Source organism: Sipha flava, unplaced genomic scaffold (genome assembly GCF_003268045.1).
Source record: "Sipha flava isolate LNK unplaced genomic scaffold, YSA_version1 45_pilon_pilon, whole genome shotgun sequence".
NCBI classification, from domain to species: Eukaryota; Metazoa; Arthropoda; class Insecta; order Hemiptera; family Aphididae; genus Sipha; species Sipha flava.
In genome coordinates this window covers 1,009,945-1,154,123 of record NW_020273227.1, presented here as the reverse complement: position 1 = coordinate 1,154,123, position 144,179 = coordinate 1,009,945, and the positions used below count along the sequence as shown (strand labels likewise).

General features: G+C 28.6%; 8 protein-coding genes and 1 long non-coding RNA gene across 14 annotated transcripts in view; 3 read left to right on the top strand and 6 right to left on the bottom strand.

Annotated features, from left to right (window-relative positions):
* The window catches only part of LOC112689654 (ATP-binding cassette sub-family G member 4-like), a 15,624-nt gene extending 10,903 nt beyond the window's left edge, over positions 1 to 4,721 (top strand). For both annotated transcript variants that reach the window (XM_025563462.1, XM_025563463.1), the window contains exons 8-12: positions 1,511 to 1,620; positions 2,336 to 2,504; positions 2,626 to 2,726; positions 2,800 to 2,955; positions 4,285 to 4,721. In XM_025563462.1, coding sequence (XP_025419247.1) covers positions 1,511 to 1,620; positions 2,336 to 2,504; positions 2,626 to 2,726; positions 2,800 to 2,955; positions 4,285 to 4,632 — 884 coding nt within the window. In that variant the 3' untranslated portion in view covers positions 4,633 to 4,721. The remainder of the gene's footprint in view (positions 1 to 1,510; positions 1,621 to 2,335; positions 2,505 to 2,625; positions 2,727 to 2,799; positions 2,956 to 4,284) is intronic.
* Positions 4,722 to 26,430: 21,709 nt separating this feature from the next.
* On the top strand, positions 26,431 to 38,200 carry LOC112689626 (homeobox protein goosecoid-like). The gene is made up of 3 exons (XM_025563422.1): positions 26,431 to 27,361; positions 30,631 to 30,896; positions 37,450 to 38,200. Exons 1-3 carry the CDS (start codon positions 26,902 to 26,904, stop codon positions 37,684 to 37,686), a joined length of 963 nt encoding a protein of 320 aa, XP_025419207.1. The 5' UTR covers positions 26,431 to 26,901; the 3' UTR covers positions 37,687 to 38,200.
* A 29,268-nt stretch (positions 38,201 to 67,468) lies between these two features.
* Positions 67,469 to 69,967, bottom strand: LOC112689619 (serine/arginine-rich splicing factor 2). Its single transcript, XM_025563407.1, has 4 exons — positions 69,520 to 69,967; positions 69,079 to 69,210; positions 67,912 to 68,054; positions 67,469 to 67,617 (listed from the first exon to the last, which is right to left on the bottom strand). The coding sequence occupies exons 1-3, from the start codon at positions 69,699 to 69,701 to the stop codon at positions 67,913 to 67,915; spliced, it is 456 nt and encodes a 151-aa protein (XP_025419192.1). The 5' UTR covers positions 69,702 to 69,967; the 3' UTR covers positions 67,469 to 67,617; position 67,912.
* Positions 69,968 to 72,890: 2,923 nt separating this feature from the next.
* LOC112689618 lies at positions 72,891 to 74,131 on the bottom strand. The gene is made up of 2 exons (XR_003149135.1): positions 73,177 to 74,131; positions 72,891 to 73,046 (listed from the first exon to the last, which is right to left on the bottom strand). It is a non-coding gene; the product is annotated as an uncharacterized LOC112689618 (long non-coding RNA).
* Positions 74,132 to 74,971: 840 nt separating this feature from the next.
* LOC112689617 (zinc finger protein 706-like) lies at positions 74,972 to 76,710 on the bottom strand. Of its 2 annotated transcripts, none has more exons than XM_025563405.1 (3): positions 76,400 to 76,710; positions 76,187 to 76,341; positions 74,972 to 75,149 (listed from the first exon to the last, which is right to left on the bottom strand). In XM_025563405.1, the coding sequence occupies exons 2-3, from the start codon at positions 76,328 to 76,330 to the stop codon at positions 75,060 to 75,062; spliced, it is 234 nt and encodes a 77-aa protein (XP_025419190.1). In that variant the 5' UTR covers positions 76,331 to 76,341; positions 76,400 to 76,710; the 3' UTR covers positions 74,972 to 75,059. The 2 variants fall into 2 exon arrangements, with proteins under 2 accessions (XP_025419190.1, XP_025419189.1); XM_025563404.1 differs by having other exon boundaries at positions 76,404 to 76,708.
* An 8,467-nt stretch (positions 76,711 to 85,177) lies between these two features.
* On the bottom strand, positions 85,178 to 105,117 carry LOC112689665 (ATP-binding cassette sub-family A member 3-like). The gene is made up of 21 exons (XM_025563488.1): positions 104,652 to 105,117; positions 100,635 to 102,259; positions 100,415 to 100,569; positions 100,201 to 100,356; positions 96,756 to 96,827; positions 95,619 to 95,757; positions 95,305 to 95,554; positions 94,822 to 95,136; positions 94,312 to 94,373; positions 93,792 to 93,904; positions 93,477 to 93,711; positions 92,560 to 92,786; positions 91,317 to 91,599; positions 91,130 to 91,255; positions 90,846 to 91,061; positions 90,515 to 90,781; positions 90,165 to 90,409; positions 89,952 to 90,099; positions 89,541 to 89,751; positions 89,254 to 89,470; positions 85,178 to 85,426 (listed from the first exon to the last, which is right to left on the bottom strand). The coding sequence occupies exons 2-21, from the start codon at positions 102,244 to 102,246 to the stop codon at positions 85,247 to 85,249; spliced, it is 5,229 nt and encodes a 1,742-aa protein (XP_025419273.1). The 5' UTR covers positions 102,247 to 102,259; positions 104,652 to 105,117; the 3' UTR covers positions 85,178 to 85,246.
* Positions 105,118 to 125,113: 19,996 nt separating this feature from the next.
* Positions 125,114 to 132,018, bottom strand: LOC112689615 (sterol regulatory element-binding protein cleavage-activating protein). The gene is made up of 21 exons (XM_025563401.1): positions 131,614 to 132,018; positions 131,406 to 131,554; positions 131,011 to 131,134; positions 130,800 to 130,924; positions 130,572 to 130,737; positions 130,228 to 130,373; positions 129,603 to 129,810; positions 129,421 to 129,531; positions 129,152 to 129,355; positions 128,524 to 129,087; positions 128,170 to 128,458; positions 127,856 to 128,100; positions 127,642 to 127,796; positions 126,928 to 127,065; positions 126,604 to 126,862; positions 126,375 to 126,546; positions 126,139 to 126,308; positions 125,795 to 125,942; positions 125,564 to 125,709; positions 125,441 to 125,503; positions 125,114 to 125,357 (listed from the first exon to the last, which is right to left on the bottom strand). The coding sequence occupies exons 2-21, from the start codon at positions 131,540 to 131,542 to the stop codon at positions 125,181 to 125,183; spliced, it is 3,747 nt and encodes a 1,248-aa protein (XP_025419186.1). The 5' UTR covers positions 131,543 to 131,554; positions 131,614 to 132,018; the 3' UTR covers positions 125,114 to 125,180.
* Positions 132,019 to 132,219: 201 nt separating this feature from the next.
* Positions 132,220 to 135,087, top strand: LOC112689616 (rho GDP-dissociation inhibitor 1). 2 transcript variants are annotated; one of them, XM_025563403.1, is made up of 5 exons: positions 132,220 to 132,428; positions 132,531 to 132,728; positions 133,132 to 133,241; positions 133,325 to 133,439; positions 134,788 to 135,087. In XM_025563403.1, exons 2-5 carry the CDS (start codon positions 132,533 to 132,535, stop codon positions 134,988 to 134,990), a joined length of 624 nt encoding a protein of 207 aa, XP_025419188.1. In that variant the 5' UTR covers positions 132,220 to 132,428; positions 132,531 to 132,532; the 3' UTR covers positions 134,991 to 135,087. The 2 variants fall into 2 exon arrangements, with proteins under 2 accessions (XP_025419188.1, XP_025419187.1); XM_025563402.1 differs by having other exon boundaries at positions 132,505 to 132,728.
* A 685-nt stretch (positions 135,088 to 135,772) lies between these two features.
* Positions 135,773 to 142,930, bottom strand: LOC112689636 (putative RNA-binding protein Luc7-like 1). 3 transcript variants are annotated; one of them, XM_025563437.1, is made up of 7 exons: positions 142,680 to 142,930; positions 142,516 to 142,610; positions 136,769 to 136,867; positions 136,486 to 136,704; positions 136,174 to 136,386; positions 135,973 to 136,097; positions 135,773 to 135,908 (listed from the first exon to the last, which is right to left on the bottom strand). In XM_025563437.1, exons 1-7 carry the CDS (start codon positions 142,738 to 142,740, stop codon positions 135,812 to 135,814), a joined length of 909 nt encoding a protein of 302 aa, XP_025419222.1. In that variant the 5' UTR covers positions 142,741 to 142,930; the 3' UTR covers positions 135,773 to 135,811. The 3 variants fall into 3 exon arrangements, with proteins under 3 accessions (XP_025419222.1, XP_025419223.1, XP_025419224.1); XM_025563438.1 differs by lacking the exon at positions 142,680 to 142,930 and adding an exon at positions 137,247 to 137,335 and having other exon boundaries at positions 142,516 to 142,604; XM_025563439.1 differs by lacking the exons at positions 142,516 to 142,610; positions 142,680 to 142,930 and adding an exon at positions 137,217 to 137,658.
* Positions 142,931 to 144,179: the final 1,249 nt, after the last annotated feature.

Genomic DNA, 144,179 nt, shown 5'->3' with positions numbered 1-144,179 from the left:
TCGGCTATGGCTTGACGAGCTGCCATTACGAATTTATATGAAGCGGAAGAAATTTGAATATTTAAAACACTATTCTTGGTCCCTATTTATTTATTAGTCATGATAATGATTTTATAATATTATTAAATCAAAAACTCGTAATATAATACACTCCATAAGATATTAAAAATATTAATTATATAAAACTATATAACTATATAAATATATATAATTTTTACATTTTAAGCTATGGTATACATGAATATTTATAATAAAATATAGAAAAAATCCAATTTTTTTTATTATTTGTCCATCGAGCAGCCACTTACATTATTAGATCCCCCCTCGGACAAATCAGGGGCCCCCAAGTTTCACTTTGCCAACTCACCCACTAGTTGCACTACTGGTCAGGTTAGGTTACTATAGGCAAATAAAAATATATATTATCTTCGTTTAGTAAATTTCATTGTAAATTGTACAATATTTTTTTAACGATATTAGGAGCAACAGACAAACGCCTTATTACTTTATTCTCATTCACTTATCAAATATATGTTTGTATAAACTTTGGTTCTTCTAGATTATTGGGTAATAGAATTAGACGAATGGTAAACTTGATCTTGAACATTAAATGTTGGCAAGTTTTCATGTTTAATTTCTATTGCACCAAGCGAGTCATTTAAAAAACCGAAAATAATATTTATACTTTTTTAAACTTTTCGATTATACAGTTTATTGATACCGAGGAAATAATAAAAATGTCAATAAACTAACTTCATGGCCATCTGTTTTCTTCAACTCAGCGTTTCCATTCTCTTCTTATTGTATTTTAAATGTAACACTTCGGTAAATTTAACACTCAGAAAATTTCTTGATGAATCTCTTATATAGGAGATATAAAAAAAGCGGCGAATGTCGTTTTTGGAGGAGAAGATAGTCACTTTTGGAAATTATTTTTAGTAAAGTAAACACGTTTATCATTTTCTAGATGCACATTTTGGTGTATGAAGAGGTGGAATTTTTATTGGTTTTTTCGGTTTTTGTAGCAACAACATAACAACAACTGCCCCCTTTTAGACATTATCTGAATGTATTGATTCTTCTCTTTCTTTTTTTCGCGAAAAAGGTAGCATATGTCTTTTTCCTAGGTCTAATCTATCTTTGCACAAAATTTCTTCAAAATCTGTTTAGAAATTTTAGAGTCTATTGGACACAAATCGCCAAATACGTCATATATTATATCATAGTAACAAAATTGTCACAAATGTTAGACTTATTCAGTAGATTTTCTAAAAATTGTCTTTCATACAAACCTTGTTCAAAAAATTACGAATACAAAAAAAAAAAACTGTCAAAGTTTGGTCAAGTTATTCTCAAGTGATTTTCTTACATACAAGGGGTAATTAACTTATATATTTATAGAATCTGTTATAGATGAATTATATTTAAAAAAAAATTTTATCGACACTTAAGTTTAAGAAACTTTTTTGAGATTTTTGATAGTTGTCTGAAAAACATTTTTTATAAACAGGCGAATCTCAAGAACAATCAAAAGAAATCAACAATGTTCATGAAACTTCTTTTAATAACCAGTTGAAATGTTTATTGCATCGAGGATTTTTAAAATGCAAAAGAGATCCGGTACGTGCAAGTTTTTTTCTTAAAATAAAATGTACTAATGAATTCAGTATAAACTATAATAAAGATTATATCATATCTCATATATTCAATAACATATTTCTGTATAAATATTATGTAAGTGAACAAATGACCTTATGATACAACAGCAAATTATTTTTTAGAATCAATTGAATTATTTTATAAATTATCTATCAAATCAATTTATTATATCAGTGTATTAATTTACTTGTGTATAAAATAAGTAATAATAATAATGGATATTATTACTTATTACTTAATTATTAAGTCATTGATCTTTTATTTTTTATATTTTTGGATTTTATCCACAGACCACATTAATTCCCATATATAAGCTTGTACTGTGTTCTATTTATTAGTTAATTTTAAAGTTTGTGATATTTATTCTTATCAATAAAATATAATTCATTAAAATCGATTATTAAATAATTATTTTGTTTAATGGTTTATCTAATGTCATGTTAAAAAAATGTAATATGAATAATTTTATATTTTCTACTTTATTTAATTAATCATATTTTTAAAAATGTTAATAAATTAATAAGTGACGAATAAAAAACATTGTTATTTATAGAAAATAAATGATATAAAACTTTAAGTAGAAATTTTGATTAGAAAACAACTACAAAAAATGATTCCATTCTGGTCAAATATAACTAACGATAGTAAATAATTGAATTTTATTTTATTTTTCTAGGATTTGACTTATCTACGATTGGGTGTAAATGTAGCAGTAAGTATATTATTAGGAACACTATTTTTACAAATCGGTGATGATGGCAGTAAAATTTTTGACAATTACAACTTACTATTTTCTATTCTCATGCACCACGTTGGATCAACATTGATGTTAAATATTATTAATTGTAAGTTACGGTTTGTAGATATAAGTTCAACAACAAATATTAATGTAACTATAAAATTTATTTTTGTTAATAGTTTGTATTATTTTGTTTATGGTGAATTAATTTCATATAATTTTTTTAGTTCCTGCTGAAATTTCTATACTGACGAAAGAGCATTTTAATAGATGGTATTCGTTAAAATCATACTATATTGCTACGAATATACTTGATATTCCTATAACGGTACGAAAATAATAACTTGTTTAATATCTCTTATTTTGATTTTTGAAGCAGTAATAGAATCGTTATGTTTTAGACGATTGGTTGTTTGATATTTTCCGTGATAATTTATTTAATGACAGGACAACCATTAGTTTGGGATAGATTTTACATGTTCACATTCATCAGTTGGTTAATGGTGCTGATTTCTCAAAGTTTAGGCTTCATTATCGGCGCTTGGTTTAGCGTTATTGTAAGTATTATCAATATGTATTTATTTATTCATTAAATTCATTTTCCTGATTGTTGGTCATGTCGACATTTCTGATTCCTTCGAGTTCTTTTGTTATGGTTAAGTTTACTATCTTATATGAAACCATTTATTTTATAATTGACTACTTGTATATATATATAATAATATAATCAATTTATTTAAATTATAATATAATCAATACACAATCTCGACAGACAGCTTGAATTTATACGTACACAAAAATTGAATATATATGAGAAGGAATTTCTCGTTTAGATATTATCAATAAAGTATGAAAAAAAATAAATGTAAATTAATACGTGTATTATTTTATTAAATTTTTTATCTTTTTCAAACACTTATTTTGATTTTGATTTTTCACCTATATACCTAAGTCATTTAGTTTTTTTTAATGTTTAATTGTGCATGATAATTATCCAATTTATAATTTTAAAAATGAATTTGATCTTTTTGTTAAAATTATTTTTTGATTATTATATGTTGTAGGATTTAACAATATTTTTTTTAGGAGGTAGTTTTAAATCCTACATAGATATAGTGTTATCTTTTTTAGGAGATAACAATATATTTATGTAGGATGTTACCTAAATTTTTAGAAGTTTACCATTCCCTTTCCAGGAATAGCTAAATACTTAGAGATAACTCATTTTAAAAACAAGGACATTTATTTTCGATATCTAAACTAACAATTATGTATACATACTCAGAAATATGAAATATCCGAAGTATTTTCATTATAATATATTTATTACATTACAAAGTTAATAGTATACATTAATTTATTTGCTGACGTAGAACAGACCATATTAATTGTTAATGAAAAAAAAAGTTAATATAATTACGTTTAATTGTGATAACAGTCTAATTGGTATGTTGAAAAAGCTTTTTCCTCGAATCTCTTTTGCAAATTCGACGGTTAATGGAATTGCCCTTTACAACGTATGATTTCATAACCTAATTATTTACTAATTTTAATTATAAACGTTTTAATTTTGTTATATTATTATTAATTAAAAAATTAAAAACTGTAATTCAATTTTTCTTCAAATATATTTTTAAATTACTTAGTAAAATTAAAAATGTTAAGGCACCTCATGTAGGTGTTTTTAACTTCATTAACTTTTACCGAAAATAATATTGAAACATTAAATATTAAAAATAGTCATACATTGGGTTAAATATTTTTTTTAAATATTATTAGTGTACTGTAAGATGCCAATATTAGAAATAATAGTATATTAATAAATTGTGTTTTAAATATTTCAAAACATAAAGATAATGATTGAATTTGTTATGGAATGTTTGTAGAATGGTAACTTCGTGGGCCCCATTATTGTCGTCTTGTTGATGATGTTCAGTGGATTTGGCGTGAATCTGCGAGACATCCCGTATTTATTGAAGTGGGGAACGGAGATATCTTTCTTAAGATATGGCCTGGAAGCTTTAATAGCCGCCATCTACGACAAACGTGGTATTTTGCCATGTTACGAACTGTATTGTCATTACAAATATCCGGAAAAATTTTTAGAAGAAATCGCCATGACCACTGATAAATTCAACAAAGATGTGTTTGTATTGGTCGTCACTCTACTTATCACCCGGATAGCAGCATATTTCATGCTACGACTTAGAGTTAAAGCCAGAGTGTCGTTTTAATATTAAAATTCTCACGGTTTACCTGGCAAGAATTACTTTATAATTTATGTACACATAATTATCAAAGATTAAATTACGTGCCTATAATTTTTAACTTTAGGAAACATATTTAACCTACGACGACTAAGGGACAATCATATTTATTTACTATTATTTCATTTAAATGATTGTTATATTTTTATTCCAAATTTTACGGAAATTATTAAAAAATAGTATATGTCATAAAAGTAGCATGTAAAGTTTTGACAATTTTGTAATGTAATATTTTGTTTTTCAATGGGTAAATTTATAAAATTTACTATAAAATTACTATAAAATTTATTAAAATTTTTAATTTCTTTTTCTTCAAAAAACACTTTTTGCTTTATCGTGATCTATGTGTTATCTACTTTTAGTAATATATACCATACAACTTAAAGTAAAATAAATATTTTCTAGTTTTAAACAATATCCATTCTAAGAACTTTTAAGTATAATACGTTAGTGGTTATATTCTTTGTTCAATTTTGTATATTCGTTTTACAACGAAAGCAAAATATTTTCAAAAAATAGTAAAATATTTTATGGTAAAACTTTTATATATATATGTACTACCTAGATGCATCTACATCTAAAAACTATTTTTAAAGAAATTCAATATGCTCTTACTATTTTTTAAGTATTGAAGTGGATGAAGTATTAGTAATGTATGTAAGTAAAATATATTTCAGTTGATTTTTAATCAAAATTTAATTCTTGTAAATTCTCGAAGAATTAAAAAATTTATATATTGTAATTAAATTATGAGCTAGTAAATAATTTTTTATTAAATATAAATTTTCATAATCAACACTTATCATAAAATATTCTTTGGAAATAATTCTATAAAAATAAAAATGTTAATTTAAATTTTTGGTCAACTCAGTATATTTTAATATTTCGCTGATTGAAAGAAAATATAAAAATATTAACAGAGATATATCAAAGTCGTCTAAAATATTTAATTGCACTGTTTAAATTGAGTTTAATATTTTATATTCTTGTATAGCATATGTATACACTTACCAATATTAAATAATATCTTAGGAAACTCTTATTTTAAATATAAATAAAAGAGGATTCTTTTTTTAATTTCTTGACATTTTTAGTGTTTTTTGTATGCTAGTTTTTTTGTACAACTCATAATTAAATACTTTAATTTTATTTTTGTATTGGTATAAGTTTTTTTTTTTTAATGTTAATTTTAAAAATTATTTTATAAAATATATAAGATGAAGATTGTTTTTTTTATTATGTTTTTCCAGTTAAATGTATCTCAATACGAGCTCAAAGAAACTATGGACTAAAGTAAAATTTACTGGAAAATTAAATTTATTCTACTTCACAATAAAAATAAATCTAATTGACCATTATTTATATTACACAAGTTTTTTATTTTTCAAATGTATAAGAAATATAGGTACAGTCTACATAACTCCTCATGATTAATGTATTGTGACTTGTGAAAATCAACAAATACGATTAAAAAGGCAAAGAACCGATGACATATACATTCATCACACAATGTGATGCACAAAATCGACTAAAATATTTTTCTTAACATAGAAAACATTTTTATCAGATGGGATTTGATGGAAAAATAAATCTGTTGATAACAATTTTTCCGAATACAAAATTCCGGTAAAATAAAACTATTTCTCTATAAATTAAAAAATAATATTTTCCTCTGGTCAATATTAAATAAACAGTTAAAAATAAAAATAGATCTTATTTTTTTAACTTCAAATTGTATAAAACTTGTACTTTGTACTAAAACACAATAAAAAAATAATTAACATTGAACTATTCAATAAATTTCAATACCAACTATTATAATAGCGAGGGTGTTCTGAATCCTGTTACAATTTTAATTGTCACTAAATAAAACAACAATTCATATTTTTATCGATCCGGCTATAATACGATAGTTTTGGATATTTTTTTTTATAAAACTGGAATTCGTTATCGGACTCCACAAGTTCGACAATCATTAGGATACAAATAAAACAACCTATTTGGAAAAAATTCTTTATTCCTTAAATTCTATATATTAAGGTGGACTATATAATATTAGCGTTTAAATAGTGAAATCGTGTTGCTACATCAATATTGTTAATTGATAAAATTTGACAAAAGGAAAAAATAATGAAAACAATAAAAACAACAATATAAAAAGCAATATTTACACAGTTACCTCTTAAAATACATTATCATGGATGCAACGCAATAATAATGTAAAGCAACGTTGTACATATATAACTTTTATCTTCCTAATAAACCCAGCGATAGCAATATAATATAATAATTAAAATAAAAAAAAATAATAATAATAATAATAGAAAAAAAAATCCGCAATAATAATGTTGACAAATAAGTTAACAGCTCGTTTGTCGCATTATTAAAATTGCATTTCGACGAGTCAGCCGTTGTAATCGACTATAGAACAGAAGATGAAAAGCTACACAGACTCTCGGCTTTTGTACGTTAATTAAGGTGCGGGTGATGGAGCGGCGGCAAATTCCGTTCGCGAGGGTGACACGTTTCGCGCGTCGTCCATAAAACTTTCGTCTGATCAATCTCCTTTGTGAGTTATGATTTGAGCCGACAACGCAAGTAATTGAGTCCTCCTGCTTTACATAATATATACGTATATGTGTATATTTTATCTCGCGCCGTTCGGCGAAATATATTGTATAATATACCACTGCCACCCCTCTTTGACAACGAAACTGCTGTAGATTTTGATATTTTTTATTATTATTATTATTATTATTTTTTTTACAACGCATATTATCTCTTGCTACAACAATGCGAGGGTCGTAAAATGGCATTTTATTGCAAAACACCTGCAGCCATGAGGATGTACGAGGTCAAAAAAAAAAAATTACTATCTTTGTTTTTAAATTCTAAGCGAAACGAGGAATGTACTGGTCTTATGTGATTTTTCATTATTTTTTTGCAAGATGTCACTAAATTAAATGCGATTCAAAGTTCCACGTTTTTTACTTGTTTTTAAAAATATCGAATGTCTGTGGTAACTTTTTGTTTTAAGCATTTGAGTTTAAAATTTTAACAAAATTTGACAAAAACAACGACATTTTTTAACTCTTTTGCTGTAAAAAATTCATAATATTCTTAATTTAAATACTTCGACCGTTGAGTTATACGAATATTTATGAGTTTATGATAGTTATTTCATTATCCGAGAATATTAATCCTAGATAAAACAATAATTGGAAACTTATATTAGCATTATAAACATATCTTACTAATCATTTTAACATTTATTATTATTATATTAAAATGGTTTCGATCCTTAAATGTGCAATTTTCAAAAAATTCTTTCCTATTTTATATATAATTTGTAATATGTACATTCCCCCAAAATATCAAATAAATCAATATAATATTACTGGCTTTACACTGATCAGTAAGTGAATGGTACTTCAATATAATTAGATTAATTAATACAAATTCTAAAGGTAACGTACATATGCATTATATACAAATTTTTTTTGCGTAAGAGTTAGGATAATCAATCTGGTAACAAAATTCTTTATTACTTATACTAATATAGTAATGGAATGCATCTATAAATATAGATAATGATCAACCCATCCTTCATTCAAGATCGTTTTTTTGAAATCATTTGAAAATATTACACTGATTTCAAATGTATCAGAACAATTCACCTACATTAGTTACACAACTATTCCTGTATTACACTCAACCCCTCGTCTATCTCGCCCTCTTTTTGATTTATCGGGTAAAACTCGTTGAATATCCGTTTGGTCACCGAAGGGCATTTGTTGTTTACGAATCAATTATCCTAATGAAAACGAAATGATAATATATTTCTACGTATACCTAACATCCAAGCCAAAAGGATATTTGACGGTTCTTTGGAAAACGGACTAGTCGGTCCCGGAGGCTAAGGATTTTCGGTGAGTTATCCTGGATTACATTTATATGAAAATGTAACTAAATCCTCGAGATCGTAATAGCCTTTGGGCCTACATTTCTTTCTTGTCATATACCTACATGTCACTTTTCATCGCATTTACACACGTAATCATCTTTAGCAGGTCTTCATCCTGATTCATCTGCAAGACTTTGTAAGAAGTTCATGGACGGAGTCAACATCATTAAAGTTGGCAATTAAGCTTTTTAGTAAACGTCACGGTACACGTGGCAGTGTTTGATGCTCGTTACAACAGCCCCATAAAAAATGTATCGAGATACTATTACGAGGTTAACAAGAAAATCGTTTCTTGTTTACACTGAGTTTGATTGTCTGCGTACTTTGCAGAAATACTTACTTTTTTGATAAAATCACATATCGTTCTTTGGATCTTCAAGTTTTTAACGAGTTTTAAAATTATTATTGATAATTGTTCATAATTAATATCAAACTCGAACTCAAAATACTTCATTATTAAATGGTAAATATTAGTGGACTTCTAAAAAAATGCCATGAAAGAATTTATTGTTATGACACACTACCTTCACGAAACTGAAACATTAAATCCACTCGCTCTATATGATAAATTTCAGTTTCTGTTAAAATTAAGTTTGACGTTTATTCAGTATGTTTACTTCAGTAATTAATTTGGTTTATACATGTCAACAAATTGTTCGCATTGACTGAAACCGTGCAATATTATAAATAAAACAAAATGTAATACAATTATTTTAATTGTGCTGTATTTACGTTTTTTGTAAATACATATATAATATTCGATAAATCCAATATATAAATTAAAACTTAACATTAAATTGAAAATAAGAATATAGAATTATTAAAATGAGACATTAGTCAGCAATGCGCATTAAACAAAATTACATGTACATTTTAATTAAATTATATAAGTTTTATATAATATTTTCTATATTGCAATACCTGCAGTTACCACGAAATTTACAAATAACATTTAATAGAAGTATGCAGTCAGATACTACCCGACTGCACGAAACAGTAATGGTCGCAGTGAAAATGATTATAAAAACCGTAGACAATTTTCTAGAGTTTTATATATTTTCGGACTTTCTGTCACTTAAATGTTGGTGAAGTATACGAGTCACTTATAGATTATAATTATTGATATAAGTATCTACATTCTAATAAATCATATTTGTAGTTACATGAAATTGTTTAACAATTATCTGTGACTTTGTTCTTTACAATTACTATATGTATATATACTTTTAAATTTATTAATACACTATGAAAAATGTATTATATCTTTAAATAAGTTGCGCAACCAAAAAAGATATAGATTTTTTCTTGTAATTTGTTTAATTTGTTATAACCATCTTTATAATGTATAGGAACAATTTTAAAGAATAAAAACTTCAGAAAACACCCTTAATTCACCTTTTCACGCTAATTTTATTTTATATTATTAATACTATTGTCTAATAGTATTGTAAAGTATATGCTGACCAAAATCAAACTGTTTGTAGTATTAAACACACCAATAAAACAAAATTTAGTTTACTATAAATTTGACAATACATTATTTTAATTTTATTTAAAGTTTTCAGTGTTAAAAAAAAATTGGTGAATTGTTTTTTGGAATTTTTTTTTTAACAGTTAACGATTTTCAATATATTATGTTTGGACTGATATAATACATTTATGATGTCCATGTTTTTTATTACAATAACAATTAAATTACAGGTACTGCAACGCACCTTCTAAAATAATTAAAATTTGTACAGGAATCTAATTTTAAAAATTATTTTTAAGTGTACAATAACATAAATATTGAATTATAAATTGATGGAATGTTGTGAGAAAAAATTGTGCATTTTTTAAATGAATGGTTTTATGTAATATTATTATGCAACATAATGTACATGTAAGGATAGTTATTAGATGTCATTAGAATGTCATTAGATTACTAATAACTTTAACACCTTTTGCTGAGCACTATTTTTGTAAACTGAAAATTATTATCTATTCAGAAATTTAATAGAATCGGTTGCCTTGAAAACATAAATACCTTTGAAATAACAAAATAATAATTAAAAAAAAAATTATTTGGGGAAAAAATTTATTAGTGTAATTTTAATTGTTCTATATATTGATCCCCAAAATATGTTGAATGATAAATTGTATATATTATGTAAATAAGTTGTACCATTACTTATTTAAAGACAAACAACAACAATTATTAAAATAATATGTTTTATGATATATTCAGGTAAGTTAAGTTATACATGAAAATGTATTAGTATTTCAATTTTACGGAATTTTTACAATAATTTAAAAAAAAGTAAATTTTATAATTATTCGATGTGATAAAATTCTTCAAACAAACTATTCATATTTTGCTTATTTATGGAAATTATAAAATATTCAATACTCTTAAATTTGTTTATATAATCGTTTTCAAACATTATTTACCGTTGCGTTTTAAGTTTATACAAAAAACACCTTCGTGATTTTCATTCGAATTAGATATACTGAGTTTGATCTAATTGGATGTCCATACATTACAAGTATATTGTCTAATAAACAACAAACATCAATGGATAAATATAATTTTGCTAATTGATTTTCCCATTTTTTTCTTTTTTTTTTTCGATTTACTGAATATTTCATAACTTAATAAATTACAATTAGTTTAGTGGATGTATGATTTCATATAATTGTCTCTAATACATGAATAATTTAGATTTTTAAGAAAGTTACAATAGACCTACAATTACCAAAGCTTTTTTTGACAAATGATTTGTATTTGTAGTTATAAAAAGTTTTAAAATTGCAGGAATACAAAATATTTGGTAATAATTTGTAAATACTAGTGACTGATGACATAATCAAATTTCATATTTCGGTTTATCAAATCAACTAATAATAATATTAAAAATTTATTTACGGAAATAATTCTTATTACAATAATATATATATATATATATATATAATATAATATAATAAATAGAAGCATAACTTATTCTATTATAAAAATATATATATATATATATATATCATTATCAAAAATTTCAAATTTTAGTTTTTTGTTAGCTTCTTTTGTACACAGTAATTATAAAAGTACAATTGATTTATGAATGGTATCTATACATATTGCATGGAATATAAATATTATGCCACTTAAAACAGCATACATTTCATGCAAGAGAAGCGTTGGCAAGTGAATTATAATAATCATAATGTGTAGGTTTTGGGGTAGATTCAATCTTTGTGTAGGCGATAATAGCAAAAAAGGTGATAGAGTAGGGCGAACGATTCTGAATTGTAAGGGTCTTGGATCCTGACACTGACACCCTACGACAACAATAACCTCATTAACATCACAATCGAATGGTATCAAACTATAATTAACTTTTAAACCACCGTCAAAAACATTCTATGGTATAGCATTAAAATTTTAATATGCGATCTTCCTGAAGTAAAATATGTATTACTAATATTTGTAACCAAAATGATGATGTATAATAATAATAATACTGGGTAAATGGTAAATTAGTATGGTTCTTAAAACAATTATTAATTATAAAATTAATTAGTAATAATTGAGTAACTTTCACTACTCTAATCACAATATTGAATATCAATAGAACACCGGGTATACAGATAGGATAGATCAATATATGCAAAATGATAAAGAAAAAAGAAAATTTGTATTTTCGTATGATGTTGGAAACCAATGCAGTCAAAAAAATAAGTGACGTACCAAAAGAGCAATTGATTCAATAAAATCCTTCAGGTGAAGTATAAATAAATATGTTTATGGTTCATTGTATACAACATATATATGGTATATTAGTAATTACTTTAAAGTATTTTTTTTTATTTGGATAAGCTCCGGTGCGCAGTGGTATGAAATAAATTGCAGCACATTAAAATTATTATTTGAATGAGTTAATTTTATTTATGAAAAAAATTATTTTTTTAAAGTAAATCAACTTTATAAACCTAAACTATTATAATCAAGGCCATATATCAATATATTGCTATTTATTTAATTTGTCAAAATAAAACTTAACATCTCCACCAAACAAGGCACATTGCTTTTTTTTTTTTTACAAAAGATTTTTAATTTTAATTGCCTTCTGTAGAGTGGATGTGGCTATTTCTAATATATCTACAAGCGCTTTTTTTTATTTTTTTTAATTTTGCAATACTTTTCATTTCTGGCATAGTGCATCAAATTCCTAATGCTCTAGACTTACGTTGTTTACTTCGAGCGAAACATTCGACAAAACATTTATTTTGACCTTCTTACATTATTAAAGCTTCTATATAAGTATCTGGCCATGTATGTCTTCTATTTATCGTTTTTAAAATATCAAAGATATATTCCCTAATTTTTAATGTACTACCTTTAGTTAAAAGAGCATTTTTTTTTCTCAAATTTTCAAGTTATTCCGTTCATGAATATTGACTATTCTGAACTTAAAAAACTTCAATCTACCATAGAAAACCATTAATTTAAATTAGATCGGACGGGGTCGAATCACAAAAAATATAAAAAATCTCAACATTCTACACTATAATATTAATTTCATATTTTAAAAATAATAAGTGTTAAAAAAAAGTACATAAACTTAAATTTTTTTTTCCAATTGTTTTAATACGTGTAGTTTAGTTTAAAACTTTACCTGATATATTATTATCGTCCATGTTGATGAAATAATGAATTATGATAAAACGAAATAACTTACTAATGTAGTAAAATATTTCAAATCAACAGCTTTTTCCCAAACGGTAAATATCAAAACGATAACTAAGTTTATCTTACAATTGTTAACACTGTTCGACATCGATATACAATATCTATGTATACATATCTATGTATCTCGTATAACTATTTTCGATAGCTTATCTTTTTTCAGCACGACCACGGGAGTAAAATATGTCGAAGAATTATACTACACAGAATCTGAGTACAACGTTTGATTTTTCATATAAGTGTATATTTTGATTTTAAGAGAATATATTCTTATAAAATCATATTTAGCATATTTTTCTAATTAAAAATATATGAATTTAAATATTTCCATGAATTAAAAAATGATGTTCATTTCAACTACTGCAGTAAGAAGTCTTCAAAATAATTAATATTTTGTTACGACCACTAACAGCAAAACTAGATTGGTGACCGTTACCTGCCTGGTGGCAAATTTCCTGTTAATTTTGCTTCGATGACACGGCGATTGACATAAAAACGACTAAGGCTATGTTAGTATTAATTATTACTTCTGTACTACTTCTGTACCTTCTGTACTATAAATTATTACACTATCATAAAAGTGTATCAATTTAAAGGATTAATACTAATCTATTTTAATAAAAGATTGTTATTTGATTAATTATTTTTATTTATATAAAATATTATATATAACAGTTTATATATAACCGAAATGTTATTTCGTTTATAAATTTAACATAAGACTAAAGTTAAAAACAAATTATGTTTATTGTTTATTATTTTGATAGTATTATTAATTATTATTTTATTAATTTTTTTTTGTAAATAAGTATTTATTTTGATATAAAAAAAAAAAATATTGATATAAAAGCATATTTTTACATATTTTACTTATATATTTTGAGTTATGTATACATAGATGTATGCAATTGAATATAAAAACACGTATACGACATCGATTATAGTCCAGACAATACATAAATATAGCATACATTGTAAGAAAACTTATGCAAATGCTGTTCTCCGATTTACTCTAATCTAAGCGAGATAAAAATGTCCTTATCAATTATTTTTTCTCGGTTTCTGTTCTAATTTTTGAGCGTTTTAAAGACGTTTTAGTTTGTTTTTAATCTGATTTCTTAATTTTTTAAATACGTTAATTATTAATATTCAAATAAAAAAAAACCGAAAATAATATTTCTAAAGAACTATGAGAATAAAGCGGTTTAAGAAACTCAGAATAATATAACTAACATTTGTTTTCTCCTGAAATAAAAATTTGATATTAAATTTTAAATGTATTTCTTTATTTGGTAAATACCAAAGAAAATTCCTAAAAAACAAATTAAAACAAAAAAATAGCAAACTAAAACGTCTTAAAAATACTAAAAAATCTGAAAAGAAACTCAAAAAAATTAACTTTTTAAAAAGTTAATGCTCATCTTTTTTACAAACATATTTTAATCAATACTTTTATGTAGCGACAGTGTATTTAAACATATAACAACACAAAAAAAAAATCATCAAATCCAATAAACATATACGAGTATATGTTACCGTCAATGATGTAAATTAGGTAATAACGTAAGTGCTTAGCCAATATCATAAATTTCCAACATTAATAGACGATATCATCAATGCCTAGACATTGGCTGACAACATAGATAATGTTGCAAAAAATACAGGTAATGTTTTAAAGAACAAATATTCTGTTAACACATTTACAATTATGACTTAGAAATTACCTTAATATCTGAATCTGAAACTATTCCGTGATACTTAGAATATATAAAATATTTTTTTTACAAGCACATATATTAGTCTTGTATCCTGTTTTACAAATACATCTAGTATATCCTAATGATCCAGCAATTTCATAGCCAGCAGCCTCATAAACAGAAACTTTTTAATTTAATAAATCGATTTTATAGCGCAAAGCCATATTTTATTCAACAAACAAATAATTGATTTAACATTTCTAGAATTATTATCATTACCAAGGAAATATTTCTAAATGCATCATTGCTTAGAAATAATGGGTATTAACGTTATTTCTTAGTCATTATCGTTTATTCTCTTAATTGATCGGAAATGATTTTATTGACTAGACATTTACGTAAATTTCATAATTTACGTCTTTATCGACAGATATTTTTGCTTATACCACCTTAATAAACAGATATTTTTTTTTAGTTGCAGCAATATTAAATTTTATTTTTATTGTAATAAGAATTGTAACTGGACAATTCACATTTTTTGATAATCCTTTTTTATTTAAATAATAATAACTAATGTCTTTAACAAATTCAAATATCAGACTAAAATCAACTATCTAACTATGCTTCTATGCGTCCAGGCAACAAAAATCGAATATTCACTACACGTATTTTAGACGCGTGAAAAAGATACGTAATATTTTAAAGCCGTACGAACGTAATAATTTTTTTTCTCCCGTTTATTTTCATAACCCATGCGCCGACGCTGTAGAAATTAAACAAGTATTTATATATGTGCACACGCGTACACGTCTCGTACATTACACTATTTATCTATATCACATATGACACATAATCCATCGCGCCGTTTGGATGGTGTATCATTAGTTCATGACTATTATTATTATTATTATTATTATTATTATTGTTGTTATTATTATTATTATCATCGTCATCATTATCATCATCATCATTATTTTCATGATAAATAATCGAGCCGTACTATATTTATAATATAATAATAGAGCGTACAGGGTTACGAGTGTGATCGCGTAACAGTCATCAGTAGTAGGCCCTTGCACAAAACGTCGTTGTGTAATTGACAGTGGTAGTTGTTAAACCACAATACGGGCAATACGTTTCGACACCCTCTCGCCGCCCTTTCTTTCTGTGCTCGCTTCCCCGCGGCCGACGTAGAGCATTTAGCACTACTGTTGGTTTTAATTATTTATTTTATTCTATTTTTTCGACTCTCATCTTCCTATACATAATGTACCGCTCTCCTTCTCGTGCACGCAGCAGAACACTAACTATAACGATTTGTTGTGATAGGATCCCTACCACTGTAAACACACACACACACACATACATATATAAAAATATATATATATATATATATATTACACGCGCGTTTTATAACCCATTAAATATTATACAAGGAGACTTCTATAAGAGAAACTGTTGGGTACACACACACACTACCCTTCGGCACTAGTGAATATCGCGTATCCCGGGTTTCGGCAATCGGTGTCCGATTACGGTCGTGCGTATATTCGTTCGTATACACGCGTGTGTGTGTGTTTGGTGTGTATACAGTAGTATTGACGGTTAGTCGGCGTGACGACGACTTTAACGACTTCGACGATTGCTGCTGCTGCTCAGCCAGATAATAACCTATCGCGCGGACTTGAGCTGTTAGGTCGTCGAATAAATATACAATAATGTATAATAGCACGGTGCCGCCCATGTCGAATATATATAGACTCAGTAGCGGGGGAGGGTCTCGGGCATCCCTTTTAATGGAAACACAAGCTGCGCGCGACTATCCCCCTGTATTCTGTTTCGAACCCTCCGCCGCCGCCATCTCCCGCCGGAGCTCCGGCAGTACATGTATATACGTGCGCGCACTAATTGTTTTACACGCCTGACTTATGGCAGCTGATAATGTCAGTGATTCTCGAAAAACAAATAAAAGGCATCGGCCACTTGACTACCGGGTTCCCGTGTCAACAGAAACCACACGCACACTCGCCACCCTCGTTCTTTCTTTTCCCTTTCTCTCTCTTTACCCTCTTAACGGAAGTCTCGTCCGTCTCGGCGGTCCTCGTACGAGTTTTTTCTCCTTTTCTGTTTCTCCTTCGACTTCGTTCTCTCCTTCTCTCCTTCTCTCCTTCGTCCGTCGCGCCCCGAAACTCCCATCGTCTTCCGTAGCTCTTTTACGACCGTCCGTTACTGCGGTTAAGCGCGCGTCGGCGGGAGGGTTGAGATATTCGAATTTCACCTCGACCGGCGACGTTGCGTATCGTCCGCAACGCGGTTCGGTCCGGCATGTGTTTACCTTGATATTTTCATTCCCGGTACCCCGTGTACACACACGCATATGTGCGCGCGACTGCTGCTGCGGTGCGTGTTTACTTGTTAACAAACGAAAACTTTTTAACCTGCACTCGGCGGATTTCGAAAACAAACAACTCGAGATCGGAAAGCGGAATAAAAACTCGATGATTTGACAACAATGACTATTTTATTAACCCCGTGCGTGAGTGTGCGCGAACACTCGACGTTAAAAGGACGATTCGTATAAGTAGTAATCCCTGTTAACATATATGTACGTATACATACGTAGAGATGTGTATGTACTCAACGATTTTGTCGTCTAGACACGAGACAATTCATTCAATATTCTTGTTTCGAAATGCGCGCGTGAACAAAACAAAAATTTGATTTATTATTAAAACACTATAGCGACGGGAGGATGTCCATATACGTGCATGTTTTTAAAAATTTATTTTTTATCCTTATCCGTCGGTGAGAGAGCTTTTACAATAAGTTTAGGTAGACAACAATTCCTAATCGTGTTGCTCGTAATTTTACGCAGTTTAATGCGATGTCCCAGTAAATGTCGTCTAGTTAATCACACGTTTTGAATTACGCACCACAGCTGCCAACGATACATTTTTTTTTTTTTTGCAAACGATAGTATTACCTTATTTGCTAATATCGCATAATATAATATACACCGTTTTATAAAAAATTAATAATGGCAAAATAAGGCGAAAAAATATTCTCGATAAAATATTAATGGTTCATTATCCCCGGTACATTGTTTCCTTTGCATAATAAGTGTCTATCGAAAATATAATAACCGTGGTTGGACTACTGGAAACAAACAATAAAAATAACTAACCTACGGATTCATTTTATAATGGGTAGCACCATTACCGTAATAAACTGTATACTATCACAATACAAAGGTATTATAATATTGCAAAGCTGCGAATGCATCATTATGCGAGATGTGTTGTAACAGCATCACTCGGAGATGAAGGCATCACAATATATTATTACATAAATGTAGGTACGCACTAAATGTTAATTATTATTACGTCAATACGCCAGCCAGCGACGCACGTGCATAATATATTGTAATGTATGGCTGTTTGCCCGCGCACATTAGTGCATGCAGAAAACATCGAAATGTAGGGGACCGCCGCCGATATTATAACTGAATTCATCGAGTATAAAATTATAAATATAAAATATAAAATTTAGCGTGTGTAACACTATAAACAATACATAATTGTGTACGTGTGTAAATAGGTTAATAGGATCTTACAGGATACACTGGATTTTCAAATAATCGCATGCTTATAATTGAGTGATACAGTGAAAACTGTCTAAAGCGGAATCGCATGGGACCAATAAAAAATTCTGCTTTAAACAGTTTTCCGCTTTATTCAATAAAACGTATAAATTCCGGATTATCCAATTCAAATAAATACCAAAGAATATTTTTTCAAATTATTGTTTTAAATAATATAATTCATTAAAATTTAACTGAAATATAGGTTTTACAATTCATTAAATTCAAACGGGAATATAGGTTTTTATTACATATCACATACTAAGGCAATTGGATATGACGCATAAACATTTAGAATTTCCAAAAATGATAGAGAGTTTTTTGTTTTGTCATGGTTGCTGCTATTTTTTCTTCTGTGTTATATTTTGGCATTTTAATATTTAATATGATGAACGGAAGATAAAATTAAAGGTGTACGTACGACTGTTGGTGTAAGACTGTTTCACATTTACAAAGAAGAAAGTTCATATCGTTTATGTGATAATATACATTATATGTACATATATTGTACGAATATGTATAGAACAATTTTATCTTCTTTATCTATCACTATTGTACAGAAGTACATTTTTCATACGCCTATCTACATTTTTTGTTTATAATACACTCGCGTGGGCCATTTTTCCGGTTTATGCAAGATTTTTACTTGCATGGGACTTACATAATCGTTCTGTTTCCGCGTTGAGAAGGTTCCGTTTTATTGTGGTTCAGCGTCTACATAAAACTATAGAAACGTGCCGGAACCATAGAAAAATTCCGTATTGGATAGTTTTCCGTTTTATTCAGGGTCTGCTTTAGACAGTTTTCACTGTACAGATACAATTCAGTTTCCTTTAGTTACATTAATTATTATAAAAATAAAAGAACAATTATTTATTTTCTATTTAAATATTTCTTATAAAAATAGTTTGTCACATCAAATTTCAGATTCTTCACCAATATTTACAAGGAAGTTTTTTTTTGGGATTTTTAATACTCTTTTCTCGGTAAATGTTTATATTTTTTTAAGAAATTATTTTTAAGTAATTATAAGTTGTTTCACTAATTTTTAAAAACCAGTTATAGTTTATAGTTTAACTTATACAGTTTTAATAAATTTATAACTTATGTAGTTTTTTATTTATTTTATTTTTTATTTTTTTAAATTTATTTTTATTTATTAATTATATTTTTCGAGCACAATATTTTCCTAAAATGTCGATGTATAAAAATCAAATAGTTTGGTATATTAGTTAGAGTATTTTCACGTAATTATTCATTATTTGATGAAGGCGTACTAATATGTATACGTTCAAAATATTCTGAAAAATATACTGCTCCGAAAGGTAAAATGTAAAATATCATCTAAAAGAGTAAAAACCTTAAAAAAGTAAGTATAACGAAAAATAGTAAAAAGGTATTAATGTTCTGGGAATATTGTATAACAAATTTCTGATTATAAAATATGTATGGTTTAAAATCATGGAAATAATTAAGTTATAATGTGTAATCATCAGAATTATGTCATTTTACAGTCATTCATAATTGAAATAAATTAAATTAATTAAACACGAAGTTTTTTAAAATATAGTGTCAGCTGATAATTGTTGACAAAAATGGCCACTTGAGGACTTTTTATATTTCTTAGGTGTGCTGACTATAAGCTGAAATTAATATTAGACTGGGACAAATTCTCCAGTTGCCTCTATCCAAATGATACCACTGGTTTAATTGTGTAGTACAGTAAAATATTTCTATGCTAGACCCCCAGTTTAAGACAGAATTCTTCATAAAATAAAATAAATGTTAATGTTTTCAACGAAAATTATTAATAAACTTAAAAACACATATTATATGATCATATTGTGTTTTATTGTTACATGGTATACGTTTAAAATTTATTTTTATCTCTTAAAAGTAGCCTCTTGAAACATAGCCTGACCTACAGTTCTTTAATTATAAATCCACCCCGGTACATACTTAAGCTTTAATTTAAAAAATATGTTTTGTCAAAGGCTTTACAGGTAAAATTTGGACGACAATAGTATAAGTTTCGTTTACCACTAGTATATTAAAATATTTAGTTGTTATTTAGTATCAAAAAATTCATTAAATACCGATAAAAATCATCATCAAAATGCTTGCACCAAGTGATAGTTGTTTCCTATAGGACGTAAGAATTGTTCATATACAAAATATATAAAATTGCCGTATTATTATATTGTTAAACTAAAATATTGTAAAATTCGTTCAAAATAATTCTGTAGTCTTAGTTGATATTATTTAAAATAATAATTAATTATAGTCATTTATTTTGAATTTTTTATGATGATATTATTACTTTATTAATGCCACAATATTTGGTTAAATGTATAGCATTTTTTCTTTTTCATATTTCTTTTATACCGCCAAGAAAGGGACTATCAAGATTTTCAAAAGACATATTTTGTAAATTCGTTTATACGAAATAATTTTTAAAATTTTCATAAATAAAAATTAACATTTCACGAGTCTCATCTCCATCTTGTCCTGGTTGTACAATATTGTATAAATGCATATATTTGTATACCTATACCGCTATACACTATAATATACTCGTATATACTGTACATTATGTATACACACACACACACACACACACACACACACACGTACAGGATTTTGTTTACGCGTTCGCGCGGACGATTGGCTCTTTTGTGCTCGTTGCAGTGATTCAGCGATATAATAAATATAATATAGTATTATGTTTTTTCCTGTCGCATAGACTTGCCGCCACCACCGTTACGGCTTGCATCGGTCGATTCGAGTACCTGTAGTTGACCGTTCAGCTCGAGTGGGCTCCTTATGCTATTCGTTGGTTATTATGTATTTCAGTGCACCTACTACTTATACGGTTATACATCATAATGTGTTATTATTGTATACTCAGTACTCGAATTATTGTCCGTACGTTCATATTGACCATCATGGGGTTGACGCGCGCGTTTTCAGATGCCTGTTTATAGCTAAATCCATCAACATCGATAATCTAAGATTAATATTTAGTATTACATATAGCTGAGGTATAATGTATTCGTTCGATAATTTTTCATTTTCCGCCAGGGGCGGATTGGCCTATCGGGAAATCGGGAATCTTCCCGATGGGCCGGTCCTTGTTTGGGCCGTTCTATATTATTATATAATTATCAAAAAAAAGTTTTATTTTATAAAATAAGTAAAAATCATTAAAAAAGTACTTAAAGATGCATTAAGATCAAACTTCAAGTTGGAACTGATTAATCATGTGACTTATCCAAAACTATTATAGCTATAATTATAGTAAAGTTATTGTAGATTTTACTAATTTAGGGGTGAAACTAAGCAAATTTCGAAATTGATATAAAATAAAGCATTTTTTGGGAGGGGGGATGGGTAAAATAGTTTAATTTGCGGTTCATGGGCCGGTTTGTTTCATATTTCCTGGGCCAAAAATAATTGCCAATCTGCCCCTGCTTTCCACCTTGCAATGATTAGCGCTGAACACGTGGATTTACTACATTTATTGTAATTTAAAATGTGTTTATTTCAGCAGACGTCGCAATCCCTAATACTAATACGGATCTTAGAATTTTCATCGTCAGCACAAATTATATGCTACTACTATACTTTACTACACTATACTTTAAATTCATAAAATTTAATCGTTAAAATTCCATTTGAACTTGTTGTGTACTATATTTGATTTTAGTCATCGAATAAACATTGAAAAAATTAACTGAATAGTTAATTACAAAAGTTATTAGTACGTATTGCATGATAGAATCCGTGTTCGAAATATAAAAGGTCACGACGAATATCGGAATTATCTAATGCGATTGTTATAACGTACTGTAAACGCAAACGTATATCTAGATATTGGTACACACACGCATTTATGCAGATTATCACAACGGGGAGCGAATTTCCTGAACCCGAGTAGCTGACGGCGTTATGTGCTGAGAACGGTAAAGGCGTGATAAACACGGTGTATGAGTCCGGGGTGTATCGGAGAGCCACAACAGCACCGGTCCTGCGCGTCCTGCGATCCTGCAGCAGCGGCTCGGACCGGAGAGAGAGCGAGAGTGACACGGAGCACGACAAATTCCATTGATCGTGGACAAACGTCGATTAAATATCGTCTCCGATCAACTGGACTACTCGAACTGCAATACATAATAATATTATAATATATACTCCGCATATTGTATTACATACACACACGTTTAGACATAAGACGTGTATATGTATACGCATGACTATACATCTATATTATATGTTTTAAAAGGGCAATTTCCGCGTGCACACAAAATACGTTGTTGGTCCGCAACAAAGGCGTTGTTATAGTATTTAAAACGGCGGTGCTGCAGGGCGTGTACAAGTAATACAATACGAATTGCTCGGTACATTAAAACATATTTTGTTTGTTTACTCGGACGATTAATGTTTATTTGCTTATGCCTCGTGACAAGGTGGCCGGAGATTACGGTAACAAAGCGTGTATTTGCGAGTATATATGCGTGTGTGTGTGTGTGTACGTGAGCGTAAATGTGTGTGCGCGCGTGTGCAATAAACGATCCTGGTCCTGAGCCATTAAAGTGTATTGCGTTCACATACGCGCATGTATAATTTTTGGGCGATTTATCCCAACACTGCAGTGACCAAATCGATTTGTATTTAGATACATGATCAAACTTTTGTACTCGTGTATTATATTATTTATTATTATGCGACAGCTGCAGCTGCTGCTCTTACCTCACCGCAATTTCGTTACACTATGCGTGATCTGTTATAAAAAGATATGTATATTTGTTTTTTAATCACATTTTCCGACGAAATATGGTACGACCACGACCGCCGCCAAAACACACATATTGTTTTCATTTTTCATCGTGCGCGCATACTGAACGCTATAATTAAGTATCCACCCCCAAAACATATTATAATTTATGTTTCTCTGAATTTTTAGCAAATGCGAGGGACGAACATTTTTTCTTATTTTAACAAAATATTTATACAACTATAAGGATAATATTCTTTAAATTAAGAACGTTTTCCTTAAAGCAGAAATACTAGAACGCTTTGAGATTTATAGATTTTGGAGAACTACATACAGCGAGTTCTTTATAAGCATATATATATATATATATATATATATATATATAGGTACACGTAAAAATCGATGATACATGTAAAATAAATATTTACATGTAATTTAAATGCGTAATGGTTATTTTGTAATATCAAATTTTTACTACTCAAATCTAATTTCATACATCTTCTATTTTGTTAATTGTAATTTTTGATTCTAAACTACATGTAGGTATAGTATATTCAACTCATTGAAAAGTGAAATCCAACATCACCTTTCAACATTAAAAACCTTTTATAGTATTTTTTTTATGCTATTGTTAATTATTATATTGCATTTCTTTTTAATTTTAGATAATTTAAAAAAAATCAAAAGTTATTAGATCACCCATCCTAATGATAAATTTTTTGGTTATTCGTTTAGTATGTGACCTACCGATCGGAAATCGAGTTTAGTATGTGACCTACCTGTATTACCGGGTTTAGTATGTGATCTACCAAAACGATTATTTTTATTATTATTATAGGTACAGAGTACGGACAACCTATGATTGCTTATCTTTATAATTTTATTATATTAATATTATATATAATAACTATTCAAGTGGTTTTTACCAAAAGATATTTTGTCATTTTATTAACAATATTGTCAATACATGTTCAGACGTTAATCCTAAATCGCGTGTGTTTAAAATTTTAAAATGTTAGCAGTTGAATTGTATGCGATTATTTCTTCTGAAAAAACCGTGTTAGAATTTTGATAAAAGAATAAACTATTACCACAAAATAACGAAACTAATTTATGCCATAAATATCACGGTGAAACAAAGATTTACATTAGAAAAAAACGATTAGCTACTGGTGAACTTCGAGAAATCAGCATTATACGATGTAATACAAAAGGTTGTCAAATGTCATTTTATGATTTTTAATTTGACTATTTTTAAATTAATCCGGGTCCGGTAGGTCATGCATACTAAACGAATACCCTATACGGTAGGTCACATACTAAACGAATACCATTTTTTGTTTATATTTATGGTTCCAAAAACAATAAATACATATTAAGTGATATGAAATAAATCACAGATTTACTATTTTATCTTGAGTCCATCACCTAAATTAACGAATTATATAACACTTAAATGGTAATAAATATAAAGGAATATATTGTGTTTATATGAAATAAAATTGTTAAATTTGGCTCAATATTATACCTTAATTATAAGTTCCTCAACGTCGAATGGAAATCAATTAGGTAATAAATATAAATTTGTAACAAAAGAAAAAAAATCACAAATAAAAATAATAAATTTCAAAACACGTGTAAGAAATATTGCCATTTAATTTTAAATAATTATGAAATCAATCTCGAATAATGTATTTTGCAATTTTTCTTTATATTAAGGTTCTCCATTATAAGTTTTTTTTTAACATTATTTTACTCAGATTTGGGAAAATCGATAAATGAAATAGACATATGTAACCTGTACCAAAATTGACTTTAGAAAAAGGTGTATGTATGAATTAAAAAATAACGAATCATGTTATACAATTATCAATGCACATAATTGTATACGTTATAATGAACATTTTAACAATATTATTATTACTATCACTCACACGTGTATATTCACTTGAAAGTTATAATTTATAATATTAAAATAGTTTTTTTTTCAATAATATTATATTATTATACGAGTAGGTATACGAATATCGTTTGAATTTAAAAAGACGCGAAAAATATAACAATAAGAGTAGTAGAATAATGATTTGTTTGTCGGAGGTGGAAATTAATAATTGAGAATAAAAATAATAATAATAATAATAAATTGTATATACTTTTAGACGGTACAAATTACAAGTTCTATGTGCGAGTAGTAGTGGAGCATATCATGCATGGCCGATTTAATTGGTACCGGCATTTTATAAAATCTATAAAACGTTTAATTTATTGCATTTTTCTTAATTATTGTATCAGCTAATACTTAATACTTGGAATGTGATTAGCATCCGTTCGATGGAGATCAAACAAACACTGTATAAACTTCAAGCTTGTATTATCTATTTGGTTCGTCTATATAAAAACCTATAGAAGAATGTACGCAGTAATATTCGACGAACGACATGATGTCAATTTAACGAGATGATTTACACCCATATGTACCTATAAATTTGATATATATTATAAATTACTTCCGAAGCTGCATTACGCGAGAAGAATTTTACCGTATTTTCAGGGTACGCGGCGTTGTCGGGGTGCAGCAGCATGCGAGATTATGTTGACAAATCACAAAATAGCATCAGGGACGCGACCGTTAGGGGTGGTAAGAGGGAAGGTGGGAGGGCGCGTTTGGCCCATGTGTCAACGTAAATAAGGGCTGACGACGACATCGCAGCGGTGGTGGTGGTGTCGACAACAAGGGACAATAGCGGCACGCGGCGGGGAGGGGGGGTTGAATAAATGCCAAACGGCACGGATTACTTACGGGTTCCGGCGAACACGCCCCCTCGGGACTGAAGAACGGATCGGGGTGTACCTGCCCCGCGGGCCACCGACCAATGGCGCGCGCGACTCCCGATCCCGCGACTACCGTCTGCACCCGCCACCCAGTGCCGACCACGCAGAGTCCACCGCCCGGCTCGGCGGCGGTGGCGGCGGTGGTAATCAGACGTAACGCGCGGCACTTAAACGATCGACGGCTCTGTGAAACGTTTATCATAGTTCAGCGGTAAACGCGCCACTCTTCTACTCGTGTGTGTGTGTGTGTGTGTGTGTGTGTGGGTGCGCGCGCGCGTGTATGTGCATGTGTGTATACACGACGATTACGAATTTTCGACGCGTGCGATCCGTCCAACGGCAATAAACAACATTAATGCTGATCGTTAATTTATCGTCGAAAGACTTCTTTTAACATCGCAGTTGCAGCGCGACAACTTTTTTTTTTTCTCTCGCTACCGACGTGTTAATCATCCGTATTGCAAAGAACACCGTCTCGACGCGGGTGCGTTAATAGACACCGTGGTCGCGGGTAAACGATGACCGGCGACCAGTAACTTGGTAACGCGCAACTTATTGGCCCGACCGGACCGCGTGCACCCGTCGCCGACGACGTTCGACGACGGACCGATGAAATTGGACGGACGGCTCGGGTGCGACGGCGCGTACGGCTCGGCCGCGGGTCTGGGCGACAACGGGAACCGTCCCGAGCGGCCGCCGACGGTGACCATGACCACCGCGACCACGGCCACGGCGGACCACTGCAGGAACGAGCGCGGCCTGCAAATGTCTCCGCAAGAGCCGTGCGACTGCGACCCCGAGACTCGGGGGCAGGCGACCGCCGGTTCCGCAGCCGTGCCCAAGACGTCGGCTGTCGGCTCGTCGCTGTTCACCATCGACAGCATACTGGCCCCGTCCAGACCGTTGGACGCCGCCGCGGCCGCAGCCGTCACCGCCGCCGGCCGCAACAACGTCAGCACGGCCACGGCGGCCGCCGCGGGATTCTTCAAGCAGCCCATCAACTTCGGTCATTTGGCAGCGGCCGCGGCCGCGTCCGGCTACGCCCATTCCACAGCCGCCAACTTTTTAGGTAAGTCCGTATACGATTGTTACGTGCGTTACGTTACACGGTCGTAATCACGACAAGAAAGGTACAAAGGGAAGAAACTGTCGTCCACGATACTTTTACCGGGGGCGGGAATTGACAAAGGTATTATCTCTTGTTCAAAGTTCTAATTCAAACGTTCAGCGCGAGAGAAAATTCAAAAATCGTTTCATTTGTGCAACGTATATGGTAAAATATATTTCACGTGATATCATATCCTAAAAGAAAAAAAAATTAAACTCTTTTTAACTGGTTTAACACAGATGTATTTAATTATTTTACAATACAATATATTTTTATGATAAAGTTTATAACATGAAAATATATAATACTTAACATAATTGATTCTTTAAACTTATGTATAGACTTATATTACTTGGTTGATAATATTACATTACAAAAATATAAATATTGTACATAACATGTATTTAATTAAGATTACTAATCATCTTCACAGTGTGATTTAAAGTTAAACTTATATGTTTGCTGAAAACAAGCAATCTAACGTGTTTAGGAGATAAAAAAAATCATGATCCATAAAAGGAACAATTATTTTATTCACGTGATTATGAAAATAATTATCAGCACTATAAACTATTGTTACTTCCTTCTATTATAGTAAATTTAATCTATTAATCACTAATTTATTTATTAAGTTTAATAATTTTTTACAGTCGGAGAAAAGTTATGTTTATAATGTAATTTTAATAATTATTTTACTTATTTATTTATAATTCGCATATTTAAATAGTTTGTTCATTGTTTTAAATGCATGATAAAATAAAAAAATCTCATATTTATTATATTTATTTATTTATTTATTTTTTTTTAGGTCAACTAATAGTTATAAAAATGAATAAAAAAATTGAATGTCTGTGTCGCAACTATTAAAACAGAAATGATCAATAAAATATTACTTCGGTTTTGTCATATAGATCTTCGTTTTTAAATATAATACATTTAATTTAATATTTAAACTATTAAATTAATACTTATTAAATCAATGTATTAATTTTCTCGCATTTCATGTACACAACAATTTACTTCATATCTTCATCTATTATAAATAAATTCTCATTTAAATTCTTCTTCTATGAGTTCCTATCCGTTCCAGATGTTGGATATCATATCGGCAATGTCATTTCTGTCAAATGATGCCCGAATTAAATCTATTGATGTAGTATTGTACCAGTCGCGGAGATTCTTCATCTTGAATTCCTTCATAATCATTCCTTTCGTATACATTATTAATAATACAATTTTTCGCAGATTTATTTTAGCTAAAAATTTTATATTTTTATATTCATTGAAAAAATTTTAAATTATGATTAGAGTTTGTATAATGAACAACTAAATTATTTTAATGCTAAAATCTTTGTTTAAGTGATCGTAGCAATGAAATATGTATTTTGCGATCAACGTTCAGTTTTGCAAAAGCTATATTAAACCAAACTAAAACTGATATCCGAGTAAAACCGATTCATACAGCATCGGTCATCGAAGAGGTTTCATTATAACTGAAGTGTTTATTTGTTTTATGTTATATGTTATCGCATTTAAAATGTTAAAATACTCACAAAGAACGTATAGTATAATAATAATTATATATGATATGCATACCACTATTCAATACGCGCAGGCGTGTTTAGGCTATTCATATATCCTTTTATATATAATACATATTATGTGTTATGTGTTGTATACGTCCCATGTTTATTTCCCCAAATACTATTTTTTTCAACACGTGACCAGCCGATAATATCGCTGACAAATCTCCCCTTTGCCACCCAGTAAACATCTGTGTAGTGTGGGTATTTTAAATCCGTTTGCAATATGCAAAGGCTTCGCAAATAATTGCTTCGCGTATTCAAAAAGATTTCGTGGACCGTGTGAAGCCATGCGCCCGTGCAACGCATTGTGTGTGACATTCAATTTCTGATATTTTCGAGTATTATAATGTAACGAAAATACACCTGATTGAGCATAAAAGGGTTTTCGTGGATTGGAGGTACATGGGGTGGATGAAAACGCTTAAACCACACCGACCATAATCGCTTGTTGATACTCGTACTTATACATTTGTATAACTACGACCGCCTACGTACATCTAAATATATACGGTATTTGATATTATATGTATATGTATTCAAACACCATAAGTTAATGAATACAAAACAGAGATTTTTTTTCAAAATCTCTGGATAAAAAATACATAAGTATTGAATATTGTATCAACACTATCACTTTTATGTAATAAATCTGCTATCCTTTAAATAGTACTTATATGTTTATACTCGTATGAATTTCACATCGAATGTTTGAAAATAATTTAACCATCTAACTATCCGATTTAATCCGCACAAACAAATACGCATTTAAATATTTATTTATTTATTTTTTTTTTTTTTATGTTCACATCCGAAACGTAAAATCAGAATTTTAAAGTCAAAAACTAAATAAACGCATAGCAGATGAACAGACATTGAATTCGGATAGTATTTGATCAGTAGGATAAGTCATCTCCACGTTTTGTGTTATAAAACATTTGAGACACGGGTGATATTTAATTTGTTTTAGATTATTTATGGCTTATTCGGACAGACTTTTCGATTTAGTTTAGCGTTCCATTTCCATTGCCCGTGGTTGCTCGTATACATGTATACACACACACACACACACACACATCTATATAGGACGCTAAATCTAACAAATCCTAAGAGCTTTGTTTCGTTCCCTCGCCCGGCGAAACCACGGCGATGCCCACATACGTATGTATGTGGATCGAACTTTAATCAACCATGAATAAGTAATGCACAACGGCCGTGCATGTTTGCATTGTTCCCCGTCTGTGGTTCAAATCAGATCAACGGTGCCCCAGGCACGGTATTGTGTTATGCATATAACGATATGTATTATATACGTTAATACGCACACGTACATAATATCAACCCTCTCGCTCCAACCGCGTTTCCACCGTATACATTCGAAAAAACTATATTCCGCCCGTGGTTTGTTTTCGAATTACTTTTTCGAAACTCAATAATGTAGTATTTATTTATAAAACACGCGTATATTTCACGTACGAGTAAAACGTTTGTTTGTTGTTGTTTTATTTTCTTTTTTATCCCAAAAGTTTTTTTTTTTTTACTGAAAACATTAAATGTGCGTCGGCCACCGAAAGTACCTATACCTGTATTACTGCTGTAATATTTCTATTTGGTTATTGACGATCTGCGTTTACGTTATCGTTGCAGTGGCGGCCGCTGGTTACCAGAGCATCTATCCTAGTTACATGATGGCCATGGCAGTAACCGGTCATGGTGGTACGTCCGGTCATCATCACAGTCCCACGTCCATGTTCGCAGGACCGCCGGCCAAGAGAAAGAGAAGACATCGGACCATATTCACAGAAGAACAACTAGAACAGTTAGAAGCTACTTTCGAAAAGACTCATTATCCGGACGTAGTGCTCAGAGAGCAGTTAGCACTAAAAGTGGACTTGAAAGAAGAACGAGTAGAGGTAAGTCGATCCAATAGGCCGTACCTAGGCTATATTTATAGTATAATTTCTTCGTACAACAGAATACCAGCAACCTGTGAGATAATCAGAAACCGTTATGTTTCACTCGTAGCAAAGCAATTAATATATTTCAAATATATCCAATGTGATTTGTAAGGTTAGGTTATTACACGATTGCGCCCATTTTACCATTCTAGATTTAAAATTTTTACATGATTGCGCTCCATAAAATCTAGTTATTGGCTTTTTAACAATTTTCTGGTACACTATTTATAAATATTAATGAATAGCATAATAAATTATAATATATATTTAATTACAAAGTATAATATATAAGTTATTGTTACAAAACATTACCAACTTTATTGAGTTATTTTATAAGTATGTTATGCCCAATTCATGATATTATTGATTTCATATTTCATGGGGCACAATTTTATGTTTTTTTCGCATAAAAAATAGTAAAAAGACGTAATCAAGTTGCAGCATATTTATAAACGTATAAAAAACTTATTTTAGAATAAATAACAAAATCGTTCAAATTTTTAAAAATATACATATTAAGGTGCATGACCACAGTCAGTGAATGTTGAGTCACTAGTCTATATCAACATACACCGAAAATCGTATTGAATGTTGCTAAAATATCATTTATGCAGTCATAGGTACACCGGTGGTTATAAACATTTACAACTAGTGTATTGTAAATTCTGATCACATTTGAAGTGATAATATTAAGATTTAAGACGTTTTTGCTTTATTAAAATATTTTGAAACTTGTTTTTTTTATTAAATCGAGACATATGCTCGATTACTACTATTATTTTCTCTCGAGATAATGAGACAGTAATCTCGATACTTAACACTTCGATTTTCGATGTAAAATTGCTGAGTTTAACTTCGTAAGTATTGACGCGTATACTAAACTAAGCACAACAGTATTTTTCATACTGTTTAAAAGTGTTATTTTTAATATAAATTTAAATTAAATATAATATTATCCATCATAAAGATGGAAAGTATAAAAGGTATTTTTTATGAAAAGATTAATTTACCTTTATAAAAAAAAAAAAAAATTGTTCATAATTTTTTCTATTTAAGTGAAAAATTGTATAATAAATGTATGAGTGAAGTTATTAGTGTTAAAGAAAAAGAAATAAATAGTGAACTGATTACAGAAGGTTAAATCAGTTTGGCGTTATTAATATTATGGATAATCATAAGCTAATCGTTCCATTAATTTTCAATACCTATGCAAAAAAAAAAAATAGTATCACTTGACAATGTTTTATCAGATCAAACGGTTTCTTTACGATAATATCGACAGCTGTTTTCAAAAGTGGTAGCCATGGTTTTTAAGATGCCACTAAAAAATAAAAATTTAACACAAAAAAAATTAGATGTAAAAACAGGGTTCCCTCATTACTCTGAAATGGTAAATGCCACGATAATTTACCATGCTGCAATAAATAAATTAGAATTGTACATCACAACGAATTTGTCACTATAAACTAAATTTAATCATCTAATCTCAATCTATTTATTACTTCATTATACCTCTTATTGATTGTAAAATATTGTAATTATATGATTATTATTCGTATGTTAACATTCAACAAAATTATTGTTAAAGGTCGAAAACCATCGGTGATTGTCGACATTTACGGCTAAGCGATCATACATAATTTTAGATCCGTATCTAGATTCAAAACCTATTATTAATTAATTAATTGTTATTAATCATTTATAAATCAAATGAAAAAAAAAAATTATAATCTTATAAATAATTTATTTTTTAATTCACAACATTAGTACATAATAAAGTATACGAGATATTGTACTGAGTATTTTATCTTAGTATTTTATGTTATTAGAATAATACATAGCTTATAGTATAGAAATGTATTCGACGAACTATTGTTATATTTTTTTAATAATATTTCAACTTTAAATAATCAAATAGTTTATGATAGAATACGAAAACAGAGATATATTTTTTTAAGTACACATTATTTAGGTTAAATTAATGTGTATATTTACATTTAATATCTTAAAAACAATACTTCTACTAGGTTAGGTTAGCTATATTGTTTTTATTAAATTATAGCATATGTATGAGTATACGTAATTTTGAGTCAGTTCTTAATTTTTTGAGTTTATCAATGTTATCAAGTACAAAATTAATTTTAAGTAGAAAATTATATTTTAATTTTGAAAAAAATAAAATCTAAATAAAATAAAATACAGTGGACAACAATTTATAATGATAAAAAATTTTAAGTGTACGTAATCGAGGTGATGACTAGTATTGTATCTGATATCACTTCAAAAGTTATTCATAACTTATTTATACTATTGATAAAATAATTGAACATATTCATCAAATGTATAGCTTATACTATATACTAATACTATTGTTTTCAGTATTTCATTATATTTTTAACCGAGGAACTTTTGTTGAACGTTTAATTAGTGATAAAAATAAGGTGTGAGAGTAAGTGCTTCCTTCCCTAAGTCTATGAGGTAAATTGTCGCTATTTAATATAATTTAATATAACCCTCATCTACATAAATGTATCATAAAACGTGCCTATCAACTGTGGTTGCGTATTTTAACTCTTTTGATCGTTCATGTCAATATTTGAATGCAATATTTGAGTACAGGAAAATTAATATGCGATGAATATATTTAACTATATTATAAAAAATACTTGATAACACTCAAAAAAGTTGCATAGTATAATTATTAAGTGTGTCCTCGAAATTCTTATTAAATAATAATAATTTTAAAATAATAATTTTTCTCGAAAAATTAAAAACAATGGAATGGTTATAACGTTTAAGTTATAAAAAAAAAAAAAAAAGAAATTAACACCTAAATAAAATAAAGAATTGGAGTTGTATACCTTCGGCTAGAATAAAAAAATTTAAATTAAGTATTTCAATGCCTTAAAAATTTATCGGGTATTGTTAAACGTATTATTATTTGAAATTCTGCATATTAATCTAATAATGATGTTACAAAAACGGACACTAAATATACCGATGTGGTACAATATTTTCTTTCCTCTCATATCATAATGCGGTTATTATTAAAGCGTGGCATGAACGATTGTGAAAACTCACACATGTTTACTATTTTAGGGGTGTAATTGATAGGAAATCTATATATATATATATATTATAGTTGTCAGGGTTAAGAGGTCTTTTTCTCTCTTCTCCTGCTCATTTTAGGGGCGAGGAATCACGTACTGAAGTGTTTTGATTGGGTTCGGTCGAATGGCTTTAGGGTAACAATGAACCTTCTGGATTTATTTTAATTAAATTGCGTGATATGGTTTCGTTTTCTCTATTTCCGTAACAATATTCGCATGTTTACAAGACGAATTAATGGGAAATGGCTTTTGTACAGTTTCCTCAACGATGATTAACCAACTTAAGGCACTGTGTGCTTTTGTTGATCTTCGAACCCTTATAAATGAAAATCTTTAATTGTGTCAAAAGCTTTTTATTATTATTAGCTGTTTTTCCTTTAGAATTCATAAACCCATAAAAAAAGAATACATGATTTTCGACAAAATATTAATTTAACCATCATTATGTGCAACCTAAATGTGTAATAATTATTATTTTTTTTTAAAACATTAACAGTATATTGATAACGTATTCAATTACTCCATTCACTTGTATAGCAAATTACGAATATTAAAATATTTGCTCTATGACTGTATACTTATTTAAAATAAATTCTATTATTTGTATTCAATATTTATATATTAAAAACTATACTTGTTCTACTTGATTTTAAAATATAATATTTTGTTACATTAAATTTAGCAAATTAAATCATATAGATTATAATATTTAAGTTTACATAATGTACATGCGTGAATGATTTTTATTAATAAATCATAGCTTATTATTTTACTTGGTTACAGAATATTTATTAACAATACAATACATGAATTATTTACATTCATTGCTTTGCCTCCATTCTTAATCTTAATATCATTATTTTAAAACAACAAAATCGCTATGAAAATGAAAATATTTTATCGATTCGACTAATACATTGACATAATATTTTAAAACAAAACCGCTCTATTTCGTTTATTTTAGTTTTGCACGCGTTTTGTGTGGTGGAACTTTAGTTGACTTAAAATAATACCTCATCATTACATAAGTTAAAAAAAGCAAAAGAAAAATTTAAAATAATACAAAATCCAAAAAGAACCCTAAACTTTGTATAAAATGTATCCCGAAACCAGTAAGGCCAAGGGAAGGAATTACGCAAAAACAATACGTCAATTTTAAAAAGAATCCTTTTTTCCGCAAACCCGATGAAACATAAACAACGACTAAGGGTACTAAGGCGAAGCGGTATGTTATTTTTCCTAAAATATTATTATTTTATAATACTATATACATAATATACATTTTTTCATTTCGTGTATAAGAAGATGGCTGAAGTATTTATTATTTTTTTTATTTTTATTATTGTTATTATTATCATAAGGCTATTCAACTGTAACGCGGAAAATACAATAAGCTCCCTAAAGGCTGCCGCCATCCCCGGTCACCACATTCAAATCCGGACGTGGGAAATAGGGACACTTGGAACTAATATAATAAAATCAAAATTCAACGATCAACATAAATGTTACATAATAATATTTCACAAAAATCAGAATTTGCATAGCATACTACACTTGTTTTATTAGTTGACTGAAACTATTATCGATTTACTATAACTGTTTTTGCAATTGTGTCCTTATTAAGAAAAAGTTAATCAAAACAATATGGCCTAATTTTAAAACACTCGCCACAAAAAAGTGTACTAGAAACTGCCAAGACGTCGCACGTATCATAATAAAATAAGTTATTTTCAAATGAAAAGTATAATAAACCCCCCCCCCCCCACAGCTGTATATCTAACGTGTTTTAATGAAAAAATAAAAGAGATATTACATTAATATCAATAAGTGTAGTAAGCGTTCATAGTTTTAATAAATTCGTATAGTACAAGTTTATAATATATTTTTAGGTAAAATAAAATACATACCCGTTTGTTTTACGAGTAACAATTAAATCTATGTATCATAGTAATCTTATATAATATATATAATTGATGTACTTTTTGGTTTATTTTTATGTTTTTATGACGCACGCGAATATAGTATCAAAAACGAAACCAAATCTACAAAATATAATAAATGCAATATAAAGTTGTCAAATCTCACATAACGTGAAACGCGCTGTAGCACCCCATTAAATATGTGTGTATACTATGCGTACCGGCATGTTTCACGTGAGTGTTCAACTGATCCGTGAAAGCATTGGTGTGTTTATGAGACCGAAATAATTGATACAAAGGCTGCGTTTGACTGATGTTCCTCATACCTGTACATATACGTATACATATTATATATTATACAAATTATTATCTTGTTGCTGTGCGCGCGTTTTGACATTTTTATCGCGTATGAGAAGGGTAGTGCATGCATTCTGCCGATGTTATGAATCATGAGTTCTTTGTATATTAGCTGTATGTAAAAGAATAGTTTTTCAAACACAGATAAATGCATATAACGATAAAAATAGCTGCCCCTATAGTTTGTTATGGAATTCTATAAAAATAAAAATGTAAATTGTAAATATTGCATTCGCTACAACGTATGGTCTGCGCGCTAACGAACAGCAGGCCATAGGTACGCGTTAATTTACAGCATACATAATTGTTGTGCTATTTGGTTAAGATAATGGTTTCACGTGATCAAAGTTTTTTGTTTTGTTATAAGAACTTTGATAGATTCGTTTAAACTCAATTCTATGAATTTTAAGTGCATTAGTCGACAAAATATTAGCTTCTTTTAAACACGACTGTTTCATATTCTTTGTTTCGTTCAAATAAACATACTGAATACATTGTTTCTGTAAGTTAGAAAACTAAAAATATGTACGAGTAATGGAAAAACAATAATTTATTTTATTTTAAGTAAAATTTTATCGTTTCAAATTCGTAAACGTTTTAACTTTTTCGTTTAAGTATTTGTTTTTGTTGTATTTGTTCTGTTTTTACTTTTTTAAATTAACTATAGCAATATTTTAAATCCTGTTGGAAATTAATCTAATTCATTATTTCATTACTTTTATATTTGTCAAAGAATAATAATTATTTATTTATTTATTCTGAAAAATGTTATGAAATTATAAATTACATTTTAGATGCCACCATTTTAACAAAATGCAATGAAACGATTAGGGATATTTAGAAGTAGCCGCTTGAAAGTCACTATTATGAAATAGTCATTTAGACGTTTAGATGAAGTAACATTTGCAAGTGACTGTTTAAACATCTAAAAAATATAAATATTACTATACTATAACTTAAACTATATTGTAAAACATCGTATCAGAATAAAAATATGTTATAATAATAAAATATTTTAGTTAATACAAATATAAGTATAAACTACAAATTTGGATGTTGAACCACCCATCTTAGTTATATACAAATTATACACATTAAAGCAAAATTTATTATTTTCTGCAGGTATGGTTTAAAAATCGTCGGGCGAAATGGAGGAAGCAAAGACGTGAGGAACAAGATAGACTGAGGAAGATGCAACATCATCTGGTGGAACAACCCGGGGTGTCCAATGGGCTAGCAGCAGCTGTAGCAGCAGCCGCGGCTAGAGGTGGAGACCCTATGCGTTTGGTCCATAACATGCACGTGGACGAAGAAGAACTCGACGAAGACCCCGATTCGTCTGACCTGGAAGTCGCTTGAGTGTTCCTATAGACTGAATGAATTGTTGTGGATTTTTCGGATAACTGGTTAATTCTAACAACAAAAACTGTACGCAAGTGTACACATAAATATAGAGTTCGTCTTAACCATTAAGTTATAATCACATTACACAATTTAATTATAATTATATACAACACTCAAATGGCTAAAAATGTCATAATATGTTACCTATGCTTTTTATATATTAAGCAATTCATTGTTGTTGTGTTATATGTATTTCGAAAGATGAATAACAAATGTACATAGATCAAATACGACGATTGCATTAGATAAAAAAAAATCAATAATAAACATTCTACTATATCATATAATAATTAAATTTCTGAAAATGTTCGTGCCAATTAAAATTTTGTAAAAAAATGCTATAACTGTGGTAGTATTAATGCTATTTAAATATGCATGTAGGTTTATGAAACTTTAATATTTGTAAGTAGTAATTATTTTGTCGGTAGTACATAGAGATTTTTAAGTTAAAAATTCACCCGTAAAATCATAAACGTTGTGTTATATTTTAAATGTAAATTATGTAAACATCAAAAACATTTTTTTTTTTTGACACAACAATAATTGTTATAATTATTATAATACATACATATAATATAATATAATAAAATAATTGTTTAATTTTCCATGTATATTGTGTGATGCAAATAAATGTAGATGCCTTTTAAAGAATAGTATTTTCAAGAGTGTTATGTAGTATAACCAAGAGATTTTTTTTAATTCGAATAACACATGTATTTTTTAATCTGTACGGATATTTTGCCGATAAGTTTGGTAATATGAATCAATTAAAATAAAATAGATTTTTTTTTTACTTCTTATACTTAACTCTAAGCCAGGCTTCTTTGCTTATATAACTAGCACTTATAAATGATTTGTATACACACATTTAATCTCTGGACTCGAAATCTATCGAGAATTACCGATTGTAGTAATACTTAAACTAATATAGGTAATAATTAAGTTATATTATTAAAATCTTTAAAGGATGTGGATATAATACATTTATCGATATTATATTCATTATAGAATATATCCTGCGACAAAATCATGAATATTATTTTCTAATGGATACATCATAATATTAATAAAAACAATAGTTATATTTTGTAAAAACTGCAGTAAAAATCGTTAAAATCTATAAAAAATATTGATTATAAATCACGGTAAAATAATAATTTACATTGTGCCTAATAAATAATTAAAATTGTTTAATTTTAACTACATATTCACCACAAAAATGTGATGTGTGTATATATTTCTCTCGTACGTGTTTACTTATTTATATAACTATGCACGAAGCCTCCACTATTTATCAACTCAGGGATGGACCCAGGAATTTTTCAAATGGAGGGGTTACAAATTACCAATCGAGCGGGGGAGACCAATAAGGAGGGAATATTGACTATAACCGGAGGACGTACCGCCACAATCTGTTAATCAATATTTTATAATGTACAATTTACCATGACGTAGAGAAGATATACTATATCAACCATATTATAAAATCAGTGATTTGCACCTTAAGAATTTTAAATTCTGTCAATCAATGGGGGGAGGGTCCAGACCTCGTCTTGGGTACGCCCCTTTAACAACTACATTACATTTTTTAATGCAAATCGCAAGTACTATGTCGAACATATCAGTGACACCTTGATATCGGTACCTAGAATTTTCGAACTACCAGTCTTATATCAAATACATTAGTTGTTCGTTATAATTGCTATAATAATTAATATAAATAACAATAAAAATATTTTTTGAATAATAATTTTAAGACTTACAATTTTTAAAAATAAACTTAAGTTCATCGATGCACAACACATTATTTTATATGTATGTATAAGAATTAATAAATTACATTGTATAACTTAACTTCTAGTCACTTATAATATATATATATAAGAATAAAATACAATATTATAATTTATCCATACAATAATTATTTATTAAATACTTACTGTAATAATATATTTATACACTAACGATATATCCGAGTGTAGCTTAATATGTATTATTTTTGTTTTGTACATTGTTTTAGTTGATTATTATTATATTAAATAAACTGATTGAATCGTATTTGATATTGTACAAATAATTTCCAACACCCACTACTCCACGCCGTGATAATTTCCATCGATGGGTATTCCTATCCCAAGACTATGTAGTGTCAGTGCGGAATATGCTAGGTTTTTTTTTATTATTTTTTTTTTTCGCGTTTATAAAATATTATCGTCAATTATGTTTTTTAAATAAAAAAAAAAACAATTGTTTATACAGTTAAAAAATAAATACATTTTCTCGTTCTCCGCGCTCTCCCGTCTGTTCGTACTGTAATACGTTTTTAGGTACATAATAACGTCCGTTGATACCCGATTGTAACGCAGAATTTCTGCGGGCACGTAACATATACGGTGACGGGTTCAAGATCTTGTCGGTCAACCGACACGTTTTACATTCCTGCCCGCACAACGCATCGGACTCAGGACGACGTCACACGGCGTGAACACGCTCGGATGACGAGTGACGCGCGTAGGTGAAAAACGTTGGAGTGTCACAGGGCCTGTTGTCCCCGCGGACGACCCGTCTGGCGAACGCGATGGTTATCCGCCCGGGAAATTATTTACTTGGGGGGGGGTTGATTTTTAATGCGTTACTGCCGCGAAATCTTGTATCACACCGCAGGGTAATTGTTCGGAAAGAACGGATGCGCTATTACCTACACACGCTTTACACATTGTTCATGTACGTAATAGTTGCAAGTCTTTGGAATTCATTACGAATTCGTAGTCATAATCTGATCTACTGTAGAGTCTGAAGAGTTGTTACGGGTTATAATTATACACTACTTTACGATAGTTTTCAGTTATTTTTTAATTTTAGTTACAAGTACAAGTTGAATGTAATAGAAAAAAATAGTGTTTTCCGAATTTCACACGTGAACTGTGAATATGTTATTAAATTATTATCATATATTCATACCTGCGAGTCATGGTCGTTTTGAATGATAAGTTTACTTGATTTCATTTCATACATTAAATCAATGTTTTTCGACCAAAACTTTATTAGTTTCTTCAAATTTTAGACTTATTTTTTTTCTTTTTTTTTTTCTTAGTTCTGATTTACTTTCTTTTTGATTCTTATTTTAAAACTAAACGAATTGTTTGATCAAAAACTCGTAAATAATAAACGAATAACTTCATAAAACAAGCATATAGCGTATTACGAGTATAAGTTACTATAAATCACTATAATATGCGCTATGCGAGTTTATAAAAAGTGTTCAATAAGTTTAAAAAAAAATTTATTTGAAACACAATACAAAACTTTTTATATTACTCAGATGCAATTGAATAATTTTCCGACGGAATCTAAATTATAAGATTATAATTATAAATACAGACATAATAACTCAAATAATATATTATAAATCTTTTTAAATTTGTTTTATGTAATTTATCTAGACAATTCGAATATTCAGGTTTGTATTGTTTTGTACCAGATGTATTATGTAAATCATGTATACATCATACCTTATATAGGACATAATAATATAATAACATAAGTTTCAGATTTTGAAACATCTCAGAATTTTTTTTTAGAAATCAATAGTACGAGTATAGTAATTTAATTGACTACACGAGTAATTCATTTTAGAAATTACTTACACAATTCATTTCAGCAATATCCATAGATGAAACTGTGAACAATATGAAGTCAATGAACAGTTATCATACAATCTAATAGCCATAGATTTTAGTATTTTTTTAAGCAAAAGTACTCGTAGCAAAGGTACATTTTTTTATCAACTATACGAGATGTCGTACACACCAATAAGCAATAGTGATTTTAGCAAATAATTTATACCTATATTGCTATAAATCTATCACTATAGTTAGATAATTGTAATGATACGGTTTTAATCGAAAGCGGATAATTAAATACAATTAAATCAATTTTAATTTTAATTTTTTTTTTTACAAAATTCTAAAATCAAAATAGTTAGGGATATTGAGGTTAATTACTCCGTCTATACGTGTATTTTTGATGTATATATATAGTATTTTATCTAAATTATCTAAATAACCATTTCATCCGAAAAATCTCTAAATAATATCATATTATAATTACTAGAATTTCGTATATATAATAGGAATAACCGACGTTTTATAGTGTATAATTTATATTTATTGAAATTATGTGTTTTTATTATACGGGAAGATTTAAATATTTTCTAGCAAAATAATTAACAGCTAATTTTAAAAACTATTAACTATTATTTTAAACATGTTCCTCTTAGATTTGAAGTATAATATATTATATTATCATGTTTAAAACCAAATTTTATTTTAGAATTTGGTACTTACTCGATAATTTTCCATTAATTTTTAAAAATACTCATTTTTACGCTGCATTACATATTTTACTATAGAAGCTATATAAAACATTAAAACTATTAATAGTGAGAAAATATAATATTATTATATAATGCCTCACAGGTTTTAATTTCTTGTAATAAGTTATCAATATTTTCTAATATATTTATATTTCACCAAGTCGATCGTTTATTACGTGTTTATAAATATTATTTTTTTATTAAATACCCATTAGTTCATTACACTCGGTGACGTAAATTCGAGGGATCAGAGGGTATAATAGCACCCAGATTCAAACACGTATTAAGGGAGCGTGAGATTATATGAGCTGTCAATCAATTTTTTCTTTATTAGTTATATTTTACGGATGGATAAAACATAATTTGAAAGAACATTTTCCAAATAACTACCCAGACTTAGTAGAAGAATAGACCGAGGTCAGGTTAATTTCTTTCTAGGAATTAAACCCAAATATTAATTAACTATGATAACTCCCTCAAACTGTATTTATATATATATAAAAATAATCAAAACATGTTAAATATCATAAAGGTTAGTAAATATTATTTTCCTTAGCAATTTAAAATTCTCATATATCATAACAAACAGTCAAGTCATTAATATTGTTTTTTTTTTTTTAACAATAAACGATGCAATATAATGTTTATTATAATACAATAGTGTACATTTTACGAAAAAAAATGCTTAGTTTTTATTTATAGTAACGCAATTGATATTCTTGAAATATACATTTTTAGATATTTATTCGTTGCTAGGCAACGTTAATAGCTCATCCTTTAGTGTCACAATTCCGTAACGCTACGAGGCAATGCTTTACGTGTTGATTTATACCACGGTACCTCTTAAAAAACGCATTATACGATCAAATAATAAACCATTATGCTTATTCAGAAATTACCACTACGAATTAGTACTTAAAAATAGCCATCTGATGCTATATCCTATAATCTGTTCCGTGTAAATATAGTAACGAAAAATTTTATTTTGTTCTATTTTGTTGAAGAACATTAAAAAAATAATAGCTATGGTCTTAAGATTTATGATGCGTCCTTATTTCGGGCGCAGACATGCAAGTATAGCTATATACTTGCAATAAATACTTTTATATATATATAAATACTTTATTATTTACTAATAAATACCCGATGATTTCAAACCATTCGTAAAAACTTGTTAAAAATAAGTTTTTCCGATTTTTGAGTTTGTAGTATACATAGTGCCGTAAAAACAGGGTATGCAGAGTGTGCTTTGCACACAAACTCCAGGCCTCATACTATACTGTGGGGTCTCAAACGGTCCAATGACTAGTATGGCAATATCAGTATAAAATTTATTTGAATGAAACAAATGTTATTTACTAACTTTGCCAATACCCCTTGCCCTGTATCCTTCTAGGTTATTGCATTATATTCTCATGCTTAAATCATATAATAAATATTATAAAAAAAGAATGATATGAAAATGAATTTATTTATTTATTTATTTACTTTCTTACAACATTTTTTTAATGATTATAGCAAAGTATTAGTTTTTGTCCAATAACATACCCTACGTATTGTGTATGATAATATAGGTAGAGGATAACTAAGTAACATTTTTTAACACTCTTTTGATATAATAATGTAGAGTAAATAATTTATCACAATAATGAAATATCAGTTTGTTTAGGTATTTAGTATAGTATTTTAAATTTAAAAAATCCCTTCCCCCTCTAAAAATTATTATTTTTTCTTGGTTGCTATTGAAAATGTATAATGATAAGGGGTCTCAAGGTTTTGATTTGCACTCAAGGTTTTGATTTGATCTAACCCTGCATACATGGGCTTCTGGTCCTACTGGACATACAAGTAGATGTGACATTGTCTGCTCCTGTCCGTATCTTGGTTAAATGTTGGTCTCCGTATCCCCATTTTCGCATATTTTCTTTTGATAGTCCTACTCCAGCACGAAGTCTATTCAAAATTGTCCATACCGGCCGGTTCAAATTGTAGCCAGGAAGTAATTTTTCTAACGGTTCCGTCCACCATTAGTCGATCATTTCCGTTAGTTGTTTTTTCCACTCTCATATCCTATTTTGTGAGAGTGTATCTGATAGCTCCTTAGTCGTCTTCAGGAAATATTTCCTTCAATCGAAAAGAGTATTTTGACTGTACATAGGTTGTCTTCTGTCTCTCATTTGTATACCGCGTTCTATTTTAGTAGATATTAAACGTCGAACCGATGGTGGTGGAATATCAACTAGAAAGTATACTTTGTCTACCGATATGTTTCTAAAGTATCTTGTAATTAGCCGTCGTATGATATCTAAGGCGATATTCACTTTCTTTGCGTGGCAGGAGAGTACCCAGAAATTTTTTATGGGGAGGGGGTTCAACATTTTTATTTTATATGTTCTCTAATTATAATTATAGTTTAACTCAATACCAACAAATTACTGTTAATATACTATAGTATGGTTCATACATTATAGGTATATTATATAATCTATAAACTTTGTAAATTGTAGATAATGGAAAATTAAAATACACTATATACTATTATTTTACTATTAAACCGTTGAGTATGCAGATATTTCAATGGGGGTCCGGACCCGAACCCCCCCCCTTGGATACGCCCTTTTAGCGTGGCTATTATTATTAAATATATATATTGTACATGGGACTTGAAGTGGAGGGAGACAAGGGGACTCAGTCCCCTCTTACCTCTCAAATTGTTTATAAAGCGTCACCTTTAACATTTCTACGAACATTTTACTAAAACGGTCAACTGTTAGTTAAAAATAACCATACACAATAGAACAGTTGAAAAATTGGCTTTGCGATTTAGTTGACGTCACTAGGTGTTAAACAGTGTTCTGCAATCAGAACTAACTAATATTTAAAATGAAACGACACGCGCGACACACGAATAATATATTGCGATACGTGTACTGGAGGAGAGGTTGACGATACACGTTTGAGTTTTTCCCACGGAAGTTTTCCGGTCGCGCACACAACACGCTCCGGCGTCCAACGCGCACCATTGCGGGCGTACCGCGGTGTGGGTGAACGTGTACAACGGCCTGTATTCATTTACCTAACGCTTGGTATCCGTTATGCATTTACCTGTACATATAATTACTCCGCGGTACCTATACCTATCCGCAGGATAATGGTGCGCAGTGCGAGTATTCGCGATAATCCTCGGGGGTTTTCGGGGAGAAAAAGCAAAAAAAAAAAAAAAAAAACCAACAACAAACGTCTGGGCGGTCCTCCGCAGGAGCAGGACGCGCGGATAACGGTGATGATGGCTATTATTATCGTGCGCCCATTATTCGTACGATAATAGTCGTCGTACGGGCACAATACGATATGTTCTTAGGGCAGGTACGAGTCTTGTTGTAATATCGCGCGCGCGCGCTCGGCGCTCTTAATAAAAATTTCCGCGATTACGTTTCAAACGCACCGGGTAAATGTACTCGCACACATCCGTGCGTTGTGCCGCCACCGCGGCTAGCGACGGACGATTACCACGTGCGTGCGTGCGTGCAGGGCCACCGGGCTCGGGACCACCCATCTGAACCGTTTAAAGCCGACAGAACACATGTTGTACAAATAAGTTAATCCGCGGTGCGCATTGTGCCGGCCTTTTGTGTAACCGATACACGCACGCGGCGAGTTTTATTGTGCCGCCGTCGCTGCTGCCGTTGCCGTTGCCGCGGCCGGTCTCTCATCCAATGATCCACGGCGCGTCCGTTCCAGTGTGAAATTGGAGTTCGGGATTTGCGCCCCGGTGGCCCCCGTGGATCCCTCGGCGCGGATACCTGAATGTGTCCCGCGTGCATTGTGTGCCGGTGTTCAGTATTTGCATGCGCGCCGGTGTGTACGCACAATGCGGCCGCCCGGGTCTTAGGCTCCGCCTCGCGCACCGAAACATTATGAAACCGTGTTGTTGCCGTGGGGTGGCCTCGCCGCCGCCGCCGCCGGGTAACAACGCACCACTGTATTATATTATCGTTATGCGTGCGATGATGACCCGCCACCGCTCTTTCGAACAATTAGCCCCGGACGATCGCGGCCGTTGCCACTCGATTGGACCCGTAGCCGCAAATCTTTATCGATTTATACGCATAATATCGTAAACACCCCGTTGTCTGTTTACGAGAAATAATTTTTTTTTTTTTATGTCCGTCTCAAAAATGTTGTTCGGCGCATTCCGTCGGTGATCCCTGTTGTGCATCACCACACCGCCCCACCACCATCCCGTTTGTTGTTATTACACGCGTGTTGTTTCAGACGAAGCGGCGCGTCTTCGAGGCGCACACGGTGCACAGATACTCTCGCGGGGTTAGGTGCGTACGATTCGCATAACTCTGAAAACGTTTATTGTTGATTTCTTTTCGCGCGAACGCATGTTGCAGGGCGGCCACAGGTTAGGGGCCTAGTCCTACCCTTTGGGAATCGGTTGTGGAATACGATCATTTTTAATTTAAAACCGATAAAATATTGTAATAATTCGCCGTGGAAATACGGAATTACGAAGAAAAAAAATTAGACACAAGCTACTGTAATATTGTACAACAACATTATCCGCAACCCAATTTCGTGTCACGTTTTATATTATTTGTTCGTTTACTATTTGTATTGATTTAATTTAATAAATGTAATCCAATTTTCGGCCTCCCGTTGACCACGTCTAATAAAATATCTTGTCACCACCACTGCCTGTCCGTACTCGTTTCTTATCGGTAAATTGTTCACGAATTATACCGTCAAGTATTTTAATCGGTGCGTAAGATTTATATTCTTACGTAGAATTTTTTTTAAATGCCAGTGAACGCATGATTTAGCCACCCCCGTAATTTATTTCTGACGCAATTAATGTTAATCGTTCGATGTTCTTATAACATATATTATAAACACAAATCACGTATAATTCATTACAGTGGCCAGAATTTTTTTTTGGGAGGGGTTATAAAAAATGTAACACTCAATTTTTTTTTGAATTTTGTGTGTTTTTATTATAATCAATAGACAATATACATACATTAAACATTTTCGAGGGGGGTTATAACCCCCTAACCCCACCCCTGGATACGCTACTGATTCATTAATAGTCTAATACAAAGGCGTATCACAAAATTATTACATATTTTATAATACAAACATTGACACATTGTTATAAACATTCTACCCTGAGAGTGTTTTAAACAGTTCATATGAATTATAATTGGCAGTTGAATAATATCTCAAATTTTATTCACTCAGAATTAGTTCGATATATTTGCGTGACACCCACTCGTTTGGTTTAGTGTATATAATATTTTTCGGTGACGGTATTAAATTAATTAACTATCAGCGTAAATCGTTAAATATTTTCTAATTGTGAATGATTTTGCATCAAAACATCAATTATTTCTTCAACACAGGGACGCAGAAATTAACTTTAAATTTTGCGGCAAAAATTAATTATCTATAATCTAGAGACAGCCCTAACCTCTAAATAATAATTTGCTGTCAAATTTAGAAAACAAAAATAAATTTATATAGGGGAACGCTCTGATATCCATGGGTTACTGCCTAAATAATAACCGCTCTACATGAGCAATTAGTATTCAATAGCATAGGCGTGCGCACATACAGGTACGGCAAAATTTTTTCTTAATAGTCAGTTTAGATAGTGGTTGTTTTTTGACAATACTACAGTTAAAATAAACAATTTAAAAAAAAAAATTATTTTCAAATAAAATAATCTGTCACACAAAAATACATTACTTTATAAGGTTAATCGACGATTCCGTGGAACTAATACTTTGAATTCTTCAATTATTTCTCCGTAATCAAGTTTCGTACACAATTCTTGTTCAACACTCATAAAAAGTAAACTGTCAAGACGCTCTTGGTTCATACTTGCCCGAAGTTTAAACTTTAAAATAGTTAGCTTAGGAAAAGCTCTCTAGCAGGAACAAATTGTGACAGGTATTGAAAGCTGCATCTTTTGAGGGTAAATATTCTATCCATTTAAATTATATATAGTAATTTTCATGGAAACTTCTATTTTTACCTCGTATACTTGTTCGAGGAAAAAATACAACTGATTGATAAGGACCGTATACAATTCGTTTACCAATTTCATTGCGATTTTTAGGTAATTCAACAACTAGGTCATAAAAATGTACTAAAACTCAAGAAAAAAAAAGACTTTATTAATGTAATATCCATAATAATTAATCAATAAACAAGGTATAATAAATATAAATATATTTAACAAGTAAACTATCATGCAATAATACAAAGTCCGTTTCGCCAGCACTGCCACTTTCGAATCTTAATACCAAAACTTTACATTATTTTGTACAATTTTATACAACCAAAATAATATTTTGTACAACGTGCTATGGTATAGTAGGTATTTATTTAGGTAAAAGTATTCACAGCAACATATTGAAATATATTTAATTTATAAAATATTTACAGTGGTCATTAATTTTATACAATATATTTTAAACTAAAATAAATATTAAAAATGTGTTACTTTTCTTTAACCTAAGCTTTTGGTTATTAAAATTAAATTTTAATTATAAATATTTTTAAATTGTATAAATTGAAACCTCCACATTATTTTGAATAGGTTTTGGCTGACTAATACCATCTTTTAGGTCATCTTAAACTTCCCAATAATTATTTTTTCTACACGCAAATGCCTTGTAATGACTGTACTTGCGACTCTGAGGCCTGTTCTTAAACCACTATTTAAAATAATAGTTCCCCTTAGGTAATATGTATGTCCATTAAGAATTAATGTCTTTGGTACTTCATCCATTGTCCACATTATTTCTCTCGCATAATTTTGGTGTACTTAATTTATTATACCAATATCAGGAATACTTGTTGATACTTCAAGTTCTATAGGTACAAAAATAATTTTATGATTATATAAAAGCATCGATCAATATAGTAAGGCACAATTAAAAAAAAATTTCCTTTTGGAATAGAAACCAGCTTAATCAAAACATTTTGTTTTACACTTACTGTAATGTTTCTAACCGAGTTACAATATTTACATACGTATGGTAGATTCTATTGTTAAAAAACATCCATTTCTTGTTGTATATTTATATTTCCATCAATCGCAGTTAACGTTATAACTTCACAACTTTGGTCAATTGAAAATTCATCACATGTAAAATTTTCACAACGATTTATCTTCTTATACGATGGCATATTTTTTAATAATTTATGTGCTGTGGAAGATAGTGTGTCCATTGCATCAATTGTTCTTATCCCTCCAACAAGATATTTGTCTTTAGATAAAAAATAAGGAACTGCTAATAATATTCTTTCTTTAAGCATAATTTTTTTGGTTTTTGTATTTAGCATATTTATATAAATTTGGCAGTCTTATATCTTTTTTTGATGTGCCTACTAAATATTCAAAATAAACTTTACTATCTGCTACAGCACAGGCTAAAACTGACATCAATTAATCTGGTGAACAGCTATTATTAAGAATTACTTTACCTATTTCTGGTAAAGTGCATGGTTTATTTTGAAAATTATTCCCATTTTTCAAAAATATTATTGATTTTATAGAAACTTTTTGGTTTAAATTTGAATGGTTGAATCCTAGTTGAGAAAGAAGATACGAGTTGGCAAATCGACTGTGAAACCGATTAGATATTTTTATTTTTCTTTGCCACTGTTCTTCAGCGTTATCTTCTTCTGATTGGTTGAAACATGACAAACATATAGGTAAGTGATTCTCCGTAGCCTTTTTCACTATTCACATATTTAACCGAACAGCCAAATAAGTGTACAGATTTATTACAAAATACATACTTGTGTATACCTGTCGGGAAATCTCCATTCATACATGGTAAACAAGACGTATTTATTGCGAATTCACGGTTAAATCTTTTTTTTTTTTTTTAGTACTAACCAAAAAATATTCTGGAATTAGTGTTATACTTAAAATAATTCAGGACCCAACTAGTTTGTACCAATGAAATTCCGGGATCCAATGAGTGTAGTACTTATAAAAATTCGGAACCCAACTAGTACACTACTTGCGATTAGCCACCAGTACTCGGGACCCAACTCGGATGCTCCAAACATCATATTTGAACATACATTATAAACTCTAATTTATTAAAGTAGTTAACAATAGACGTAAGCCTATTTAATTATATTTTTATTTCAACGAAACTCCCTATTTTGATTCTTTATACAAATATTAATTACTCATATATAAAACAATTTTTAAAAATAATTGTAATTTCATACTCAGAACTTTTATAAAAACACTATTATAATGATTTTTATTCTGTCGGTATAGACATTTATAATAATTATTATAAATTATACAAATGATCAATTAATTAACCTCGTAAACCTAGTTTAAATAATTTTATATTACGCTATGAAAACATAAATGTATTAAAATAAAATCCAAAACGTCCAAATGACGTATTGTTTGTATAATAATAGCTCTAATCCGTCGTGCCTAAATAATATTATGTTGCTATAATGCAAAGACGGACGAATTATTTTTCACTGGTAACTCAGTTTAAAATATCATCAGGTTAGTATGATAATAATAATAATGGTATATTATAGTTCATTTCGGGTAGGTAGATTTTTTACGTGACATGTGAAAGGTACACGATAATCGGGGTGCATAATATTGTAGTTTGTTATACGACATATTTGTATCCTGCTCCGGGGGTTCAAAGAAATCTTAAAAATCATTTTGACGACCTTATTGCTTATTATCTCCATTATTATATCCAACATTTTATGTCCCTCCTATTGATCGCACGATATTAACCGAGCATCTAATCCTAATCTCGGTACCTATTGAGTTTAAAATACGACCATGGATGTAGGGGAGAAATGCTCGAGGGAGAAAAGCACGTTCGGTAAATACATTTAACAAATAACAATACTTGTAAACTCGTCGGCGACAACAGATTACCAGTATACAACATAGTGTAATCGATTTTAAAATACGTTTTTTATACTTAAGTTCGAGGGCAAATAAAAATTGATAAAATATTTGTTCAAAATAAATAAACACTGCAAGACGTTTAGGCAATGTAATACCACAATATTAATTTAGTTGTTTATAGTATTTATTTAAAAAAGTTATAGGTTTAAATGATTTTCATTTATACTAGCAATGCATAATTATACAAGAATAAATATTTATTTATGTCATAAAATCATTGAAAATTATAGTGACATATAATACAAAAGTATATTGTTTTAATATGTACCTTTTTAAAATGAATATTTAAATAATCTCTTGTTTAATAATATTAATACCGTGTTAGTACCTATTTTACATTCAATCGAAAACACTTACTACTTTACTCTCCATACATAGGCGGACCCAGAGTTTTACATTTGAGTGTGCTCTATCATTTTTTAGTTATTTTTTGAAGATATAAAAGGGAGGCTATAAACACGTACGTGTCAACCGTGTTATGATTTAAATTCTAAAAATAAAGGCTTCGTTAATGATGTAAAATAACGATTGGTAAAAAATAGACGTAATTATTATTTCAGACTTATTCTGAACACTTGCAGTTTTACTTACAAAATAACTAAAATTTAATTAATGTGTATGCACATATACTCTCAATTGTAATTATTCAATTTTTTTATTCACATTAGGATGTGCCAAGGCACACCCGGCACACCCCGTAGTCGTCTGTCACTATATTCATTAGAATTTAATTTTTTTTTTTGCATATAACTCCAAAACAGTCATTCGATATAACCACTGATTATTGAATATACTATTTTACAATTAGTGATACTACTGTTATAATATAATACAGTAATAACAATTGAGCGAAAAAGTTAGTTAATATTAATTTTTTATTGTTATTTAAAATTATAACTATATATAATAACGCATCTTGTGAAACCACAGCTAAGGTGGCACTGACTGGATTCGGGTGACGAGAAGCTAGTGGATTCCTGTCCTTAACTGGTTGGGAGCTAGGCTCGGCCGAGTGTCATGCGTCCGGAGACGTCTCTTGATAGAGGTTGGTTCCCGCTACTAGATCTGGTCCGTGGGTTGTGGATAATCAGTCTTGTAAAGTACTCATGTAAAATTATTTCAATAAAAATATTCCAATATTTTTCATGTACTGAGATAGGTATTTTAAACAGTTTTTAAATACTTTCCCATAGTATCTGTATTTAAAATCAAAAACTATTTTCAAATACTTTTTTTTCAAATTTTATTTCAATTCCATCACATGACATCACATTAAAATAATTAATTAATTTATCAATTGTAAATTTTATATTATATTAATAAGATGTATCAACCATTTATCCGTGCTTTATAAATAAAATCGACGTTTATACGTGGTATACTAACCTACGTATTATAAAAATTTGCCGTATAAATCTATTTCAAACAATTCCATTCCAAATTCCAGAACCTGAGAACCTTATTTACAGTCAAAAATATACACTATTATGATTATTATATACTAAATGAATGTATAATACGTCGTTTATTTATATTTTATACATTTATATTACATATTGCCACTTCAAATATTATCATATTTCAATCGATGGTCTAATATTTTTTGCACAGCAAGATTAAATTATCAGAAGAATACAACAGCCATGTTCAAAGTTTAATATCGTACAAATTTATACTATTTATTTATTATTTATTTATTAGTGGAATTGTACTCCGCAGTCGACGACTGTATTCTTTTTGATTTTTTTATGTTAAAATGTAACAGTTAAATGAAATAGCTCCGATAAGAAAATATGACGACACATATAACAAATTTTTCGAATTGCTTTACAGTAAAAATAAAGAAATCGGTTGAACGCTACTAAAGGCAGGTGTATAGCTTTGAGTACTATTCCCTCAAATATATATCAGTTAGTTAAAAAAAATGCAATCCCAAAAATCACATAGTATTTTTTTTTTAAATTGTAGTTAACTTATTATATATAATGATGTATTTATTATAATAATATGATGTACATTTTTTTAAAATATAAATTTAAAATAACTTCTTTTTTAACCTACGACAATATTATAGTTATAAGTATACAATATGTGATGTAATTTAATTACACATCAATCACGACTCCTAACTTTAATTTAAAAAACTAATTATCGAATTCAGTGTTTACTTTTTTTCTAACGATCAGTAAAATCTGTAAAGATATATACTAATATATACTAAATATATACTTATACTTTATTAAATCAATTTAAATTTTAATAATTATTCAAAATAAGTTTTAACGTAGTTGAATTGTTTAAGGTTCTGGGTTTGGGTTAGGTTAAAATTTAACACATTTAAAAGTAAATACTATTTAGAAAAATTATTTAATGGAATAACTGAAAAAAATATGAATATAAAGTTGTTGAATTTATTAAACAAAAAGTTAGTAAATGTATTTATTTTTATTAGTACACAATTAATTTTTAATACGCCGAACAATTTTGTTTTCGTTTGTAACAGATTTATAATTTTTTTTTCGAATCCGTCCTACTCGTGCGCGTGTTTTCTATTCGAGAAATCATTTACAGTAGTAATTACTTACCTATTGTTTGTGAACTATTACATTTCAGCTTTAAAAACTTCGTGGTAAAAATAATTATCTGATGATAATGTACGATCAAATATTAGACAACGTAAGTGGTAAAGAAATGCACGAAGAATGGTATACGAACACGTAGATGAGCAATATATGAAACATATTGAGGCTATAATATATATTGAGGCAGATTGGCATACTGAAATTGTCATGAAAATCCTCCTTCCTCCACCCACGATGGACTGTTCTTTGCGTGGGTTATTTTATTTATATTTTCTTTTCTGTTTCCCGTGATCCCGCCTGGGGCTGTTGGATTGGAAGATTACCGAGCCCTGTTATACATATAAACGCAAAGACCCCGGCGCACGGTTACCATCGAACAAATAATCAGCTCGCATTATCCACCGGTGCACTCTAAAATTAATGTAATTTATTTATTTTTATGACAAACATCCCTGTCGACCGACTCATGAATCATAACATGATCATCACATAGTATTACATAATATTACTGGTATTTAGTTCATGAATTACCTAAATATTTTAATTAAAACGTACGTTTTATTGAAATCCTGGAAAATGGGAGACTTGAAGGCACTTCACCTTAAAAATGCTTAAACTTGAGTAAGTTTAGCTAAGATACTAAATCTTATATTTTTTTTTTTTTGTTTTTTACTTGGTACAACTTAGTTCATCTTATAAACTATAATTGACACAACACGATGATTTTATAGTATAGGTACTATTAACTGTTATAACTGTTATGTATATTTGCAGTTAAATCTCGATAACTTAAACCCTAACTTGGATAAAAAAAAAAAATTCGAATTATAGAAAATATTTTATTATACAGCACAATTACAGACTTATTTTATAATAAAATTTATATATTTATAACATGTATAATATATTTATGTATATTTTATAATTTTCAAAAAAGTATTGTATAGTAAAATAAATATGTAAATAATAAATAAAATAACACTAATTTTGAAAAAATTACATATTTTTATTGTATGATAAGGACGTACCTGTTAAGTTTAAAATTATTTTGAGCGCGGAACTAATCTAGTCTAGAATTTATGGTTGTCCATGAATATATTGACATACAACTTATAAACCATTTAACACCTGGGCAAAAGTAGTTAAAGGCTAAGACAATTCTACATTCTCATCGATATTCGACTCCTCTTAACTAATTATCTAACGTGTTAGGTTTTTCTTTATTACTTATTATCGTTATTTATTAACATTTATTATTTATACATACACTTATTTCAGTAATTTTCGACTATGTATGTCGAACAATTCGAGTCACAGATCACAGTTTAAGAATCACTATATAATTGAAGGAGAATGCATGGAGAGAAGAAAAGAAAAACGTTTTGATGCAACACAATATCTAATACAATAATTATATCTCCCGACAGCTGCATCCGAATTGGGTCCCGAATTATTTTAGGTATACACTAGTTCCTGAATATTTTTTGGTGAGTAGTTACCAAGTACTACTAAGTACTATATTATACTCACATTTTCCTTCCTATTTTAACAAACTTAGGAATTTCTGTGATCTATTTAGATCACAGGACCACATTTTTTTAAAATTCTTTAATTTATTTAATATTTTTATATAATAGTATTCGAAAGTTAGTATAGTATAATAAACATATTAATACAATTTTTAATATTTTTAATATTTTTATCAACACAATTCTAATAATTTATATTTTAATGGAAAAGAAACTATAAAAAACATTTTTTACTATACCTGTGGTCTAAATAAAACATAGACAGTCCTAAGTTTTTTAAATGGGAAGGAAAATTTTAGTATAATGTAGTACTAACCCAAAAATATTCAGGAACTAAGGTAATACCTATAAAAATCCGGGACTCAACTATTACTACCTGCGATTAGCCCCTAGTACTTGGGACCCAACTCGGATGCTCCGACGAGCACAACACCACTCGTGGTCCTATACACGTCCGTGCGGAAATAAATTATAAATTTTTAGTCTGGTATCATAATTCATGATTAAATTAATTTTATGTGAAGGCCACCACTTTGGGATAGTAAAATATTGATGAAAACGAAATGCGATATTACTATTATTAATGAGTAATAAATTACGTTACTTATCAAATTTTTCATGCTTTCACAACCCCCGGAAATTTCTACCTGCTTTAGCCTCTGCTTGACAACCTTCAATATCATTTAGATGAACAACCTGATCATGCATGTGATTGAGTCAAGAAACACTGAGTAGTGTTGAAAACAAACACGGAATGAATTCATAGAAAAGAGATTAAACGATGGTGGAATGCTGTATCAAATTAATTAGGTTAGATAATTAAATGTGGTCTAGCGCAGTGATCCTCAAACTGGGGTCGCCAATACGAGTATATAAAATAACTATTAAGGTGTTTTTGTAAATATCATCATGATAATCTTTGATGAAAATTAAATAAATAACTTTTGATCATAATAATAGATTTTTAATTACATCTGTGATTACAGCAATTAAATTTTGGCGGACCTCCGTTTTTCTCTAATGAGATGATATTCTAGGGACAATATTTAAAGTTTCATAAAATATTTGTTCTAAAATAGATTGTTCAAAAAAAGTTTGGAAAAAATTACCACTGGAAGAAATATTTTTTAAAACAAGTAATAATTAGAAAAATTTGTTATAGAAGAAAAAGAATGGATAAGTTTAATTTAATATATAAGTGTAGTGAAAAAAATATGTTTTGGAACAAATATATATTTTAACTAATGTATTTTAGTTAAAAAAATAACTGCGGAATAAATTACTATGGAATAAATTTAGAACTTTTATTCCACAAATATATGTTCCACAGCGTACTGGTGGTATTATAGTAGGTACTATAAAAAAAACAACTTTAATTCATTGTATTTGTTAGAAAATAAACTATATAAAAAAATATACTAATTGAAATTTCATATGAATTTGGGTATAATAAAAAGGAGTAGATAAAAATATTTTTAAAAACAAGGAGTACTTCCTCTTTAATTCAAGCATTACTTACCTATTCAAAAAATTCTGAAAAAGATGTTAAGGAGTTTTATCTTCTTCTTTAGCCACAGCTTACGGGGTTGCACATAGTTTGCGCACATTTACTTAAATTACAACTCGTTTGTGCACTGAATATTTCTAGTGCAACCACTCGTTTGCGCACAGATTATTTTTAAAGTAACCACTCGCTTGCGCACACATTTCCCTTCCCACTTTTACAGACTTAGAACTGTCGGTGAATATTTTAACTTCACTGGTGTGGTTAAAAATGTGTTTTTTGTGTATTATATTGTGTGCTATATGTTACAAATAATTCAAATTTTTCGATTTTGTCATTTTTATTTAATTTAATGTGTTTTTTGTGTATTTTTTAAAATTTATTACTTCAATGGTTTGCCTTGGAAGCGGTTACCCATTTGCTCCAAGTAATTTAATTGGTCTACTTCGTTATTCGAATACTTGGTCCATACATTTTTCGAGTATTCGATTGCCTGTAGCACTTCTTTCCGGCGATAGTTATTAACATTCATTTTTATTAAATTTAATTTAAGTTCAGTTTCTGATTGTATGTTTTTAATTACATCAATAACTTGGTATACATGTGGGTGAGGACTATAGAATTGGTTATTATAATGTCTATGGAAAGCTTCAGCTCCATTAGTTGTTCTTGGTTGATCACCTGGTTTTCCAGCCCACAGAGATGGATTGAAATTTGAATCAGGCAATATATATGATGCGAAAATATAATCAGAAAAAAATAATCCATCAGGTGGAGCAATAGCTATTAAATTTGAAAATTCTATTTCTATTTCTTCAGGTGGCAAATACGACAAACTAAAAAAATATTTTAGCCATTTACCTACCTCTGAATTATTATTTTTACACTCCCGTAATAATTTACTACTCTTTTGTATTCGACGAAACCATGATTGAGCTAAATGAAATGTACAGCATATAATTTTACACTGTGGAAAAACATTTAAAATTGAGTTATGAGCTGATTTTTCAAAATCAACATGAAATTCTTTAATATTAAGAGTCCGATCGAGAATGTGCGTACAGAGATTTTGAAGTTTTTCTCACATAGTTGTGTATGTTGTATGTTTATCTTCTAAAAAACAAAATACTACTGGTACGTAAAAAAAATGTTGATGAATGTGAATGGTATATAGCTGAGAAAATAATTTTGGGCAATACGAAAATGTTCCATCTCTAAATACATGTTTAGCGTCACATAAAGCACTTAAATTTGCTAAGCATGTAAACATTACTACAGAATTATCGTCACTGAAATACATGAATTGTTCATCTTTAAATTTTACTTCAAATTCTTTCAGCTGTTTACAGCCTCGTTAACAGTATTTGGGAGTTTCGGAAAATGTTTTTTTCTTGTTGCATACATTGAATTTCGTAACAAATGAATGTCACCATGATTTAAATTTAAATCGGATTTTAGTAATAATTCTTGTCTAATAATTTTACTTGGTTGTGTATGCATATCTTCAATGGCCTTTCTCTTAACAGAACTTTGGATAATATCTTTATGTACTTCGTTCTGAGAATATTCGCTGTGATTATGTTCGTTTTTATAATTAATAATAATTGTACACTGACTATTAAACGTAGCCACTGATTTACATTTTTTATTGGTACACCGGAATAAAAAATTACCACATTTTAATTCTCTGTATTTCGAAAATTTAAAATTGTTTATAGACACACACATTTTGTCGCGACGCGTGTAGTATATATTAAATATTTCGTATTCCATGTTCGCTATACGAGAGAAATGTCGAAACTAAAGTTGAAAAATTACAAAAATGTATATCAGTACAACAGTACCTACTAGTTATTTCATGGGTAATAAATATTGATAAAGTTTATCGAAGTATAAAGAGCTGTCAAAATTATGGATAAATCCGTTATTTTCGACATTATATTTTTATTTTATTTCGAAACCTTCAAAGTGGTTATTGGTTATCAATAAAATATGTCTAAAAAATGTTGTGTGCTATCGAGTTGTTCCTTCTATAATATGTTGTGCGCAAACGAGTGGTACCTTCTACAATAATTTGTGCGCAAACGAGTTCCAGGTTTTAACTGAACAATTTTAAAATGTGAGCAAACTAGTTGTAGCCACTTACGGCACATTAAGAGCCAACGCTGCCTGCCCCACGCCTCTCCATCGTTCCCTGTCACCTTCATCTTCCACTTGTATCGTGTCATCTATGATTCGTAAATCCGTAGATAAGGAGTTTTATAGGCAATTTAAATTCATTAGTAATATGATATATAGTAAAAAGCATTTATTTACTTTTTTGAAATCATAGTAACTTTTATTCTGAAGAAATTTTTTAAAACGCATATGAGGTTCACTCAAAAATGTTATTCTCTACCAATCGTATAATAGGTTTTTTCACCATAAAATTACTTTAAAAGGAATTTTCATTGGTTTTCCATAAACATGTTTTTACTAGATATAATAACCGGTGTAGCGTCCTCTTAAGAAATTATGATATAAAAATTATATATTACAAAAATAAATATTTATACGTGATTAAAAGTAATTACTTTATCTTTATGTTGTTGGAGGGTGTTGTGGGCGTAGCCCCCCCGCGTGTCTGTAACCTAAAATTCTTGTCATCCACCCCCTAGAAAAAATCCTAAATACGCCACTACCTTATCTTAAACATGTTTGGAGTAAGTATTCTAAACAGAAATTATTAATTAATTAAATTAAACAACCAATGCGGGTATTATTACATATTATTAATATTACGATCGTTCCAAGTCATGGCAATAAGTTTGTAAAATCTTATAAATTTGATTTAATTTTTATCACAGAATATATTTTTTTAATTCAGTTATTAAAAATGCATTTTACAATTATAATAATTATTGTATTTTTAGTCACTTAACAATTTTTAAGGCTAGGGGCAGTGGTGTAGCCAGGATTTTTAAATGGGGGGGCTAACCACTTTTTTGGATAAGTAAGGTAAGAGAGGATATGAGAATTCACCCTTGACCCCCCCTGCCATCTACCACCAAGTTTCTAAACGTAATTCAAGCATTTTAGTATAGTTTTAAAAATATTTATTAATATATAATTTATAATAATAATAATTTTGATTTCAGTATTCAGTTACTTGCTCCACTCTGACAGCTGCATCCTCTTAGGCGAATTTCTGGCAAATTCAGTTATTATTTCACTTTCATCGAATTGCTCTTTTTTTATTTATACTAGCCATAGCTAACCCATTCAGTCTGTTTTCCGACATGGTGCTTCTTAAAAAAATTTTTAAGCGATTAAGTGCTGAAAACGTTCTTTCCGGAGTGAAAGAGGTAACTGGTAACGTGGTGAATAATTGTAAAAGTATTTTAATGTTAGGTCGAAGATTGGTGCGATGAGAGAGTGAATCAAGAGCAGAATTCGATTTTGGAATAGTATTTTGACTCCATTGTTGCCTCCATATGAACAGGTCAGCTCTGATTGTAGATGAGGTATCATCATGGAGATCTTGGACAAATATTTTAGCAGCTTTTATAATATTTTTATCGTCATACATATTTAAATTAGCCGGAATAAGTCCTTCAAGTGGCATAACATCAATAAGCCTTTGATTAAAACGAGCATCCATTGATTCTATTAAATAGTCAAAATACATTATACATATAAACACGACCCACGGGAAGGCTAGAGCCCCCTTAGCCCCCCCCCCTTGGCTACGCCACTGGCTAGGGGGCTAAGACCTGTACTTTAAATTTCGGAGGGGGGCTTAGTCCCCTAAATCCTCCCCCGATTTCTGCCTATGGATAAGACACCATATTCCCAGTGCTGCAACTACAATTGAGAAGCCCCGGTACAAAAACATTTTATAGGCCCTTCGTCATCACTTAATCAGCTCATAGACTTGCACAAGAGGTATGCAGGGTATGCAACTCAATATCCTAAACAAAGAGCCATCTTTCTAAAATTACAAAAAATAAATAAAAATTATGACATTTGGTCTTATATATATTATGTAATTTTTTATTACATTATGATTTTTATTGTAATTTATATTCAGTCCCAGACAGTTTAATTTATTTTTAAAACACAAATGCTATGATAACGATTTAATGTGTTAATGAAATTAAGAAATTAAATTAATTCAAGCGAGATTAAATAGCCATCTACTACAGAACAAGAAATGGTTATAAATTAAAATCTCGAAAATATTATTGATGATATTAAGAACTCAACTGTACGTATACCTAATCGTTTTATGATTAATTTTGATTATTTATCAAATTTATTTTGATTTTCATTTAAGTATATAATTACGTTTTTATTTATTTACCCTATTTATTTAACCAGAATTTTGAACGCTTAAATTAACTTTCAGTTTTAGGGGAAGGGGGGGTCAGTGGCAGCCTTTTGCATACCCTGAAAAAGAGGTCTGCGCACGCCTATGAATCAACTTAAATACACCTTAGGAATATCGAAAATAATATAAAAAAAATTACATTCAATTACTGCACAGTTCAAGTTTTAACGATCGTACAATGCTGCATTTGAAATCATGTGTAATCATGTATATGTTACGGGCAAAGTATACAATTCGGGCATTTTATACATTGTTCGGACAGTATATAAAATTCCCTTCATATATTGGGCAATATAGATAACAGATGATATGATTTAATGAAATATGATAAATCAATGAATAATGACATGCATATATATTATTGATTAATTCATCTCAGTAGATATAATTTTTGCACCACCCAGTGGCGTAACTGGGAAAAAATCTAGGGGGAGCAATATAATATATTTATTATTACCAAAACCCTGACACCCCTCCCCCTCACCAGTTAAAACATTTATTGTATATATTTTATACACTATATCTAATTGTTTGATTTTACATAAGTCTTTTAACTCATTTTATGGTTTAGATAAACATAAATTGTAGGTAGGAGGTACTAGGTACTAATATTATTAAATAATACCCATAAGAGTTCATTAATAAAAGGTGCTATTTGTAGTGTTGGATTATCTGGGGAGACAAAATTATACCTTTATCTCTCAAAAAATTTTCAGAGGGGGCACTTGCCCCCCTCCCACCACAATTACGCCACTGGCACCACCAATCCTTTTTTGGCTGTGCTTTCTTTTCTTTTACATGATTCGCAACTATTTAAGTATAGCATAATCATATCTCTGGTAATATTTTTATATTTTGTATTTACCTCGTGTTCCATCCTATTTCATCCACCATGTCCAATCGATAAATGTACATAATATTTAATTTCGTTATTTTCAGATACTGGTACAATTAACTTATTAACATCAGAAAATTTTAACACGTTTTTTTAAAAGTTTATAATCATTTTGTTCCTTTTCTTTGAATTGTTTTTTAATTAATTTTTATATAAAATTAATTGATCAAATTTTAACTTGGTAAAAAATGAAGTATTTGAACCTTTTTTTCTCTAAAAAAATTAAATTGTTTAAATCTTCATTAAACTTTTCCATATTCGAATAATAAGTTAGGTATACACTGAATGAATTAACCTGCACTATACAAACGATTCACGGTTACTAAATAGTTTATTTTTGAGAATAGGTAAAAGGCCGACAACATGATAATCACTACAACTTCATATAATATAACTTATAAATCAGTAAATATAGTAATAATATATTATGTCACGTACACGCGTATATGTGGACAAGCGGACATCCCCATTGTAAAAATGCGATAAGAACAAACAAACTAGTTACAGATAATAATTAGACTTTATTTTAACTATGTTTTACGATTTATCATATTTCATTAAATCATATCATCCGTTATCTATATTGTCCAATATACGAAGGACATTTTATATACTGTCCGGACAATGTATAAAATGCCCAAATTGCATACTTTGCACTAAACATATATATATATATATATATGTATATGACATTTGTGGAATCCGAGGCCCTAATGCAAATATTTTTATCAAGTGGTACCTTGCATCACCTGCACCTGCGGTAGTTGCGGCACTGCAATCCCTGTATTTTTCATACATAGATCCAGTACATATTTTATTTTGGCTAAATATTAGTGTAGGTATTTAGTATGTTATCACAAAGGCCACCCTATACCATACCATCAGCGCCGGCGAAAGCTATGGACAACCTGGGCGATTGCCAAGGGTGCCAGCAAGAAAGGGGTGCCAAACTGAAAATTATTTTTATCTAATTTTTCTTTTAATACGCATTAACAATCTACAAAAAGTAAGAATATAATAGTTGTGCCTCCTATTTCAATACTGCATCGATACCGCTGGATTTTATATGAAAATAATGCATGGAAACATACTGTATACCACCGCATTTGTATGTATAAATAAAATATAATATAGATAGATGGTCCTAATAATTATTTTCATAAAATATTTAGCCGTTTATAAATAAATTCATATATCACTAGACGATTACATAAAATCCGTGGTGGTGAAACCATTCGGACATTACGGCGAAAATACCGCAGTGTGGCATAAATCAAGGACACATGTGTCTGACGCACAATTGTTTTCGACGGGCTTTTACTACGTACGATCTACTTTATAATGTCAAAAATCTAAACTAACAAGTTACAGTCAACAAGAAATCAATATTCATATTTTTGGTTTAGTTAATTTGTGTACATAATATTTTGATTTCTAATTATTTATTAAAAATGAACTCCGTTCACTGGTTTTCTTAATAAATAAGTAGTTAATAAAATACCATATTTAATGGCGTAATTTGGAATAGGTTCTGGAGTGGTGGGATACTATCGTTCTACTGGAGCTATGTCCCCCACACCCCCCTTACCATTAAATCTCTTATATTTTAATATTATATTAATTTATTATTATAAATTAAATGAGGCAAATGGTATAATGATGATTGTAAAAATGTTAATTTTTAATCATTAACATTTCCTAACTTTGTACTTACAGGTTGTTCCACAGAAATCATTAATGTAGATTGATCTAATTCTTTATTTTTCCTAAGAAAATATCCTTGTTTTTGATTTTTAAATTTATGGACATGGGTATGCCATAATAATTACATAGATATAAAAAGTACATAAATGTATGAATATTTAGATTTCAAAAAATAGTTCAACATTATTACCACAAGTTCTTTGCTAAGTTGCTCTTGATTTGAATCACATTTTGACAAGCTGTTTTCTTGATCAATTCTTTAACTTTTTTTTTAAAAAGAAGAAATTAAGGCATTCGACTGTCTTTTTATTTTTTATTTAATAATTAAATAATATATTAAATTTAAACTATCACACAATAGACATACATCCACAGTTAAAGAAAAATAATATTATTTTATTACTCGTTTTATTATAATATAAATAATAATAGACATTGATGTTGCACTGTTGCTCAATGTTTACAGTAATATAATATTCAAAAATAGTTAATATCTTATACCGCTAAGTAGAATAATATAGTATAATGATACATTGTTTGTCAATGTCGTCGATATCTATCCATATCACCACTATAATTACACCACTGCTATATTCCTATATTATAGGCAGTGGTGGCGTGAAATAATTTATTCTCCACAAAAACTTTCAAAAAGTAAAAAAAAAACGTTAACCTCAAAATTTGAACTATTATATTCTAGCGACAAAAAAAAATATGTCCAAAGAATTCACTGATATAATACTAAATATATACTAACACCTAACTACAAATTTTCGATCTCATGGTTTGATAATAAGATATTTTTCCGTTTTATCCAGGGATAATATATTATTATAAAATACATTTTTAAGTCAATACATTAATATTATTGTTTTAATATTCTTAATTTATAAATATTATTTTACATTTATACCTATAATACATATGTCTATTATATATTATATGTATATAATAAATGAAAATGCTATGGGACGGGGGAGGGTTGACTTTATTTTTTCCTTTCCTCTTAAACATCATGTATTTATATCTAGAGTAGCCATTAAATTATAAGGCGAAACTGGGAGAAAACAAACACAATATTGAGTAATATACTTTTTAAATAACTTTTAATATATTGAGAGGACCAATATACAAGGGGTGGATATGAAGATCAGATCCCCCTAGGCCTTTTTTTAAGTTATAAAATAATTTTCTTAGTGTGAGGGCGTTAGAAATGTAAAAAAAATTATTTGTTTGCAAATTATCCCTTCTCCCATAAAAGTTAGCCGGCATTATATTTAAAAATATATTTGTAAAATAAAATATGTTGTATATTTGTGTAAATTACAAATTATGTTATTATATATTGGTAATCGATTACGATTAAATATGTACTTTGAAATAAAATGATCGAAGTTATAAATTTAACAATACAACATTTCCTCTAAACGTCCAAGACGCATCATATGGACGTTCCGAAAATATTTTTCGGGACACCGGGAAGCGAAGTCCAAAACCAGTGACAATCCCGGTTTTCCGGGACGTATGGCAATCCTATGTATAACCCATACTGGTTGCCCGAATGACCAACTGGTTATTAAACTATTAGTGATCTTATAAGGCTACGGTTACTATGTATGCGAGTTCTGACGAATAATTATTCTGACGAATTTGTTGTCAGAACAAAGCGGTTACACTGTGCGCGGTTTTTGACATTCTGGTGGTCAGTATGTTTCTGCCACCCAGTAAAGATGGACGAACTTGATAAATTGTATTTTCTTGAAAGTCCGTTATTGAAATTATTTTTGTTAAATGGTGGAAAAACAGCATGTCAACGAGTTATTTTCTAGAAGAGACGACAAAAGAGAGTTTGAAATGTTATTTCAAGAATTGTGGGATCAACCGGAAAAGTTTTTCGAGTATTTCAGGATGAAACCAGAAACATTTAAATACAAACTGGAGAAAATAGAAGAAAGTATTACAAAGTTCACTCATGTCCCACAAACACCTATTCTCATACACGAGACTGATTAATTTATCGGGATCCATGGTTCAAATAAATAAATAAATTGTAATAATTATATAATAATCAAATCTCGTCAAAACATTCACATTTCGGACGAAAAAATCAAACTTGTTTGAACGCTCAACTGTTTCTGACGACGTCGTGTATGTTGTGGCGTACTCAACGCTATCAGTGTAAACGATCTCATTGAAAAACAGGCGTTTGTTTGTTTTGACGAATACGTCAGAACTCGTCAGAACTCGCATACATAGTAACCGTAGCCTAAGACAGTTAAATATACAAATACCGATAAAACGTTTACACTTTAGCAATTTTATTATAAAAATTTTAACTCGTAGACAAAACTAATAATATGCACACAATTTTGAATTATGTAATTACGAACTTGATTTAACATTTTAACATTCTTAATGTGTGTAATATGTAATTGTTTTTAAACTGACAATTTAATTACATTTTTCAAACATTAGTGTTTTCTTTGTACCAAGACAATAACTAACGTCATTAAAAAAAACTGTCAAAAATGGATAATACGTATGACATACATAAAAATAAGTAATTATAACAGTAATAATCTTAAATAAAGACATTAATTACCATTTAAAGGTTTTTAAAATTACTTACTGAAATAAAAATACATAAAATGTATTTAACTAATTTTTCGTATGATTTTGATTCCAGATATTCATATTTTATTCTATCTAGTGATAATATAGTGATAAAATAGTGATGTAATTTCCCAAATTCTTGTAATGGCATAGAAACAGGTATTATAACGAGTGGTCGAGCATTCATACCATTTTAAATCGCGATTAATCTCAAATAATCGGTTCAATGCAACCAAACCTAAGTTTTATGAACACATAATGTAATACTTGTACTCTAAAACTTGATTATAAACCAAGTATTTCTGTAAATTGCTATGCAAGTATAGCATTAAAAAATTCTAACTGCTGATAAAATTGTACAATATAAACAAACACAGTAAATTTAGATTAACACCAGTCTAGATGATTTTAGTGGGTACTAAAATGTTGTCAGTATTATCACATACACAATACTATTATTCAAGCTTGAAATAAGACATTTTGTAATTTTATAATTTTTTTTTTTTTTTAAATATACTTCTATCATACTTTTTCTTCAAGTATTATGTTAAAAAAAATAAATATAATTAAGTTTTATAATTTGAAAATATTGAATGCACATTCACTACTATATTACAATATAAAGTAAGTATCTTTTGTATTTTCATGACTCATGTAAATAAAATTTTTCATAAAGTGGCGTCCAATCCTTAATGTGTTATGACTAGATATCACTTCCTTTTGCAATAACAGATGAGCAAGTAACCATTATGATACAAATCTAAAAAAAATATGTTCTTTCTGTGCTTCTTTTTTTAGTTAAAAAAGGGAGAATGTGGATCATTGATTACAAATTTTAAGAAAATCAGTGGATGGGTCCAAAAAATCCAGTTGCTACACTATTAAATTTAGACTAATCTATAATTATACCCATAATAATATAGTATGCAATAAAGCAAAATTATAAAACATATTTCATTATATTTAAATATAAGATTTATTTAATATAATATTTTACCATAAAAATATTTAAGGGTAATTAAAAAGCTTAAGATTAAAATTTGGTTTAGTTGGAAATTATTCAGGATCCTAAAGATTATTCAAAATAAACTAAATATTATATATACTTAATTTTTTTCTACAGATTATACCTAAATGAATAATTATACAAATAAAAAAATTAAAACTTAGGCTACAAAAATGTATGATTATATATTTAATGAAATTAAATATTCCAGAGATTAATAAGTCATGAAATATTTTTAAAATTATGATGGTAGATAAAATGGTTGTTTGCAGTAGTTTAACCTAAAATTGTTTTTGCCACAAATAATTGAAAAAAATCCACACCTGAAAAAAAAATGTAGAATATACCATTACAATCCTAACTACAGTAATTTATAATAAGCAACATTTAGAATTAATTGTTTGTTCAATTTATTTATTAAGAGTTGAGTTATATAGTACAATTAGTTCACAATAAGTTTCATTGAAATATGATTAAAAAAAAAATTAATAAATCTATGGCTAAAATTATTTAATAAAGTGTATTGAACAAGTAAAATAAAATACACATTAAAAAAATGGAAACTTATCTCTATTTTAAGCATCACTTGGCTAAATAATTTAATTTATTTAATTTACCTTATGATCTTGACCGACTGGCTGACTTTGAATGTCCTCTTGAACTACCAGAACGAGAACGTGATCGTGATCGAGAATAAGAACGTGAACGACGTCCACGAGACCGGGATCTAGAATATGAACGACGTCTAGGCGAACGAGACCTAAATAAATAGCATAGATGCATGATTAAATGTATTGTATTAACTAAAATAAATAACATAAGACAATGTTTATGATATTTAAACTTATTCCGATCTGTTAGGGGTTAAATTATTATCATTTAAATTTAACAAGATTAAAATTCTTCAAGCGCGAAAAAGGACTTCATAAAAAAATATAACAAATTGCGATTTCCTAACCCTAAACAGAGTTGCCAGGATGACTCAGGATTGCTTTGTTTAGTTTTTTAAATTTAAAGTCAGCAAACTGAAATCTGCAACTGGCACTCGGCTGATCAGCAGCTAGTCAGCATGCATCTGCTATTGGCAGGAACAACGCCCTCGCCTTCTGCTGCGGTCAGCACGATTATTACACCTTAGCTCAGCCTCAGCCACAGCACTCAGCCGCCACTCCCCAATTACACCCCACACCTGAAAATAGTGCCGCTGCTATCAATGGGGTTTAACAATGCTCACATTCTTTTTTTAACAAAATTAGTTATTATTTTTAATGATTTAAGTTAATTAAGTCAAATAGTTACTGAATTATTTTTATCATGTAAGAAACACTAAATATTAATAATAAAATTAAAGTATGAATAAAATGAAAATCAAGAAAAAAAAACTAACATAATAAATATGACAGAAATAAAAATTATAAAACACAATATACCTAAACCATTATACCATAGCATCATGTTGCTTAATATGAAAACTAGTGTGCAAAATCCTTACCAGCAAGATTTAAAATTTAATTTAGATTTTTTATTTAGTTATATTATTTAAAACTATTCATTTTATATTAATTAAATGCCATTTTACAAAATAAATTTAATGAATATAGAACTTTCATTATTTTGCACATAGACTTATTACACAAAACAATGACGAATAGTTGGGTTGAAAGATCATTGGTAATTACATGTTGAATGACTCAATTTGCCGAACATCATCTCATTATCATCAATCAGATTTGAAGAACATGAAGCTGTAAATAGTCAAATAATTATTAAATTAAAAATTATACCTTCTGCGACGTCTCCTATACGGTGAAGTAGGACGACCATAACGAGCCATTTGAACACGTAATTCTCTACCATCCAACATACGACCATCCATGGCATCTAATGCATCTTCAGCATCGCGTTTATCGTAGAACCTGAAACCAAACAATTAAAACTAAAGGGAACTGGTAATACCAATGTTTCAGTAAAAAAAATTGTGTTAATCGCAAATCATATAAGATCAAAGTTTCGGATCACAGCGAACAACCACTAAAAAGGAACTTCGACCCAAAAACTATTGAGGAAGCTCAACTTTAAAGGCGATTATAAATTGTATCGAAATATGCTCAATGGTAAACTTTGTAATCACTTTTGCATGTCTAACCAATGAGGCGAATGGTCCGGAGTAACCGACAAACATTACTAATGAAACGTGCAAAAAAAAAAACTGTGTAATTGGATACCTGACAAAAGCAAATCCTCTGCTTTCCCGCGTGAACCGGTCTCGGGGAATGTAAATGTCTCCAACTTCACCGCATCTCTCGAAAACTCTCCTAAGGTCTTCGGGTGTCGTCCTATAGGTGAGATTGTCAACTTTCAGCGACACCATACCTTCGATCCTCGGCGGTGGTCTGCTGTAGCTCATTTTGAATAATAATTATCAATCACTAGTTTCTGCGGAACACCGTAATGTCGTTACAACACTAGAAAACGATTTACCGCATAACGCGGACGAAAACGGTAAGAGAGTTACAAAAACGATGGTCAAAGAACAAACAATAATTGAGAAATGAAAAGTGCGATCAATAGCTGTTGAACAACCACGAGCAAATCACGTTCAAATGAACGAGAACGCGAATAAAATGGCCGACGGTGCAGTCGGTGTTTCGACCGCAGTGAGTCACATCGAAAACTCTCGTGGAACTGTAAATTTTAAAGCGTCATTTATAACAGTGCTACCAACATCCAACATCACTCATCACGCCATCGTTTTGTACTATGACATTTTAATATTCGTGACGATGGTTCCTATTTGCTTTTAGGCAGTGCTCGACTAGTGGGGGGGGGGGGGGTCGCAGGGGGATGGAGTATCCCAACTAATTTTCAGAAATTTTAGCGTCCCCCTACTATGATTACGCTATAAACATAACGCTCAGCCAGTTTTGGGGACGGTCTTGTTTTTAAAGTAAATAGAGTCTCCCTTCTTTAATTTTGCCTAGTCGAGCACTGCTTATAGGTCTATGAATGTTACACCCGTTGCTCAGTTGTCAACTTTCGAACGTTTCATGGTCGTTATATGTAAGAATACGAAATCCAAAGCCACCCATGAAGGCCTTATATTCACTGTCGTTATTATTAATTATACTGCTGCAACCGATGAACGTTCCAAATAAAAAACAACCAATAATATTAATTTTTAACTAATAAACTCGTTCAACGACTTCTTAAGTCATTATTCTCAAAATACGTACTCGCAGTACGTGAATAAAATAATAAATGTTGTAGAGTTCAATCTTTTTGCTTTACCCATATCAAATATTTCTCTATATAGTCACAAAATAAGAAATTAAGAATTACAATAATAGATTAGGTTTCAAGTAAAGTTATTTCTTGGAACGTAAATAATTTTTTTAATGCATATAGATCGTTAAGCATTAGAAAATGTGAAAACACACTTAGTAGTAAACAAAAAAAAAAAAAACAGGTTAATTTGTAATCAATTTCTAGAGACTTTTTTTAACAAGTTGTGATAGTGTATCAAATATCTTAGTATAGATTTATAAAAATTTGTATGTTTTCACTGGTTACGTAGGATGTATTCTAAAGCCCCGTTGAGCTTACTAAATATAGTAGAATTAGTACTCATGAAATTAATTATCCTAACTGGGAACTTTTGTTTTTTTAGTATATTTTTACACGTATTAATACAAACATTTAAAAACAAGTTGAATCATTTAAATGGCAACTCAATAAATATATTCAACATAATTAGTGTAATGTGGCCACTTAAATTAATTAATCTATGCATAGATCAGTGGTTCTCAACCTTTTTTTGTTCACGACACACCATTTACATCACAAATTTTCGCGGCACACTCATGCACTTGACAACAACAAAAACTTTGGCTACGCGCTAAGATATCCAGTTGGGTTAAAAGCGTACAGTTTAACTACATATGTATCGTATTATCTGCACAATTAATTGACATTTAACTGTCATAGTTTCATCAATCGGTATTTTCAAATATCAGGCATTTTTCACGACACACCTAGTCGATCTCGCGGCACACTAGTTAAAAACCACTAGCATAGATAATTAATAATTTAAAAAAGTTATCATTATAACACAATAAATTATTTTTTCACCAGATGGTGCAAGTTTATTCTATGGCAGGCGTGCCCATTCCACGAAAGAATTCTAACTGGCCTATGATCATTTTATAAAATCAGAAATTTTTATAGGTATAAATAAAGATAAAATAAAAATTTTAATTAAAAAAAATATAAAACAAGCTTTTAAGAACTAAAAATCAAATCAAATTTTACAATTTTTAATTTTATTAAAAAAATTACATATTAGATTTTAGAGTATATATTTAGAAATAAATTAGTATGAAATTAGGGCTTTTTTTTCCTTAAACCAATATTTAGAGTAAAATGTGAAATGCAAATTCCTAATAAGGAGTATAAGTCAGTGACGTATATAGGGGGACCAGTGGGCTACAGCCCCCCTTCCCCCTGTAATGTTTTAAAAAGCTTAAAAATTATTTAAAACGTATGTTATATTTTAATGGTGCTTTATGCTTATTTAGAATTTGCGTTCAACGTCAAATTGTTTTAGAACATTCTGTAAATGAAATGTAGATAAGTACCTACTGTGTCTTGTTAGTAATTTATAGATAGCAGTGATAATTAAACTTTGTCCATAGTAGTCTCTCCCGAATACATTTTTTGTATACGTCACTGGTGTAAGTGTTCATCAGTCAAACGAGATCTTTCTGAACATTTTGCGTAATTCATACAGAAAAACGTTTGTTCACAAATATAAATCGAACCAAATAATGTAAATATACATTGATAATTATTTCATAAATTTGATTGGTGATCAAAGATATTAATAATATAATATATGATGCAATATATAATCGTATCAATTGAATATTTGATCAAAATGAATCAGTAAATATAGCCCGCATTAAAAATGTAAGTTTAGAATGTGACCTATAGGTTGAAAAAGCCCAATATTTTTAATACCTAATTTAGAACATTGTCATATAACTTATTTTTAATTTAAGCAAAAATTCTATAACTAACTAGCTGAACCCGTGCACTTCGAAACCCGTTAAAAATCTTACTTCTCATATGTCTTAAACCAGGGATGGCAAACCTTTTGAACACTGCGTGCCCAAAATTACAATTTTTTTTTTTTTTTTTATAGAGCGTACCATGAAAAAAATATTAAAAATATTATATTTTGTTATATTTTAATTTGATTGTTTAATTAATGTATTAATATAAAAAGGTTAGTTTAGGTACATAATAATAATTATAATGATATTGCTTTGTTAATTATTTATATTATATTATATTATAGGTCCTATAATATTATATATTATATAATAGTAAAACTTTTCGCGTGACATAGATTTGCCATCCCTCTCTTAAACTGTGGTTAAAATCTTTATCTGTGATTATGCTAGCAGTATATTTTTATACATATAGATAGATAACGGTTAAAATGTACTACGTAATAATCTTATAACGATATTCAATTTAGCTTATCATTATGTAATTTTATTCGTTTTATCAAGAAAAGTATTTGAAAAATCAAGTATTTAAGTGAATGATATTTATTGAAGTGCATTTTACACAATATTTTTTGTACTACCTTCTGGTGCGTATGCAAATAAATCTGAAGGTTTTCCGACGCTTGAACATGCCACATACAGCTGTCCATGTGAGCAGTGACGGTGCTAGAGTTTGCGAGGCCCTGGGCAAAATAAATGTTGAGTCTTATAATTTATATTAATAAAATATTTTAAGTTCAGTTAAATCAGAACCGTGGGGCCTTAATTATAATTTAAGGCGCGGGGCCCTGGGCAGATGTTCTTATTGCCCACCTCCTCGCGCCATCCCTGCATGTGAGAAGCATAGATTTTCCAAATTCAGTCCACACACTTGTAGCAATTTTAGAAATTGTCCTTGTGCTTTATTGATGATTATTGCAAAGGTGAGACGCACCGGAAACTGCAAACGTTTGAATTTGAAAATCATATATATTGAAATCATTGGGATCCGTGGTAACAGTAAATTTTTCCGTTTAAAATTGTTGCTCCGATAATGTTGTTCATCAGCTTTTTCACTGAAACTCTGATACCGTTGTAGAGTCATGGTGAATTTATATTTCGTAGAATAATTATGGGCCCGTTAAATTTCAATGTTAGGACGTGCGATGGCATACCTGACAAATCTAGTGAATTTAAGAATTCAGTTGGATACCTATTTGACTACTTCGTCTTGATTCAATACGCAATCGATGAATTGGTACGTTATCGTGTCGCCTGGAATTTCGTTTAGAATTGTGATATTGATTATATTTACATCATAGTTTTTGGCTTCTAATTTAGCCCGTGTACTGAGCCACGCAAAATATGCATTTATATGCACAATAAAATTTCAACACTAGCTTTGTGGAAGCATAAAACGTATTTGTTTCGTACTCTGTTATTTTTGTGACTGTGCACAAAAAAATATACAAATGCTACAAGTCCCCTGCTCTAATTATGAGTAATATTATTGAGTGCAAAATATTTTTGATGTGAAAACATTTTATACAGAGTGGCGCATCTAGCGATTAAGTTGATAAAGTGAAACTTTGGGGGCCTCCTAAAAATGCAAGAGGTTGTTTGGCGGATGAACGATAAAATTTATATTTTTCCTATATTTTACTATAAACATCTACGTACTGCTTTAATAGTTTCAAAAATATGGTGTCTTTGGAATTATTATTTTCAGTTACTGGTACATTACCATTGACTGAATATTCAGTATCCAAACTTTAAGTAACATTTATGAAATAATCATTAAGTATATTACAAATATCAAAATTAGATTCAATAATAATACCATCTTTATTTATAATCTTATTTATTTAATTTATATTTCCTATGATCTCATTTATAATATTCCAAATTTGAAACTGGATTTAAAGCTTTATAATCTGTTTTGATAGTATAGTTGTTTGTATTTTCGCAATAATTAATATTGAAATATAATTATATAAATATTGAATCTGAAATTTCACTATGGGCTGGGCATAGGGTCTCCCCCTATATACACCACTGCAACATACGTTAGGATATGTACCAACTTGATTAATTCATAAGTCATAAAATTGGTATTTAATTTGTTCAAAATTTAACATTATATACAAGTATATTAATACCATTTAACATTAAATTTAATTTAATTTTAATTATTATAATAAACTAAATTTAAATTAAATTATTATAATTATTCATTAAATATGAATTTTTTTCTACTGCACACCAGAAAAATAATAATGAAGACGTTATAAATTAAATTATTCTAATACTAAAGGTAAAAAAAATAAAACTAAGTGTTATTAAAAGTATCCAATAAAATTAAATTTTATGTATTGAAATTTACTTAAATTATAATAAATATACAAGAATTCGGTAATATTTATATTTTAGTATAATTAATCAAACAATTTATTTTTTCATTACTTAAATGTAAACATTTGGTTTGTTAAACAATCCAAAACACAATGAAGTTCATTGAAAAATTTAAGAACCATAAGTACTGTAGTTTAAATTAACTAATGGTAAAGAAAATCTTGCACACTATCTTTTACACAATGTAAAAAAAGTTTTATGAAAAAAAAAACAATGATTAAATCCAGTATTTAGAAAATTTTAATATTACTTTTTTTTAGATATTTGTACACGCAATTAAAATCTTATTGGTCATGATATATTCATCAAATGTCTTTTAGTTCATCGGGCATAATATTTTTTGGATGTTTGTTTTCAAAGTGTTGTTTATATGTTTTAGGATCAGGCATCTGTGCCTGGAAATAAAAATACATAATTATATAATTATAATATAAAATCATTTAATTAACAATTTAATAATGCATTACAATTTACAAACAACATTATTTAAAAGTTACTAAAAATGTATGATAATTTTTTTAAACTTAAATTATATAGAATGTAACAAATTAATCAATCTAAAATTAATTTTCTAACTGTTGAACAATCATTATTAAAAAAATTAATTTTAACTTAATCATACACTTTGAAATTTTAAAGATTAAGTAGTTAAAAAATTAATACATTTGTTTATTTTTAGAAATGCATGTTTTAATTAATAAATATTAAAAACATAAATTATTAGAGTAAAGGTTATCAATTAAAAACAACAGAATTTGATGTATACAGAAAACAAAATGTGTATATTATAAAGAAATAAATTGTATTTATGTATTTATTTGAAAAATAAGATATAGGTAGGCGGTTATGTAGACAAAATAAGAACTATTATATTAAAAGCTTTAATATAATTTTATTTTATTTAATTTTGACTTGAAATGGTTATTTTTCATAACCTTATGAAATGCAATTTTTAAATACTATTCTGTCAATAGTGAAAGTTGTACCTATCAATTTTTATAATAATTTTAATTAAATTTATGGCCAAACACAAATTAACTTAATATTCATACCTTCGAGTAATAAATAACTAGCTATATGCATTAAATCTCTTAACATTAGAGAAAATATATAATTAATAAATACATAAAATATAAAAAGAATATCAAAATTTATCAGACTTGCACCAATATTTGCTGTATCAAAAATAAAAATATGATATAAATTATTCTAACAGTATTGAAGTTAAATAGTATCAATAATAAAATGAATAAACTAATCTTTATTTTGTGTAAAGACACAGCTAATCGTAAAAATTTGATTAAAAAGAATGGTAGGGGATAATGTTTAAGTATTTAAGCATTTTGAACTAACACAATAAATTGTGTCGGCATCAATTGCAAATCAACAAATTCTATAACAGAATGGATCCAGGCCGTCATAGGCCACTTACTTTGCAAATGGAGCAGGCATGAGTTAAGGCCTTCTGTGCGGCTTTCTTCTGTTCGTTGGCACTGTGTCCCTGTTGTTTCTTCATCTTTGCTAGTTTCTCGGCCGCTTTGGCCTGCGACTGCACTTTCTGCTGACCCCGAGCCATATTAGAGATACCTAATGAGGAACAAAAACGTAAACATAAAAATAAAAGTAAACCAGCCCAAACCACCACTCACTTGAATAGGCTTAAATGACCACCACTACAACCTTAACAGAACAGAAGAACACGTCTTGTAGTGTTCGTTAAAAACGTATGTCGTTCGTTCGAATGTCCTCTGTTGTTCAACAATGGATTAAGACGGACCAGAGGTAAAACGGATATTGAAGGAAACAATGTTTAATAAAACGAGTGGCTAATAGTGGGAAATCATACGATCGAGAGGCCAGCCGTCCGATACGATATGGCCACGATCATACGAGTGAACGTGAAAAATTTGTGAAACTGATGCCTGAAAACCTGCCGTCGCACCGTTATCATTTATCACCAAAGGGGACCGAGGAGAGAAAGACCGCCATCACAATCACCTCCATAGTAACTGTGCTCACAGTATTTTTACTCATTGGCCTCGGTCTTAGATTATCGAAATCGTCGTCATAGATTTAATTCTTAACTTATGAAAATATGTTAGTTATTCTATAAATATAAATCACGAATCTTCCGACCCGCCATGATTTACGGTATTCAACTCTGGGGAACATCAAAAAAATCAAACTCTCCCTGGTACGTCAGTAATCTCACACTCCACAATGACTTAAAAATGTTAACACTCATCTTTTTAGCTTCTAGCTACTACAATAAAATTCCACAAAAGTACTATTAACCATACAAATACTCTAATCAGAGGCGTGCCCAGGATCAAAATGTAGGATAGGCCCGGTTATAATTATTTTTGTTTATGTATGTACATAATACACATTATTTTTTTTTTAGAAACTTAATAATATTTTTAAATTGAATTAGAAAAAATGATTATAAAATAATATAAAACAACACAATTTATTCCTCCTATTTGACTTGTTAATAATACTTTAAGTTACATATTAAAAAATAAAATTAAGTTTTTATATAACTGAATAATACCTAAATGAATACAATTGAAACAATAGTTTTTTTAATTATAAGTACATAAAAATATAAAATATAATAATTATTTAGTGAATTGAAGTCTTCGATTTTTCAATTTAGCAAACTCGTTAACAATCTTTGTAGGATCCTGAATTAATTCAAAACTTAACTCCCTCTTAATAGAAATTAACGCTAAATTATGAAGACGTGTAGTAGACATAGATGTTCGTAAATAAGTTTTTATCCTTTTCATTGTTGAAAAACTTCTTTCGGCCTATGCTGAACTTATAGGTATAACTAACACTCGTTCCATGACTTTTTTAATTTCTCCAAATGACTGCCCCATAATGCATATTTCGTTGTAAAAATCTATGATATTTTTACAACTACTGTACATATTTTTTGCTAATTTGCTTTGACTTCTTACTTGGTCAGAGAAATAATTATCATCTCCATAATAATTTATACACTTTAAAACAAAATCATCATTTAAAAAGTTTGTCGATATCGGATTGAATACTGAAATAGCAGTTCAAAATTCTGAATTGTTATTAAATCTTTTTTTTCATTTCATTCAATATATTATCTATTACTGTAAAATACATAATTCGCAATTTTCGAGTCGTAGTTTTATAACATTTTAAGCCAATTGTTGAAGTAATTACATAATCACTTAATGTACTATTAATATTTTTCTGTCTTTTTTCATAATTATCCATAGAGATATTTAAATTTGAAGCCATAATTTGAGCTTTTTATAAAAGTTATTGAAAAATTCATCCGAACGTAAACTTTGAAGCTCTTTTATTGTAGCATCAATTAAATTTAAACACTTAATTATATCAAGAGAAGAAGATTGTAAATGTATTGAAAGTACGTTGATAGTTGATAAAAGGTTATCAAGAAATGTTAAAACAAATAATACGTCAAACGATCGAAATTGGTTTAATAATCCTTTGGCTTCTACGGCCTCTTTTTTTTTTTTTTTTTTTGAGCTACTTGACAGTTGTGATAAAGCTTTAATGACATGTTCAAAACGAATTAAAAAAAATGAATACCTTTATATTTTGCAACCCATCTAGTATTACTATGTTGAGGGACTTTTAAAATTGTTTCACAATCTTTTTGGACATCAGAAAATATTTTATAACGTAAAGTTGAACTCGATTGAAATGCATAAATTACTTCAAGTAATCCAATCGTATTGTCAACAATCTCAACTGATTTAGCAACATCGACTAAAACTAAATCAAGCCGATGTGCATAGCAATATATTTAAGGGCATTTGTTTTTAGAAAGTTCTCTAATATTTACTTGTACGCCATTGGTAGAACCAGACATTACTGATGCACCGTCGTAGGATTGATTTATACATTTTGTAATATCTAAACCAACTGAATTTAAAAATTCGATAATAGAATTAGTTAGGCCTAGTGCATCTTATTCTTCTACTTGTACAAATCCTAAGAACCTTTCTTTTATAGTTAATTTATGTACATATCTGACACATATTGATATTTGTTCAAAAGTTGACGCATCACGAGCTTCATCAACAATTAAACTATAAACCGAACTACCTTCATTCACTTCTCTAATAATAGTTTGTAAAATGACATTTGAAGACGCAAATAAAATATCATTTTGGATTTTATTTGAAGTATATTTAGCATTTTTAGGTAGGGACTTTAAATTTATATTAAACTTTTCATTTTCCAAACATAGTAAATCTAATAGTTCTTTAAAATTACCTTGATTTTTTGTAGTTTCTAAGTCGTGTTCATCTTCATTTGAATATTCGATTACATTATTGTGACCACGTAAACCTATATCCTGTTGTGCGCAATACAAAACTGAACGAATTACACTTTTTAATACTTCTCGATTTTTATTTATATTCTTTTCGACATGACTATTCATTTGAGTCGTAACAGCTCCTATACTTTTTGATGATATATAACCTTGATATTTGGCTAACGATGTTTTATGCGAATCTGCCGAGTTATGTTTTTTTTCCATCCCCGAAATATTTTTCCAATTATTATATCCTGTGGCTATTAAAACATCTTGATGCTTTTCACGAGATATAGAACTAGTAAAATGACGACAAAAAAAACATAAAATTGCATCCAATTGAACAGAATATTCAATCCAAGGATAAACTTTGTACCATGAACTTTGAAAACTACGTTGTTTTTCACAAATTTTACGACGTGGAAAATTGATAATCGGCTGAATAGGTTGTTCATCACTATTTAAGCTAATATTAAGCACATTTAAGCTAGACGAGAAATAGAAGACTTGTTAGAAGTTGAGGTAACATTTAATTTTAACATTTTTGTTTGTGGTTGATCTATTGTACTATCATCATCGTTCAATGTCCTTGTGGGTTTCGAAATAGGTTTAAAAAACTGGCTAATCATATTTTTATTTTTATTTAATTATTAGTCAAGTTATAATCAATATAAAATAAAAAAGTACTTAGGTTATTCTAATAGTGTACAAAAACAGACAAAACGAATAAAACGATTTCCTCGATCGGCTCGGTTACACACAAGTCACTAAAATACGTCTACACAGTACACAGTACACACTGTAATAAACTAACAAATTATTAATACCAAAAAATAACATATTTTGTAAACCATATTCATTATCTTATATCAAATGACGATTGTCGGCAGTGAACGGCCAGTGACGAATGTATAAATAACTCACTTCGGGTGTATTATTGTCTATTATTTACTATTTTTAGCCGATAAGCAGTACTGTGGCTACAATTGTTTGCGACGAAGGAAAGAATTATTAATAACGTATAAACGCTTGCTATAAGTGGGTAATAAATAAATAATCTTTGTTCCAAAATGATTCAATTACATATCGTATTATGAAGCAAAAAAATTTATAAAATTATGTTTCTTGAAAAATATTAATTATTATTATTTGAAAACAGGGTAGGCCTGGGCCTACCAGGCCTACCTGCTGGGCACGCCACTGACTCTAATCTCCCTTCCCTTGCACTCCCAAATGACCCACCACAGCGTCTAAAACACAACTGGTCATGAAATTTATTACTCGATTAAAAAAAAATAAATAAAAATAAAAAGTTAAATTCAATCTCTAAATGATAATTAGTAAAGGCTATAAATTATGTATTCAATTGAAATAGTGTCCCGGGGCATCTCCTTTTATCACGTCATCGTGGATTGTATATACGAACAAAATTACTTAGTGTAAAAAAAAAATAAATCGTATACCTAGACTTGAAGTCGATGTAATTAACTACACTTCAGTGGCATGCCCAGAGGGTAAACCCGGACCTACCCTGTTTTCAAATAGTTATTATAAATATTTTTTACATTATTATTATTTACTTGTTTATATCTTTAAATATTATCAAACAGGAGGAATTGTATTATATTATACTCGTATGATAATTCTTATCTAATTAAATTAAGGAATATATTTATAACTTTATTGCCGGGTACTCGGGTGGGCCAGATCGTCGCTGCCTAGTACCTATATAGCTAGATGGCTTTTTCCTTTTTACCAAAGTTAGTAATACATAAAAAGTTCCATATGACTTATTAAGAAATTCGGTTCTATTATTATAACAATCTTTAGAATATAAATTGATCCACCTGACCTTTTTTACTCAGAATTATTTTATAAAAAGCAATGTACATTGGTATCAAATTTAAAAGACCTATGTAACAAAATTATTCACCCGACCTAGTACCTATGTATGTCACCCGATATAAGATTTTCACCCTTTTTCTAGGTTGGGTTTATCAATTACTTGAAACATAATATTTAGCGAAATAATCAAGAGGAGACAATTATGAGCTTATAATCACCATTTTTTTTTTCATTAAAATATTGATAAACATGATGCACTAAGTCAAAATTGACCCACAGAAAATACCTCTATAATGTATACATACACTCATAGATTGTGCACAAACCCATAGAGGCAACCTGCCTCCATAAAATATGCATAAATCCAAAGAAATAGCATCAATAGTCGTTGACATTGAATAACGAATATTTGTGTTTAGTATCGTCATTGATTAATATATATACAATAAAACTTTTATGTAATGGTCAGCGAAGGGATAATGACTGTTATACAGCGGTCGATCCAAGGGGTGAGCAGAGGAGTATTTACCTCCACCCCTAAAGCCCAGTCAAGTCAGTTAAAGTATGCAATAAAAAAATTAAAATGTATAGTATATAATAAAACCTTAATTTTATTTTATTTAACTTAAAAATACGGGACGAATCCTATAATACAAGAATAAACAATATACAATAATAAAAAATAATAGCATAAGCTCAGAGTAAACAAAGCTCAATTTTAGAGGGAGAATGAAGAGTCAGTGTTGGCAATGCGCTTAAGACGGATGATCGATGAGTTAAGATAGTAGTTTGAGGAGGATAAGGGTATGGGAACGTAACAGATGATCGTGTCCGGTGACGGGATATTAAACGAACACGAGATAGTGATTCGTGACTGTCAATTTTAGAGGAAAGAAAAGTAGAAAGAAATGCAATGTTAACTGAGTGACAATGGTCAGCGAGACTCTCTAGGGAAAGTAGGCGTTGGATTGGTGTGTAGTCGTAAGGTGGACAGGATATATTTAATATGTAAGCAGCGTGACGGAGGAATTTTCTTTGAACCCTTTCAATCATACTACGTGCAAAAGCGGTGGACGGGTCTCAGAGTATGGTTCCATACTCAAGGAAAGGACGAACTAAGGAACAGAAGAGAGTTTTTGATGGAGTAAGTGAAAATTTGAAGAGACACGATTTATGAAGCCAAGCAGCTTAAGAGCCTTACAACAGATTATCTGGATATGTATATTAAGGCACAGGTTACGTATTAGAGTAAATCTTAAATTTTTTGCAGAATTATTGTAAATTTTCAAGGGGTATTGTTGACGGAGTAAGTATAATTTAACACAACATTAATACGACAAAAAGTCATTACTGAACATTTAGGAATATTAAGAGCAAGTCCCAAATTTCATCCCATGACACTAATCAATGAAGGTCGTTTTGGAGTAGATGACAGTCAGAAATGGATTTGATACGGAGGAAGATTTTCATATCATCAGCAAATATAAGGAGTTTGGCATGTTGAAGGACAGAAGCAGCTGAGTTAACGAATAAAGCGAACAGAAACGGAGAAAGAACAGTACCTCGTAATACACCTGATGAAGGTGTAAAGTGGCCCGAAGAGGTGGAATCAACAATTACCTATTGGATCCTGTTTATAATATAAGAGCGAAACCAGGAAGGTAGGGGTTCACCTATGCCTACAGAGTTAAGTGTTGACATAAGATCATTATGATCAACACGTTCGAAGACCTTGGAAAAATCTGTATAGATTACATCTAATTAGCAGTTATCGTGGAAAAAATCAAAAATATATGAATGAAGGCTAAGATTACAAGTAACAGTTGATTTACCAGGATGGAAGCATGCTGCTCATCAACTAGGATATGATTTAAGGAAGAGCGAATCAAGTTAAGGACAAGTGTTTCAAATAATTTGGATAAATGTGAAATGATACATATTGGAAGACAGTTTGTGACATCTGTAGAATCATCTAACTTCAATAATGGTCTAATTGAACCTAGTTTAAGAGCAAACGGGAAGATGCCTGAGTCAATAGAACGCCTAAACAATAACCATAACGGTTCTGCTATAACAGAACGAAGTTTGTACAAAAAGTTATCCTGGATACCATCTGGACCAACAGACTTTATATTACTAAGGCTACATAAGCATAAGTAGACGTCACTAATCAAAAAATGGACATTTAACGGGAGCGGAAAGTTATTGATAGGATGTAATGTCAGATATGATGACTGTAAAGGCTGGGTGAACACAGAAGAGAATTGTGTAGCAAATAAGTTAGCTGTATCAGAAGAAGTTTTGCTCTGTATACCATGGAGTGTAACACATGTAGGTATAGGATGGAGAAGAGCGGTTTTTTTCTAATGAAACTCCAAAAATATTGAGGGTTACGCAATAGGGAAGATTCTGTACGAGAGACAAAGTTACGGAAGCATTGTTTGGAAATAAATTTGAATTTAGCGTGAAGAAGTGAAAAACGTAAGTTTCCGTAAGAGCAATAAATACATAGTTAAAACATGAGGTATTAAAATTGAAATTAACATGTTTGGTAAGAAGGCCGTGACAATTCTGATAGTATCCATTGATGTTGATAGTGGTGGAAGTATTGATGTCGGTTAAACTTGAGAGTGTTGATGGACACGGACATCGTTTTTTTGAACGGAAATCACGCACGGAGAACCATTTTTGAAAGTGATGGATATTATAACAAAAAATTATCTTAGGTCCAGGAAATTTAATTAAAATTATATTTTCTTTTATGAAATATTTATAAAACTTATATGGCTATGAAACAAATTTCTATATAACTATGTATTGGATGATTATTGAAAAACATGCCAATTCTTAGAAATTCCTAGCCCTATACTAATATTGGATTAAACTAATGTTGTATATTTTTTTTACACTGGTGTCTAACTTGATCAAATAAAACTTTTTTAAAAAATAACTGTATAATTTCATAAATAATTTTGATAAACTATGTACTTATCATTTCATATTTACTTTTCTGTAATATATTTTATCTTATATTTTGACCATTATATAGAGTGTCCACTATAAAAGACATTAACATATTTTTCCCATAGTATTTGATAGTTCCAAAAAAAAAAAAAATGGCAATTACACAGAGAACCATCTTTTAGAGGTGAACGCTAACGGATGTTTTACTGCGTATAATTAAAAATTATAATCTTTATTATGGCATGACTTTAAAACTAATCATCCAAATTGGTGTAATATTCTTTAAATTATAGAGAATATAGTGAAGTAGGTTTTAGATAAAAATTTCAAAGTCAAAAATATTTTCACTGCCAGTTTTATTTAGAAATAACACCAAGTTTGATTGCCATCAATACATTATTTTTTTTGTCAATAAAAGTTGTTGAAAATTTATTTTTCTTGATTGTGTTTAACAATTTATTATAATAAGAATTTGTGTAGCAAAATATCTGAGGGGAGAAAATCTAACCTCGGTAGTTTGAAAAATATTCCCAAGACGATGAGCTTATATAGAAACAATCATGCACATGATAATGATCAAAATATTAATAGAAATAACAATAATGATGACATCATCAATAAAAATGATAACAATATTTTAAATGTGTCCAATTTTCTATTGAGCTTAGCTCTATCAAGTCCATTAATAATAGTACAGACAGACACTAAAAGTTCCTGGCGAAGGCACAATTCAGCAATTCAACATACATTAGATATAAGATATTTAATTATATATATATATATATAACTCACTTTAAAAAATGAAATCAATTAAAGAGAAATATTTCTCATTTGCAGAAGAACAGTTATATTTAATAATTTTTAGTTATAAAAGTATATTATATAGTATAAAATTAGACATTTTTAATACTAAACCCCAAAATTAAGTTTTAAACATCTTAATACAATTGTGCAAAATATCTACTTAAACAAATATATAAATATATAAGTATTTTATTATATAAATCAAAGAAAACATTATTTTAAATATAATATATGAGTCACAATTTTTTACTAATATCAACTTAAATTAACAGAGTTTCTTTTTAAATGAATAGCTAGTAATATTACTTAGGACGTTATATTTCTTTAAGTAACAATAAACACATATTAGCAATTTTATATGATAAAATATAATGTTTAAATAAATGTTGAAAAAATATAAAAAAAGATTTTTGATTTAATAAACTTGATTTATAAAAATGTAAGGAACTCTTTATAACTATATAAATAATAGCATAATAAATATTAGAATATCACATAAATTAATCAAATAAGTTATATATTATATGAGAATAATTAAAACCGAAATTCTTATGTAATTGTATTTATAACTGCTTGTTTTTTTGCAAATGCTATAAATACTTGTTCGAGTGTTGTGTCACTAACAGTGTAGTCTTCTACTGCTTGGTAATTTTCTTTTATAGCTTTCATCTGACCAAATATTTCTGACAATGGTATCTGTGGATTGGTTATGTGATAATGCAACAATCCCTGCAACACAAACACAATTAATTCATCATAAATTCAATTAAATAATAATATAATTAGTATATTGATGTTTCTATCTCGGTAGCCATGAATAAAATACACCAATAGATTGATGTTGACTCTTTTCCCGGCTCAATGGCTAGGCAACTCAACCCTCAAGCAACTTCCACTTCAAACAATGCGAATCCGCTCCATGTTATTATTTTATCCAACTCTAATACAATCATTGGTAACTTAAATCAGGGCACCGTGGCTAAATTGAGTCCAAAAAAAGGCACAGTGGAAAAATAAGTTTGGGAACCGCTGGCATAAGATAAAAATTAACTTAAATACACTGTTTAATGCAAATGATTGCTTCCATGTTAGGAGAAAAACGATTTTAATTCCGCCATTCCAAGCTCTATCATATAATCTTGGGGTCATTCGCCTCAACCTATGTGTCTCGGATAAAGATTTTCGTGAGGGGTTAAAGTGTTGCTACGAAGTAGTGTCGATTTTTGTCGTATCAACGTCAAGCGAGGTAACATTCTTGTTCCACCTTAACTAGTTGAAATCAAATTTCTCTCACTAAAACTTCCGGATCATAGCATATTTAAACACATTCATTTTGTTTCTCCCAGTATTTGCTCACCAGTACAATTCATGCGTTGCCTCCGGTTCGGCCACACACAAGTTTTGTCGTAGTAAGCAACGGTGTAGTCACTGTGACGATTTATACCATCGAAACATGTGAAAATCGTTAATCAACTTCGCTACAACGCTTTAATTGTAAGTTAGACTCCATTACCACCGATCGAGCATGTTCCGAGCAGTCCACCCAAAGAGTAATTAAAAGATTAATGGCTGTCGAAAACAAATCTTTCTCTGAAATCCCTCAAATCAAACAGTCGGAAACCGTTTAAAAGGGCCACACCTACCCTGATTTTTTTAATAATAATTTAAATTCACTCTTTGTACAGGTTGCCAGTTCCATCTTCTTTCAATCATCTTTCCCTCTTCTTTTTAACTCCCAACCAAAAAAGAAAAATTTCTATTCTAAAAAATCATATTTATCGCAATTCACTCACTCGCATGAACCTTCAATTACTCTCAAAAAGGAAGTTTTTCAAATTCATTGACCAATCTGTCCCTACTACTTCAAATTCTAATTTTATTGAATCTCTTACTGAACAAATCAACCAAAAATCTTTTGCTGATTAAATTAACTCTCCAACCACTCTTAAGTCTTTAATCGGGTCTTCTATTTTAAATTCTTATCCTTTAGCACTGATGATGATGAGACATACTAAGAATCATCTTTCTACAACTTCTCATTTTCCGATTAACTTAAAAGATCACTACAGAATCCTTCAATAAAATGTCAGAAGCATTCAATCTCGCCTCGGTCTTCCATTAGAAAGGATACGTTTTCGCACTTCTTCCTGAAACCTGGCTCCGACCCGGTCTAAAGTTCACTCTAGCATCTTTTAATTTAATACGATCCATCCAAATCGATGGTTACGGAGATGTTGCAATAGCCACCCATCACCCAATACAAATCAAAGAAATTCCTATTACCAATACATTAAAAAATGATTTATTTTACCATTCAATCGATCTGGTATGTATTCAGGCGTTCTTTAACACCGAAAATTCCCTTAATCTATGGTCTTTATACATTTCCCCTCCTTTCACCAACCTTTCTATTGCTACATTCAATATTATATTTCAGCTCATTAGCTCTGCCTCCAATTCAAGTAGAGACTTAAACGATCACCATACTTTTTGGGACAATTAAAACCTTCATGGAGATTCAATTTACATTTCCATAAATAACCTCAACTCAACTTCGGGATACTCACGTGCATAAACGAACCCCTTTTCTCTAACATTGCGGTTGACATTACGGTTATGACTACCTCAATTTTCTAGTCTCTTCTTGATGAGCCTGATGACAGCGATCATTTTATATAACACCAATGCTCTCGTCTTCAAATCATTCAAGTACAACAACTGTTCCCAAATTGACATTTTTCAAGGCCTCTCTTTTCATCACATTTAGATTAATTTATCGACTCCTATTCATTCTTTAATTCCCCTTTAGATAATTATGATAATTTCATTGCTCTTTTAACCACCGCTTCTAATTACGCTGTTCCTGTTAAACCGAATATTCCAAATTCTTATCTACCTCGCCTATATGATGAAATCCATCTTGTTCCAATGTAATCCAAATCCGTTCCGATACCTTAAACATTCAGATCTTCCGGTTCCACTCGTGACATTCTTCTTTACCAAAATGTTAACTCAAAATTCCTGGATGAATTTCTGTTCAACGCTTAACTATTCAACATCTATGAGCCACCACCAAAAGGTTTAATAATTGTTTAAACCATCTTTACTTCGCTCAACGAGGACTAGTTTTTTTCATTTTATAATCCGATATCTCCTCCTTATGTTCCTTTATTTGAGGAATCCTTCCCTCAAGCCTTACCAATACCAAATAACCTCGACCCCAATCATCATATTCTCTCAGTGCTTTTCAGTCCTAAAGAACTTTCTTCTGTAATTTATTCATGTTCTTCATTACCCTCTGGCCTGGACGGATCTCAATCGTTGTCCTTTAAAACATCTACAACTGAGCTTCTACCCGTATTTTAAATATCCTTAATTATATCTGAGTTTTAGGTACTATACTTGATTCCTGGTATCAATACCAAGTCACTCCTATTCCTAAGTCCAACTCTACTTCTACTGCTCACAGACGTATTGCCTTATCATCCACTCCCTCTCTCCCTTAATACTCATCATTAAATCCCTAATTTTCATAATAATCACATTGATAAAGCCGGCAATGAGCTAGCTAATCACCTAAAAATTTCCACAAAATTCTCCAGATATCTTTCCTTTTCTAAAATTCCTATTTCTGATCTCCTTACTCTCCATCATAAGCTCCTCCGCAATGCTTGACAATCTACTTAATCCTCCTTACCACATAATTTCGCATCACGGCACAGACATGTTGCCCTTATAATACCTAGGTTTCCATGGTTCAGAAAATTTAATATTTCTAGATGTCTGATCGTAGATTTTATCCGTCTCCATACTTGGCACAGCTTCCTCTCTCACCATTATTTCAAGCTTGCGCTTAATTCTTCTCCACTCTGTACTAGTCCTCACGATGAATTGATATGCGAATTAAATTACATTTTATTTAACTGTCCTTCCCTTCTTCCTAGCAGACAACTTCTTTTTTTTTATTCTTATCTTCCTTTGACTATACAACTCCCAACTCTAATTGTATCCTTAACTCCCGCTCAATTTCTACCATTCATGGCAATGTTAATTTAATCAATTCCTGTGGCTACCTGATATGCTTACATTTTTTTTTTTTTTTTTTTAATTGTTAACTGCTTAAATACTATATATAATTAATCTAATTGCATCGCTTTAATGTTTATGACATAGGCAGAAAAATAAAATAAATTTCTTAAATAGGATTATTATGTAATTTGAATTTTTTATGTAAAGTGACACTAAAATAAATTTTAATATTATATAATTTCCAACTGCTGTGAACTGATTGGCATAAAAATCCTACGTCTGGTTTACCATAATTATATTATAAAATACAAGTATAACAAGCATAGCAAAAATAGTACAAATAACATAATATTACGTTCATACTTAAATTCATATCATATGAATAACTTAATTTATAATCAACTGCTATACACTCATATTTACAATTGTTTTTGATTGAAGTAAATTATTAACATATTTTGTAATAAATAAATTATTAATACTGTTTGTAAAAAAAAAAAAAAATAATAAAAAAAAATTTATCTTACTTTATGTTCATCTTTCAAAATTATGTCAGGAGCAAATTGACGTTCTATATCAGCTTTCAATTCACCTACATTTAAATCTTCACTAGTTTGCAGTTTTATCATTACTGTAAAACCTTGTCCATATCGATTTTTTAAATACTGTATATTACCAATACATTTCATAACACCATCAACCATAATAGTTAAGCGATTGCAAAGTGCTTCACATTCATCCATACTAATATGGTAAATAAATTATTACAACAAAATACTTCAAATACTTCATCTACTATGCTCTAGATACTTACCTATGAGATGTAAGTATAACTGCCTGTCCACCTCTTTGACTAGCAGCTAATAATTGCCATAAATTACGCCTAGCAACAGGGTCTACTCCACTAGTTGGTTCATCCAAAAATACAACTGGAGGATCTCCTATCAGTGCCATAGCTGTGTTTAATTTTCTCTTATTACCTCCACTGTATTTTCCACAAATTCTATCTTTAAACTCTTCAAGCCCTAAAATAATTATAATGTAATGTAATTATCATGTACTGAAAAAGTTAAAAAAAAAGAGAAATTATTTATTTATGTCTAAATTGGTTTAATAGATTTAATTTTACATTAAAATGTATTGTTTTAAAAGTTTTTATATTTTATGGGAGTAGTAAAATCATTGTTTACAAACCAGGACTTTAAATATGTATACTTGTACCTACCCAAACGTTTAATCCATTTATCAACATGTTTTTTTGTCTTTAATGGTGATATTCCTCTTAAAATAGCCATTAATTCCAAAGATTCTTTTCCAGTAAGTTGATCATTAATCGCATCAAATTGAGGACAGTAACCAATCATTGACATGTACTATAGAAATAAAATTCAGAAAATAAAAAACAATTTTTAATTTAAATTATATTTAATATTTATACCTCATTCACATTTGAGTTAAGTTCGTATATTTTATCTGTTTGAATAGAAGCATTGCCTTTGGAAGGAAATATATCTCCAGTTAAAATTCGAAAAGTAGTAGTTTTTCCAGCACCATTTACACCCAGTAATCCAAAACATTCACCAGGTGAAACAGTAAAACTTATACCACGAACACCAGTAAATTTAAAACTAAACTTCTTAACCAAGTTATCAACAAGTAAAAGTGGTGACTGCGAAGCAGTATCTAATAAAAATAAAATTATAAATATTAATTAAAGCATTATCTATGATTAGAACATATGAATTTATATCATTAATCAATAGTTTCCAGGTGAAAAGTTAAAATTACTTGAATGAGATTTAGCAGCATCCACTTTATCTCTTTCACCTCCAATATCTGGATCTTCATTTTCGTCTTTGTAACCAATACCAGAGCCAATAATTTTATTAAAGCCCAACTGGTATATGCGCGCAAAAACTTTATAATCAAATAATAGTATTATGACTATATAAATTAAACTGCTAAAAACTAAGAATAATGTTTCTTCCAGAATGCCAGATGGATTTTCGTTAGATTTGAATACAAAATATTTTTTTGGTGTAGAATCTATAATACCTAAAGTGTAAGATTAAAAGATAAAAAAAAAACATTAAAAATAAATAAATAAATAATCACTTACTACTACATGCTTCTATCATATTGGGCGATTTACAAATTTTACACCTGTTATTTTCCCATGATATATCAACAAATCCTGATATACATGCTGAATATGAGAAATGAGGAATAATTAAAGTTATAATCCTAAATATATTCCAAGCATTATAGGGATTTATTTGATTCTTTTCTCTTATGATGTCTTTGACAAGAAACATTGCACTATTTAAAAACATCCCTGTAAAATGTAATTAAAAATATTACTGATAAAGTAAAAAATATAATTAAATTTAAAAAAATTATAACCTAATATAAAATTGATTGCTACGAATAATAACATAGAGCTGACCAAAGATTTTTTGAAAAAACTATACACATATGCATAGAATATGGCACTCCATCCGTATAATAGCATTATAGTTATAAGAGCACCTGCAAACATTACATTTGAATTGTAATTAGATATTTTTTTTGGATCAACTTAAAAACTCACCAAGTTCGTTTGGGCCTGTGAATATGTGATCATAATCAAAGAAAAACATAGCTATTATAGTAAGTATCACAACAACTATAAAACAAAAATAGTCCCAAATGAAACAAGCAGCCCAATACACAATTGGAGAAAGCTTAGTCATCATTTGCAAATGTTTAATTCCAGATAGTCTTTCATTTAAAGGTAATGCCATAAAGTAACCAATTAAATACAGCAAACCCGGGATAAAAATGGTAAGCCAAACAATTACTATTTGTGTTCCAAATTCTTCATCACAAACATTCTGAAAAAAATAATTATAAGAAAACCTTAAATTTATATAAAAACTAATAAATGTATATAATTGTATGGAAGGTATGGCATTTAGAACAAATTAGTCTCAGTAACAATACTATTTTAAAAGAGAAGATGTAAAAATAAAGGTGACTACAAATACTCAATTACAATTTTCTCTTTTACATTGTACAATATCACATGGAAATGTACTAAGTATATTTCTAAACATGTACCATAAATCTCTAAGAATATAGTTAGTAATAACTACAATATAAAGAATATCAAAAACAATAAAGAGCATTATAATAAAATTTCTTAAATCAATAGTATTTAAAATAATTTAAAAAAACTGACAAATAAATTACTAATTTAATTATGCAAGTTTAATAGTTTTTTTTTAACAATAAACCAAGAGGTAAGAGTACAGTAATCTACATAGAAATATAAAGCTGATATGTTAGTTAATAGGAGTTATATTCGAGATAAAACTGGCCTCAATCTAACTGATTAGTTAAATAACACATTACAATATTTTAAAAATATTATATTATTAGAGGGTCCATGTCGCGCAATTGAACATGATGCAAGATTATTAGTTTGATTTCCAGCACAATGGATATATTTTTGTGCCATCCATTCAATTCCTTCACTTTTTAAATTACATTGTTCCCCCTAGGAACTACTACATGAGAATTAACGTATATATATATATATATATATATATAGACATATACATATTTCTCTTCATGGTGAGAGGAATAAATCATAGATTTATTTCCAAAAAATAATTATTAATAGACCTCAGGATCAAAAAAAAAGTTGAAGGAAATCTTTTAAATCAAAAAAGAAAAATTATACACTTTTTTTTTTTAATTATACATTATAACAAGTTGCTCTATTATTGTATACTCATTTGTAGAGTAAAATATTATTAATAGTCATAATTTTAATTTAAATATTACATTACCTCATGCTCCTGAATTTCAATTGGTTCATTAATAGTTGCAATATATGATTCAGAGTTACCAGATAATTCTTGTAATAAAGCATTTGAATAAAGATTTACAGCAATACCTGGTGAGTGAATAGCTATATTATTGTATATAACAGTAGAATTTGTTTCATTAAAGTCGCCAGCAATTAAAAGATTTGTTCTATACTTGACTACATCTTCAGAACACATTTTTAATAAATCTATAAACAAAATAATTTATTATTAATATGCATACATAAAAAAATTAATTTAACATAATTATGTTAAAAATTTTAAATTTTACATATACTATGTGTAACGGAATACTTATCTGACACTTTAATATTAAATAAAAAATATTTATTCTAATTAATTGTTATAAAAAACTTATAACATATTTAAGCTTAATTATTATAATGGTACTAAAATAAAAGTTAAAATATTGTTAATTTTTTTGTTTTCAAATTATTTAGCTTAATAGTTTTACTAAAAAACCCATAAAAAAACAACAAACAAAAAACAATCCATTGAATTTCCAGAAAATGTAGCCATAATTATCTAAAATATTGTTTTAGATCACTATGGCTTGAAAAAAAATGGTATATTACAAAATTTTTTTTAAAAAAAACACTATAAAATTGATAAAAAATCAAATTGATTACATGATCACTCTTCTTTTATAATTTTAATGGATTTTTAATATAAAACTCATAGTTTAAATAAATATAATACCCTGTTAACGAATCAAAAATTAAATCAATATGAAATACATTTTATCATAAGACTATACATAATTATTGATTACATTGATTATTATATAATAGAATCTATCCTATAATAAATACTAATATTTAAAAAACATAGTGGCTAAATTATTTTACATATCTATTACACATTTTTATTAATCTTACCATAGATAATATTATTTGTTGATGGTGCTTCAATTACATTAGCTTTATTTTTCTTTGAAATAGTTACAAATTTTGATTCTAAATTTTTAGAAGATTGGTCACCAGCACGGTAATATACATCAGTATTCATATAGGAACTTAAGGATAAATTCAACCCTAGAGGACCACTAGATACTTTGAATAATGAATAAGTAGATCTTATTACCAATATACCCAACAAAATAGGTCCAATTCCCTGTATCAAAATAAAAATAATAATTAGGTATAATGGATAATATATTTTTTTTTGTTTTATACAATGAAAATAATACATACAAAAACTAGTGTCAGAAGCCATCTTCTACAAGAATATAAAATTTTTTTTTTTAACAAAACTTTAACTTGATTTTTTAATAAGGTTATTCCACTAGTATATTTTGGCATTAATGCTAAAAATAATAATAAAGTAATAAATTAGAACATAATTTAATAATAATAATAATAATAATAAATCTATCCGTTAATTTAAAAATACAAAACATATAATTTTAAGTATTATCATTGATAGTGGTATTTTAAAATTTAATTAATTATTTAATTATTTATTGCTTTTATAATATTTGATTTTTATTTTATAATATTTTTTTTTTTTTTTTTAAATAATTAATATATATTACAAATAAAATGTTATTAACACATAATAAAAATAAATAGTTGATTTGACCAACAAAAATCATATATTTTTAGTTTTAACTAACTTATATATAAAAAATAGAGATTATCACATTAAATTTAAATTTAATATTTTCTAACTAAATATATATAAATTCATAGTTTTATAAAATATATAAATTACTTTGTGTGACTTCATTATAAGATGGCTCTTTGGGTTCATCTCCATCATCTAAATTTGTAGAACTAAAAGTAAAAAAAAATAAAATGTTATCAGTTAAAAAATATTGAAAGGTATTTATATGTGTATACAATTTTAGTGATTTAATTACATAGATTAGCTAAATTAAAATTAAAATAAAGAATTATAGTGACTATAATTTAATTTGGGCAAATATAATAACTGTATATTTTGAATTTTAATTGACAATACATAGCATGTGATAATTTATAATTCAAGAACTAAAACACAGTGAAAGATTTTCATTAAGGACAGATAAGGTAAGGATTAAGGAATGAAAAGCATACAATGTAGATACTTCTCACCACTGGTTATTGAAGACACCAAGTTCACTATTCAATGTTGAATTCTTACTACTGTTTATCCTACATTAATGTTTACATATTTTACAGCCGTATAAGTTTTACAAGGTTAAATGAGTTAAACAAATTATATACAATTAAAAATACTTACTTTGGATAAATATCACCTGTAGTTGGATTAGTTATTTTGACACTTATTAATTTGAAATTTTGTTTTTGGAATTCAAGAGCAGAAAATAAGGATCCAAATTGATTTCTTTGTTTAGCTGGTAAGTTATATACAATTTGAGTTTCTAAATTGGCCATCAATGTAGATTCAGGTACATATTGATGTACTAAATTAGTTACTAGGTCTACATTGCAATCAACTTCTTTAGTTATAATCAACTGACAACTACTAGCATCTAATGGTGTATTGGGCGATGATAATTCACCATCATCATCATCTAGAATATTTTTTTCAGCTCTAAAAAAAATACATTTTATATAAATTATTTGGCTTGTATTGATAAATTTAACAAGTTATGAACAGTTATATTGAACTATTTAATGTAAAAAATATTGATAAAAAATATTAATAGTGCTAAAAATATATCATATGATCTTCTAGTGAAGCACGAATATAATTAATTACTTCAAAAAAACTTCTTCCATTGTTGTACAGGATACACCCATTCCTTTTATACAAAATGCCTTTCTATTTGTTTCTAGCATTCTAAATAATTCTGGAAACTGATCAGCATTTTCATTGGGTAAATTAATTACTAACTGAGCTGTCAATGAACTTTGAATTTCCGCTTCAGGTATAATTTCTTTAATTGCTGCAAAAATGTTATGTTCTGCACATTCTGCATCTTTTACAATAGTCAAATTATAACCAGTTCCTGTTTGATTTAAAATTTATTTTAAGTTTTATAATAATTAATTTTAACTATCGTCCATTTATACCATATGCTTTTTTTAAAAACAAAGATGTGCCATAACATTTAACTTTTCCATGGTCCATAATAGCGATTCTATCACCAAGGACATCAGCTTCTTCCATAAAATGTGTAGTAATCAAAATAGTTCTTGATCCTCTAAATGACTAAAATAAATAAATACAGTGTTATTGTTTTTTCAATACTTAATAATATACCAAATTTATGTGTTAATATATTTTCAATATTCAAAATTTGAGATTATGTTTATAATTGAATTTTATTTTTAATGTTAACTTTATTTATATTTTTTATTATTGATTATTTATATATGATCATAAGTATTCAACTAAACTAAGTATTCTAATATCTATACCTAAAAAAGCAACAGTTGATAAATGTAATGAATTCAAAACAATAAGTTTAATGATACACTTGGCCAAAATCATAGTTAAGATAATATGCAATCAAATTGAGAACAAAGTAGAAAAATAACTAAGCAAATACCCATTTAGGTCCAGGAGGAGCAAAGATACTAGAGAATCAATCTAAGGTTCAAGAAAATTGGTAGAAAAACAAATAGAATTTAGTAAAAAAAACATTTATAGCGTTTATAGATTGGAAATCTTTTTTAAAAGATACCATGAAAAAATATATTTTATACTTTAGAAAGAATAGGAGCTGACTACAAAGATAGAAGGATAATATATAATTTATATAAAGATCAATCAATAAAAGTAACTGACAAAACAGCAATAATTAATCTATTTTATAGAATAATAAAAAAGAAAATTGAAGGTAAAAGAGACCAAGGACATCAGAGAATCACATTTGGCGAGCAAATGATTTCCATGCTAAATTTTGAAACTATATAAAATTAAAAAGGTTAGCTGGAAGTAGGAAAGAGTGGAGAACACATGTTTGACTACGAAACCAACCTGGGTTGAACATAAAAGAATATAAAAAGGAGGAAAATTTACTAAATTGAATGGGCTGACTTATAAATTAAATAATTTATCCAAATATGAAAACCATAAAACTATTAAACATTTTGGGATATTACAATCTAGAAGAAACGAGTATAATAGAAAAATCCATTCTTTGATCCTCTCAATGAAAACAAAAAATATTTGCTGTACAATTAATTCTTATACTAACTACATACCAAGAGTAAATCCCACATTTCTCTTCGAGATTCTGGATCCATTCCTGATGTAGGTTCATCTAAAATTAGTATCTATAACCAAATAATTAAAAAAATATTTTAGTAATACATACATTTTAAATTAAGATATAATAAAATTACTTTTAAAGTTTAATTTAATATAGCTTCATTCATTTTATAATATATAGATATACTATGCAATAGGTTTCTTTGGCAATCAGTGGAACATAAAATTATATATTATATTTTTTATTTATTTATATAAATCCCCCACACGTGTCGACTAAAAAGAAATTGGTGTCGTGATTTATTAAATGAATTATCCAAAAAATTAAAAAAAAAAATATATATATATAAATACAATTAGGTAGTGCCTTCACTGGTTGACTTCTTCCCTCATGATTTCATGTACAAAATATTATATCACATATTCTTATTGTGCCTAATGGGTACAGATTGTATATATCTTGTTAAAATTAAAAAATAAATAAATGAATTTATATAAATTAGAAAAATTATACAAATTTATCATAACAAATGGAACCCCCTAAACACAAAACAATAATCAAATAACCTTGTTGCAGCAGTTCTGAAATACCGACTAAAGGTTTTGAAAATTTTCTTGTAACACTTGATAGATAATTCTCTTTTTAACTCAATAAAGGGTAATTGACAGATGCAGATAATTACAATGTTTTATTAAATATAATTTACCAATAAAATGGATATTCACATATGAAGTTTTAGCAATTAACAGAGAAGAATGGAAGTCTATTTTTCGCTAGTCAAGGCTAGTCAAGGCTTTAAAAAATTCTAATGGTTCAGAACCAGTGTTCTATAGCAGGGGAGTATTTATGGGAGGGGGCTGATGGGCCTGCACCCTCTCTGAAATTTTTGTATAACATAGAAAAATCTTCCCAAATTACTCCACTATCCGAACTGATCACCCTGATCGTACAGCCCATGGCGGAGCAGCAATTTTTATACGTAATAATATCAAATACAGTATTAGCCCTCCTACTGCTAACCAATCAATACAAAGAGCAAGCATCCAATTGAACATTAACAACACAAACACTACCATTGTAGCTGCATATTTCCCTTCCTCAAATCCAATCAATGAAATCATCTTAAATGATTTCTTTTCTTCTCTCAATAAAAACTTTGTTATAGGAGGTGACTTCAATTCTAAACACCCCTGCTGGGGAAACAACATCACTGACACTCGAGGACGCAACTTACTCAAATTTATAACAAATTCCAACCTATGTACTATCTCACCTCTACATCCCACCTACTGGCCCTCTCATCAAAACCAAAATACCGATATTTTCGACTTTTTCATAGTTTCAATCCCCCCAACCATTCAACATTCAATTCTAAACATAAACGAACTTTGCTCTGATCATAGCTGTGTTACTCTCCTTAAATACAACTACCCCCACCAATGTCAAACCTAGCCTAGCTAAAGGTCCCATATCCTGGACAAAATTCAAAGATATCTTAGATAATAAAACAATTCTAAAAATACCACTAAAAAACACACACAATATCGAAGTAGCAGCTCTCAAAATAACAGATAACATCCAAAACGCTGTCTCTAATTCTTCGTCCAACCCTAATAAATCTACTAAATCTAATAATATCCCAAAAATCCTTAAAGAAATGTTAGCCCAAAAAAGAAGAGCAAGAGCCAGATGGCAATCAACTATACACCCTCTGGACAAACACGCACTCAACTCTATTTCTAACAGATTAAAAAAAGAATTTTATAAAATTAATTTATTTGTTTGGGGTAATAATTGGTTACAAAGTTTGACTGGTGGACAATTATTTGGGCGAAGGGAGAAAGTAATGTGGCTAGATTTGTTTGTATTAATTTTTATTTTCCATAGTGTGAACCAGTTTTCGAGTAAGTTGAGGTGGTGTTGGAGTTTGAAGCTTGTTATTGTGGGATCAGAATCGGTGGCTAGGATACAAGTGTCGTCGGCAAAAATATTGAGGATGGTGCAAGAGGTTGTAGGTATATCAGCAGTGTAAATTAAGTATAAAAGAGGAGAAAGATCACTGCCTTGGAGTACACCGGCGTTAATCATAAATTGGTTTGAAATTGAGTTGTTTAGATTTACTTGGAAAGAACGATGAGTGAGATAGGATTTGAGTATTAAATAATATGGGGCTGGAAAGTTTGTTTTTAGTTTGTGGAGGAGTCCGTTGTGCCATACTTTGTCGAACGCTTGAGCGACGTCGAGGAAGATACCCGAGCAGTATTTTTTTTGTTCAAGAGAAAATGAGATGACATCGGTGAGATGATGCAGATGGTGAACAGTAGAATGGTGAGCTCGAAAGCCGTACTGTGAGTTAGGAATGATTTTATTTATTTCGGAGATATTTTGGAGGCGTTTTAATAGAAGTTTTTCAAATAATTTACCCAGGGATAGGAGGCTGATTGGACGATAAGAAGATGTTGAATTTATGGGTTTGCCAGGTTTGTGTACTAGTATGATTGTTGAAATTTTCCAGAGTGGTGGAAAATAAGAAAGTCTGAGTATTGCATTGAAGATGTGGGTTATGTTCAGAATTGCTTTATTTGTAAGTTGTTTGAGTATATTGTTTATAATGAGATCGTGTCTAGGGGCTTTTCCATTTTTTAGTTTGCTGATTGTATATTTAATTTCATTTGGAGTGAAGTGTTAGGGAGGTGTAGAAGTGGATAGAGCGCTGATTAATGATTGGTTGATTTCATTTAAATGGTTAATAGGCGGGTTAATGTTATTAGATTTAAATACTTCGTAAAAATATTCGGCAAATGTGTTCGATTTTTCCAAGTCAGATATGGCTAGCTTGTTGTTGGGTAGATTTATTGGCGGGATAAGTTCTTTGAGTTTTAATATGTTTTTTGTTTTATGCCAGAGGGAGCCGTTAGTTGATTGAAGTTCGGTGATATTATTTTCATAATAATAAAAAAAAAAAAAAAAAAAACGAAGAAAATTACAGTATTTGTATCTTATCCACAGACATCACATTGTAAAAGTCTGTGACCCTATCATTGATTAAATGTATACAGAAAAACAAAATTAATCTATAGATATCAATCTACATGTTGTACATTTAATAATAACAATAATTTTTATAGGATATGGACTGATAAGTACCTTCATCTAGTGCAGCTGTTTAAAATATCAAAATATGTTGATCTATTTATAGCTTAAGGGTAATTTGGTTAATTACAATAATTTAATTGTATTATTACAATTACATTGATTATAATAATTTGTCAACTGTATTCATTTTTATATCAATATATATAATTTGAGTGAATATATATTAGCTATATTTTTAAATTTTCAACAGCCCCCCTCCCCTGAAAAAACTGGATACGCGCCTGTCCTATAAAATAGCTCAGTTTAAATAGTCAAATCAATGGTATTAATTTATTACTTACTTCAGGACTGCCAACTAATGCAATCGCCAATGATAACTTTCTTTTCATACCTCCAGAAAGGCTACTCACTAGTTCATTTTTCTTCTGTAATATATTTAAAATCTTCAGTAATTTTAAACCTTCTAGTTTAGCTTTAGACAAAGGCATTCCTTTAAGCTAAAAAAAATATGTATTGATATTTTAAATTTGAATTAATTCAATACACTATATATACCATTCCAAAAAATATTAAATGATCTAGTGTTGTTAAATAATTGAAAAGTAAATTGTGTTGAGGGCATAATCCAAGATTTTCTCTAAAATCATCAATATTACTAAATAAATCCTTTCCATTAACTGTAACACTACCAGATGTAGGAGAAAATAAACCTATAAAAATAAAAAAACAGTATATCATCAAATTATTATCAAAAATGTAAGTTGAAATAAAATACCAGTAATAATTGACATTGTAGTTGTTTTTCCAGCACCATTATGACCCAAAAGAGCAGTGATTTGTCCTTTATACAAGTCCATATTAACTCCATTTACAGCGTAAAAATTTCCATAACGTTTATGTAAATTTTGTATACTAATTCCAACTTCATATTTGTTAGATGGCTTTTCAAAAAGCCTACTAGTGCTTTTACTTATGTGTTCCATAACATTAACATCAGTCTTTTTGTTGGACCATTTAAACAAAAAATTTAATGGTTTTGCAATGCCATATTTTCCTGGCATAACTGAGTCTAGGTACCAAGCAATAAATCCGTACAAAAAACAATCAACAATAAACATGAACAAAATGAAACCAACAGAAAAACTATTTTTTCCTTTTCCAGAAATAAATAAAGTGGAAAATCCAAGGCCTATTCCTTGTGATTCAAGTGATGATATAGTGGAAAAAGTATTTGTAACAGCAACATTCGGAAGTAACATAAAAACCATTTGAATTAGAGTACTCGTAGTTGGTTTTAAAAAATTAGCTGGTATACTGTAAGAAAGACACCATGCCATGCTACCAGCAATTAAAGCAATTAATGGTCGATTAAATAAACTACTAACAGCAAAACTAAAAAATATTCCAGTAATCATATACATAACAAGAAATATCCACAACAGCAATGGATTAGTATAATTTAGCAATTTTCCTTTACCAGCATATAATTCAAAACAACTAACATAAGTAATAATTGTGATTGATATAGCATATACAAAAAAGTTGTGCAATATCCATCCAGTCCATATCATCCAGGATTTAAGGCCCATCATTTTCATCAATTCTTTTACACCAGAATCTTTTTCTTCAACAACTCTTTTAATTGTATTTGAACACATTAGCAAGAAACTTAAGACTGTAAATAACGGAAAGAATATTTGAAATAGTTGTAAAAATGTTGAATCCATTATGTATTTTGCATAAGGGTAAGATTGAATTTCAAAATTATAATAATCAAAATCACTAGAAGTGCTGAATGTAATAAAGGCTTTATCTAAAGCTAACTGTAATGCTAAGAATCCTGAAGTAAAATATATTTGACCATAGTCCATAGGCCCTGGAACTTCAAAAGTTGGAAACAATTGATCAGTTATCCAATATTTTTTTGTATTTCTTATTTTGTATTTAAAAACACTTGATTTTGTTGTTTCTTCAAAAACAATTCCATATCCATCTACATATCCACTTGAGTTGAATTTTTGTTTAAATTTATTCATTAATTCACCTTCATTATTAGCAGTTTCAATAGAAGTAAAATCAATATCTAAATTTTTTGCAACAGTCTTCATAATTTCTTTGGTCTCAATTGTTGGAGGAGTATAAATAAAGTACAACATAGAATGTTTTGTACGGAATCTCAAGTATAATTCTTCTTCATTAATAGGTGTTGGTATAGTTTGATTTATAACTATTGATTCTTGTGACATATGACCAGATAACTGTCTTCTTAAATAGTCAATAAAAATGAATAATAAACAAGGTACTATAATTTCTATAATAGTACTAAACCAATGTCTTTTTCTTAACTGTAAGCTTTTCCATAATAGCACTTTAATTTTTAGCCACATTTTGAAAAATGTTCTGAAATCAAATTTAAAATTAAATATTAATAAAATTATTTCTGTTGTCCTATAGAGAGACACTCTCAAGGTAGTGGCATTATTTGGACAGCGCAGGGTATACATTTACTTATTTAAAATCCATTATTGTAGTAATTTGGCCCACTTTATAAATTGATTGGCCTGAATAATTATTGAGTGGTTTGCGGTAAAAATATTTTCTTTTTTAATTAATATTTTGTTTTTCTTCTTATTTAAAAATAAAAACATGAAACATTACGTTACAAAATTGTCAAAATATTCCTTATCGCGATTATTCGTAAATCATAATCATGCAACATGTGTATAATTCAGAGATTTTAAACAATAACCAATATTGTTTAAAATCTCTGGTGTAATTACAATAATTTAATTGTATTATCTATCAGCTTTTATTAACCATCAGCTGCCAGCCTATTAACAGTCATTCATATTTCATAATGATAATCTATTATTGATAATTGAAAATATTAAAACATTACCTAAATAATATTTAGTGTTGATATTTTATCTGTAAATAAGTTTGCAAGCATAAAGATGCGTCGATGGTATCCCCTTAAATATTAACAAAAAATATAACTATATAACTGTAACTGTACCTAATAAACGCTTTATTACAATATTTATAATCACCTCTGGCTTTACTGCTTTTCTTAGTTAAATGATTTAGTAAATACCATTATTATTATATTATCATTAATAAATGGTAAAAATATTATTATTTTATTTTTGTTGTATTGAAAATTTTAGATAGGCTTAGTGGCCTGCTCTTACGCCATGCGTATTTAAAAAAAAAATTGAAATGACACTACTGTCTCAAGGTAAAATGTCTGATTTAGTCAACAGAAAAAACTAAAACCACTATCAAATTAATTTTTTAATTTTTTTCCATCTAGTAAATAGTATAATTATTTAAATAGTCCTAATTATAGTAATATTAAATAGAATTAAATAATTCTTACAATGATGACCTTTGTACTATTTTATCTTATTTACAAACATACTATATAAATAATACAGAAGTGATAAGAAAATACAAGAATTTTAGTCCGATGAATAATCAATAATTAGTCAAACTTGTTCAATTCAAACATTTTGATGAATAACTCAAAGATTGATATACATTTAACTAGTATGTGCTGATAATTTCCTCTTGGAAAATTAATAAAAGTTCGGTGGAAATGAACTCTTTTGAGATTTATATAAAATTGAAAAAATCACAATAAATGCTGCGATCAACAACAAAAATTAATTAAATCCTTTATAAATGAAATACAAAAAATAATTAATAAATAAGAAAATAATAAATAACTTATCAATACAATTATCTTAAAATATATTGTACTATTTTAAATATTTAATATTTAATTCAATTTAATATTTTACTTTTTTATTTATTGGTTACTTGTCTTGCACTTTTTAATTGGTCCCTATTATTTAGAGTTAGATTTTGACAAAGTATAACTGTTTTCCAAAATATATTTAACTAAACAAACTTATTTCATTTGAAAACCACCATTTTATTTAATTTATAACATACTGTTATACTACAACTAAGACTAACAATTTTTAATCTGTTTTTTAAATTTAGTTTTGATGTTACGAGAAAGGTATTCAATAACTCATTGTTTTAAGCAGTTCGTTTTAGTTTGAATAGACAATTCATATTATAACATTATAATCAGCATTGTTTTTTTATGATAGTGTCATTCAATAAATTTATGTTAAAAATAAGTAAATAGGTAATACCTTTGTGTAAAAATGAAATTATAAACAAATTACACATAAAATTATAAGTGAAAGAATAGTTACTGATACTATTAAACATTTTAACAACCATTTAATGTAGGTAGGTATAATAAATATAAATATACATTTCAAAAAGGACCCAATGCTGCATTCAGTCCAAATACTGTAAAATAGTAGGATAACAAACATAGAAATAACTTTAAATTTCCCATAAAGCTCAACATAGATTTAAAACGATTTGGATAACTCTTATCACATAATAAAATTGTTGGGTATTTTAAAACAAAAATAACTCGGTATATTTTGGATATAAACGAGTTTCTGAAGACCAACATTTACATAGATGTAAATATAATAATATGAGCAATCCCTCAGGTACGTTAGTCAAAACTTTAAAGTAATATATAGATGTATTATTTACAGGAAAACTGGAACCTGACGGAGCGTTCCTGGTAGTCATCCACCGATACCTCCTAAAGTCAGTAGTAACCTGTGTGGGCGACAATATTGAGAGAAAACCGCGGTAAGGAATACAAAAGACAAAAATAAAACTCGTTAGCACGATTTCATCGTGCAATAATAATATCGATTGGCCGACAAACCGATTGGGCTGTCGGGGTACTCACCGCGGTCGCCGGATGGTTAGCGTCGACAATATTTATGTGCTTATTCTACGTGCAATACGCACGTTTAACGTACACGAACAGACGATACGAATGGCGGCAGTTGATTACCGCGGAACAACAACCACACACGTCGGGCACGTACGACAAAAAGCTAAAAACCGTCACGGCAGCAGAAACCAACTGCGCGCCACTATAGATAAGTATTATCGCGTATATAAGTATTATACGCGCGTGCGTGACAACAGAAATCACCAGATGTGCGTGCGCGAGAAAATCAAGGTTACACGGACGGACAGTGGTCCGCGACGAAAATACGAGCCCTTCGGGAACTATATTAATCGGTTAGATAGAATTGTCTCACGCAAACATTATTCAACGATATAATAAACTTCTTATTATTGTTATCACGCATTATCCGTTACACACGGAGACACTCCGATGACGGAAGCTTCGACATCCGACCACAGAACACATGAAAACAACGAGAAATTCTCTGATAACCACTGTCAACGTTTTTACGTGATAACACCTAAGAACGTATTTATTTTTCATACATTCCGTGATAACACGTTCAATGCGACCGATCAGCTCGGCCTTGTACCTCTAAAAGATTTTAGCGCATATTAGTTGTATTTTGCCGTATCGATGTCGGTACTCGACAACCGTTACAATGCTATTCGTCATACACGAATACAATTTGGCAACTGAGATTTCATTATCTGTTGTTGCCATAGAGTAATTACTCTTGCGCCCACTCATTTATTATACATAGCAAGAAATTTCTTTGTATGACCATAAAAATACATACGTTTTTATATAGATTTAACATGCATTGCATACGCAGGGTACACATCTGCATACCCTGAACACACAGTCTTGTTTTTAAAAAAATTACCAAAAATAAATAAAAAGCATAGGTATTTGGTTTTTTAATGAATAATATATATGTTACGGGTAAAGTACACATTCGTATGAATAATATAATGTGTACATTATCCAGTGTGCTATGGATAAGGTATGAAGTAGAAAAATAAAACCAAATCATATGAAAAGTCGAAAAAAAGTAAATTATGTATTATTGAGTTATTATTTTATGTAAAAAATTTTTTTTTAAAATCAAATATAGTTATTTATTGGAACAGTTCAAATTCTGGTGGTATTTTGAGTTGCAAAATATACATTTACTCGTACATTTATTTGTTAACGATTATTTTTAACCACCGAAAATAAATTATGCATTACCTATTTCACTTAAAGATTTTTTTTGTAGCCGACACATAAAATATTTATAAAAGTTTCATTATGTTTTATTTATTTTTTTTCACGTTTCTTATTTCAGATAATATGTTATAATATTTTGATTCCGTTAAATTTACCGAACTATCATTCTTTTCATTAATTCATTTATTAAAACACTCATAAAATTTCTCTTTTTAAACTCGAAAACCAATAGCACCGTATTGAAGTTTAAAATTATTATACAATATCAATGCACATGATTTATCACAAATGATTCTGTTACGTGCCAACCGTTTGATCCGTTAATTCAGTTACAACGTCTCAGTCAACGCTTGAGTGGAAGTGTAGTCAGGAATAATTAAGACTTCTTTTTAAAATGATTAAATTTATTTAACTTATAAAAATTATCCAAACTACAAAATTCTGTAAATATTCTAGTGATAGAAATTATTTAAGTCCTAACAATTGTAACTTATAAAATAATTGGAAATATTTCTAAGTCCAGACCATAACATACACTGACGTGAAGGTGCTCAGTGCAGCATAGACAAGACTCGTCTGATTTGCCCTTGTTTTCGGGTCCCTTTTATATGTGATATTATATGTGTGTGTGTAAAATCCCAAATGTGTGTGTGTAAATAAATAAGATAATAAATTATTTTAAATAAGATGATTTCCTGTTAATTATGAGTGTGTGTGCGTTATCTCCAGGCCGTGACACAATTATTGACGCAAATGCCCAGGATGTGGTTTTTGATTACTATTCATTTTAATTTAATTTAATTTCCCATAAAATGTGATTAACGTTTGGTGTTATAACATTTATAACGTTCGATCAACTATTTATTTTAATTTAGTTTAATTTCCCATAAAAGCGTTTATGTGAACTCTTTATTCGTCCATGCCTGTGATTTCGATATTCTAACTTCTTATTACAATATCTAGTGAAATAACCACATGAGCTCAATACTCTAACTTATCTATAGTTGTGGTTTTTGATGTGCATGGGAACCTCTTTGTGATGTGTTTTACCGTGTGACTACGCGGGACGCGACAATTCATAATGTAAAATTTATATTTTATTGTATTTTATTCATATTATCTACAATTTATATTTTGTCGTATTTTATTTTATGAAAACACTTTATACACTCAAAGTTAGCTAATGTAGAAATTACCCGGTTAATGTACCTACAAAATAAACGGTTTACAAATATGTTTATTTTATCCAATAGGGTAGTGGTCACATTACCCGATTTTCGTATTCTACCCGTAACATATACACATGTAAATATTATATGATTTTGTATCCTACTACAATTATTATTATATTTATATATTCAGTCCCAGATATTTTTATTTATTTTTGAAATACAAATTATACACCAATGTATTACCGAAATTAAGAAGTACTATGATTCAAGAGATATTAAATAAAGAAAGCTTTTAATAATAAATGGATATAAATTTTAATCCGGAACACTTTATTGATGATTTAAAAAACTGAACTGAACACAGAATTGGATTGTGATCAATTATAATTATTTATCAAATTAATTTTGATTTTTCATTGAGTACATGAATTTGTTTTTGTTTATTCGTACTATTTCTTACGTAACCTTCTGTTTCAATAATACTTCTCGGCGATTAGATTTAGCGGAAGTCGAATTTTTCAGTTTTTAAATATTTTACTGAATAAATTAAGGCGTGACAGTGACATTGTGACTACGAAATTATTCCATTTCGTTAGTATTAACAACGAGTTACTCTTTTTACGCGCTTAAATTGCATGTTTTCTAAAACTATAAATCATGTGCATTTAGTTATAATTGAGTATTTTTGTACCTACAAATCGGCGAGTATTTTGATAATTTTACTAAAAAGGTCAATTGGTTAGAGATGTATAATTAGAATTATAATTATAAGTACGATATAAACACTATAAATTTGGACATATTTACTTTAAAATCGACCAAGTAATGATATTGATTTAGGGAATGTGAACGCATAAAATGTTGGAGATACATTACGTGGGAGTAGTCTTCGTGTCGCCGTGGCGCCGCGGCAGTCATTACGCCATTTCATTGACCCAGTCCGTCTTAACTATACAATGTTTGAACACATATTATGTACAGTATACATACGTGTTCGGTGTATCATTGAATATTCGTATGTGACATAAAAAAATGTTACCCTACAGAAATAAACTTTTCAATTTTTTTTTATAAGATCTAATGATAATTTACGAAGCAAATCGAATTATGCATTACACATCTTGACATAAGTATAAATTAATATTAATATTAATAACACATTTTATTATTATCATTCATAAATAGAAACAGTATTAGACAGTATATAATCCGACGGAATAAGATATATTTTTTTGGATTTTATAATTCCCAAATCATAATTTTCGTGTAAATCCGGTCATACTTGGTTCGTGTGTATGGTGAGTGTACTAGCGGAATTTGTATGATGTACTAATTATGTTGTTCCTATACGGCTCGTGTGCTCGCCAATTATTCGTCAATCGTATATTCTTTGCTCGTCGTTGCCAATGTTCCTACACGACTCGCAATTGCCAAATATTTGTTCAAAATAATGAAATATTTATAATAAATATTGTTGTTAATAATTTATTTTTGGGGAAAAGCTACTTTAAGCAACTAAAGAGCCACAGATATGAGTGATATAAATTTGAATATAGGGAAAAAATCAAATGTAAATCACGTAATGATCTGGCACGGCCAGTATTTTATAATTTATTATGGAACTATAATCAGCAGCCAACTGTGTTGCAAAACAAAATTACACTAGGCAATAAACAAAATTGAAATAACTTAACTAATAACTAGAATGACTTACACTGAAATAATTAAACGAAAAAACTATTTATTTTTGGAATCAACATATAAACATAATATACCTATATAATATTGTAGTTTTATTTTAGATTGAGCAAATTATTATATTTTAAAGTCCTAACTATTATTATATACCTATTATATTTCGTTCTGAACAATCGTCGGCATTAAACAATTTTATTAATTGCTTCACAAAACCACGCTTAGTATTGTGTTTTTTCACTTTAAACGGAGTTTCGTAGGCTTCGCCGCCAAATACTTTTTTCTGTGTCTTTTAATTTTGACGGCAACGACGACACATAACATTTGGCGACTCTCACTTCTCTTGTAAGCTTTTCACATACGATACGTTTGAATTGCTGACCACCCACTTCCGGTGAAAACTTTTCGTGCAAATAGTATGCCTATCGTATACAAATGGCATTTCACAAAATTAAATACTATTACTATATATATTTCTTTTAAATAAGTCTTAACAGAACAGTTGTAGAAAAATATAATTGACTACGTATACATTTCACACAAAACACAAAATTATACTTACATTTTCAATACAATTTATTGTTTTAATAGATTTTTCATAACAATTCGGTTTCATTGACATGTTATTCAGTTGACTATCAATGTTTTTAATAGTCGACCGTAGATGAATCAGACACTCCGTACAACATTTTGAATGTTCTACGGGTATTCCTGATGAATTATTTATTTTAAAATTGCAATCACATTTTTCATTATACGTTTGTAAAATATTATATATTTTATAATATGGGTTATTTGTATCTCCTTTCGAGCAATCGGCCACGTTATTCTTCAACCCAACAGGCTTATTGTTTTTATGTATTTCGGGTCTCTCGACGCTCTTGGCATTTATTTTATTACACGTATTGCCTTGGACTAAAACATTACAAAAACATAATTTTTTAACTGTTGTAGCACAGTCATATACAGTACCGGCTTAAGGATTCATGGGGTCTGATGCTAAATATATTTTTTACATTAAAAGGTACGCCTCCTAGACACTTATACAAAATGTATAAAATTAATATTAGCACAAAGTTTGGTTAATACTAGAACTCCTTAATATTGATTTAAATAAAATTGTTTGAATAAATAATTTTGTCACGCCTACTAGGTTACCTGTTTACTTTAAAAGGCTCGCTTTTTATTATATCGATACGTTCAGCATGACCAAGTTGGACTAGTCTATTTCCAGAGTCTGTTAAATAAATTATAACTACTAGAGATTCAAAAGTAGATTTACTAATATTTTAAAAGCCCGTTGATTGATTATTATTAGAAATTGTAAATAATAATGTTTCTACTGAATCTTCACTTTCTAAGGATTTAAGCACGTTTTACTGAATGATGTGATAATTTGCAAATACAAAAAGTGATTTTTGTTCACATATACTTGTTGGATTATCAAAAATAATACTGACATATTCTTTATGACTTTTAGTGACATTAGATCCATACATTTCTTGAAATATAATTGGCTTAAGATATTTTATCGTAAGATCCCGTTAATATCCCGTATCTTGTTTTATATCCCAACAATATAATATATTGTATATAATATATATACAATATATTATATTGTCACCAAATTATTTAGCACGTCCACGTGTAATACAATTATAAATTTTAAAGTATTGTTGCTCAAGAACAAAATTAAATTTTATATTTTGTTTGTGCAATTTTGATAAGGTAAAAATCGGGGCCTTTAAAAGTGTTGGCCCTGGTGCCAGGACACATCTCACCCTCCCTTTGAATCAGCCCTAGTCATATGCATGGCATGTATTTTAAGTGTATTACTGCAACTTTTCAAAACTATTGTTCATTATTTAGGTATAGTTCTAAATTCCTATCATAGGTGAAAGAAACCTCCACGAGAACATAAAATTATTTATAAACAACAATTGTAATTGAAAAAAAATAACTATACGCACTGTAGACATCCGTTCCTTTATATTCCAAGCAGAGTATATTTGATCGACACTGATCTGGTACAGACATCTTAGGACCAAGTCCAGGAGTATCAGGAATCCATGCATTGATTCCCATACTTTTGATATAATCTATAAACGCTTGAATTTCAGCTATAAGCATACACAAATAGATATAATTACTATAATGTAAACTATATTTCTTAATATTTATTTATTTATTTATTTTTTTTTTTTTTTGGTAGCGGCTTCTAGGACCATCCCAACATACATCTAGCCTTCCATCCATCTCGGTCAGCTGCTCGCATCTTCTACATCATTCCTCATTACATCCTCCCATCTCATTCTCGGTTAGGTTAAATAATGAATATATAAGACATAAATTAATATTTTATAAACTATGTATGTATGTATTAAATAATACCCTTGAATTATTATCTACATTGCGTTTAATCATAATAATTCAAATTTAGCCGATTCAGTTTTAATCATTATCGGTAAAATGATTATAGACTTATTTTCCTCGTGTACTGTCGCACGAATTATGTCATCAGTAAATGCGGACGCTGATGAGATAAATAATAATTTATGATATAAATAATAAATCGTAATAATGAGAATTCAATCCGAGAAAATACGTTAGTAGTTAATTATTGTTTGAAACCAAACATATTATGTTATATTGGCACCTACCATAGGCGCAATTTCAATTTTTTACCTGGGGAGACTTGAAAAATGTATACCAAGCATACCCGTGGAGGCTTTGCCCATCATACCTCCATAATCAACCTTACTTTTACCATCATACAAAATATTTATGTCACAAAATATAACACTTTGAAATTTAATTTCCTGGTTTTTGGAGGGACTAAGTCTACTAAGCCACCCTGATTTCCGCCAATGATTGATACATCATAAAGGTACTATTAATTGGGATTTAATTATCTTCATTTCACCCTCAGCCCGCATCCTGCATGTCTGATTTTTGTTTAACGATTCTACACTAGTATATAAATAATACAATATAAATAACATAATGATAATATCTATGTTATTAATATATTTTAAATTGTTTTTCATGATATTTTTAGAAAACTATCATGAAAACCAATAGTTTGCTATGTTACCGTTGTTCGTCATGTAAATACCATTCCCATGCGGATAATATAGGGAACGCGGATTCGTATAGATTTTATGAATACCATTTTTTGTTCGTACATGGGAACGAATCGTGTGAATCGTTCGTATACGGATCTTTTTCATGAGTGTTTCTGAATAGGTCCCCAAAACATCTCTAGCTTATAGTACAAATATTTGACAAAATATGTCATGATTAGGGAACGGATTTATATGTAATAAAAATATATAAATATGTACATATTTATGTAAGTATAATTTATAAAATATGTGCTAAAACCATCCAAATATGTAGGAAAAAAATTTAATAAAAAAAAAAAAATTATAATTATTAAATTATCAAAATGATTTGTTGCATTGAATTATTACAATTTTAAATTATTAAATATTAAATATCGCCTATTAGATCTGAAAATATTTTTAAAACTGCTAAATGATCGTTCCACATTAACCTACATCGGTTGATTTAAGCATATTTGAAGGGCATAATATTAGAAGGCGATAATTCCAAAATTTTAGAAGGATGTCTGCCACTCTATGTCATTGATTGATTTATAATCAATATGGCCTGAAATTTTTCTCTGTAACAACATGAATTTTCTTTTTTACAACTTCGCCTATTGGTCCGTTTACGAGTTTTCATTTTGCAATCGTTGATTCGACAATTTGCATACTTTCATTCAAGGACATATTTTTGTTTCTTATTTTGTAAATGTATGTGCAATAAAACTAAAATTCACTGAGATGAAAATTAAATTAGTTTTCAATGTTTCATTTTGCATAATATTTTGAGCTTTACTAATAGCGATATAAGTTCTAGATCTAAATTTGAAATAATTTCTTGTATTTTTGTAGGAAGAAGACGTATGAATGATGAAATAACAAAATATGTTAAAAATATTTACAAATTAGTGATATATGTAAAAATATGGAATTATACCAAAATATGTAAAAATATGTAAAATAAAAGTAGCATCATATTAATAGAAATGATTTAAATCATGAACATTTCTTATCAAATTTTAAATATCTCGTTTTAATAAAAATATGTATTTACATATAAATCCGTTCCCTAGTCATGATTATATTGTATGAAGATGATGAAATATATTATGAATGTCTAAACGCGAATTCTTTTACAGTTGATAAAATTGATATTTTGTGGATTTCATAATTCCGTTGCAATACAGTTATTGCAACAACTATATTGCAATATAGTTACATTTTTTTGTTAAAAATAAATATATTTATTAACAGACTATAGTCTGTTTTTTCTTTTAAATCGATAAATTAGAATTGTGCACAAGACATTTTAGTTTAATAAACTTAATATATACTTAAATTTAACCATATTTATACACATTGTATACTGGTTATCTATTTAAGTCACATATCTTAAATAAAGTACTAACAAATTGTTTCAGCTATTATTTACACATAAGACATAACACCCGTTACAATATTAAGTAATTTAATGAAAAGAAAAAAAAGAGCGACTGGTTAAAATTAATTTTTAAATTATTAGTTTACTTACTCGCCATATGTACAGACGCTTTTGATATCAATATATTTATTTAAAAATCGATTTATCAAGTATCAGTTCATAAATTTAAAATGCACAAGAATGTATAAATAATAAAATACTAACTATTGCACATAGAATAATTAGAATAATTTATCCTATAATATTACCTTTACTAGATCATTATATTTTACCATAGAATAACAAAAAATAAAAAAAATTGACACGCAATTTTTTCTGGTCCACCGAATAGACGGTTCCAGAAAAATATATCTTATGTGGGACTTAAATTATATGCATAGTTTCTATGTCAATATCAAACTTCTCTTTTAATACTGCCTTGAACGAAAAATGTATGTTCTTGTAATTCCATCATAATTGATAAATACTACATTTTATACATAAATCAAAATGTTAATGATGTGCAATATTTTTCATTCTAACCATTTCAAAACGGAAACATTTTTTTAGTCCTCAGGGTAGATTTATCCTAACCCTCTGTCCTAACGTCACTGATAAGAGTATATTATATAACTACATATAACTAATATAAGCTGTGGACGAGTCTTCTGCTGGTATATACAATATTTATAAAACAGTCAAGAAAAAATATTTTGTTAATGTCAAAACAATTTAAAAGATACTTACAATTATAAATTACCTTATATTTACTATATATTAGAAAAAAAAATGTATAACTTAAAAATGTAGGTCCTATTTGTAAAAATATATTTATTACCAGTTACCACGTACTACCATCTAAATATGTGCCATTGATGTATTATTAATTAACTTTTTCGCTGTTTTAAATGAGATACTTCTTCGCCAATTTGTTTAACGACAGTTAAAAATTATCAAAAGAGTAAAAAAAAAAAAAGTAACAAAACGACCGACTATAACAAACTATATTTCCCAAGGCTTAATCATTTTTTTTATGAAATTTTTCAGTTTTTCTTGTATTATTATTTCCTATACCCATCCTCCTTATCATTTTCTAATGAATCGATTTGCTCATTGTTGCTGTGTCAATTTATAATTTTTTTCATTGTATTATCTGGAACAGCTGCTGAAAATCATTAGGGGAAAAGAAAAAAATTTCTTTACTGATAAGAAAAACGGATCAGCCAAGGCCGTATCTGGGGGGTCCTGGATGTCTGGACCCCCCCTCACCGAAATTTTTTTCAATATTTTACGAATGTTTAAAATAATTTTAATTTATTTTAATAAATGATTAATTTTAATACCAACATAAATATTTTCAATCAAAAATGACTTAAGTTCCAATTAACCATTGACTGCTTTTAGTTTTATATCATAATATCTATATGAAAATATGATATTAATTTTAATAAAAGAAGATTAAATCTTTTTCTGTCCAATTTTTAACCAAATATCAAAAGTTAAAATCCAAATTCAATAAAATTACTATATACATGTTTTGGACCCCTCCCGAAAAAAAATTTCTAGATACGGCCTTGGAATCAGTGATGAATCGATGATGTGCACATGCCTTTGCGTATAATGCTTGCAATCAATACAATACTACCATACACTTTACGAGGACGTGTTGTTGACGAATTCAGACAAATAATTTGTTCATAGCTGTTAAAAAACACATAATGTTATTAATTGTAAACTTGTAATTCGACAAAAATGGTACGGTGCATATTATGACCGCACTATTATTGTACGTATGAGTATAACAAATGACTAATGCGGTCGTTGCATTTTATGGCAAATAAAAAATACGCAAGTAATAAATATTGTATGTAGAACGTGCGTACTCAAATGCGTAACTATGGTTTAACAATTGAAGGTGGGTGTATTAACATTTTAATGTTCTATTGCTTATCGTATATTAAGAATAAGTTATATGTGTATCATAATAATATTATACATAATAATAAAATATTATGTACATAATTTATGCGTAGAGCGCACTTCAATCGACTTAACGATTTATCGATTTGTCACTGGGTATATTCCATAGAATAATATTACTCTAAAGTATATTCACCGCGTGGTCGGTTATTAATTATTTACTACCGCTTCTCATTTACCCTACGACCGGCCAGAAAAAAAACCAATTAAACTTCTAATTATGCATTTTACATTGCAAGATTGTCGAATGTTATTATGACACTATGGTTGAGACGACAAAAAAAATAAAAAAAAAGATAAGAATTCAAATGATTATAGTGTGGCTCTATGTTTATGTCGTGTACGGCATTTATGATGATGTTGCGTTATTTTTTTTTATCAAATAATACAATTTTTCGTTATTTTATTAAAATTGAATTCTAGCATTCATAAAATTATATCTTAACGTATAAAATGCAAAAAAAAAAAATCAATATAATAATTATAAAATAACTTCAAAAAATGTTACTCTTGATTTTGAAAGTTGACAAAACAGGGTTATAATCTTAATTTAATTCAGGTGAATTCCAAAAATCCATAGAGATTTTTACAATGCATTAAATGGTTTAGGTTATTTCAGGGTAATACTATTAAAGCAGGTTCAACTATTACAGAGCCCAATGCTCGATTAAATAAATTACTAAATATTTTATCCAATTCAGGTTTAAGAGTAAAATTAAATAAATTAACATTTTTACAAAAATATATTGAATATTTAGGTCACAGAGTAGACGAAAATGGTATGCATACATTAACAAAACACAATGACGCTATTGACAGAAAACAAAACTTTGTTAAAATAATTTTTAGGTTTATTGACGTATTGTAATACGTAAGTAATTCAAATGCAGTAAACATTTTAAAATTGCTGTACATGCTTTAACGCAATGGAAGTAAATATAATTGGATATCAAAATGTGACCAAGCATTTAATAAAATTAATCAAATTTTAATTAAAAAACCGGGCGTGGCCCAAGTGCGTTAATCATATCGTACCTTTTTAATAGTTCAAATGCGTCCGCAATAATTCTTCTAACAATATTTATCTTTATGGATAACTAATAATATTACACTGTGTTAGTTTGCATTTACTCTACAGTCCATACGTAGAATTATTAATAAACACTCATATAAACATAAAAATGTTGACATAAACTTCCAATCGTATACCTAAAAAAATTAGATATTAACCCGACATCTTAAAAATGGATGCAAGTCTAAATAGTTAAATACACTCATATAATAATAAACTTTTATAATAAATATAATATTATTATTAAATAACCAAATATTTTTGGGGTATAAACAAGTTCACTTCCTTGTGGTGCACCCTGGGTAACTCTAAACGAACTGGGACGTACTTGGGCTGCGTCAAAGTAGTGATCTTTTTCTCTTGGGACGCACTCGGGCGAGACCTTATTCGGACGCATTCGCATCATTAAATAAGGGACATTTTGGGATACACTCGGGAGTTGCCCAAAAAACCTGTATTAGCACATTACGACTCAAAACTTCCCATTAAACTTGTAGTTGACTCATCATTTTATGCACTTGATGCTGTGCTGTAACATTTATATTATGATCGCACAGAAAAACCTGAGCCTACGCACAGTAGCATATTTAAATACAGGCACTGATCTAATACTTTTGTTATTTAAAGACGGAAATTTTTCACTCGCCTAAAAGCGGGCATAGGCGCAACTAGGGGGGTGCTTGGGGGTGCTATAGCATCTGCAGCCTCAAATTTAGCGCCCCCAGTTAAAAAATTAGTAATTGAAAAATTGTGTGAAAAAATAGCGTTTTTCTTATTTCATGTAGTTTCAATAAGTTTTATTTGATGTCTTTATCAGAAAGATGAATTGTTCATGACTATTAGTTATGTCGCGTCCCGCGTAGTTACACATGAACACTTACACAACAAGGGGGTTTCTGTGAACGCATCTACGGATGGTTACACATATTCTAATATCTACTTATTTTATATCTAACTATAATTATATCTAACTTAGTTATATCTAACTTATTTTAGCCGCTTATTATCATCAAATGTAAAACAATCAAAACAATTGGGAAAACTTACAAATATATCCGATAAAGCTCAGATTGTTAGTTATAAATTTGATGAATTAATAGTTAAAAAAATGTAGCCTCACACTATAGCTGAAAATTTAATATTACCAGCTTGCAAAGAAATTGTAAAATCAATGTTAGGTGAGAGTGCTGAGAAGGAAGTTTCTCGTATTCCATTATCAAATAACACAATATCTCGACGAATTGACGAAAAAGACGAAATGTCTTCCGACATTCAAAAACACGTTTCTGAAATATTATGTGATGGCCGAAAATTTTCATTAAAAATTGACGAATCGACCGATATTAGTCAAAAATGTCAATTATTAAGTTATATACGATTTATTGAAAACAATGAGGCTATTGAAAAATTTTTATCTTGTACTGAATTATTAACAACATCGACCGGGCAAGATATATATAATTGTGTCAGTGAAACTCTAAAAAAAAAATGAACTGTTATGGACAAATTATATTTCCGTATGCACAGATAGAGCTCCTGCAATGACTGGCAAATTTAAAGGCTTTGTTTCTAAATTAAAACAAGATTTTCCAAGTATTATTTCAACCCATTGTTTTATACATCGTGAAGCTTTGATGATTAAATCGTTTCCAGATGAGTTTAAAAATGTTCTTGATTTGGTAATTAAAATTGTAAATTACATTAAATCAAGAGCTCTTAAAATACGAATTCTCAAAAAAAAGTATAAAGAAGCTGATTTTCGTTATAAAGTTTTAGTTTTACATACTGAAATTCGATGGTTATCAAAAGGTAAGGTTTTAAACAGATTTTATATAATAAAAAACGAATTGTTGCAATTGTTCAATAATGAAGACCCAAACAGCGATTTCGTAACTCATTTAAATAGTCCATTATGGTCTGCAAAACTTGCTTATCTAGCTGATATTTTTAACCATTTAAATATCCTTAATTCCAATATGCAAGGTAGGTAAAGATGATAACATATTAACATCGTCTGATAAATTCAATGGGTTTTTACGGAAAATTAATCTTTGGATGCCACACGTAGAAAAAAAACAACTGCAAATGTTTCCATTAACAGCAGATGTTGATCCAGATGGAGAAGTAACATCTGATTTGATAATAAATCATCTTATAATTTTAAAAGAAAAAATGACAAAATATTTCCCATCTTTGGTTATTAACGAATATGATTGGGTGCGCAATCCTTTTGCTGTAACATCAGATGTAATATCACATCTAGAATTAGTTGAACAAGAACGACTTTTAGAACTTCAATCTGATTGTTCATTGAAATTAAAATTTAATGAACTTAAACTGTTTCAGTTTTGGAGTTTTATTAAAATTGAGTGTCCGATAATTACAGAAATTGCAATAAATATATTATTACCATTTTCTACAACATATCTCTGTGAACTTGGGTTTTCCGCGCTAACAAATATTAAAAATAAGAAACGTGAACGACTTTTATCAGTTGAACAAGAAATGCGAGTGTGTATATCGTCGATCCCTCCTAGAATTGAATTATTATGCAACAACATCAAGCACACGTTTCACACTAAAATTTATAATTATATATTTTTTTTTGTAATTTTAAAGTTAATTATTGTATTAATTATTTTTATTTGTATTTTTATATTTTAATATTTTGAAAAAAATCATTTTATGTTTTTTTTATAAAAAAAAGTTCAAGTTGTCGCGGCACACCCTTTGGGAAACACTGGACTAGACTAACCACCCGCGGCAGTCGTTATCACAACGGTTGTCGACGGCCGCGTCAATCTTTTCTGATCGACTACCAGACCGCGCACCGTCAACGCGACACCCAGTTTCCCATCCATCACAGGAGGGGAGGCTTGGAACGGTAGCGATGACGTCCGACTCACACCGTCACCGGACCGATCTGTTTTTTCCGTGTACGGTTTACGTGCAACACTGCGGACATCCCTTTCGTTTTATACACATAGGCGATACTACGGGAGGGGCAAGGTAGGCGGCTGCCCCCCTGCGAGTCCTTACTCTCCCTATAAATTTCAAATATTGGTTTTAACCCCTCATATTACATGCTTATTTAGAGTCTGCATGGTTGTAAGTAATAATATTACTATCTACAACCGTGGGAACCATTCATTTAAATATGCTGATAAGATTTTTTGCGTCAACATTTTCAATATTATAATTTATTTTTATCATTGACAAATCATGAACCAATAATATTACTTAATTATTATCTGTATCACAAACGTTTTGTATGATTTTATACTTTGATTTGAAGTGTGTATTCTATTTAGTATTCTTCAGTTTTTTGGATAATACTAATTATAATAAAAATGATGAACACAAACCAAAGTAAAAAAACAAAAACTTTATACGACTTTTTCGTACAAGAACCATTATAGGCGGCTCTACGGGGTGTACCGGGTGTGCCTTGGCACACCCTAATGTGAATAATGCGAATAAAAAAATTGAATAATTACAACTGAGAATATATGTGCATACACATTAATAAATTTTTAGTTTTTTGTAAGTAATATTGCTATTGTTCAGAATAAGTCTGAAATAATAATTATGTGTATATTTTACCAATCGTTATTTTACATCATTAACGAAGCTTTTATTTTTAGAATTTAAATCATAACACGGTTTACACGTACGTGTTTGTAGCCTCCCCTTTATATTTTGAAAAAATAACCAATAAAATGACAGGGCACACTCAAATGTATCATTCTGGGTCCGCCTATAAGAACCATCACAGGTAAATTGTGGTAAGTTATTATTTTAAAATTTTATAAGATAAAATAATATAAATGTAGGTATTTGTAAGTGTATTATTTATTTTACAAAATAATCTTATATGAAATAAGTTAAAATAGTTATCAATAAAATACTTTTTTTTTATAGTATTGCTAGTCTAAAGATTTAGACAAAATAGTGTTAATATTTTACTTAAAGTATTTCCTGCCCCCCCTGCCAAAAGGGTCTAGTACTGCCTATGTTTATACATGAATTTCTTTCGTTTTTTTCTTTATAATTATCATTGCTGTTAATCAAATTAACATAAATTATATAACATTAACTTATCACTATTATTCTGTTATTCGTGGAAATAAATCCCTATCGAATATTATGTAGTGTTTTTTTTCTTTTTCTTTTTTTTTTTGCATATTGTGTGTGTGATATGTGTTCGACACTGGACGCGTTCCCCGACAAAATTAAAAATAGAAACAAGATGAGACTGCGAAAGTTTTGAATGCAGTCAAAACCGGGGAACGGAGCAATGATTTTGCAAACAATTTAGAACTGAAATCGTATAATTTATAAAAGACACATATTTTAAGGGAACAAGGTTGCTTATTGTGGAGCTACCGCGTTATTATACCAACTAAATTTCTAAACAACTTATTAAAAGAACTTTTGTTATTGTCAATATGGACACTTCTAATATGAAAAGCTTGGCTAGATGATATTTTTGATAACCAAGAATGGACATAGAAATTGAAAATATATAATTTCGACAATTGTCTTAACGTGTGGCAAAATCCACACAAGTCGGTTGTAGCTCCGTAGAAATGACCAGGATCGTTTAAAAATAAATGTTTTTTTTATAATAGTTGACGCAATAGCAAAATGGTTAGAAGTCTTCCCTTCAGTTCCATGACGACAGAAATTGTGATAAAAACGTTTTCGGGGTCGATTGCACGATTCGGTATTCCAAAAACAATTACGTCTGACGGTGCAAAATGTTTCACTGGTTTCATATTTCAATCGTATTGCACTGCTCTCTGTATAAGACATATGACTGACGCCAGTGGCGTAGTTGTGGGGGGCAAGAGAAAGGAGAAAGTGCCACCCTGACCAGTGCTCGACTTGAGAGGAGACGCAGGGGGATGGAGTACCCCAACTAATTTTCAGAAATTTTATCGTCCCCCTACTATTATTACGCTATAATCATAAAGTTCAGCCAGTTTCGGGGACGTTCTTTTTTTTAAGTAAATAAAGTCTCCCTTTTTTAATTTTGCCAAGTCGAGCACTGCCCCTGACAATTTTTTGAGAGATAATGGTATAATTTTGCTCCCCCCCCCCCAGATAACAACAGTACAAACAGCACTTTTTATTAATGAACTCTTATGGATATTATTTAACAATATTGGTACCTAGTATCTGCTACCTACAATTTATGTTAATCTAAACCACAAAATGAGTTAAAAGACTTATGTAAAATCAAACAATTAGATAAACTGTATAAAATACATACAATACAAATATGTTTTAAATGGTGAAGGGGAGGGGAGGTAGTAAATTATCGTAGTAAGTTAGTAGTAGTAGTTAGTATTAGTAACCCGTATCAAAACAGTTCTATTTACCGTCAACCAGGTCGTTGTAAATTGCGGCCTGGGTATATTTTTATACATATTATAAATACTTTTAATTTAATTATGAAATCCGTTGATAATTATCCCAATAATACATAAATATGAACTAATATTAATATAAATTATTATCATTTATAATTTTAAGTAGTGACAGTACATAATCTGATGAATTCTGATAATTTTTTTGTGTTTTTTATATCAAAGACAATGACTAGGTATACATAATATTTATCGACTCTTACTTCTCTCTTAAAATGTTCGCAATCGATACATTTGAATTCTTGACCTTCCATTTCTGCCAAAAACGAAAAACAAATCAAACACTCCTCAGAAATTTAAAAATAATAAAATTATATTAATTAATTATTTTTTATACATTTATTATTATTATTATTATTTTAATTTTTTTATTTAATAATTTTTCTTTTCCTTTAATAAATAAAAAAAGGGCGAGACTCTGCAGTAGACATGGGACATTTATAAGGTTGTCGTTTTGTCAATGATATAAATTATACCAAACTGTGCAATAATGGTAGATATATAAATAAGTGCTATGACGTAAAAAAAATTAAAAAATAGGCAATGATACAAATATGTTGAAACAATAATATTTTTGGAATGTATAAGATAGAAGTTAACAGATAATATACCTACTTCTTGTCAACTGATTAAACATCGTACAAGCAAAATCCAAGTTCTATTACAGCATATTATTTAACATCTAGGAGACATCTGCAATGATTAACCTTTTATTATTTAGGTACTAATAGGTAGTAATTAGGTACTAAATATTTAAGGGAAAAGAAATACCTAATCTTAATAACTTGTAATGTCGCGAAAGTGGCAAATGCTAACTGCACTGCTACAATTAGCTTTTGAATGGATATTATAACATTTTATGGGGTACCCAAATAATTTTGTTGAGACAGAGGCACTTAAAAAAATAAATAAGTAGAATATGCGTACAATAAATTAGGTATTACCAGAGCCTGATTTAGAATTTTTTAGGTCCCGGACAGAAAAAAAAAATTAGGTAGCCTAGTTCTATGAATTGTAAATTAAATTATAATTAGTAAATATAATAACCAGTTAATACATAATAATAAATAAAACAATATTAGAATATAGGTACTTTTTTCAAAATCTTTAGAATTTAAAAAAAAAAATTGTCTACCCTTTTTTCTTGCAAATGGATCAATAACTTCATCGAAAATAATGCTTGCAGTGATGTAATTTTTATTGGATAAGATTTCTAGAACATCCAACATTACTTGATCTAGAGATAATCTATTTTTAATTCTTTTGAGATTTAATTTAAAAAAATTAAGGATTAATTAAAATTAAATGAATAATTAAATCCAGTAGGTGGGTCCCTAGTTCGAATGGGCCCTGGACAAATACGCACAATGTCCTTGCGTAAATAGGACCCTGGATATTACCTAACTTTTTTATATATTTATGAACTTATGTAGATATCATTATTGTTATAAAATATTTTATTATAAATACATTTAGGACAATAGTATATATAATATATATTAGATAATAGTATATATGAGGCGCATAGAACCAAAACAGCCTAACCCACAAAAGTGTAATTGCGTAGTACGGACATTTTAAGTTTTGATTATTTTCAACATTTTTTTTTCCCAATAAATCCACCCCAAGTAAAATAACAATAACTTATTATTATCTATAAATCCTTGTCTTTTAACCCATCTATAAAGTACTAGTCAGTTTAAAGTTGATTAAGTTTTAATATGGTTGAGGTCAATATACATTTTAAAAATTTTTTGTTAAAAGCAATTTTCTGTGGTTTAGGCCAACTTATTGAAAATTTGTTATTCACTCTAATTCACATAACATGAAAATACAATGTAAATAATTGTATTAGTTTATTCGTAACTTATTTTAAGTAATATTGTAATTCATTTTTAGTACAGAATAATTATTAAAAATGAGATTGTTATTAAACTTAACAAAACAAAAATAGAATATCACATTTAATAGTGTGTAACAATAGTGAAATTTATAATATTTTACTATTTGATTAACTTGAAATTTTGGTATTTATATATTTTTAACATTATAATCATATAATATAGTTTTCAGTATCAAATAATATTAATAAACAATATGGTTGTTACTGAACCTAACAAAATAAAAATAACTTTTAACAGTAGTTTAACTTACTAAAGTTCAGATTAAATTTCATCCTCCTCATTTTCATCAAAATTAATTGGTAAGTCATTAATGGTGTTATTATCGTCTGTTTGTAGACTGTTATAAAATAGATGATTGATTGGTGGTATTAATTAATTTATTAAAATTTTAAACCGTAATCTGAAACGTTTTATCACATAAAACAGAATTTGATTTTTTGTGGGTTAGACTATTTTGGCTCTATGCGTTTCAAATATAAATACATTATAGGACATTTGTTAATTTTTTTAAATCTAATTATAATATATTTATTAAATACTAGCTCACCCGACAGATGTTGTTCTGTCTTAGTTACGAATATTGAATCCCAATTGATATAATTAGTAACAACAAAAAAAGAAGTAGCGAAATCTGTTCAGCCGTTCACGCGATAAGGCATTACCAAGGGAAATAGGGAATTATTTCAAGGGATTCAAGAATATATAGGAAGATATAATTTGTTTTTGTGCATTCGTGTTATGTTTGCTCAAATTTAAAAAGATAAAATGTGCGCAATCCTGTTACCCCCGTATCGCGCACATAACTCGAACCTTCCTCTGATGAATGGCGGATGCATTTCGGATGCAACCCATAAAATAATAATAAAAAAAAAAATTACTTATGATAATTTTAACATATTTAGTAAACTTCATTTTGTCTCATTGTAAATAATACTTACTACGTGATGAGATTTTTTAAACAACATTTTTGTAGAATACTCTTGGCTTACTTTTATCAACCGGGTTTGTCAATACATTATTAGTTTTTTTTGTTGATTGTTATAAACAAAGCATTTAGTTGATATTCTCTTAAAATTCTGCAAGAAGAAAAACTTTGACTTCCATGATTTTTACGAATTCAAGAAATATTAGAAATATTAGTAAAGAAAATAATTTCGAACAGCAAAAAACAAAGATCAATTACTTCAAATGTTAAGACTTGATCATTTTAAAATATGAAAATATGTATTTATATAATATAGGTCAAATCAAATTGAATAATAAATAAAATAATTTAATTAAAATTTGTTAAATAAAAAGTTTCAATTAACGTGGTTTTCATTTATCCGATGACTCCTCTCTACCAATATCTCAAATAATCAAGTTTCTACAGTATGTCTATAAACTTAGGAAAAATTAATTTTCAAATAAAATACTGTTAAACAATAATAGATTGTTTTTATTTAATATAATTTTTGAGATCAACAACACAATATAAAAATAAAACTGTACTCAGAAAAGAAATTTATCAAAAATGTTGAAATAATTCAATCATCTTTAGTAGCAACCATTGGAAATCGTACAACACGCAACTCTGTACCATAATCACATACAATGCTGTCTGACAATGTTAACAATTGATTAACAACATTACAATCAGAATCCCCTAAGCTAAACACTTTAACTGGATCACCTGTTTGCACGTCCATAATAACTATACAACCCTAAATCATAAAACAATTATATTATTACCATTTTTATGAAATATTTATTCATTTTTATATAATTAAGAATTAAATTAATTTACTTGTTTAGAAGTAATCAGCAAATTATGTGTTAACATTGCTAAATCATAACAATAGACATTGCTCTGAAAATAAAAAATTAAATTAAATAAGTATGTTATAAAGAGAAAAAAAAAATATCTTACAATTTGAATACTGTTGAGTTGATGACCATAAAATCTATCCCACACACAAATTTTATCATCCTGACCAATGCTAATAACATAACTAGCTGAACATGTTAAACCTAAAACGGCTCCATCATGACTTTGAACTGTATACATACAAGTACCTTTAAGTAATGAAAAATATGAAAAATGTTGACTAACTATAAATATGTACCAGTTTTTGCAAAAAATATTTTATTTTAGACAAACCAGTAATTAAATCCCAAACACACAACATTCCATCTTGACTTCCTGAAACTGCCATGTTTGGATTTACCTGATCAATAAATAAACATGTAATTGGTCCATAATGGCCATGCAACGTGTATAATAACTGTCGATCTTCAATTCTAAACACCTATAACCCAACAATAAATAATTAAGATAAATAAAATGATAATTTTAATAAATAGTACAGTTATTACATAACAGTGGTATATAGGTAAATATATATAAAATATTACACGAGGCTGAGGAAAAGGAAAATATGTTTAAAAAAATGATTCACACAAAAAAGAAATAGCTTAATTAAGGTATTAAAAGATTTTTGCAACCTTAAGCATGTGATCTTGGCTTCCAGTAACAATGTATGCTCCATTTGTTTCAAGAACTGTAATTGGTTGATTATGTGCTTTTAGGGATTCTAAATGAAGACATCTTACAGTATCGTTTGACAAATTTAATGTATGAAGAGATGATCCTACACTTCCAGTTCGCACGTACTCTGAAATAGAAAATTCAAACTGTAAAATAATTTCAATATTATTTGCAGAAAATTAGTATTATTTACTTCTAAGTGGTAATTTATTTTTGGGCCTTTTTATAGATTCTATCAGAGTTGAATCACTAAAAATATCTAGTTTGAAAAATTCTAGACACCCGTTCAATCTTACAGCTACCACATATTTATTGATTAATTTAATTGCTGTAAATCCATCATTCACGTCTCCTTGCCACATACACTAATTATTGTTTGCAAATTAAAATAGGTATCAATCATTTATGCCAGAATAACATACTTTAAGAATCCCTTTGTATAAATCCCAAAATTGTAAAGAACCATCAGCACATCCCAGAACAACAACATTTTCATTACAATCAACACACCATATTCGGGAATTTACATAGATTTCACTTTCAGAAATCTTTTTAGATTGACTTCCCCATTCATTATATTGATCTGAGTCAATAGTAGACCACACTTTATTTTCATCCTGATTTATTGTATCAGAACTAGAGTTTTCAATAGAAATTAATTTCTTGCACCTCACACATAATCTTAATAAACAATTTAAAATCAAATATATGTCATATACATTTTACATATAAATATTAAATCTTACTGTTCTGAATTTTTTAAAGGCTCTTGAAAACTATAAGCTGAAGTAGAATTAGAATCGGAATTATTAACACCTTTAAATACATCTTCCGATGAACTTAATTCATCAGTATCTTCGTCACTGGCATCATCTAAAATAGATCTGAAATAAATAAAAATATAATACATGTGAAAATTAAAATATATAACATATATATATATAACATATAATATTATATGTTAAATTTGATATAAGCCAATTAAAAATAAAAGAAATATAATTATTATATAACTAAATATTTAAAATACTATTATTTCTTAATATATTTAGAATAAATTACACAATATATTCCTAAGTAGATTGAAAAACATCATGCTTTTAGAATCAAAGAAAAACGTAGATATAAATGAATGATACTAAGAGCTATACTCCATTCGTGAGAAAATCCAGTTTATAACAAAATGTAATAAATTGATAATTAAAATATGTGAACAATATTTAGTTTAAGTTTAACTTAAATTTATTATTTATGACTGTGTTCCATCTATTGTTTCTCCTGTAATCTCCCTAATATAATCATTAATTTACTATATATTATAATGTATCTATAAATTTTCAAATGGCATTAATTTAAAAAAGTATTTTTTCAAAACAACTGTGTTAATTTTTATTATAATAAAATAAAATGTATTAGTATAAAAATAACTTATTTTTCCAACTTTGATTTTGATAAATTACCTATCAATGGTACAAATCAATTCACCAGTTAAAGAATTCCAAACATAAATACAACCAGCGAGACATGTACTAACAATAATATTTCCATAGGTAGCAATACATTCAACTGGCTGGGCATGTCCTTTAAATTCAATTGGAACTACTTCTAATATAACCTAAATAATAACTACAATTAATTTGAATTTACATACAAACAATAACAAACTGTACATACTTGTATACCAGAGTCTTGCTGTACATAACTCATGTCGTGGCTCCATCCTGCTCTCCATTCAGCATAATTACGACTACAGACACATCGATACAACATTACCAATGTATACACTAATACAAGTAAACTAATCAAGCATAAAACAGCTATTAGGATTAATTCTGATGGTGAAGTAGGTATAAAAGGTTCAGATGATTTATCAACATTAATGTCTTTTCGACTCTCTAATGGTGCTACTATATGAGTATCTAAATAAAAATTTTAAACAATAAAAATTAATATATTTGTTTATTTTAATAATTTTAAGAGGTACTTACCAACAAAATCAAAAGGATCAAGAACAGCCGCAAAAGACTTCCAATGAGATGGAATAGATGCATCAGTATTACTTAGAGATTCTCTTAACGTTATAGCTTCCTGGGGTGTTACAGAATGAGCCAAATGTATAGGTTGTAATATAGATACATATGATCTAGCAACACTAATATTATACATGTCTAATAATAATTGCCAATTATACCAAGACAATCTAGGCCAGTGGGGCCAGTTTTCTGAGTTTAAAAGTTGTACATAATATGGTGAATCATTTTCTTTAGATTCATTAGCCTGATATAAATTATTGTATTAACGATAAACAAAATTAATAAGTATAATATGTTAATAAAAAATACCTTTTTGTGCAATTGATTTTCTTCTTCAGCAACTCTAGCTTTGTTTTCAATAATAACAGCTCTTCGGCCTTCTTCCCATGCCAGGGGAAAATGTATATTTGACCGTTGTTGAATATTTGGTGATTCAGTTGAAGCAGATTCTTTCAAGTCAAAAAATTCTTGTACAGTTTCTGTATTATAAATTATGCCAGAAATCCAAAATATCATAACCATCATTAATACACGTTGAACAATTCTTGTAGCTGCCCAAAAATATAGGAATCTTAAACGTTTAGAAATTGGTGATCGTCGTGGATCTTCTATTGGAGCCATAACTTGTAAGCCATTCAAACGTGGATGAGAAGCAGACTTCATCATCACACCACTACGACTTGAATGTTTTAAAGCAGGAGGGTTAGACTTGTGCATTTTATTAGCTAAATTGGCAAATGAAAATGGGTAATATGTTTTTTGATAAGTAGAGTCATCTATTAATTTCATATTCAATGATATGAGTGGAAGAAAAAAGACCATTTGAAAAAAGTAATCACATTGCAAACCCACAATGGCAAATATACAAAATTCCTAAAAATACAATTGTAAAATTAAGTACAAATTTAAAATAGATTCAATCATACTATTATTTTACTTGAATCGATGGTACAAAAGTCAATAATCCAATGGTTAAAATAGTAACCTCAATTAAAAGATTTTGAGTTATAGCCCATCCTTCTTTACTCAATCCTTGAGCTAATCTTATTTTTACATCTAAATTTGGTGCTGTTGAACCCACTGATTTGATAATAATTAACATATTTTCAAGACCAACAACAATAACTAAATAAGGAAATACCTAAAATGTTATAAATGTTTATAATAAATAAATATTATCAGGTGAATTCATTAAAAATAAATTACCATTTGACTTTGAATATTAATTGTAAAATCTAGTCCAAAAATAAAACATAGTCCCATTGTTGTTAAAAGAGTTGATATAACTGTAAGAACAGCCCCAAAACTTATTCCTACCTAAAATTAAATTAAAATTAATAAAATGCATATACTAGAAAAACCAAAGCAAAAAGTTATAAATAAAATACCTTAGATACAAATATATCCATTTTTTTTATAGAATAATAAATATATGCAAATAGAAGTATGTAGCAAGTTACTAAAAAAAAAATTGTTTCATAATTGAACTCTCCAGGATAGTAAACATGCAAAGTTGATGTGTCCGAGAGAATTTGATTTGATTTAACATGTATAGGATATAATTGCATCAAATGATTTTTTAATCCTTGTATATATCTGCAAAAATTTCAAATAGTATGTGAAAATTAACATATTTCAACATAAAGGAATCATATATTCTAGAGTTTCATATAGTATAGTACAGGAGTGGCAAACCTTTATCAAGTTACATTCTAAGATGTGATAAAAATCAGTGAACGTTTCACATATCAAAAGATGTTAATATAATTAAAAAAATAGTTTAGCAATAATCTTAGTTTGAAATATTTAAACTTCTTTTTTTTTTGTGTCAGAAGTTTACAAGGTCTTAGTTTAGTAAAAACTTTAATTAATGGTTAATTTAATTTACAGTATATTTTATTAATTATTACTAATATATATACCAAACTTTTATTATCCTAACAAAATAATAATAATATAAACATTTAATATTTATCATACCATACCATTATATATTTATAAAAGTTGACTTACGATGGTACAAGCTGTTTCATAAATATTGTAATAGCAAATTGAACTATTCTTTGCCGAGGATGCATAGAATATCTTCTTATTCCAGTTTCTTTAAGAGGCATTCCGAAAAGTAATTCAGGAATACTTATTTTTATATGAGACGAACTCTGAAGAGTAAAAATTATATTTTATACAATTAGAATCAGTTAATTAAAATTAATTAATTTTTTTAAATACATTTAAAATCAATAATGAAATATTTGAACATTTATATGTTATATATTAATTATATTAATAAAATAAATTATGATTAATAACTAATAATAATACCTACATTTATTGAAATATCCAAAAAAAGTTAATACCTGAAAAGCAAAAATAGTTTTCTCAAGAGTATTATCAGTACGAAACTCCTCTGGATTTTGATGCCACAAATTAGTTGGTGATATCAGTAAACAACTGTATTCTGGTAATATTTTTGAATCAGAGTTAATGTTTTCTACATGTAGACAGACATCATTCAAGGATATTCTGAAATTCAATAGAAAACCAATTAAATATTTACTGAATAATGACATTTTTAAAATAAATACTTATTATCTATTTGATAGTTTCTTATAGTCTCAACTAATTTGAACGATTCAGCCAAAGGGCCTCTAAAGGCATCTGATAGAATTAAATTCTCTGTCCACGGAGTTACCATTGATCTTATGATAATCTGTAAAGAGTAATTATATTATTGATATCCAAGTAACATTTTCATTATGGAAAACTAGAACAGTTAGATAATTCTAAATGAGTTACTTGTTGAATATACACACTGGGTTGGCCATTAAACCATCGATTTGTTATATTTTCTGGTTTATAACTTGGTGTTATAGTTGAATGTGCTACATTACTAAATAAGGGTGATCCAAACAGTGATAAGCTATAAAAATATATTAATATTGAACTATATTATATATAACACAACTACATAAATATAAGGGTATTTTTGAACAATTTAGCATGATATATTCAAACAAATATTTTGGAAAATTAAATCATGGAGTGGTTTAATTATTTTGTTAAAATAATTTAATATAATTTTTAAATTAAACTTATCTTATAAAATAATCAATTTACCAGAAACCTAAAATTTCAATGTTTTTATGTTGAAAATAATAAGCTATCAGCAGTATTACTAGTTAATTGTTTACCTGCATAGAACTACAGTCACAGAAGAAATTATTAATGATACAATCGGATGAGAAGCGCAAAATAAGCCATAGGAGTAGTATAGTTGAGACACTTTATCCGGGAGACGTTTAGCCACAGCTGAATTTGAGTTTTCCATTTCACCCGAAATCTGCAAACATTTTTTGAGATAAAAAGATAAATATACTACTCAAATACAAAAATACATACTTATTCATGTAGGTATTGTTGAATAGGTTAATTAACAACTATAGCCAACATAGTCAATGACTGTACCATTGATAAATGTAATAAATAAAATTTTAAAATTCCATTATTTAATTTAAATATCAAAGATTAATTCAATTGTAATCATCTTGTGTAAAACAAGAAGGTCAAAAGCCTATTCAGTATTTAGGTATTAATGAATAAAATTTTATAAAAGATAATAAAACTTATAATTGATTATCAATTAATAAAAACAATAAGATGATTAGAAAATTGAGAGAGAGAAAAAGAGAGAGGAAATCAAAACTCAAACTAATCAAACTTAAAAAATAATAACAATCGACTTGATCGTCTAAGAGCAGTTGAACGAGACATTATCTCAACTGTAAACATTGAACTTGAAATTTCAATCACACCATAACAAAACGGCACGATCGAACGATGCGTGATATAGGCGGTTCAAGATACTGTCGTTTAATAGATACCGCGGTTGGAGCAGCTGTCCGATGTTAACATTTTTGTAAAGTCACCGGACCAATGCATTCTATTCTTATCAACGTCATTATTATTATCACATCGAGTCATTCATGATTCATTAATATTATTCATACATTATTATTACCGAACATATTGTAGTAGTGGTGCCTATTTAGAATTTAGTGAAAAAAAAAAAAAATATATATATATATATATTTCCTCGTTGCCAAAATCTAAAGTTATTGTCGTACGTTTTTATTTCATTTTCCAACAAACAATTGTTCGACGTCGTGCGTTCGTTCTGCTAGACGTATTAAAAGCGTTCAATTAGTATTCGCATAGTGAGTGATTTTTATTTTTCCTTATTACTTTAACCTCGATTAACATTCGTTTGCCGGGCGTTGATTTAATTCATAGACGTAACACGTATTCATACTGTTCAGAGATGTCCGACGGAGATGTGGTTAAAGATGGCGTTGACAAATTGGCGATACATGATGATGATGATATCGATTCCAACTACAAACCGCCGCCGGAAAAGTCCATCGAAGAACTGTTGAACGCCGACAAAGAAGATGCAAGTCTGCAAAAATATAAGGAAAAGTTACTGGGCGATGCCAACAGCGGAAAAATCATTTTTGGTAGTTATAATCAATTATAACTAAATGAATTAGAGTTAATTTTTTTACTAATGCTGGGTATATGTATAGAAACTAACAGGAATTTCTGTACTGCTAGTTTCTTTTAAACATAATTTGAAAACAATAATATTAGGTTTATATTTCAGTAACATGTATTGTATTTTGGGGGGTTTACAATTTACTCTGTTGAGTTCTTAGTTTATTTATTATGTATTTATTATTTAATTAATAACTGCCCTTGTGTTAAAATTATTTTTTTAGGATAATAAAAAGTAAAAATATAGAAAAACATTTTTTATTTTATAGTAATTTATGTAATTTGATTGAATCCATGGTTGAAAAAAAATGGAAGGAAAATGTTATTATTATATTCAAAAGTTTAAATCATTATATGTTTTTCTAGATCAAAATAATCCCAATAAAGTTATTGTTAAGAAATTAGCACTATGTGTTGCTGATAGACCAGATATGGAACTGGATTTGTCGGGAGATTTAACAAATTTGAAAAAACAGGTAATATATTTTCTTAAATTAAAATATTATCTTAAGATTTTATTTAATTGATCAATGTGTACTAAAATATAATAATATTACAGGTGTTCATTATTAAAGAAGGAATTTCTTATAAAATTAGAATAGATTTCATTGTTCAACGGGAAATAGTACATGGTCTCAAATATGTTCAAAAGACTTATCGCCTTGGTGTACCAGGTAATATTTCTAAATAATATAGCTTAATATAATATATAATAATAATAATGATAATATAATATAATAATAACTTTATATAATCATAATATTTGATGATTGATGAAAAATCTAACTAGACAAATTATTTATACAATTTAACTGTTTTTATTTATTTTTTTCTAAAAAAAAAGTTTAAGTTCTGTAGCTGAACTAGAAAATACAATTAAAATTAAATGTTCATGATTTATGATGTTTGATATAAATTCATTATTTTATTTTATTCATTCAGTTATTTCAAAAAATAAATTAATTTAAAGTTTAGGTGTATTTCTGTTATCTATTCATATATTTTATTTTTATCCAGTTATTTATATTATTTCAAAATATTTAGGCACATAGTTTTAAAGTTTTGATAAAATGTATAAAGAAAAGTGTACTTTAAGTGCTGATTTATTAGTAAAAAATATTGAGGATTGTCTCCTAAAAAATATGCTTAATTGTTCTAAGAATAAAAATTTAAAAATATTTAAATTCATCATTGAATCTTAAAAATATTGATTTAATTTACAAGAAAGAGTAATAATTTTTATAAAAAAAATTAAAGTACAATGTATGTTACATAATAACTAACCCAAAATTATTTATCAAATTTGACAATGAAATAATTATACTTTCACACAAAAAACCTCTACTACTTTTATCAGCTGTTTTATGTAAAGTTATAATAAACACACCCAATAATAATTGAGGTTCTAGCATATAAAATATTAATATAAATTAGATATGAATATAAATGATCCATTTTAAAAAATTATAAATGAAAAAAATATGTTTCTTTCATAATCTATTGCTTATGTCGATAATGATTTTTAAACACAATTAAACTTGCAAAATTACCTAATTGTTTTAGGTATATATGAGATTAAAGTAACATTATATTTGGTATGTTAGTGGTCATGAATGCTTTAATATTAGTCACACAGGGACGATAGAAGTATCATGTTTTTTATATTCTTGAAATTAAGAGAACTTGTATTATTTATTAGTTTTATTTCGTAAATATTATTCATTTTTTAGTTAATTTATTAACATGCTGATCAGGTACACCTTGCCATAATATAGGTAGAATTTTGAATTCAATTACTTGCATAATTTCTTATCTATAATGGATAGTTTGATAATTACTTAATTGAACTTTCAATATTACTATTAATTATATTAATTAAGTTCTATTGTGTTGTTAATAGAATTATTTAATGGACTTTGCTTTAAACATAGAAAGTGGTTGATAATTTTTATTTGTTTACTATAATATAGTTGAAAGTAAATAATTAAATGTATTATAATGCATGATTTTCTGTTTTATTAGTGGATAAAATGTCCCATATGGTTGGATCATACCCGCCTAAGATGGAAATTCAGAGTTACACTACACCATCTGAAGATGCTCCTAGTGGCATGATGGCCCGTGGCTCATACACGGTTCATTCTTTGTTTACAGATGATGATAAGAATGAACATTTGAAGTGGGAATGGGTGTTCGAGATAAAAAAAGACTGGAAGGACAATTAACTTACAGGGAATTTCATGTATCTATCAGTTATAAATTTGTAACGACAAAATTTCATTAACATATATGGTATAAGTTTAATAAGTTTTATTATTTTCATTTATCATTTTTTTTATTTAGATTTTTAGATAATTTAAATTTTAAAAACTTAATCGGTTTATTTATTCGTATTATAACTATGATTGTAATATTCATAAATTGTATCATTGCTTAATTAATTTATATGTATTTATATATATATATAAATTAATATTTTATTTAGACTACTTAATATGGTGCCAAAGTTATATTTCGATCAAACTCATACTACTCAGGTCTCTAATTAATTTTGGGAAAATTTATTTTTACTTCATTTTTTAGGGACCATGGGATTTTTATCGAACAATATATTTTTATTTTTTTTATTATTTTAAATAACATCACTTAAAAATTAAATATTGTATTTTTGTAAACAAAAAATTTTTTATTGTAATTTTTTTTATATTTCATTGTGCATAGTTATACTTTTATTCGAATATATTCATAAGTTTAAAAGCTGTAATGTCAGAGATTAAATAAATAAACGATTAATCCTTTATATTCAATTTAAACATTTTTAATTTTATTGTTTCTGAAAATAAATTCAATTTTAACTATAGTTTAAACAATGTAATATACAAACACAAAATATTTTTTGAAGTATATCTAATTTATTGTTAAGTTTTTTCTACCTTGAATTAGTAAAATTATTTTTAATTATGTTACCTAAAATAACAGAAGTGTACGTAAAAAAAAAAAAAAAATATATATGTATAATATATTAGTGAAACAATATAATTCATTATCAATAGCGACGTCTATCTCTATCTCGTCTATCATGTTTGTGGCTACGACTGCGACTTCGACTCCGTGTACGGTGTCTGCTATGACGACTCCGTGACCTATTAACATTTAATTGTACATATTATTTCTAATGTCATAAATTAAAATAAGTTTTGTACTGACCTAGATCGTCGGTGACGATCATTTCTATCTTTACTTCTAGATCTGTAACTTCTTTTATCATCTCTTTTGACACGTTCTTGCTCATCAAACTTACGGCGAGCTTCATGTCTTTCTTCATAGTTTTTCTATTTAATATAATTAATATATTTAATATTTTTAATTAATTAGTATACTTTTAAATTATAAGTAATTATTAATTACTTCAAGCTCAGTAAGTTTTTCTCTTATTTTAATAAATCCTAAATGTAGTTTTCCTCCGAAATGGTCAGCTAATCTTCTATCATTATCATGTATACCTAAGTAAGCTGAACAAACATCACACACTCTTAATTTTTGCTGTTGATAACTGCTCACGGGCATTGAGTTTCTATAAGTATCTTCAGCTTCTGATTTTTTTTTTCTCAATTCTTCTATCTTTAAAAAAGTAAAAAAAAATAAATAGTTTATCAATTATTTTTCTAACATATATTACATAATTAATTAATAGTTACATATGTAATTAGAACAACATACTTCTCCCATTAATTTAAGACTTTCATCCACCAAACCTTGGGCACCCAATTCTTCAGCTTTGGCCAATGTTTGACCTATTTTTTCAGCCAACTCGTGAACAGCATTGGCTTTTTCAGCTACTTCAGCTGTTAGTTCCTCTTGAGTTTCTAATAATCTTTTACGAGCTGCTTCTGTTCTTCGATCACAATCACTAATAAATGCTTGTAAATGTTCAGTGGCCTATTAGAAAATAAAAAATATATTATTAGTTTTAAATAATTAAAAAATATTTTTCTCAACTTACATCTACATCATAATAGTAATCAAATTTCTGTTGAGCTTTTTCAAAATCTGCTCTTAGTGCATTATCGTGTATTTTTGGACACTCTCCAATGTCCATACGCTGAAATAATATAAAAATTAACTAAAGGTTTATAAAATACAAAACAAAATAACAAGGAAATTAAGGATTTATTCGGAATAATATTAAGATTAACCTGGAAAAAAGAAAATAAATGTATGTATATATATATACTATAATATATACATGGAAAGCATTATATCAATTTATGACTTACGTAGTGAGTACTTAACAACCTCAAAACTTACACTTGCTCACTCTAAGAAGATACATGGCCTGAATGAATTATGTTAACAAAATATAAATAGTATAACATAACATAAAGCAAGTAAATATAAATAATTTATTTTAACAGATAGCTCTGTCGTTGTCTCAAAATTGTTTGACTTACAGACAGACGACCATTTTATAATTTGCTCACCGACATTGACGCATTGATGGCGAGCATCTTCCCCATCTTTGTATCATTGTCTTGAAACGAATCAAAACACAATTCGTTTTTGACTATTCCTAGAGAGGGTGACAATAATCAGGATTAAGAGTAAAACATTCGCATTCAAATAGACGTAATTAACTGAGTTGATGTACGTACTGTCTTCGGTGAAGCTACATTTTCAGAATAATTTTTGTACATAATAGTATAATACCAATTGGCAACTTAAGAGATAAATCATAACTACTCACAAAAGGTTTGTTGATATCTTTGTATGCTTTGAAGTTTAGTGCTTTTCAAGAATAGTGAATAAAGAAGTCAAAGAAAATAACCCTATACCTAACTTAAAAAAAAAAAAATAATATAAAGACTAATTGAATTCAAAAATCTATTACTTTCATTTTTTACAAAAATAAATAATTAAATAACGGTTAAAACACAATATAGGCATTGTCTAATTGAAACTTAAATATTTTACTTTCAACTATCTGTTTACAAATAATAAAAATTAGACTCAAAATTATTTATTATTAGTAGGCTTAGGGACTTCTAGCATTTGCATACTTTTTTTAATTATTTTTAAATATAGCAGAATGCGAAATAAATTCATTTCTCAGTGTCATGATATCAGACCTAAAATTTAAATGTGCATATTTTTGCATATTTGATAGATTTTGCTGGAGAGTGCATATTTTAAAATTATTATGCTTATTTTAACAAATTTTTCAAATTTTATTATTTTAAATTAAAAACTATAGATACAAATAACATATATACATATTTCGACTGAAAAAAAGTGTACAAAGAGGTACTTCCAGTAATATGCTATCGGCAAACTACCTTTCATATCTCGTTATAATTTTTATGTAAGTATAAATAATACTATAAGCCCATATCGACCGTATAGTCCGTGGATCGATAAAGATAATAGTCAATATAGTATAATAGATTATTTGTTAAGTAATCAGTTCAGTCGATTATTATCTGATATTGTTTTTGCATCTTGTAAACACACAACTTCGAATCATACTTAAAACGTTGTACATAATATTTTGTAACATTGTGTAATGCTGAAAGTACAACATTCTACGAGTAGCCGAGTAAAAAGTTTTGTTTCGGAGTTTAAACATACATTTACATCCGATGGACACGTTTTTTTTGTGTACTACGTGGTCATTTTTTTTTTGTAATGCATATAAATGGATATTATAATGCATATTTTAATGATTTTAGTAGCATATTTGTGTATTTTCAGAGCTATAAGTCCCTAAGCCTAATTATTAGGAAGCAGATTTATAATGTATTTATAAAATGTATATATAATGCAAGCAAATTAACTTAATAAACTATTTTTAGTTTTTAATAATTTAATTATTATTTAAATGCATGTTTGCTTAAGTATAAATGTTAGAATATCAAATTAAGTTTAAACCAAACAGTTTATTGAATATTAAGAAAATTATAAATAATTACTATTTAATTACTATTGAAGTTTTTTTAAACTAAATATTTTTAAATAAATTCAGTGCTGGCTTGGTACTTAAAGGATTCTCAAAGCATTTTTTTTAAAAAAGCCCCTTCAATATATTCCATCAAATTATGAAATAAAGTAATAAAATAGAAATATGTTTTTGATTTAAAATGAGTATTCATTTGGATCAATAAAAAAAAATACATGTTATTTTTTTCTTATACATTTTTTGTAGTGAATAAATAAAAATTAGTTAATCTCCAAATTGCAACAAATATAGACAAATAATATGGTATACTTGTCATTTGATACAACATGCTTGATTAAATAACTAGATAATTTAATGAATTATTGAGCAAACCGTGGTTATTCAGGGTAATTTACTTTAAACCAGTGTATTTGAATTATATTTTTTACTATTTTGAAGTGAGATTGCAATAGTTTTTAACAAAAATATATGACTATATATCATATGTTTACCAATTTAAGGAACACTGCATTTTTCAACCGGATTACATTAGAATAAATCAAATTTTTTTTTCACAAGCAAGTGGTATATATATAATTCAAAATGTTTATCAGTTAGTACATGCATACACAGTACAGTATATGTTTTTCAATTGCAACGCCTATTATGAATACTACATTCTGAGAGGCATTTTCTTTTTAAGTAATTTTAATGCTAAGTTCAAAATTGACTGAATAAGGCCAATTTCAGTTTTAAAATATTATATATTATTATTAGAGCGCAAATTTGTAAGCACTTAAAGTATTGAAATATGCAGTAAAAATCATGAAAATATGCAAAAAATATGCAGTCAAAATCATGAAAATATGTAAAAAATATGCAGTCAAAATTATGAAAATATGCAAAAAATATGCAATAATTTTTTGTTTATTAAAAAATTTATAATTCAACTTATAAAAATTAAATACTTAAATATTTAATACAAAAAAAATTTAGGGAATTTTCTGAACTTAATATATTTTTAAAATTTTATTTATTATTAAAATGAATAATCATATACATTTCAAGTTTATCTTCTGTGAAGCTGTGTCGTTTATCGGTTAACATATTTTTAAAGACTGAAAACGAACCCTCGATGTCAACCGAAGTTATTGGGGCATATTTGAAGCAAGTGGTATGTCGATAATCGACTGACACAGCAAGAGCGATTAAGTTTACGTCGTAATCGATTATTTATTTTATAACTAAATATATATATATATATATGAATTATTATTTAGTGACTATGAAATTTATTTTTAATTTTTCTACTTGACAAAATATTATTTGATACATTTTTTTTAAATTTTCACTTCAATATGCAATAAATTTTGAATTTAGCCAAAATATGCAATAACCTCTAAATATGCAGAAATATGCAAAAAAAAAATTTCACCATTAGCTTCAAATTATGATGATTCGTAGAGATAACTGACAAAAATCCATAAATATTGAAAGGAAAAAAATATGCGATTGCATAGAAATCTGCACTCTAATTATTATGATTCATAAAAATATAAATATATAAATGTATATTTATATACTATTAACTTATAAAAAAAAAATTTGATTTATTCCAATGTAATTTGCCTGAAAAATGCAAGGTTCCTTAAATTAGTGAATACACATTATATCTATCCACTATAAAGCTGTTGTTGTTATTATTGTTGTTATTTTAATGATTATTATAGATGAAAACTATATATATATATGTATAATATATCGATTTATAGATCTACATCTTTAGCTAATATTTGTTAAACATATTATATTCTACACATTATCATATTAAAATACATCAATTACAATTAAATTATTTTACAGATCTAAAGAAATGTGGGGCCCTCAATATAAACATGGTCAGTTACCATGACCTTGCCGACACTGAATTATTATTACAATAGTAAAATAATATAACCAATATTTTAATTATTTTAATATAATTTTAGTAGAAATGGTTGTAAATTAACTAAAACTATATCAATAAATTTCAAATGTTTTGTATTTTTAATTATATATATATTAAATAACTAAATTGTTAAGTATTTAAAGATATATTTTGAAAATCTCAAAAATTTAAAATGTATTTACAATTAGTTTAAAATAAATTTTAGACAATAATAGATATTCTAATTATTTGAAAATAGATAATTATAAAATTTACAAATTAAATAAAATAATTATACTTGAAATAAAAATTATTTATTACTCCATTCTATCACAATATAGAAGAAATATAGTTAAAACCTACTAATTGTTTACTCACTTTTTTCTTGAAGTAGCATGTTAATATAACAAAACTAATTGGTTGTTTTTTAGATGATATTTAATAAATATAAATAAAACTTATACTTAAAAACTAGAACTACAATATATTTATTAGGTTTTAATGAATATAATATAAATTATCTTATATGTATAAATACTCACAATATAGGAAGATTTTTCAGACTTAGATAATACTAGTTATTACTTCAATGTTAGTTATTATTATTAATATTATTTTTAAATAAAATTGGTTAAATCAGAAATATTTTATCTGATTTATGTAAATATTATTTAACAAATTTTATCAATAACTTAAAATTTTAGATTTATCAATAATATTTACACCTTACTATAACCCATTACAATTTTCATATTAAATTTAACAAAAAAAAAAAAAAGAGAATGTCAACATAATTTATAGCATAGAAATATTTTAAGAATAATACTTTAAATATACAAACAAAAAATGATATGCATATGAATGAAATCATAAAATAATAACGAAGGTATTAGATTGATTGAAAATTAAAAACTATATATTTTAAATTTATTTTTGTCAATTTTTTATTAGCAAGTTACAATAATAATGAATAACTATTATATTTATCACAAACTAGAAACATAGTTTACTAATAATAAAAATAAGAAAAATTATATAGGAAAACAATTATTAATTAGATAAGGCTTTTTTTTTTTATTAGTATATGTGCATAGTTTTTAGCCAACAAATTCAATCAGAAATTAATAGTGATTAAAATATATATTGAATCTAGGATAAATATTCTAAAATACAAAATGTTTTTGACACATACAGAATGCACTGAGATAATTATCAATATAATTTTAATATCAATGACTACCTATTATATTTTTTCTAAAAATATTTATACTAGTAATAATTTTACTTAAATTTCGGAGATAAGCTGTCATATATCTATTATTGTATGTCAATATGAATACAAATATATATTTGTATAAAATTTATTAACATTTTTTTTTTTTTTTTTTATAGTTACAAATATTTTATAAGAAATACAGTATTATGATTAAAGTTTATCATTTATATTTAATGTATCTAATCTTGATTTTTCCCCAAATATTGTTATATTTACTTTTAATCACATAGTAAGCATAAGTAGTAGAAAAATAATTTTTATTATACATTATCAATTATGCAATTTAATTTAAAATAATACGTAAGCTTTATGTAAAATAAATAAATTCAAATAATTAGTGTTCAATATTTTAAATGTAAACAAAGTTTAATATGTAATTTGAATTATAATGTATGTATTTTCGTATGAGATGGATATATTTTAATAAAACTTAATAAATTATATTTAGGTATGGTTAGTCTATAGTAGTACCCAAATTGTATAGCAATAAAGTATTAGTTTCTATCATAGGGCCTATGGAGAACATTACGAAAACCCCAAACAGTTGAATATAAAAACACAATGATAATTTAGGTAATAGTAACATAGTTTAAACACACAAATGTCTATACTTACGGTGGAAGCCAGTATATCGTGCGGACAGCAGTACAATAAGAAACTTTTACACACTTTCGGATCGTTGAACTGCACTTGGTATCTACTCGTTTCGCCTGTTTGATCATAAAAAAATCGCAACATTAATCTCGACTTATCCGTAGTAAACGTCCACGGTCAGTTACCATTCCTGCCGGTGCCCATGAGCTGATCCAACATGGCTCTCATTTGGTCATGCGCGGACATGGTCAACGGATTATCGTGCTAGCGGTGTTTCAACAAACAAATATCCAATTAGCAATCACCACGACGTACCTAAACGGAACTCAGACTTGATTTGATATTGGTCGACGCGGAAATCTGTACTAAAGCGGATGTAAATGGAACATACCCTAGCGTGTTAACAATTTAACAGTTGTACACGAATGGATCATAATCATGATGGGATATTACACGAATGTTAAAAATCTTTGTGTTGCAGTGTGACCAATCGTCGGCGGTGTACACAAAACGCTGATCACTAGAGAGACGGATGCACTGGTGAAAGTGTGAGTGGAACTGAATGATAAACAATGAAAAAAAAAAAGCGCGAACACAGAAATGAAACTTAACACTTCAGCAGCGGTTCCCAACCTCGGGTCGTGGAGGATTTTACGGTGGTTCACGAAAACATTACCTACAATGCAAGTCTTATTTATTATATTTTTTTAATTTCATTTTCAAGAGAAAAAAATTTCCAAAATATTCTGGTAGTAAAATGATGGATAGAGAAAATAATTTTAAGTAGGTAATATTAATGGTATGGAGCTATGCGATATCAACAAGATATAATATTTACAAATGATTCTATACACATATAATGAAAAATAATTCTATAATCCTTATCATTATATATATAATATAATAAGCCTTTTTTATATCCTAAATTTGTTTAAAATTTTTCCAATCCCCCTCTTCCTCCCTTCCTACAGTAAAAAATTAAAAATTGGGTGAAGTGGTTACACTCGGGAAGGTATTTGGGACAACTTTGTGAAAAAAAAATTGGAAAAAAGTTAAATAATGTCGTAACAAAATTGGAACATAAAAACGCTGGTCTTTTTTATATATAAGGATTATATTTTAATAACTAGCATTTATATCTTGTTTTTAAAGTACGGATTTTAAGAAGAGACTTACTTCGTATAAAGTTGCTTCCAAGATGCGGCACAATTATTTTTCAATCAGCGTTCGTAGTTAACATATGATTTTAGTTTATTTTCAAACTTGTCAGAGTACGAACGTCTTTTAAATTTAATTTTCCAATGAATAGTTATATTTATAATAATAGTAACATTCTTTCAACACTTATTAGAAGAAAAAGACCAAATTATAGGTCCTACTTCATTACCAAAAAATAGAAAACCCATACAAGAAATATTTAAATAACGGGAATTTGAAGGATTTTGTTATATTTTTATAATTTGATTCTCCAATATTATAAAGAACCTAATTATTTTATACCTCTTGTATAAGAATTTCGTCGTCGGTCGCAGCGACTCAAAGTTCGGCCGTCGTGGTTAGGTTAGGTTAACATGCGACAAGCGTTGCAACCCAGTCAACATATTTTTCGTGCAAGCAGTTGATAACGACATGTCGCGCCTTGAAAATCGTACCTTTAGTTTTTGAACAGCGATTGGTACCCATTA

What these genes read in the sequence shown, in the direction of transcription:
- LOC112689665 (XM_025563488.1), bottom strand. Translation starts at nt 102,246, where the DNA reads ATGTGGCTAAAAATTAAAGTGCTATTATGGAAAAGCTTACAGTTAAGA. An exon ending in GGCTTCTGACACTAGTTTTT is followed by an intron (nt 93,712 to 93,791) that starts GTATGTATTATT and finishes ATTTTGATACAG; the next exon opens with GGAATTGGACCTATTTTGTT. An exon ending in TTGAAATTCAGGAGCATGAG is followed by an intron (nt 91,600 to 92,559) that starts GTAATGTAATAT and finishes TATTTTTTTCAG; the next exon opens with AATGTTTGTGATGAAGAATT.
- LOC112689636 (XM_025563437.1), bottom strand. Translation starts at nt 142,740, where the DNA reads ATGTCCGCGCATGACCAAATGAGAGCCATGTTGGATCAGCTCATGGGC. An exon ending in CATGGGCACCGGCAGGAATG is followed by an intron (nt 142,611 to 142,679) that starts GTAACTGACCGT and finishes ATGATCAAACAG; the next exon opens with GCGAAACGAGTAGATACCAA. An exon ending in GATCGTCACCGACGATCTAG is followed by an intron (nt 135,909 to 135,972) that starts GTCAGTACAAAA and finishes AAATGTTAATAG; the next exon opens with GTCACGGAGTCGTCATAGCA.
- LOC112689615 (XM_025563401.1), bottom strand. Translation starts at nt 131,542, where the DNA reads ATGGAAAACTCAAATTCAGCTGTGGCTAAACGTCTCCCGGATAAAGTG. An exon ending in AAACTATTTTTGCTTTTCAG is followed by an intron (nt 130,374 to 130,571) that starts GTATTAACTTTT and finishes TTTACTCTTCAG; the next exon opens with AGTTCGTCTCATATAAAAAT. An exon ending in ATGAAACAGCTTGTACCATC is followed by an intron (nt 129,811 to 130,227) that starts GTAAGTCAACTT and finishes AAATTTTTGCAG; the next exon opens with ATATATACAAGGATTAAAAA.
- LOC112689619 (XM_025563407.1), bottom strand. Translation starts at nt 69,701, where the DNA reads ATGAGCTACAGCAGACCACCGCCGAGGATCGAAGGTATGGTGTCGCTG. An exon ending in AGAGGATTTGCTTTTGTCAG is followed by an intron (nt 69,211 to 69,519) that starts GTATCCAATTAC and finishes GTTTGGTTTCAG; the next exon opens with GTTCTACGATAAACGCGATG. An exon ending in TATAGGAGACGTCGCAGAAG is followed by an intron (nt 68,055 to 69,078) that starts GTATAATTTTTA and finishes CTATTTATTTAG; the next exon opens with GTCTCGTTCGCCTAGACGTC.
- LOC112689626 (XM_025563422.1), top strand. Translation starts at nt 26,902, where the DNA reads ATGAAATTGGACGGACGGCTCGGGTGCGACGGCGCGTACGGCTCGGCC. An exon ending in CACAGCCGCCAACTTTTTAG is followed by an intron (nt 27,362 to 30,630) that starts GTAAGTCCGTAT and finishes TTATCGTTGCAG; the next exon opens with TGGCGGCCGCTGGTTACCAG. An exon ending in TGAAAGAAGAACGAGTAGAG is followed by an intron (nt 30,897 to 37,449) that starts GTAAGTCGATCC and finishes TATTTTCTGCAG; the next exon opens with GTATGGTTTAAAAATCGTCG.
- LOC112689617 (XM_025563405.1), bottom strand. Translation starts at nt 76,330, where the DNA reads ATGGCTCGGGGTCAGCAGAAAGTGCAGTCGCAGGCCAAAGCGGCCGAG. An exon ending in ATGCCTGCTCCATTTGCAAA is followed by an intron (nt 75,150 to 76,186) that starts GTAAGTGGCCTA and finishes TTTTATTTCCAG; the next exon opens with GCACAGATGCCTGATCCTAA.
- LOC112689616 (XM_025563403.1), top strand. Translation starts at nt 132,533, where the DNA reads ATGTCCGACGGAGATGTGGTTAAAGATGGCGTTGACAAATTGGCGATA. An exon ending in TAACAAATTTGAAAAAACAG is followed by an intron (nt 133,242 to 133,324) that starts GTAATATATTTT and finishes ATAATATTACAG; the next exon opens with GTGTTCATTATTAAAGAAGG. An exon ending in TTATCGCCTTGGTGTACCAG is followed by an intron (nt 133,440 to 134,787) that starts GTAATATTTCTA and finishes CTGTTTTATTAG; the next exon opens with TGGATAAAATGTCCCATATG.